Source organism: Drosophila albomicans, chromosome X (genome assembly GCF_009650485.2).
Source record: "Drosophila albomicans strain 15112-1751.03 chromosome X, ASM965048v2, whole genome shotgun sequence".
Classification (NCBI taxonomy): domain Eukaryota; kingdom Metazoa; phylum Arthropoda; class Insecta; order Diptera; family Drosophilidae; genus Drosophila; species Drosophila albomicans.
In genome coordinates, this window is record NC_047627.2 from 970,105 (window position 1) to 1,114,283 (window position 144,179).

Sequence of the window (144,179 nt, forward strand, 5' to 3'; positions counted from 1 at the left end):
GCGAGAGAGAGAAAGAGAGAGAGAGTCTGATTGGCAACAGGGTGCGCGCGTGCGCGAATGCAATGGGACAATGGGAGAATGCGAGAATGCGACAATGGGACAAGCTAAATCAGTTGAAGACTTTGATTGATGGCTGATAGCAGACATTAAACGGCACCTCAGGTCTGCACCGATAATGCCAATAACTGCGTGGCCATGTAACTAACACACTCCATATCGTATCGTATTAATAGTATTGTATGTCATCACATAACCACAGGGTGATTCAGTCAGGATCTGGTGCAGAGAGCACGTGTCTTTTGTGGCCTGGCGCAAAAGGTTAGACGACAACATCACTTAATTAATGCTAAACTCTTTGGTAAATGCGTAAAATTTTCACGTCACACACATAGCCGGCATACTTTTAGCTTTTGTTTTGTTTTATTTTGTTGTTGTTGTTGTTTGCTGCTCAACGCGACGCCAACGTAACAGGCAAAAAAAAAAACGGAGAAAAATAATGAAAACAACAGACGACGACTTTTCCGTAACGTTCTCCAGCGCGAACTGAACTAAACAAATTTGTGAATTATAGTATTAAACACCGAAGTGAAATACAAAGACACACACTCACACACACAGACACACACACATAAATACCGCTCTCTGTGCGTATTTGTTGTTCGTATGTGTGTAAGTGTGCGGCCACTCACATGTGTGCGTGTGTTCTCACGAGTTCGTTTGTATGAGTGTTGTGCTATTTATTTGACATGTTCAACGGCGGCGTTTTCGACATTTACTTTCGCTTTTACACATGTATTTGTGTTATTTTGGTCTTTAGTTTTACTCGCCCACCCTCGCCCCACCGACCTTTGCCACCTCTTAATGTTCGGCATTCGTTTTTTTTGGGCTCGACTATTTCAACAATCAAAAAAATATAATAATAATAAACAACAACAAATTTTTATTTGTCTGTATTTATAATATACATTTTCGTTGATAAGAATTTTTGCGCCTTTGCCGTTCGTATTTATTGCTGGCGTCGGAGCGGGACGCGATTATCAGTAAGCACTCACACACACACACACAGACACTCCAATGCTCACACACACACACACACACACACACACATGCAATTATTATATGTACAACACACACTTACAGAGCTAAATACATATTCATAAATACATTACGATAGGAATACCGATTACAATTTGATTTGCTCATCAGCCACAGTGTCCCCAAGTTCAATGTTGAACGTGGCCCCAAAGCATGATCACAGTGCACTAGATAAGATATAAACCGAAAACTTACATTTAAAAAGCGCCTTCAAAGCAAGTTACAAATTTAAATAATCGAATCAAGTTTAGTGGTTACCCTGTAATGAGTTTGTTTTAGAAATGCTTTATTTTATGAACTTCTTCCTATTGAAATTTCTTCATCATACTCGTACATACAAACTTTTCATTATCTAGCATGTATTTATATTCCTCATTTTATTAATCATATATAAAACATATATATATATATATAATACATACATACATATGAGTGTGTATATTACTGTTGCTCACTATATTTTTGTATGTTTCATTTATAATTAGCTTCTATTGAGCTGCATACTAATTTAATCAAAAGAAATGCTATGAACCTTAAATAATGAAAATACTACAAAATATATATTTTTTGTAATGCTTTGCATTGCGAATAAATTGCTTTGCAACCACTGTAACTTGTATCTGGCAAACAGCCTAAAGTTCTCTTCCTCATCGCATCCATTGCCAAGGGGATTGCTTTTAGTCAAATGAGAAATCACACTGAAGTATAGAGTAATACTTATTCTTGTGGCGCCATATGTAAAAATATGTATGTGAATACTTATGATTTGATCGGTGATCTTCAGACAGTCGGCTTCAAGTTTGCTAACTATTTCCATTTGCATTGCACTAGGAATTGATTGGAAATCTAAAAACTCATGAGCTTATTATACCTAGTTATCAAATAAACGCAAAATCTTGCACACTAATTTCTACTTTATTAATTCATAACAATTTACAAGTTGATCAATGAATAACGAAATGCTGAACTCCAGAAGCCAACTTGTTAATACTCTAGCAAACAATTTCGGAAATAGCAACTTGAACATAATTTGAAATTTGGATTTGAATAGTAGAAGAAGAATGAATACTAATCAATTGTCTATGGATACTTAAATGGAATTCAAATTTTACTAAATATTGATATTAGAAAATGATCTTCAACAAATTTCTCTCCTGTCTCAATTTGAGTAAATTGAAATTATATTGATATTAGAAAATGTTCTTAAGCTAATTTCTCTCCTGTCTCAATTTGAATAAATTGGAATAATGCTCGCTGTCACCTTTCTAATCTTCAGCTTTCTTTGAACATTATCATTATTTGTGCACAATATTTGAATGTGTCCGGCTCGTGATTATATTTTGTAAACTTCTTTGTCTCATTTACATGGCCAAACAGAAAAGCCATAGCATTAGTTGAACAAATGGCGACTTCCTCGATGGTTGGCCTAAAATAAATTATCCGCTTAAGAACTTTGGTCAAGTCGTCGACATAAAATGGTTTGCATTTTACAATTGTTTTTCGATAAGCTTCAATTATTAATAACACTGTGGAGCAAAGTGCAAAGTGGGTGTGTCTTTGTCTCTCACTTGTTTTTTGGCATAGGGACCTCATAAATGCGGGGTATAATAAAAGAAATATTTGCGCGATATAGTCCAGTATACGCACATTTCTACATGCATATATCAACTAAGACCTGCCCCCAAAACACAAATAATTACCGCTGTATTCAGCTGATAAGCGAAAGGTTAAAAAATTCACCATTTATACATATGTATTTTATATATATAGAGAGAGGGAGAATTAAATTAGTTTGGACTCTAGTTTCAAATTTATTTATTTATTTAAAACGATTAGATACAATGAAAATTAACTCTAACTGCTTTACTAAAGCACTGTCTGCAAAGACCTTAAGCTTCTTAGTTTCTAATTATTCATTTGGACTTCTAACAAACTAGCTTTCACATCGGTTACAAAACTTCCTCTGAATAAATGTCACGCTATATTCACATTCCTCGCGTCACTTTGAGGTTTTGTATTTTATTTTTCTGATATCTAACCAAAGTGTGATTAAGTTTGAGGTGGCCCAAAGTCCAAGGAATTGAATGCGCACCTGAGTCAGCTACACATGCGCCATAATGCTGATAATAACGCGATAAAATTGAAGACAAATTGTAATAAATAACACCGTAAAATGGCTTTACACTCAATGGTACTCAGTGGTACCTCAAGTACATGTTACATGTAAAAATACTTTCTACATACGTGTATTGATGCAAATAGCCCAACCTTACCTTACCTTACCTTGCTGCTTATTTATTATGCAAACAGCAAAACTATTGGCGAGGCATTCGCTAGTTGGATGCACAAATTCTTGATTACTCTTGGCCAAAGGTAAAACAGCAAATTATTAATAGAACATTGTTGCTTGGCGGCAACCAGCAAAAAAGTTACCTGCCCCGGGTGAGGCTCGAACTCACGACCTTAAGATTATGAGACTTACGCGCTGCCTACTGCGCCACCGAGGCCTTGTGACGATGGATAGCAAAATAATCAGCATAAGGATTCGATTCTTATCTTTGAAGATGAAATTATGCATCTGCATATATTTATGTCCGATTGCATGAGCATCTCGTTGCCTTAAATGATGCTACAAATACTACCTTTGAAAGTTTTGTGTTTGACAAGTGCTCAGATTTAAAGTTTTTAAGGACTAAGTTAAGGGTTGTAAACTTTGTTCCCCTACATTTGCATTGCAATTGTAGATGGTCCTAAAAGTATGCTACGTTTCTTTCTACGAGTTAAAAGCAATTTTTTATTCACTCTCTATTATTAACCAACAAAGTTTTTGAGTGAGAATAGATTAACTAAAGCTTTTTCCATTCATTTCAGATTTTCTTCATTTTAACCATATTTTATTGAAATGGATCCATTGTACTTATAGACTGTTTCATGACGACAAATTCGAAACTCAAACAGTTGCTGAGAGTTCACCACACATCGCAGACATAAACCAAACTAGTTCGCTTCTGCTGCAAACGTGGACACAAACCAATTTGGAATTAAATATAATATATAAACAAAAGCTTTGTAATCTTTATGAATTGTTCTTTCTTCTTTCAAAATACACTTACAGCTCAAATTATTTACACCCGCTACCCATTAAAGGATATTATAACTTTGTGTCTACAAGAAATGTACATATGTGCTATGGTAAATTTTTAATTTAATAGTATATTGATATACCAAAAATAGCCTTTGGTTTTCCCTTTAGTATTTTGCACTCAATACAGACTTCAGTATTTATGAAAAGTACTTTTTTTGTCTATAAGAAATATTTTAATATTTTAAGAATATTACCGCACTTTTTTGCCTTTATGCAGCGGTCACCTCATCTTCGAGCACATTCGACTTAAGCTTTCTTACTTGTTTTTATACCAGTTTATAACAGTTTTAATAGTATATTGATATACCAAAAATAGCCTTTGGTTTTCCCTTTAGTATTTTGCACTCAATACAGACTTCAGTATTTATGAAAAGTACTTTTTTTGTCTATAAGAAATATTTTAATATTTTAAGAATATTACCGCACTTTTTTGCCTTTATGCAGCGGTCACCTCATCTTCGAGCACATTCGACTTAAGCTTTCTTACTTGTTTTTATACCAGTTTATAACAGTTTTCGATCCTATAAAATAATAACTATAGTCTTTATGATTCATGTTTTGATTGCGATCAGATGAAAATTGTATAAGTTATTAAAGAAATACATACTTTTGAATGGACAAAAATTGCCTATTTACTTAGTTGCTTTGGCTGACAATCTGGTATATTTTGCACTCTATAGTATATTTTGAATGTAATATATATCTATATACCAAATATAGCAAATAGGATGTTTTTTTTTTTTGTATTTTTGGGGTATATTAATTTTGTATATTTTGAAATTAATACCGCATTATCTTGCGTTCGATTGAAGTATTCTTATTTTTGTTTAACTATGATATAATATTCCTTATTTATACTGTTACTACTATAAGGTTAAAGGGCTTAGACCATTCAGATTGCCTTTAGTTGTCATATAGAACTGCTTTTATTTTTATTTGAAAGTGACATCCAATTCTCTAAGAATTTACTTAAAAATATTTTCAAAATTAAATTTCAAATATTCCTTTTGTTGATTATAACCCATCACCACAATTTGCATAATGAATAGAAACAGCGTTTAATTTGTTTATATATTATTTATTAATATTTGTATGTTCAGTTGCTGCTGTCAGGCGAGCTGCTATTAAGGCGCATAGATCGCAGCCAGCGGGACACCGAACTAATCTAATGGTGTCCCCTGCGAGAATAGTATTATCATATTGCATATTACATATTTACAGATGCGCTTGCGCACACACACACATTGAGGAGGCATTACACAGATGGATATTGGTATTGGAATCGATTGGCATTGCAAGCATGCAAGGATTGGAGTGTTCTTGGACGATAAACGATACTCATTCTTCTTTTTTTTTTTTTTTGGGGGGGGGGGGGGGGAATTAGGGAATTGCACGTCTTGATATACAATTACAAAACTTGTTATATGTATTAATATTAAATTAGACACAAAAAAAAAACACGAGAGTCACACAGACAAACACAAGTCCGGGATATTCTACAACAATCAAGAGTCACTCAGAATATCCTTTAATATCGAACTAGAATTGCGAGTCGGCGCAAATTCGTTGCTGCTCATGAGAAGCGTTTGCATCGGCGGCGTTGGCGGCGTCGCTCCAGCCTGTTGCTCATTGCTGCTACTCATTGCCATTGCCATTGCCATTGGCGTTGCTCCTGCAGATGTTGCCGGAGCATCAGCTGAAGTTGTTGCTGGCACTGCACTGTGGACTGCATCTGGGAGTGGAGCTGCCTCCAGTTGTTTGGCCATGCTCAGCAGCGTGGGTCGCGTCTGTGCGGATGCTTGCGGCTGTGATTCCTGTTCCAAAAATTGTACAAATGCTTGCAGCAGATTCTCGTTACCTGAACACAAAAACAGAAGAGAAGAGTATTAGTTGGCAAATGCATTTCATTCGCAGACTTTTTCGCTTACCTGTGCCAGCAGCTGAGGATCCACCACTGCCACCGCCACTGCCTCCTAGAATGCTGCCCAGCCAGCTGCTCTGCGGCTTATTGAGTCCCACCTTGTCGGCTTCCTGGGCATTAAAGTCCAGCACGGAGGAAATCATGCGCAGCACCTGCTGCTTGTCGTGGGCATGACCGCTGACCACGTAGCCAATGAGCAGGCTCTTGATGAGACTCTTGTCAATCTTGTCCGTCTGACTTGATTCGCTGTTGCTCAGGCTCTGCTCCAGCTTCAGATTGGCATGCTTCAGGCTGTCCACTGATGATGAATGAAATGCATTAATCGAACGAACTAAAGTACGCTTAATAGAATAAGTAAGAATAGACTAATACATGATACACGAAGAGCGCGCGCGCTTTGCTTTGGTTGCATTTTGTCAATACAAGTATATGTTTTATTTGATTTGTAGGTCTTCAGCATGCGGTTAGTGCGACAAGTGCACGGCGTAGTATGACATAAGTACTGGTTGTTGGTTAAAAAGTCACACCAGTACCTGATGTAATACTCAACCGTACAGACGCTAAAACAGACGTGATGCGGTGGCGTTGGCGGTGGCTGAGGCGGAGGCAATGGCTTTTGTTTTTTTGTTTTTGGGGTGTGGCAAGATGCGGTTGCTGTTGGCTTGCTTGTGGCAAAAAGATACGGCTGCGGTCAGTTGTCAGTCATTCGGTCATTCGGTCAGCTCTAACTGCATTTCATATTTTGGGAGGTGGGACGTAGGATAGGCAAACTTCGAGTACTAGAATTTTGTTGCTAGCAAAACGACGACAAGACAAATCAAATTCCAAATGCAGCGAGAAAAAAAAAATGTTGCAAAACTAAATACAATTCATATTGAAATTTTAGGTAGCGGGCAAACAACAAACAGAGAAAAGTAATCAAGTACAATATTATATACATATATATATATATTATAAATATATAAATGTATTTATATATATATATATATATATATATATATATATATATATGTATGTGTGTGGGAGTGTGTATATGTATATGTAATGTGGCATAAGCTGCAATCTCGAGCAATCTCCAATTGCAAAGTGAGTGCGTCAAATTCCGAAAAATCGCTCACATTTACAAATTGAGATTAATCAATGCTGCAGATAAATTAACAACAACATCTAGGCAATTGTTTTCTGTTTTCTTTTTGGTAGTTTGTTTAACGGTTTTTACGGTTATACGTCATACGTTATACGTTATACGGATATTACGGTTATACGATACGGGCTTTTCATACGCAGAAGAACTGATAAATAAATCGAATACATACATACATAAATCATAAATCATAAATAAATAAATACATAATACAGATTCGTTCACAATAAATAAATTATAAATATGCATTAACTAATAATCAACAACAAATTACAATACGTTAATAAATCAGAACTAAAACACAAAAAGTAGTGAAAGAACAGTGAAATATTTAATCCTTTGCAGTTAAAAATACCAAAACTTATTTTTAGTATTTCAACTGCAGAGGATTTTAAAAGACATTTTTTAGATTAAAGATCTAAGCTACAAATTAAACAAAAAATTGATAACAATTTGTGTAAATTAAAGCAATACAACATAAAAGCCAAGCTAGTATATAATAATACATTTTGGTATATTGCTTCAGTGTTGGTATATGTGTGTGCGCGTGTGAGTGTGTGTGTGTAGGCATGAGGTGTTTGCTTCCGTGTGTGTAGAACCCATAGGGAGATGTGAGGTAGAATAGTTAACAGTTGGTTCCGGTGATGCCAGTGTTGGTGCTTGTGTTCAGTTAGTGCAGCCAAATAATACTATATAAATCCTCACACACACATACACACACACACACACACACACTGGTTGCGGATAAATGTTTGGGGATTATGTGCGTCGGAAGGGGAAGATTTGCATTTTACCTGACGACCAACTTAAGTAGAATTTACAGCCAATAATATTGCCACAATGCCGTAGGTGCGATCTGACGTTTTTTTATTATCGTTTTGTGTGTTTTTTTATTTTCTTTTTTTTTTTTTGATGATAAATTGCAATTCAAAAAAGTCGATACCAACTGAAATTCCGAGTGTTTCATATATGGCATTGCTCCCAGAATTACCAGCTGATATTTACCTTTGAGAATCCGGGTGAAGTGACGTCTCCTCTTCTTTCTCTCTTCTTTTCGTACTCGCTCTCTCTCTCACTCACTCATACACATGCACAATTCTTTCTCTCTCTCTCTCTCTTTTCTATTTTCTCCTTCTCTATCAAGAACTTTGGTGCGGTTTTTATGCGTGATAAGAAGTTTTGCATTTAACATTAAGGCGCTGGGTAAACCATGATGTGAATCGTGGGTTAAGAACATGCCGAGGTTATTTGGTAATTTGCTAGGCGGTAATTTAATGGTGCGTTTATTTAATTGGATTTTATTTGATTTTGTTGTTTTTTAGAGACACGAACGAGTTTCGCATTAAATGCTTGCTGGGTTAGTAGACAAATTTGATAGGAAATTGAACAGCTAAAGCGCACTCACCTTCATCTCGCAACACGGCGATCGTCTGCTGTCCGGCCTCCAGTTGATCGGAGAGACGTGCCGCAGCCCGGAGTCCCTGATTCGCCTCGGTCAACTGTTGCTGCAGTGCCGCCATCTCGGACTGCAGCGTTGTCTGCTTCTCCAGCTGCGACTGCAGCTCTCGACGCATGCGCTGTGTTCCCATCTCAATCTCATGCTCCTTGTCTAAATCGAAACGAATTAATTTCAATTACTTTTGCGAGTTCTTGAAGATCGTTGAAAGCTCTAACAAACCATTCTGAAATTGTTCTAGTGCGCATTGCAGATTGGTCAGCGCCGCCTGTTGCTTCAGCTCACGATCCTCGCGCACTCCCAGTTTGGTCAGCAGCTCATCGCGTTGTTGCAGGAGCAGCGCGTGTTGTGCCTGCAGCGTCTCCGCCTGCTGATTGGCCCGGATGCTGTGCAGCGACAATGAAATTGACAATGAATTGTTAAGCATTAATATAGCAATAGTTGTTATTATGAAGTAATAATACTAGGGTCACTGTGATTACATTTTATTTACTTGTTTGTTTCAGAAAAGGCAGAATTAACTAAAAGCAAGTGAGAAAGCTGCAGTCGAGTATGCTCGACTGTGATATACTCGTTATCCATATTAATATTAAAATAAAATAATTAATATACGGCGATAAATACTAGAAATATACTAATGGGTATGTTTGGTATATTTTTGTATATTTACATAGTACTCGAGTGTCAAATATACAAAATTGGGAGTATTTTTACGGTATATTATTTGGTATATTTTAAGAATAATTACTTACCGTAATAACTTACAGTCGAGCACTCTCAACTGAAACTTTGTTACTTGTTTATTAACTATGGTGTCTTTAAAAATAGAAAGCACTGTCTTCAACTATATTTAATCCAACTCTTATAATCACCGAAATATCGATGTTTATGTGACTGGACAGACAGATAGACAAGATTGCTAATACTAACTCAACAGCTGCACTCTATTATATGTTGCAGCCCAAATTATTGTATAGACATTGGCTACATTTTTATTTATTATTTATGTTGTATATACTATAAAAGCAAAAACCCTGTCTTCAAATTGTATATTTACTCCAACTCTTGTATCAATCAAGATATTAACAGACAGATAAATTGCTTAATATTAACTCAACTGCAGCTCAAATGATTATATTGAAATTGGCTGCACAACTATCGAAAATATTGCATGATTTTTAATATTTTCAAGATGTAGATTTACAGTTACTTTAATTAGCAAAGTGAACGCACGTGTTGCCGCTAATTTCCGTTATTGGCTGTTATCGATAATAATCGATAATTTTATTAGTTCGAAAACAGAGCGAATGCAATTAGCACATACAGCCAGGCAGCCAGACAGACAGACAGACAGGCAAGTGCTTGAGCTCATGCTTAAATGTCGCCGTCTCGCCGCGACGCTTATCGCCAGCGTGACTTGGGGCGAATTGCTTTTTATAATGGTGCACGAACAGCGAATGATGAATCAGCAACAGTCTACTTGATCCACTAGTATAAAATATAATATTCTTTTTAGTGAGGTATTATTCTTAAAATATACTAAATGAATAATCAAGAAATACTAAAATATACCAATGATTATATTCGGTATTATATTCGAAATATGCCATAGATAACCAGAAATTAAAAGAGACAGTCGTGACCACTAATGAGACAGTGAAAATACTCAATCACACACCTTGCCGATGGCTATATTTGGTATATCGATATACTGTTATTCTTAACATACACGAAATTAATAATCTCAGAAATACTTAAATATTTCGTTATATCGATTTAATATTATTCTTAAAATATATACCCAAATATTCATATACCCAAATATTCGGTATATCGATATACTGTTAATCTTAAAATACACGAAATTAATAATCTCAGAAATATTCCGTTATATCGATTTAATATTATTCTTAAAATATACCAAATATATATATGAACCCAAATATTCGGTATATCGATATACTGTCATTCTTAAAATACACGAAATTAATAATCTCAGAAATATTCCGTTATATCGATTTAATATTATTCTTAAAATATACCAAATTCATATACCCAAATATTCGGTATATCGATATACTGTTATTCTTAAAATATACCAAATGTCCGATGGATATATTCGGTATAAAGATATACTATTACATTCAAAATATGTCATAGATAACTAGAAATTATAAGAGATAGTTGGTAGCACTAACTAATGAGACACAGGGAAATTCTCAATCACTCACCTTGCTGAGGTGTAGGCGGTGCTGGACTTGGACACCTCCTGCTGAAGTGCCGTCTGCTTGGCACGCGATTCATCGAGTTCACGCTGCAGCTCGACGCTCTCCTGAGTGTGCAGCTCCTCGATCTCAAGCAGATGGGCACGCAATCGCTCGAGATCACGTTGCACATTCGCCTGTTGCTCCTGAGATTCGACCTGCTGCTGTTGCAGTAGCCGTTGATTCGTCTGCTCCGTGAGCAAATTTGTGGTGAGTATGTCGGACTTTTCCTTGAGGAAATTGATCTGATCGCAGAGCTTTTCACGCTCCTTCAGCTGCTCCCCCAGCTGCTGCTCCAGCGGCTGCAATCGCTGTATCTCCGCATAGTATTGTGTGTTCTCCGCATGCTTCTGCTGCACCGCCATGATCAGCTCAAGCTTCTCCTTGTTCAGCGTCTCCAGTTGCGCCTTGAGCGGCTTCAATTCCAGTTCCAATGCTGCTGTGCTCTGCTCTCCGGCTTCTTGTGCCTGTTGCTTCAATTGGGCCTGGACTTTATCCAGCTGCGATTTCAACACTTCGCTCTGCTGCAACTTCTCCGCCTGCTGCTGGATTTGTGATTTAAATTCGACAAGCTGCGATTTTAACACTTCGCTCTGCTGCAACGTCTCCGCCAGCTGTGTCTCCTTTTGCTGCAGTTGCTCAGCCAATTCGCTCTGCTCTCCGGCTTCTCTCGCCTGCTGCTTCAGTTGTGCCTTGACTTCTTCCAGCTGCGATCTCAGCACTTCGCTCTCTTGCAACTTCTCCGCCTGCTGCTTCAATTGTGCCTTGACTTCGTCTAGCTGTGATCTTAACAGTTCCATCTGATGCAACGTCTCCGCCAGCTGCGTCTCCTTCCGCTGCAGTTGCTCAGCCAATTGCGCCACTTGCTCGCTCCTCTCGGCGCTTGTGCTCTGTTGCGATGATTTGAGCAGCTCCAGCTGTGACTCCAACTGCTCCACTTGCTCTGTGCTCTGCAGCTGTTGCTGCTCCTGTGCTGCCAGCGTTTGCTTCAATTGTGCTTGCACCTCCGAGAGCTGCTGCTTGAGTGCATCAATTAGCAGCAGCTGTTCCTTTTGGCTCTCGAGCTGATGGCTAAGCAGCGATTGCTCCTCGTTCCGCTGCTGCAGCTGCAACTTGAGCTTTTCCACCTCCAGGGTTTGTGTCTTGAGATGCGTCAACTCTTGTTGCTTTTCCTTTAGCTGTGCCTCGTCTTGACTTCGCAGCTCGGCCAGCTGCTGTTCATTGGCTCTTGACTGCTCTAGCCACTGGAATTGCTGCTGCTGCAACTGGGATTGTGCCTCCTCCAGCTGCGACTCCAGCTGAGCGATGGTCTCCTCGTGGTGCTCCTCGATGGTCTCCAGCTTGTTGCGCTTGAACTTGTCCAGCTCGTTGAGCAGCAGCTCGTTGTTCTTCATCAGCTCGTCGCACTGCAGAATGTACTGCGATATGTCCGCCTCGAGGGTCTTCTTCTCGTGCTCCGCGATCAGCTGCTGATCCTGCAGATCTACCAAACGCTGTTCGGTGCTGTCCAAACGCTGCCAACGCTCGTTGAGCAACCGATGCGTGCGGTCCAGCGCCTGTTCCGAGTTGTCAGCGAGCAACGCTTCGAGCAGGGATCGCAGTTTGTGCGGATCATTGTCAGCACTTATACCAACATCGTCCAGATCGAGATCCAGGTCGGTGATCTCCTGCTTCTCCTCGGCAATCGCCTGACGGAACTTGGCCTGGGCAATGCTCGCATCGAGCTCCTGTCGCAATTGACTGTTCTCGGCTCGGAGTGCACCTAGCTGCTGCTCCAGATCGTTGGCATGCGTCTCCTGATCGGCCTCGGCGTTCAGCTTGAGCTCCTGATTCTGCAGCATCAGCTGTTGCAGCTTGCGCTGCAGCTCCAGCTGCAGTTGCTCCTTCTCGCTCTCGCTGATCCGCAGTCGCGTCTCCAGCTCCGACAGCTGCTCGTTCAGCACGCTGCTGGCCAACTGACGCTCCAGGTCGCCATCCTGCAGCTTGGCATTGAGGGTCGAAAGCTCCGAAATGCGCGCCTCCAGCGAGACGAGCTTGTCCCGCAACTTCTCCTTGCTCGGTGGCGTCGTGGCCTCCGTATCGGGATCTGGATCCGAGCTGGAGCCAGCCAATGCATCCGCGTTGCGCACCACAATGAACTCATCCTCGCTGTGTTTGCCCGTCGATGAGCTGTTGGATGACTCCGATGTCTTCTTCTCCTTGACCAGCTTGGCCAACTCTTCCAGCTCGCGCTGCAATTTCTCGCGCTCCGCTTCGGCCTGACGCACACGATCGATCAGCTCGCCGTTGTCGGCGCCCCGTTTCTCCAGCAGCTGCTGCATCTCGGCCAGCTCGAGGACATTGCGTTGCAGCTCCTGCGACTGCTCCGCCACCCGCTGCTCCAGCTCCAACTGCGCCTGAGCCGCGCTCCTTTGCCGCTCCCGATCCTCCACTAACTGTGCTTGCAGCCGGGCCATGGCCAACTCATGCTCCACCAGGCGATCGGCCTGCAACTGCTTTAGCTCCGTCAGCTGCGATTGCAGCTGCGTCTTGTGGCCCAGCACATCCTGCATGGCCAGATCGTGCTGTGCGTCCAGTTCCTCCAATGAATTGCGCAGCTCCTCATTCTGCTGCTCCAGACTTGCCACCAAATCATTCAACCTTGACACATCGAGTGCCGCTGCAGCGCCATCGAGTGCCACGTCCACCATGCCGCTTCCTGTAATTGGTTGTGGTTTGCCTGTCGACTCTGTCGACTCCGAGCCCATGGGCTCCCAGCACCAGCTGTCCTCCACATTCTGCTCCTCGCCAGATTGCTGCGGAAAAGAGAGAGCAAAGAGATCGAAGATCTTGAAATATGTGGAAGAAAACGAAAGTATTCAAAATGTGATTCCACAACAACAGAGAAGATTCATTAAAGTACAAAAAAGCAAGTAAGAAAGCTACATTCGAGTGTGCAGGATTGTGATATACCTGCTACCCAACTTGAATATTAGTATTATTCTTCAAAATATACCAAATATTACCAAGATTATATTTGGTATATCGATGAAGTACTACATTCGAAATATACCATACAGGTCAAATTATACCACATTGCCAAAGCAGCCAAAATACGATTGCAATCGCTGTAATTTTCCATAAGTTCATTTCTTAAATAACTTTTAAAATTTTGTCTGATCGCAATCAAATTCTGTGGAACCAGAAACACTATAGTTATTATTGTCTATAACAAAATTCGCGATTCTACCTTCAAAATTATGTTTGTTATTCGATTTTTGTCGATTTGCGGGGGCGGAAGTGGGCGTGCCAAAAATTTGAAACAAACTTGATCCGTTGTAAACATAACAAGTGATGTCAACAAAATATATCTCTTATAGCCTCTGATATCTAGGTGTTCATAGGGTCAAACAGTATTGACGCTGATCAAGAATATATATACTTTATAGCATCGGAGATGCTTTCTTCTAAATGTTACAGACATTTCCCGCCGGCCGAAAATGAATTTCACAACTAAATATTAAATAAACCATGATTCATCCGTACTAAATATTATCTAAATGCATAGTTTGTTGACTACATTTAAATGTATCTGTTATTCTTCTCATTCTTATCTATTATGAACAACTACATTACTTTTGCTCTCTATCTTTAATATACCATCCTATCAAATTGTCCTTTCTATAATTGAATTGTCATTGTCTTCTATACATAATTAATGCGAAAATTTGCTATCGTCTTAATTTCTCATTTCATATTTAGACAACATTAGAAAATATTTTTACTTTGGTAATTTTGACTATTATGATAATTCTTATTTTCAATGTTATCCCAAAAATCAAAATACCGGGTTTCCGGTTTCTATTGCTACATAGAATAGATTTTTCACACTTCACATTTCTACCAAGCTTATATATTCCGGTACATTCCAAATATATATTATACAGAAATTCCCCTTGTTTCAATTATTTCCAACGACTTTATTAGCCTTCTAGCCAATTGTTATATTATGGAAAATATATTCTTTGCACTGAAAAATATTTGTTTTATCTTTCTAATTTGAACCAACACGATATTTAATTATCCCATAAATAAAAAAGTCCCCTTATTTCGATAACTTTCTACAGCCATACTTGATTATTCTATTGCTACATTGTAGAATAGATGTTCATACTTTAAAATACCATTTCTACCATACTGATCTTTTCAACTACCTTCAAATTAGTTGATATGCAGAAATTCCCCTTATTTCAATTATTTTCTTAGGTTATTCTATTATTCCTTATAAACAAACGGAGAACAAATTTGTTACACTCGAAAATATTTTTGTATCTTCCTAGACATATTTCATTATAACTAAAACAAAAAAAAATCCCTTATTTCGCTAAAGTCCTACAACTATATTCGATTATTCTATTGCCACCTAGAATAATACATTTTTACATCCTCAAATTTTCTTTCTACCATGCTAATCTTAACTTAAAAATACTTTGTAAGCTTTATTAGTCAAGCTTTATAATGTTTTTATGCAGAAGTTCCCGTTATTCCGATTGCTAAATTAGACCATTCTATTCCAACCTTATGGCTGATTTTTTTTAGTAGAAGAATATATTTTATGGACTCGAAAATATTTATTTTATCTTGGTAATTTTAACTAAGACGATATATCATAAACGAAAACAAAATAATTTCATAAACAGGAAAAATCCCGATTAAATTTGGACTTTTTATGTTTGCTTGTTATATAATTATTCCCCTCACAGCAAAATTATGCTAGACGATCGGTTTATGAATATATAATGAATATATAGCTTTTAGAGCGATAAACTTAAATATGTTACGAGATTTTCAATGGGGAAACCAAACACAACTGTACCAGGAACTGTATAACTTAAAAAAAAAAAAAAAAAGTGAGAAATCCTAGCCACATAACCGAATCGAAAGCATCTTTCATTTGTAAACGACGGATCAGGTGGTGATCATTGGTTTTACCGCGTGAGACATGATCACGTTAATGAGTTTATGAAAGAGTCTCGCGTCGAGCTAAAGTCGGGGCGAGTTGAAAGATGGCCGACGCAAAGCGATTCGACAACGAAATGCGATAAGGTAAAGTTTCGCAGCACGATGGTAAGAAAGCAACAGCAACAGCAACAAAATCGTCATAAAAACCCATGACGATGATGACTGGTTGCTTGGTTGCTCGGTTGGTTGCTCGGTTGGTTGCTTGGTTGGTTGCTCGGTTGTTGGGCGCAAAGGAAAGCATAGTAACAGAAACAGAAACAAAAACAATAACGAACGAGAAGCCAAAATGGCTGATCGTAAACGGAGCAAATTTAATTAAAATTAGCACAACAAAAGAAGGTCGAAGAAATGTGGGCGTGGCAACGGCAACACCAACGGCAACGGCAACGATAAGAACTAGCATGCAGGCAAAGGCAGAGTATACAAATACTGTATATGTTGGGTATATAGATACAATATAATTTGTATAATTATGTGCATATATTACACGCATAAGTATTCTATAGACACCTGTACAAACTGGGTTATCTTCACACAGGCATGTAACGATGTGTGTGTGCGGGTGTGAAAAACACTTGTGTTTCATAAACAAATATTAGTAAAATTATTCATAAGCCGGACGACAGAGTACTAGACTGTCTCACTCTCTCTCTTTCGCTCTCACAGAGACAATCGATCATGTTGTGCGTCAGTGTGTGAGGTAGGGAGACACATATCCAAAACTAGAGACAAATACAGCCAAAGCAAATACATACATACATACGTATATATCTCTATGTATACATAGCATATGTACACAGCGAGTACATAGCATAGACAACCGAAATGCAAACACGGCAATGCCTCTAATAACAACAATAAACGAGAGCAACACAACGCCAACAAAATGTCAGACAGATAAGATAAAGAAAATGCCAACGCCAAGGGAAAGGCAACACATACACACACAGATACAGCTACAGATACAGATACAGTCACCAGCCACAGATACAGATACAAGTACTGTGGAGTCTAACTGAATTGAGGCAAGTACTTATTAGACGGCGGCAAACGGAAACGGAAGTAAACAGTTGTCAAAAAGAGAAATACACAACGAAAAAAAAAAAAAAAAAACACGTGTCAAAACTAAGAAGAAAACTTTAAAGTTTGCTTTTGTGCCAAAAGACTGCAGATACAAAGTAACTTTATGTAAATATCGTTAATTACAAATACTATATATGTAGGGTAGATACAATATAATTTGTATAAAAAATTGTATCTAAAAATTGTCAATTTAAAGAATATTTCAAACATGCATATACTGAAAAAAGATCAGTTTCTATAATCATAAACATTCGATTTAGCAAGAAGGAAAGCTAAATGCCCATTACCCATTATGAAAAACCAAAATAAATGAAGATACGGCAAAAATACTAAAAATATACAAAACCACATTTGGTATATTGATATAGAAGTACATTCAAAATATACCACAGAGTGAAAAAAAATTCCAGATTGTCAGCCAAAGCAACTAATACTCAAAATAAGACCGAAAATACTAGACAAAGATTACAAATAATCTCGAATCCATCGAAATTTCAAGTTCTAGTTAGTCGAGCTTTCGTCAACGTTTCTTGGTTCTAGCCTGAGAATGTTCTGGACTCAAATGCTACGCGATTCGAAGATAAATATTTTGTAAATAGAATGCTTAAGATATACAACCGAATAATTGAATGTGTATTAAATAATAAAAAAGAAAAAACACAATAAAATAGAATGTACAATATCTTAACCATAATCTTAATTAATCTAAATTCCATAAGCTTCGTTTCTCCTACTAATAAGAATTAGGTCTTATATCAAATACTCTAGAAATTAAGACATGTTTTCTAACTGAAAGATTTTTCTCTTCTTCATGCATTTTTAAGACGAAAATTCCTAGTACGATGATTTTCAAACTTTTTTACAGTGTAGAAGTTATCCATATATTGAGAAGTCAACTAATGAATTCATAGAAATAAAACAAAAACTATTATCAAACACTTGTTTACAAGTCGACAAAATTATAGGTAGCACAAGTCAAGTTTTAATACATAATGAAGATTGATGATAGCTCAAAAATTCTTCAATATTCTATAGATCTAGATAAATACCATAGATTTTAGAACACTGCCAATGACAAACGTATACGTAATAAAATTAAAATCCTCAGAAACAAATTTTATATAGCACATAAAATCGGTAAAAAAAAAGCAGAAATCCCATTAATATTTTTCCGAGAACAAATATTTCCAGTTCTTTGAAATCATTGACCTTATCGAGTAAGCAACAGAATTTTTATCAAGTGCAGCCAGGCAAATTGAGAGCAGCATAAGTATTAATGGATTTCCAAACATGTGCAATAAGTAATAAATAAATGAACGAGCAAACTTTAACTTTGTGGAATTGTAGACATTTTCCATTTGAGTTATTTTTCGTTTTTTCGATTTTTTTTCGTTTTTGCGTTAAAACCTTATCAATGTCAATTGGCACGATGAGGGGAAGGCATTATGCTATGGAATTCTACAGAAATGTGAGTCAACTTTGGTTAATGAGTAAATCTAAGAAATATTTGAAGTATGTACATATATCATGCAGTAATAGTAATGGTAACAATTCATTTTATAATTATATCAAGAGGGTGCTACAGATATAGTATTTGCTTGATTTTGTTTTCTGTTTCTGTTTCTGTATCTGTTTGTTTCTTAGTAGTTTCTGCGATTTGTCATACACATTTTAGTAGTAGAACTCCGCTGTCATTGCCATTGGCATTGGCTGGTTGGGCCCGCAGCTATAGCAGCTATAGCAGCGACTGGCGACTGCGATTGGGACTGGAACTTATCTTATCGTTGGCGTGCCCAGTGCCATAAACCCCAGCCCAACAGGTTCGCGGCAAATGGAAAGTATTGCGATGGGTTCCATATGCCATATGCCCCAACTAAGCCTGCGTCAATTTGATTGTTTATAAATAAATATTGGAACAATTATTGCCTCGCACTGAATCATTGCCAGCGTGTTCAGGAGGATGAAGGGTTCAAAGCGCCTCGTTGGTCGTTGGTCGTCGGTCAAAGAGGCCCCGGGGGAACGATACTCGTATAATGTGTACACATGCATACATACATACGTATAAAAGTATCGTTTCATATCGTATTTTGTGAAACTCAACCATCTGCCAAAAGTAATTGCTGTTTGACTTTGGCTTTCAATTTTAGTGTAGATCTCTGGTTTCTCTGCGTCCAGTTCGTGTTCGGTTGCATTCTCCCGAAACGTCGAAATGCAATTGCGGAATTCGCCAAAAACGATACCAAGAAATGCATCCAATCCTCAACAACAGAGGAGCAGATGCCATAGCAGTCAGACGGTGTCGTAGCAAGCAGCTTTTGGGTGGCGCACACAAGCTGCGGCATTCAACTCAACGAAACTTGACGAAACTATCCTATTCATTCGTCACTTTTGTGTACAGCTAAGCGAGTAATCGTCAAGTTTGAAGTTCTTAGACCTCGAAAGCTATTAACAATTAAATTATGATGTTCAAAGTTGGCGATTGCTATCTGAAACTTGTTCCCAATACACACACACACACACACACGCAGTGCACTAAAGTCGTATATATTTATAAAGTAACTACAAAAATTTAACAATTTTCGGTCATTGAATACCACTCAGCGTTTGTTGGGTGTACTATATGACTAAAAAAGAATACCCTGTGTACAGGGTAAAGATCATTGAAAAGAACTTCGTGAGTTAATAGGATCTACTTCAAGCAGTTGCACGTACAAAGTACGATGACAAGTTTTAGCAATTTTATGGGTACAGGGTATTAAAATTATAATTTAATGCACGCAGTGCAAAAACCAAAACCAAAAAAGCACAGCAAAAATAATAACATACAACGCTAATAAGAGGAGATGTCAAGTTGAGACAAAAGTTAAGACAAAAGTCGAGAAGTCAAGGCAACAACAACAACAACAACAATGACGATGACAACAACAATATCTCGTTGCTGACCAGACACTTCTGTGAAACAGTCATAAGTAAGTACAAGTTAAAAGTACTCGTATTCGTACTTACACATACATATGTAAATATAATGAGAATTAGCAAAAAAAAAAACCCAAAACACAAAGCAAAAAAAAAACTTACATTTTGTCGGCTGTCAGCAAAATTTTAATATTTGATTTGGCAGCTCTGAGAATTTATGGCGCTCTCTGTCACAAAGTCTCGCGTCTAAGTTTTCCGTTTAAAAGTGTTTTAGTGTTTTTAATTTTTTTTTTTTTTTTTTTGCTGTTTGTACAAGAATTCAGTTGCAGTTTCCGCGACAAAAAAAAATCAAACAACGAACAAAAATACAAACAAAAAAAAAATAGAAAAAAACTGTAACTAAATTATAGTAAAGTACATAGAACGGAAAAAAACCCGGTTAATTTTCACTTGACAAGGCACTGAACGGTGAGCGGCAAAACAAAAAAAATATATATACAGCGACGTCAACGACGACAAACAAATGACAACGACGATTGGCGATTGGCAGCGACGTCGTTGCGTTTTTTGTTTTTTACTATTTTTGATCGTTTGAAATCTTTTTTTTGCTTTTTTGTGCAACAACTTTGGCAAGCACGGAAAAAAATAGTCAAGTAAAGTAATGTGCCCTAAACAACAAAACTGTTTATGGTTTTTTCTTTTTTTTTTTTTGTATGTTAATGTTTAACCGGCAATAGTTGAATTTTTGTATTAGAACTTTGGTCCGGGTTCACGTCTTTCCCGCAACGCGACCGATCGACGAGTGAACGCAATGCAGTGCGCCATGGGTGAAAATAGCAAAGCGCTGAGCGTTGAACGTTGAGAGCCGCGACACACACACACACGAATGCCCGTATAGCCCACATACACACAACGATCGGTATCGATGTGTAGCCCGGCCCGATTACCCCGACCCGAAGTCAACAGCGCGTCGTCGTCGTCGTTGGCGTCGTTGGCGTCGCTGCAGCGCATTGGCAGCGACAGCAAAGAGCAGCGCAACGATCAACGACCAACTGTTGACTCTCGCACACACACACACACGCACACAATTGCTTGGGTTGCATGAGTGTGTGTGTGTGTGTGTGTCCGGCGGGGCTCTATGGCGATTCCTGTCGGCCAAGCGCCGCCCCGTCAGCACATTGCACCGTAAGCTTGAGAGTGAATTCGACAGTGTGTGTGTGCTGTGCTCTGTATGTGTATGTATGTGTGTGCAATGGACTGTAGAGCTGCGTGGATCATCTGGAGCTTAGCCAGCATTTTGTATTTCATGTTTCCAATTTTAATAAACGCTAATCAACGAGAACTTAGAACATTATGAATGAACTGTACAAAATCAAAACTTTATGATTTCATAATAAGAAATTACAGTTCCATTAAAATTCACTTTTTTCGCTTTAATTTTCTCGATTACTTACAACATTTTACACTACTAAAACATTGCATTATTATTTGCTTCAAACTAATGAGATATTATATTAGTCAGATGTGTTTTAAATAAAGATATAACTAAATGAAACTACAAATTTTGCAAGATAAAGCAAGGATTTCAAAGAAGATTTCTATCTTTGACGCTATCAATCTCAAAAGTTTTAGTTTTGTTGGATAGGAATGTTTGGAATCCTGGAATCTTTAAACTCTTTTTAGGGAAGAATACTTAGAATATATATGAAATATTTTATCTATTCATAAATTGTAATGAACCTTATTTAGGGGAACTGTATCTCCTGCCCTGATTCGATTGATCGCAGCGACATTAAAGAATGATATTCGTGATATGAAGTATTCATTTCCGTCTGGCTGCATTCGAGTTGCAGTTGGTGGGGGATTAACAATCTATTAGCTGCACATCGATCATCTAATCATATTCAAACAGAGTCAAGACATCGTCGTCCAGTTGTGCACACACATTTAACATTTTCCAATGTCCATAAGGTGTGAGTGTACCTAGATCCATGTGGATGCCATAATATATGTATGTATATATACATATGTGAGTATGTGTGTTAGTGTGTGTGAGTGTGCAACTTCGACTTGTGCTCTCCATTTCAAAACTCAAATAATGCGCGTCGGCTATTTAACTTGAAATTAAGTGACGTTTGTTGTAGTTGTTGTTGCTTTTTGGTAAAAGAGAAAAATACAAAAAAAAAGAATTCTTGGTTTTTGTTGTTGTTGTTGTTGTTGTTGTTGTTGTTGCTATTGCATGTGTACTTATTTCAGCCTTTGTTGTTGTCAACGAAGACAGAGACGGCGACGTCGTCGTCACTTTTATTTGCTTATTTTGCTCATTTTGTTTGTTCTCAACACCGACGTCAACGTCGACGTCGACGTCGACTACGCTGCGACTGCGACTGCGACGTTCGCTGCGCTTTTCGTATGTATGTATGTTGCCCACAAGTGATCTCAAAATTTTAGTTTTAGTTTTAGAGATAGCAACAACTTGTTGGAAATGGGCAAACAAACATTAGCATAGGTGTCGCATCCAAGTGCTATATATGTGTGTGTGTGTGTGTGTGTGTGTGTGTGTCTGTTTCTATGTGTGTGTGCCTCTCCAGATGGACAGTCTTAGATGTGCGCCATGTAGCATGGAGTCTAGGGTGTAGATACAGATACAGATACAGATACACTCCAAAAGCGCAAACTGTAACGCTTACACTGAGCGAAATTACAATTATTCAGGCAGAAATTTCATTTTCATCTCTCAATATTCACAAAAATATATAAATGTAGTTTATACTTTACATTGAAGAAAGAACTTTCATTGCGATCACAAGAAATAAAGCTAGCATTTATCTCATTTCAATATTCGAATAAATATATATTTATCGATTCTAACTACTGCTATTTCAACGAAAAGCTATTTATCAAAAAGAAAATTTAATTGCAGAAGCCCGTTTATCCGATTAAGACTATAAGAATAACAGCCACAATAGTTGAAAAGAATATAATATTCCTCTTTTATACTTATATCATTCAATTCTTGAAGTAATATGCAATTAAAATCGTTACTTTCCAACAAAACAAATCAACACTAACACAACTCTTATTGCAGAAATCTGCTTTGACAATTGTGAATAAAAGCTAGCAAATTTTAAAGTAATATCACCAAATACTTAAACGAATATAAAATTTAAATGATCAATATTTGACTATCTTAGCGAAAAACTTATCATCAATAGAAGAACTTTAGTTAAAGAAATATGCTGTTCGTTCAGATATCTGAGACAATAAAAACAGCTAGAATAATTCTAAGTAATATTCCTACTTTATTAAATACTTGAAAAAATATGAAATTAAATTCATTACTTTCCAGCCGCATTAAAATAACTTTAATTGAGGAAATGTGCCAGCAATATTCCTCTTTTATATATCTGCTTCAATAATCGAAGAAGTATATAATCATAATCTCTCATTTTTATCGAACAAATCAGTTTCGAATCGAAGTTGGTTTTTGGCAGTGTAATTAAGGCTAAGCATCAGCATCATCATCAGCATTTAACAGCTGAGGAGCATAGCAAAGCGGGCTCGTCTAGTTGGATAGGATGTATCTATATAGAGATGGTGCGAATATAGTTTTTGTTTTTGTTTTATCTCTTAGCACATTTGCAATGCAGCTTTATTCCTGCTGTCAGCGAAATTGTGCAAATTCTAGAGCACATTTGTGGACTTCTTCTAACGCCACGACTCAACTCGACTCGACTCGCTTCGAGTCGAAAATATGCAGATAGCTAGATACGTGAATATATATCCACATATATGTATGTATGTGTGTGTGTGCGTATATAACGACACACATACTTGAAAGTTCTATATGGCCACGTCGTTGACTTTTAAACGGGGCTGTTAATGTAGCTTTGTTTTTTGTTGTTGTCGTTGGTGTTGGTGTTGTTGGTGTTGTTGTTATTGTTGTTGTCGTTGTATTGCGATCGAGCGTCTGTGTTTAATTAGCAGATAAAAATACAGTGAAGTATACCTGACTCGACATCACTCGCTCCCATTCGCACACTCTGTTACGCTTCAATTTCGGGAGCTCTCTTTCGCACCCTTTGCCAGTTGCCAGCTGCCAGTTGCTGGCACGATATCAGCAACAGCAACTGGCAACAACAACAACAACAACAGCAACAAGCCCCAAACTCATAGCCAGAGACCCGCAGAGCACAAGCAAAGCGCAAAACACACGTTGCAGGCGTTAATTAGTTTTGGGGGGCTTTTCCTTTATCAGCAACAGTCACAGAAACAAGTTACAAGTTCTGTTTTCTTTTCTGCTTTTCTGTTTTTCTGTTTTTTTTTTCCTTTTTGTATTTGTTTGTTCTAATGCGTTTCGTTCTGTTACAAATGCAAATCGAATTGTTGCCAGGTTCTGCATTGTGATATTTGAAAATAAAAAGGAAAAGAAAACTTAAGACGCAACTCGGGCGTCTCAATGGCGCCAATTTTGTCGACCCAATTGTATAAATTGTACATATTCCAGGAAAACAGCAGTCAACAAAAAAAAAAAAAAAAAAAAAAAAACAAATAATAAAGCTACAGTCGAGTGTGCTAAACTTGGAGATACCCTCTACCCATTTTGAATAAAAGCTAAATCGCGCGAAAAAATACTAAAATATATACCGGATTGTGAGCGGCTCGTTACCCAGCTAAAAGCTAAACCATTCGGTATTATTTTAAAAATATATCGAAAAGAAATACTAAAATATATCGAAGAAAATACTAAAATATGTATATCGAAAATCGTATTTAGTAGATCGATATTATGTTTAATATAGCACAAAATATACTAGATATAAAACTAAGTCGTTTAGTATTATTGAAATACTATATATACCAAAAATACTGAAATACACGGAAGACTAAACATATTTGGTAAACATATTTGGTATATATATCATAAAATTCAAAATATACCAGATTGTATACCGAAAAATACTTAAATATGCCAAAGACAATACTTGGTATATCAATATTACGTTGAAAATATATCATAAAGTTCGAAATATTCCAGATTGTGGGATGCCCCTATCCATTTTTATTAAAAGCAAAATAGGCAAATCAATAAATAAGACTATATTTAGTATATCGATATTCCGCTAAAAATATACCATAGAACTCAAAATATACCAGGTTGTCATATGGTCCATATCAAGTAAATGAGTTCTACAACTTTTAAGCGATTGCGATGCAATTTTTGGGAATCATAAATAGTGTAGATATTATTGTAAGTACTAAAAATCGACTTTAGCTTGTTATTAACATTGCCAGCATAATGTTATAACAGCCTTTTACTCTATTCGTAGCGGGTATAGAAACAAATCGATATGCTATATATGAAATAAGATGGGAGAACGATATATGTATGTGGAGTATAGGCAAAGCAGATCAAAATTGAGGCCAAGTCGAGGCTGTGTTTAAACAGATACAAGATGCTAACGAACTGCAAAGATAATAAATATTTAAATTGTATTTTATTTGCACACGTTCGATCAATATGTGGCAAACGAGCCGCAGTCGCATAGCTTACAAATGTGTGTGCGTGTGTGTGTGTGTGTGTGTGTGAGGAGAGTCGCCTCTATCCATAGATACCAAGCAAATGTATCTTACACGGATGCGGATGCATAATGATCAATGACAAAAAAAAACTTTGTCTCCCTGTGTCTCTGTCTCTGTTGACGTCTCAAAATGTTTAAAGTTTATCTAGAGCGGGGCAAACAGAGCTACAGCTACACAAAGATATGAAGATACATAGATATAGATGCAGATACATAGTTACACAGATACCTATACATATTTATATGTACGTGTGCGTGCGTGTGTGTGTGTGTATACAGAGCATGTTGTTAGTGCGTTCTCTTTGGTACATAGCACTTGGAATGGATCGTTGTCGGTACCTGGTGGCACGTCACGGAGAATCGACGCCGCCGCCGCCTCACAAACAATAACAACAACAACAACATCAAGTCGAGCTATGGCAAATGGACAATCGGTGAGCCGCTTTGTATTGGCATCCATTTAACACATTGCTGTTAAAATTCAGACAAGAAATCAAATTCAAATAACGCGCTTCAATTCCAAACCAAACGAATACCGAGTCGAGTCGAGTCAGCTCAAGAGTTGGGAGCAAACTCGGTCATTAGATTGTCCCTCTTTGGTCAGAGATGTGTCAGAGCACGCACGATAAAAAACTTTAAAATTCGATTTATTCTTATTAATATACCACCTCAATTTGAATATTTACAAAAGAGTAAAATGGTGAAACGGAATTACTCTCAAAATATACCAAATTAATGTATACTGGAGAAATACCAAAATATACCGAAAGTCATATTTAGTATATCAATATACTAAATATACTAAATATATATACCTCAATTTGAATATTTATAAAAGAGTAAAATGGTGAAACGGAATTACTCTCAAAATATACCAAATTAATGTATAGTGGGGAAATACCAAAATATACCGAAAGTCATATTTAGTATATCAATATACTATTACATTCAAAATATGGCAGAATGTCAAGTAAAGCAAGCATACTTCTAAAATAATTCCTACAACTTTTACGAGAAATTTAAGGTTTATATTGTATGCACTAAAAATTCTGATCTTATGCTTATTACAAAATATGCTCAAAATAAATGAATGAATATAAAATAAATGATTTTAAAACTAAATTGAATTATATAAGCATATTCAGCCTCTTTTCCGTCACTTCACTATTAATTTAAGGAATTTCCTTATTCTTAGCCAAAATACATCACTATAATGAAATCCCAATACGTGTTGCACACACACGTCCATCTCTAGTTGAGTCAAAGGCAGAGACAGAGACAGCGACAGCATCTGCCACAATGGTAGCGTTAACGGATGCGGTTGCACTACCGCGAGGCACAACACAGAGAGCCAGATACACAGATACACAGATACATGCAGCAAGTCTCAACCACAACACAAGCTCAACTTGACAGAGATGCCGAGAGCATTCATACTACTCCAATGAATATTCACATGTGCCACAGGATATCCGGCGGCCATGTTGTTGTGTCGTTGACAATGGCATTTCGTGCCACAGAAACTTTGGCATTTCTTGTGGAAATAACAAAAGAGTTTTAGCAAAGATTTCAGATACAAATTGTATTAAGTAATTTGAAAGAACTCGTCGAATTTTTAAGCTTGCTGCAAATTTTGATTAAAATTGTTTAAATTTCGATTTAAAAGAAATATTTTAAATTATATATATTTCTATAATTACTTTTCAATTTTGATTTACTAATTTTAAATGAAAATTTTAGAAGAATTCAATAATGCAAAACATGCTTCAAATTTGTAGTAATTTTTTGCATAAATTCTGAGCTGATTTTAATTTAAAAACAAATAAAATAAATAAATAAACTCTAAAATGCAGTGGAATTGAATTTATACATTATTATATTATGGAGAATGAAGCGATCTATTATTAATTGTATTGCATCTTATGCAATAAACCACATAAAACAAAAATAACATTTGATCAATGCTTAAAAATTTAATTTTATTGGAATGTAACGAACTTTTACTAAGAAGCCGTAATAATAATCTTAACAATATAATATAATATTAATATACCGAAAGCCATGTTTGGTATATCGATAGAATATCACTATAAAAATGCAATTTATTGGAAGGTAGTGAGCCAAGAAGCTGTAATAATAATCTCAGCAATATACCAAATTAATATACCGCAAGTCATATTTGGTATATCAATATAATTTCACTATTTCTTACATAACTCTTTCAACTTTTATCCGATCGTAATTTAGGAATCATAAAGACTATATATTCTAAATTACAATAACCCATATTTAAAGCACTTCTTTTTGATTTTGATTTCAGTTCAAGCAGAATTGCATTTTAAGTCAAGTCAACTCACTGAATATTGGAATTGGAATTTCTTCATTCACTGCGCTGCAAACTATGCTGTGATCTTTTATTTCTTTGCTTTGCTTTTCGCCTGACCCAGTGGCCCACATTGCTGTGCGACTTCCTGCTGCCACAAAGGAGAAAACCTCTTGGTTTGCTGGCTAATTGGAAAAACGCAAACCAAAAAAGCAACAACAAAATATATAAGAAAAAAAAATGCGTTAGCACATTTTGTGTTTTGTCAGTCAAGAGATGGCAAAACCGACGATGACGATGACGACGACGTGACGCTTTGCGCAATTTGTTTAAAGATTTTATGGTCCATGGGTTATTTGGGCGTTCTAGTTTCAGGGATTTTCGATTTTAGTTGGCTGACTGACTGACTGGCTGGCCAAGCAGCCAGCAAACAAAACATATTTTCAATTTTGTTGTCGCTTTTCTGTTGCTGTTGCTGTTGCTGTGTTTATGCAACTGCGCGAGTTGCCAATAAAAACTTTAACGCAGTATTCGCTTTTGTGCTGCACTCTTCGCTCCCCCGGTTGGGGCTTAGTTGTTGGTTGTTACCCTGAGAAAAGCTTTGCACGTAGTTTTTCCAGTGCAAAAAGTCTGGGCTATAAATATGGGCGCTTAAATTTCGTCATTTATGGCCCGACTGGCCTGCAAACGAAAAATCTTTTCATAATTTAATGCTTATTAGCATTTGGCTTTGAACAAGAAACACTTGAGATGCTAACGGACGATGGAGTGGGAGGGGGAGGGGGAGGGAAAGGGGAAGGAGGCTCGAGGCAATGCGTCTGGTTACAGTCAATAATTGAGACTAGACCGAGGAGAGAACCGCAGCAGTTGTTGAGATTATGCGATAACATGTGAGAAAAACCACATGAAATACTAGTGAAAAAGCTGTTTAAAGATTTATTTCAATTTGCTAAAACAGCTTATAACTCCAGCCACTTGTTGTAGTCTGCAGTTCTCCTGAAAAGCTGTGTATTACATATTGTTTTATGCATATTGCCATCGAAACAATTTATGACAACTGTACCTTAGACTATCGCAATAAGAATTGAAGTCAAGAGTAGCTCCATATTTAGTATATTAGTATTATTTGCAAATATGGTATGAAATTGAATTTATATATTATGATATTATGAAAAGTGAATCGATCTATTATTGTATTGCATATAATTCAATATAATTGCTAAAAAAAAAACTGAACACAATGCGTTATTAAGAAGTGGTAATAATAATCTTAACAATATACCAAATGAATATACCGATTTTCATATTTGGTATATCGATATAATATCACCATAAATTTTAAGTCTATTGGAATGTAGAGAACGTTTATTAAGTAGTAATAACCATCTCAAGAATATACCTAGTGAATATACCGAAAGTCAGATTTAGTATATCAATATAATATCACAATAAAGTTAAAATTTATTGAAACATTTATTAAGAAGTAGCACAAATAATTTGAACAATATATCAAATTAAAATTTAAATTAAATTTTGGCATATTAATAAAATATGACTATTTTTTTTGTTTTAATAACTTCTTCAACTTTTATCCGATCGCATCTTAGAAACCATAAAAAAAAACTGTAGTTATTATTGAATGTATCAAATTATAGCTTTCATGACTATATCTTCAAAACAATGCTTATACAAAAATAATGCAACAATCTGAAATCGAAACCAACTCAAAAATTTCTGATGTTATTCTTAATACTAAACACATGTTGTTGCCTATCGAAAAGCTAGGAAAATAAATTATTTATTTTCATTTGTACTTGGATAATGTAAGAATTTTCTTTATCATTTTTGTTTTTCTTCCCGCTACCCAATGGGGTATTATAACTTTGTGCCTTCAAGAAATGTATTTACCAAAATGGAATATATCATTTTATATGCTAAAAACGGATTCTGTTGTAGGGTCGGGTATAATTTGTACTTTATATGGTATATTTCGAATGTAATAGTAGTGTTTTTTTAAGAAAGTGGGCATCGAGTATCTCATAGTCGAGCACACTTAACTGTAGCTTTCTTACTATTTGTTAGCTGTAAAGAAAATTTGATTTTTTAATTGTTTTTCCTTCCCTTTATTTTCAAGTCAAATACCAGAGCTCGAAGGACAACATTGATCGATATCGGAGCACAAACTTAACTAACTAACTAACTAGCCAAGTAATTGATTGTGAGTACTTGGAATTATGTGGCTATGTGGCACATGTGGCAACAATGAGCCGCATGTGTCGCATGTAAGCACGTTTGCACCCATATAATTTAAGACGAAGGTTAAACAAGAGAATACAAAAAAAGCGAAGCGAGTCGAGTCGAGTTGAAAAACTTGGAATCGAGTATGAAAATTGAAATTTGAATGAAATCGTCAAGACGAAATGCAGCTGCAGCTGCTGCCCGCATCGAGATATGAGTTGAATGTGTTGTGTGTGTGTGTGTGTGTGTGTGTGTGTGTGTGTGTGTGTGTGCTGAGGGGGAGGTTGGAGGTAGTAGGAGTCTAAACCATCGTTTAGGCCTCGGTCTAAGCCTCGTTACACACACGCGACGAGACAATTTGAATGCTTGTCGAGCTGAGCTGAGTTGAGCTGAGCGGAAGTTGTTGCAGCAGCGCCATCTGTGTGTGAATTATGACAATACAACCATATGTAAGTGTGTGTGTGTGTGTTCACAGGCCAAAATTGATTTGGACTCGGATTGGGACACTGTGCAATGGCATTGTTAGCTTCTCAGTTGGGCAGTTAGTGAAAATTGCCACTCGCTTCGTTGATTGTTTATAGAAACCTACAGAAGCAACAGCAACAGCAGTAGCAGCAACAACAACAACAACTACGAACAATGTCAGCTATCAAAATGTAATAAAATAATTGCAGGTCTCTCTCTAGCAACAACAACAACAACAGCAGCAGCAACAGCAACAGAAACTGCACTTAGCGACATGCAACAATTTGCTGGCCAGTTGAGAAGCCAACACAACAACAACAACTTAAATATATTGTCATTTTCATGGGGAGAGAGGGAGGGGGGTTAATAACTCCCCCATAGCTGCAGGTTCATTCAATGGGTAACTCGCTGCTTGACCATTTGGGTATTTGGTTAGGCTCTGAATGACAACTGGCACGTTGAATGAATGGATGGATGGATGGATGGATGGATGGATGGATGGATGGATGGATGGATGAACAGATGGATGGATCGCTATACGACCTTTCGATCACGTTGATAGCTCGCTAACAACAAACATCCCCCCAAAAACAACAGCAGCAGCAGCAGCTACTACTCATCATAACATCATCATCATCATTATCAATGGATCAGTGCTTGCAGTTATTGTGGCTAACTTCAAATTTCCAATTTCGAACTGAATTGCAACTCTTTTCTGTTTTTTTTACAAATATTTCCTAATTCTTAAGTTGCATTTTAAGGTTTTGTTTAAATTGATATTCAAGTTTCTTATATATATGTATACGTACATATATTAGTATATACATTTGGTATATTTGCAGAGTATTGAAAATGAATCGAATTCACTGAATTGCAACTCTTTTCTGCTTTTTTTACAAATATTTTTCTAATTCTTAAGTTGCATTTTAAGGTTTTGTTGAAATTGATATTCAAGTTTCTTATATATTTGTAGATATATGAATTGATACAACTCTTTTCTGCTACAAATATTTTCTATTCTAATAGTATATACATTTGGTATATTTTCAGAGTATTGAAAATGAATCGAATTCAACTGAATTGCAACTCTTTTCTGCTTTTTCACAAATATTTTCTAATTCTTACAGTTGCATTTTAAGGTTTTGTTGAAGTTGATATTCAATTTCGTATTTTTTAGTATATACATTTGGTATATTTGTAGAGTATTGAAAATGAATTGAATTCAACTGAATTGCAACTCTTTTCTGCTTTTTCACAAATATTTTCTAATTCTAATAGTTAATTTTATATTGAAATTCTTCTTTAGTACTCTTTCAGTATATAAATTTGGTATATTTGTAAAGTATTGAAAATGAATTGAATTCAACTGAATTGCAACTCTTTTCTGCTTTTTCATAAATATTTCCTAATTCTTAAGTTGCATTTTAAGGTTTTGTTTAAATTGATATTCAAGTTTCTTATATATATGTATACGTACATATATTAGTATATACATTTGGTATATTTGCAGAGTATTGAAAATGAATCGAATTCAACTGAATTGCAACTCTTTTCTGCTTTTTCACAAATATTTTCAAATTCTTACAGTTGCATTTTAAGGTTTTGTTTAAATTGATATTCAATTTCGTATTTTTTAGTATATATATTTGGTATATTTGTAAAGTATAGGAAATGAATTTAATTCAACTGAATTGCAACTCTTTTCTGCTTTTTCATAAATATTTCCTAATTCTTAAGTTGCATTTTAAGGTTTTGTTTAAATTGATATTCAAGTTTCTTATATATATGTATACGTACATATATTAGTATATATACATTTGGTATATTTGCAGAGTATTGAAAATGAATCGAATTCAACTGAATTGCAACTCTTTTCTGCTTTTTCACAAATATTTTCAAATTCTTACAGTTGCATTTTAAGGTTTTGTTTAAATTGATATTCAATTTCGTATTTTTTAGTATATATATTTGGTATATTTGTAAAGTATAGGAAATGAATTTAATTCAACTGAATTGCAACTCTTTTCTGCTTTTTCATAAATATTTCCTAATTCTTAAGTTGCATTTTAAGGTTTTGTTTAAATTGATATTCAAGTTTCTTATATATATGTATACGTACATATATTAGTATATACATTTGGTATATTTGTAGAGTATAGGAAATGAATTTAATTCAACTGAATTGCAACTCTTTTCTGCTTTTTCACAAATATTTCCTAATTCTAATAGTTTCATATTGAGGTTAATTTTAAATTGAAATTCCTCTTTAGTATTCTTTCAGTATGTAAATTTGGTATATTTGTAGAGTATTGAAAATAAATTGAATTGCAACTCTTTTCTGCTTTTTCACAAATATTTCCAAATTCATTTTCAGTATTTCTTCAATAATATTTTGGTATATTTTTATAGTATTGAAAATGAGAATGGGGATTTTACTTACTTAGTTGTTTTTTGATTTTACCTACGAACAAAGTTGAATTTGTATATTGTTAGCTTATTTTTGCTAAATATTTTCACCATTTATTTTCAAGTTAGAAATATCAAATTGAATTATAACTCTCTTTCTTTTAAAATCTTACAGTTGCATATTAAATTGAAATTCAATGCTCAGAAAATGTTAAAATACTGCAAAAGTTTAAACTCATATTTTTTAATTCAAATGCAAATGAATATTTTAAAATTGGAAATAAATATGTAATATCGATAACATTTAGGAAAAAGGAATTTGAATATGAGAAAGATGAAATAGATTTAGCTCAATAAATTATGATTTACATATAAACATTTAAAAATATTTCAACACAAAAATAAATTACAAAGAAACATTTTGTTAAAAAAAAGAAAAGGAAAGTCAAGAGTTTCAATTTCTTTTTACAGGGTATCAACGTACGAAACAGTTGCGTGTTGAAAAAAGTTGAGCAAAATAGCGAAACCAGGAAATGAGCTAAAGATTAACATTTGAGTTAAGCTCGCTCATCGTAATATGTATAATTTTCGCTAGTCACTGTCTCTTTCACGCACTCTCCCTTTCTCTGTCGCATGTGGAACAAGCGAATGGAGAGACGAACATGAACATGAACACACAATATAAACACACACATATTAAATATGACTGTGTGTTGGTGTGTTGGTGTGATGATCGACGATTGACACGCAAATTGGACAAGGCTCCTCCGATCGATCCATGGCTAACAGGCAGAACCAATGCCGTCCCACCGACGCCAGCAGCAACAGCAACAACAGCAACAACAACAACAACAACAACTGCAGCTGAAAACCATTTGACACAGTTTGACCGAGCGGAACAAATCAACTTTGTCAAATGGAACACGATTCGCTGTTTGCTATTGCGACTGACGTGGCCAAAAAAAAAAAAAATAACAAAAGCAAACAATGCCAACAACTAACCATCACCTGTCGCCCACAACACGTAACTTCATCAACACCTGACGTCCTAACTTAATCTCCTTCTAACATCACATAAGCTTCTTGGATGTTCATGATCCCGACTTCCTGATCTTTTGTTTCTCTCCTAACCTAACACCCTGATGTTTTAGCCACATAATACCCTTATCAATTGATAACTTTTAACTTTCAATTTCCTGAACACCTAAATTACAGGTTAGTAAATTACATCACCCCTTAACCTTCCATCATTCATGTTCATTGTGTTATAACACTGTCAACGTCTTTTTCCCCCATTCTCTTACCTTTCAACTCCCTGATATCTTGGCTCTCGTCCAGTAACTCCATAACAAATTAGCTTTAACTCCTTGCTCTCGGAACTTGCCAAATTTTTAGTTCATCGTCCTCTGAGCTTCCTGAGCTCTTAGCTCTCCCACCCCTAATCTTGTAAAGCTCTTTATTCCCCAAGCTCTTAGCAATATATGCCCTAATTTCTTCCTATTAACTAGCTACACCTATTAGTTCCCTAATCTTGATTGATTCCTTAGCCCTCACCTTTTAGCTTCCTGACCTCCTATCTTCCTTGGTTTCTTAACTCATCCCACCCAAGTCATCTAGCAAACTTCGTTCCTGACTCGAGTCGCTTTGTGATGATGACCTAACGCTAACTTTAGCCATTGGTATCAACTCAAATTCCGCCTCCCTCTCAATTCCCTCTCTCCCCCTATCGCTTTACTGTATTTGACATGTAACATTAGTTGCTAATGCCAAATAGTTTATATTTGTTGTTAGAACGCGACGCTGCCAACATGCCGTGCTTCCGGCCCAATGCATGCCAGCTTCCCTTAACCCCTTTACCCCTTTACCCCCTTACCCCCTTACCCCTTTACCGTCCCTTGCCCTCTGGCAGCCAGCCACCCACACTCCCGCTTCTAATTCCCTTCCACTCATCGAGAGCTCTCCACAATCTCCTGCAGCGTCGCTTCATTACCCGACCACATGTCAACCAGCTTTCAATTTTGATGCTGCCCTGCTCTCACCCCCCCCCCCCCCCCCTGCTTTGACTCATTATCAACGCCAGGTGCGTTGAGCGTCTGCCCGCCTCGCTCTCCTTGTCCCACTTTGCCGCACGTAATCATTGCGTTTAAATTGAACAATTAAACTAATTTGGCTTTAGAGCCGCTGGCGCATGGCAAATATATTATTAGTATAACATATTTCTATTATTTTGTAGACTTTTTTTTTGTTTATCGTTTCCTTTCTTTTTATTTGTTTTGAAGGGCGGTTTTTTTTTAGTTGCGGGGGGAAAACTGTAACTCACCTCGTATGAAAACTGCAATCGCGATTTCCGGCAAAAACAAAAATGTAAAGTAGAAAAAAAAAAAATGCAAACAAAACCGAAGAGAAAAGAAAAACTCGCACGACTGTTAAATGAGTCTCTATGAGTGTGTGTGTGTGTTCGTTGTGTGTGGTTGACCTTCTTTTGGAAAATTTCACACGATTTTCGAATGCAAATTGCGTTTTTGTTTTTTCAGGCCAAGCACCAACTACAACAACTGTGACGCACAACCAAAAAACAACAAAAGTTCAAAGAAAAAAAAAATTAAAAAAAAAAAAAACAGAAAAACGTTTCAAGAAATTAACACTTTATGCGGGTTTTAAACGAGACGGAATCGAAGTCGAAGTCGGAGTCGGAGTCGGGAACCGGGAGAATCGGTTGACGATCGCACGAAATGAAATGAATGACAATGAGCAGGTGAGTCGCCCTTTTATAGGTAGCCGGAATCCAACCCCTAACAACAACCCCAACTCCGGCCAACAAAAAAACCTTTCGATATTGATAAGCCAACAGTTGTCACTGTCGAATCATGGCCTGACCACTTCGCATCCGTATGCCCGGATAAGATAACAATCGACCAAGTTTAACCAAATGGTTCAAATGTTTTGGGGGTGGTGATGGGCTGGGGTGAGGAAGGTTAATGGGGTCGCATCGTCTCCCTGTTATCTGTTATCTGTCCTTTGTCGCCAACCCGCTCGCTTGCCTCAATTATGCACAACAATATGGCGGCTACTATCGATCGATCCGACAGATAGATTACGAATAAAGCACCCACAGATAACATCCGATATCCAGCCGAACGAGAGAGAATGAGACACCTGGACTGTTTTTTTACTTTGGTCACACAAACCAACCAAATAATCATCGTACTTAACAATATTATAATGAAAAAGGATTCCAATAATTATAACCACTTCTCCTTTAAATCATAGATTAAATTTTAAACTTTAAATAACTCACGCTTTATTAACAAATTAATTAAGCTCTGCAAAGCTTCATAGCAAAAGAAGATTAATAATATAGCAACAAATACATTCACTATACAAATAATTTCCAAATATTGTATTATGCATCTATTTAAAATCTTGAGAAACTCTCAAATAAAAAATTATATACTAAATACATATGATCTAGTAAAGGCTTTTAAATTAAATTATAACTCAAGTTACTTGGAATATTTGAGAATGTGTTAACAAGTAAGAAAGCTACAGTCGAGAGTACTCGACTATAAGATATCCACCAATAATTTTCAATAAAAGCTAAGCATTCCGATTTATACCAAATTAATAATAATAATAAAAAAAATTATTATATTCCAAAATCAATATTTAGTATATCGATATACTAATACATTCCAAATATACCACACAGTACAAAATAGAGAAGATTATCAATCACAGCAATAAAGATCCAACATCAGTCATGTAAAATTATTTCTTAAGAAACTTTTAAAATTTGTATCTGATCGCAACTAAATATTTGGGAATCATAAAGAATATAGTTAGTTATCACTGTGTAACTCTAGCCTGCTATTCCATTTTTTCAATTTGCGGGGTCAGAAGTGGAAGTGACAAAGTTCCCAAACAATACAAAAACAAGTAAGAAAGCTACAGTCGAGTGTGCTCGACTGTGAGATACCGCCTACCAATTTGGATTAAAAGCAAAACAGTGCGGTATTAACTATAAAATATACCAAATGATATATTTGGTATATTGATATAAAACCACACTCAAAATATACCACTGCGCGCAAGATATACCAGATTGTCATCCAAGGCAACTAAGACTCGTAGTAAGGAAGCGTTATACAAAAATATTACTTAAATAACTTCTTCAATTTTTATTTTTATCCGATCACAACCAAATTTTCAGGAATCATAAAAAATATAGTTATTATTGTCTGAGCCAATATTCAAGACTCTATTTTGTTACGCTTGTTATTGGATTTTTATTGATTTTCGGGGACGGAAGTGGGATTGGCAAAAATTTGAAACATACTTGATCTGCTTGCAAACGTAACAAATGCAGTCGAAACAAGTAAGAAAGTCACAGTCGAGTATTGCAGTATTTTATCGAAATATACCAAAAATACAAATATACTAAAAATATACCAAATGTTATATTCGGTATATCGATATAATACCACATTCAAAATATACCATAGACGGCACAATATACCAGATTGTCAGCCAAAGCAATTTAGACCCCTAGTAAGTAGGCGTTTTTGCCCATACACAAGTAGTATTTCTCTAATAACTTCCGCAATTTTTATCTGATCGCATAGAATCATAACTACTATAGTTATCATTGTCTACACTAAAATTCGCAACTCTAGCTTTAAAATTACGCTTGATATTGGATTTTATTGATTTGCTGGGTCGGAAGTGGGCGTGGCAAAAATTTGAAACATACTTGATCTGCTTGCAAACGTAACAAATGCATTCGAAAAAAAATATAGTTCTATCTTCTATAGTCTCTGAGATCTAGGTATTTATACAGACAGACAGACAGAGAGACAGATAGACGGACGGACAGAGGGACATGGCCATATCGTCTCGGGGGTTAATGCTGTTCAAGAATATATATACTTTATAAAGTCAGAAATATGTTCTTATACATGCTACATAATATTTTTTTAAATTAAATTATAACTCACATATCGTGGGATATCTGATAAACAAATTAAAATAAAGTTCCCAAGCAAATTCTTATTTATAAAAATTAATAAATGCTTTAAAGAATACGCAAGGAAATATGAAAACTAAATCAAGAAAGAAAGTAAATTGAATTATTTGTAATTATTCGCAGTATCCCCAGTACAACTTATGCCCAATAATGCAGACAAACGCTATCAATTCACTTGGTGTGAAGTGTTAAAAGATTCACCATCAATAAAGATATGAATTCCACAAGTAATGGGAATTTCATAAAGTTGTCACTTCTCTATAAAGCATATTCATTGTTAAAAATATACAAATAATTTGAAGAGAGTGAAAATTCGATTACTAAAATCATTTGCTCATATAAATTTGATTTTAATAGCACTTCATTCATTCATTTTGTATGAATGTCTGCCTCAATGTTCATCTATTAAAATGCTAACTATTTTATACATATAACAAGAAATATAAACATACATTTTAGTATCATAAATTCCTCAAGTTTTAATTCGTTGAAAATGTTCTCGTTTTTTTTTTTAGTTGATATGTAAGCCGGTAAAGGATTTAGGTTTGGTTATAATTATTATAGATATGATCACAATGAAATTATTGTTGTACATAATCATGTGAATCATGTTATTGCTAGCATTATAAATTTTGATCGCTGGGAAAGAAATTGCTTAAATCTATTCTTTAGTTAAATAGAAGAAAATAATATATCAAGTTCGAGTTCTAGAATTCATTTCGAAAAGTATTCCAATTCATTAAAAATTTCAACTTCAATCTGTAGTTACGAGTTCTTGTTTTCTTTTTGTTGATATGTTGATTATAAGTATTATACATAGATATTACTATATTGAAATTATTGTTGTTGATAAAATTATTAAGTTCTTGATATGAAACATGTTATTGCTAGCATTATAAACATGGAACAAGTATTTATTTATTTATTATTTTATAATCTAATTGCTGGGAATTGCTAATTTTTAACTCAAATAGAAGTAAATAATATTTCGAGTTCGAGTTCTAAAATCCTGAGCTACCCATTTCGAAAAGTATTCTCATAGGTATCAAGCAAGTACAGTTGTGTACGGTGAACACAAATAGAGAACGATACAGAGCCCAAGCCCATACCTATATCCATTCCCATTCCCATGCTCAGCAGAGCCCCACCCAATTGCAGTCGCACAATGATATCAGTTGGGTCGCAGGTCGCTGTGGGGAGGTAAGGGTTTCGCTTTCGGTTAAGGGTAGGGTATTGTCGAGTAGGATAGGATTGGATAGAGTCGAGAGGGGATGGGATGGAGCAATGGATTGATGATAGGCGACCTAATCAGAAATAATTCGGTAAATTAAACAAATAGGGTGGCGGGCAGATGACGAGGATGTGTACCTACATATTTTTATATACAGAGATATGAACAGGAGTGGAGCATATGGGCGAATAAAAAAAAAACAGAAACAGAAAAGAACAGAACAGAACACATCCGATTTATGGTGGAGTGGAGAGCGAGCAAATAAAACTTAACACAATATGAAATCAAATAGAAAATTTCGTAAAGTTCCATAGAAGAGAAAATAATAATAGTAATAGTTGGGGTTGAGGTTGCTGCTTATCGCTATGCGCAACATAATGTGGCAGCAGCAGGTAACCAGCATTGATAAGATGACACGTTGCAACGGCAACAACAACGACAACAACAACAGCAACAGATAAGGCCAGTTGTTGCCGTTGCTCCTGAACTGACTTTTTTGCTGTCTTATCACAATTTAAATATTAATTTAGGGATATACAGAGAGCGCATAAAGAGAGCGAGAATATTTGATGTGCAACCGATGCCATTTGCTTATCGTGACTGCTGGCAAACAATGCTCGCTCGATATGGGAAAGCAAAGTTGCCAGATGTATGTACAACATATTATGTTATGTGGATATACATTGAATAAGTTATATAGTTTCGTGCTGCAATGTTGCAAGCAGGAAGTGCAGCAGCTGCCACAAATATAGCCATGTTAATCAATGTGTTGTTTGCCACTCACCAGCGATTTGGTGTCGCCGGCAGCTTCAGTTTTAGCTGCTGCTGCTGCTTTGTTGTTGTCGCTGTCGCTGCTAATTTTTTGGCCTTTCAATGTGTTAATCTGCTTGCGTAGTGCGGCAATCTGTTGTTGGGCAAGAAGAAGGCGGCATATTAAACAAAAATGTCATGTCTCTGGCAAAGCAAATAAAACGCAACGTTGCAAGTTGCTGTTGCTCTTCGTAATTGCTGTTGTTGTTGGCAGTTGCTGTTGGAGAGCAACGAAGTCCTACAAGTGCGAAGTGCGTTCAACTTGCTTACGCAGCTTCAACTGCAACCACGAAACAATATCAACAACAACAACTGCGCAACAACAACAACAACAACAACTGCAATTGCAATTTCGGGGGTTTCCACCGACGACGTCGACGTCGTCGAACTTACCTCACGATCTTTATCCTCGCACACCTTGTCCAGCTGCTCCTTCTGCAGCTGCGTCTCCGTCAGCAGCTCGAGGGCCGTCTTCGTGTTTAGCTCATCGCCACGATACTCTTCATCGCCGGGTCCAGCGGTGTCGGCCAACACTTCCTGGGCCAAGTTCGTCAGTTGTCCTTTGATGGTGTTTAGGCTGTTGTTTAGCCACGACATGCTGCCTGCTCTCTGCGTTCCGATGTTGCATGCACCCTGGGGTAGTGTCTGCTACTTGCTTTGCACGTTCAATTGACTTAAATTTAAAAAATAACTAATTTATTATTTTGCGTGGCATAAGAGCTGCTTCAGCTGATTATTGTTATTGTCATCATCGCTGCTATCGATATATCGTCACGGCGCATTCGATAGTTATCGCCCAGCTTTGTTTGTGCTCGCCAAATAGCTGGCTGCTGTGACGCGCAATCACTCTGCACTCAGCCGTTTAACCGCTAGATTTAGCTGTTTTCGTTCAAAAATTATGTTTTTTAAATTTCAATTTATTTTTTAGGCAAATAAAAATATAAATTTCTTTTTCTTTTTTATTCGCTAACATAAATTATAGTCTTATTTTATTTTAAAAAATTAAATCATTAGAAATAAGAAGAAAGTGTCGAAATATAACAAAAAAAAATAGTTTCTATACTAACTTTCTGGAGTATTATGAAATTTTAATCAAATATGCATGATAAATATTTATTTATTTTATTTATAATTTATTTTTATTTTATTTTTTAAAATGATTACGAAATGTTAATCAAATTTGCATGAGAAATATTTGTTGGCTTATCTGCGTGATTTTTTTTATAGAATTTTTAATTTAATTTAATTTTCACTCAAGCAATTACGATTGTAATATGTAAAATAAATTTACACAAAAATTGTGATACGCTAGACATAATAGTTAAAATAAAAAACAAAAGTGAATCACACTTTCTCATATCTGATTTAGATTTATATTTTATTAAAAACGAAAATATTGATTGTTGTTCAAATTGAAATATTAATGAGCTTTAAAATTAGTGCATTAAATTAAAACCTAATTTTGAGTTATTATTCACATTCCAAGACAATTATAAGTCTATGACATTTGAATTGAAAAAAAAAACCATTCGAACTCTTTGTTATGCTGGGTTTAAACATATTCCGCAATTTTAACCTTGTATTTATGATAAGGTATTAAATAAAATAAGAGGAAGTTATTGGTCTTATCTTTGGGAAAGGGTGCATTATACACATATTTTGTTGTAAGGCTTATCTCTGCAAAAGCTTTATCAAAATAATCTACATTCTGAATAGTATGAAATTACTAAATATAATCATCGCAATCAGAATCGGACCAAGCACTTAAATATATAATATTCCCTCCCTTTTCCTCCCCGATTAAACAACGATTATTTGGAACAATTCTTGCACATTTATTTGAAATAAAAAAAAAATAGAGAAATTCCTCGTTAAGACAAATAAACATTGCTATTTCAGAACAGTTTTGTGTGTGTGAGTGTTTGTGTGAGGTGACTACTGAGGTGTTGTATTTGATGCGTCGCGTCGTCGTTCTATATACAGCTTTGCACTCAAAAGGGTTCCAAATTTCCTCGCCGTGTCGTGTGTGGCTGCTAAATTTTTCTTCTTCTCTTCTCTTCTCAGCTCAGCTCTTCTCTTCTTTTATACTCCCTTCCCTCTCCTCTCTCTCTCATCCCGTCGCCGTCTTAATAGGTGCGTGGCTGGGAGCCAAAACCAAGGCCCACGCCCCGCATTGTGTGTGTGGCGGCACGTGCCACTTCGTATTGTTGCTCCATGTTGGAGAACATGCGCTGACGCTGCTGCACATCGGTTGGCACAGTTCCAGATCCCGAGCCAGACGCATTGCTGCCATTGCTATTCGGCTCAGTCGTTGCATCTGCTTTATCAGCACTTCCTGCGGTGGCTGCTGAGTTGATGCTGCTGTTGTTGCCGCCGCTGCCGCCGCCTCCTCCGGTGCTGCTGTTGTTGTTGTCGCCGGTGTTCTTAATGCCCATGAGGCGCATAAACTTGGAGGCCACTTTGCCATCCGAGTCCTGGGAGAAGTGAGCATTGCCCCATTTGTTGGCCGAATCCTCGCTCTTCTTGGAGCCCCACAGTAACTTGCGTTTCTGCTGCTGTTCCGCATAGCGATTGGCATTGATAATGCCCGGATTATAGTATTTGGGCAACTGCAAGGCTGCCGGCTGTTGTTGCTGCTGCTGCTGTTGCTGTTGCTGCTGTTGGTGTTGGTGTTGTTGATGTTGTGCCTCCACAATGGGCGGTGTGCTCAGCTCTAGGGACATTAGCGATGGTATCTTCGGTGCATAGTTAGGTGTGGGGAGCAAACCGGCGCCGCCACTTAAGGCGCCGGCTCCACTTGAAGTTGCCGCTGCAGCGAGGGCAACAGCTGCCGAGAGGGCTCCACCAGCTCCTCCCGTCTTGCCCAGGAGTAGTGCTCCAGGTGTTGCCAAGCCACGAGAGGACTCCAATTCGTTTGGCCTCTTTGCGTGCGAGTTTGAGCGATCGTTGGGTGATCTGGAGCGGCTGCTGGAGTCGCGCGAGCCGCGTGCTCGATATTTGCGTGATGTCTGCGCTTGTGATGAGGAGCCTCCGGATGACTTTCGCTGTTGCTGTTGTGGTGAACGGCGGCGATTCGATGCCGACGGCGTTCCCGCGGGCGTGCGTGAACGAGATCGTGAACGCGAACGTGATCGGGAGCGTGAGTCGCGACGACGATGACGACTGCGATGATCGTCATAGGAGCGACGTTGCGACTGTGACTGCGATTTGTACGTCGAAGAGAAGGATGAGTTGTTATTGTTGTTGTTGTTGTTGCTGGAGCGTGAGTCCTTGTTGTGATGTCGCGATCGATCCCTGTCCCTTTCCCTATCCCTGTCCCGACCGCTTCCGCTGCCGCTGCCGCGACGATCCTCTCGCTCTCGCTCTCGTTCACGATCGCGATCGCGATCACGTTCTCGCTTGTAATCACTATCCTTGTTGCTCTCTTTGGTGCGATGAGGATGCCGCTCGCTCTGTGGTGCAGAAAAAAAAGAGAGAACTTTCGATTAGAGAGGGATACAAACACCAATTAGAGCGAGACGGACTTACCTTGCTGTGGTCTTTGTCGCGCTCCTTGTCTCTGCTACGCTCCGAGTCACGCTGTCTGTTGCCTCCGCCTCCGCTGATGCTGCGTCCGTGCGCCTCCTGCAACGAGAAGACACAAGGCAGCAGGTTGTCATATTAATTTCATTTGCTTGGCAAGGAAGTTCAGGCAGCAGCAAACTTCTCTAAGAGCGAGAAAGTGATCAATTTAAAATGAAATTTGCAATCAATTCAAAACTTGGAAATCATAAAAACGTGACAAATAACACAATTTGTTAAAACGTTGCCCCAACATAAAAGAGCTGTTGCCCGTGGCGTTGTTGTTGCTGTTGAAGTTGCTGTTGATGTTGATGTTGGAGATTCGTGTCCTTTATTAGCTTGTTGTCCATTCGTTTGGCTGCAAGTAATGATCATGTTGATGACGATGGTGATGATGATGATGATGATGTTCAGATCACATTGATGCGGCGGCAATCCTTTCCTTTTGTGTGTTGTTTGTTGATAAGTGTGTGTAGATTAAATATGCTAAGTTTTTGGTTTTGTTTCTTTGTTTTTTGTTTTTGTTTTTGGGATTTTTGTTATTGTTATTATTTGTTGCTATACTCACATTGATGCGTCTCGATCATCATTCGCTCTTTGTCGCAAACCATGCGGTCAGAGTGTGTGTTTCAAGGAGTTAAAGGAGTGGGACACACAAACCCTGTTGGGCGCGTTGCAAACAACTCTAATAACTCTAAAAACTGTCCTCAAGTCATCGTAAGTCAAGTCAAGTCAAGTCAAAGTCGAAGTCGATGTAGAGTCGTCGTCAGATTTGAGTTTGAGTTTGAGTTCGAGACTTTTTGCATTGTTACTTTTGGCTTTTGGTTTTGGTTTTGTTTACATAATAATAACAATAATAAAATGGTATATTTTAGTCATATATAAATATAAAGGTTGCATAAATGTTTAAGCTTAATTATCTAATACACTAACAAAATTACAAATTAGAATAGTTGCTAATAGAATACATAGAGATTAATTTACAAACAACCTTGAATCCGACACCAACAAAAAAAAGGAAATAGAAGAGTCCTCGACCAGCATACACACACACATTCTCACACACACACACACATGTTGTGGGGGAAATCAGACAATAGAAAGGCAGCCAGACAAAAACAAAAAATCAATTTATAGATTCTCATTTCGGGAGTGAGGGGGGAAAAACAACAACGAACAAAAGCAAAAAAAAAACGCCATTGTCAAGTGGCAACTAAGTTGTAAAAACTAGATTAAAAACGTATATACATATAATATATAGTATAGTATGTCGATAACCATGTAAAACATGTATGGAAAGTTAACGCATGGACAACAGTTAAACAAACAGTTGAAACTACAACCAAAAATAAATAAAATGCCTCTTATAAATATTTCCAATGTGCCAAAGACCCACAAAACCTTTTCAGTTGTTTAAATACATAATAACTGGTGAATTATGGGAATTCCCGCCTTTGGGAAAATTCCATTCAAACGTAACAATGCATTTAAATAATTTAGTTTGTTAGATTCAATTATTATACATTGATTTCTATGATATTTTCATTATATCTTCTTTAACTATCAGCATATATCATATACCAAATTAAATTGAATACATTTTTAAGAATTTTTTGAAAATGTTCAGATGTTTTAAACAATTTAGTTGAAATAAAAATTAAATATACATATGTCACGAACTATTAACAACAAAAATTAATTGGCACAGCCATTACATTAACAATTATATATGGGGAACAAAGAATGGTTACAAGTTTCCTTGTGTGTAGTTTTCATATTTGTTGCTAGGCCGATATTTCAGTTCTTAAATGGAATTCTCTTTTGCAATTGTTCCTATAGATGTCTTTCGGTATATTTAATATTTTATGCTCAGTCAGCTTTGTGATCAATCTTGGGGTACATTGGAAATTGTTTTATAGGCGACAACTTCTATATTAACTATAGTGGCAAATTGAAATGAAAAGTTTACCTCATCAGTGTGATTATTAGTATTATTATGTCGGCTGCCTCGGCTCCTGTGATGATGATGATGGTGATGGTGGTGATGATGGCCACCGCCTGAGCCACCGCCACCACCACCGCGTTGTCCAGCGGTTGGCAAAGGCGGCGTTTGCGGCATTTGTGAATGCGACTGTTGATCGCCCGCAGCCGCCACCTTGGATGCGGCATTTGATGGCGACAGCGTTGCCAGACCTTTTTTATTCGCCTTGTCGTTTACATCAGCACTGTCATCACTGGCACCACTGTCGCTGCCGCCGTCGCTGCGGCTGCGGCTGCTCGAGCGTCGACGCTGACGTCTGTTGGTGTTGTTGTGACGTTCGCTGTTAGTTTTGTTTTTGCTTTTATGTCGCATGCCGGCAGCGGTGGCGGCAGCAGCAGCAGATGTTGTTGTTGCTGAAGATGATGTCTCCAATGACGGCGGTTGCGATTGCGGTGAGCAGCTGGAGCGTGAACGACGACGACGTCGTGATGTGGATGTGGATGCCACAGCTGCATCTTCTAGTTGCTGCTGCTGCTGTTGTTGTTGATGTTGTGGTGCCTAGGGGAATTTTTCAACTATTCAGAAACAGCAAATTCGCATTATTTTACTAAAGCACTAAATATACAACTACATTACATTATTTTTTTTAGATAGTAGAGTATTGGGGGAGGAAGAGGGGGGTACGTGTGTGCAATTGTTTTGATTTTGACTTGCAACAAATTGCTATATTTTTGCTTATAGAGTTGCCCTACTCACACACACGCGCGCACTTGGAGAATCACACATACACACACACACACACACATAAGCAGCATGCACGCTTCGGCAAAATGTATACACAAAAAAAAAAAACGAAAAAAAAGTGCGCTGAGAATTCGGCATTCGATAATTTCAGTTTCTTGTTGACCCATTCGTCATTTAATTTTTGGAGTATTTACCCTTATCTCGTAGCCACCATCCTCATCATTGTCGTCCTCGCTGCTATAATTCACCAGAGCCTCCATTTTATTGGTATAAATCAATTGATTTTAGCGCGTGTTCGCTACAAAACTTCAATATTAAAATCAATAAATCTATCACTGCTGCTGGTGCTATTTTTTCCTTTTTTCTGCATAGACCCGCGGCGTGTGGCTGCAACGCCAATTTTGATATTTACTTTTTTACGTCGATAAATATACCGAAATATACCGCATTCACTAATTACACTGAACAATGTAATAGGAAAAACCAAGTATTTTCGACATAGAAGATAACAATTTTGGCACAATAAATCTAACAATAATTAATTGGACAATGTGGTTAGGTTTTGTTTTTGATAAATGCCTACTTTAACTATTTTAAATCATATATTCAAATAAATATGAAAAGGAATTAAGTATCCCCATTATAATTTCTGAACAAATCATAAACATGAATTTGAAAGTCAATCATTTATTTCCTTTTTAAATAAATTATAATAAAAATAATTAAAAGAAAGGGGAGTAGAATTTTAAAATTAACTACTTTGCTTTGAATTCTAGCATTATGGTTACACTTCATTAAATACCAATTAAATGAGTGGTAACACTGAAACTTTTTCCTTGAAGTGTGTACACACTTGTACATTTATGCAGCTCTACTTCGGCGCGCAAATTTGAAAAATAAGTGAAGTCCCCAGAGATACGATGCTACACGACATTATGTAAACTGTTTCTTATGTCACCTGTCGCATGCATATGCTAAAAGCCCCCATGGCATTATTCCCATGTGTTTACACTTTGCAAAAGATCCATCAATTTGATTATTTTAAGCGACCCCAAAAAATGTAAGCAGATAAGTACTTTACAATTGTGACGGTTTGTTGTTGTTTACTTATTTTTGTTTTTCGTTTACAATTTTGTTTACGCATATTTCTTGTTTTTGCTTTTTTTGGCTAACGTGCCGGTTTTAACGTCGCCGACTTTTCAAATTACCCTTATTTTCTTTCAAAAGATAAAGCACAACAATATTTTGGCATCCAAAAATAGCTACATATAAATTTACAATAGTCTGCTGCTGGTCGAAGGGCCATCGAAATATGGAGTTTAGCATTTACCACTTAGCGCTTGTCCAGCATGTTGAAGGCGTCTTATCGCTAAATAGCACAGTGTCAATTACAAATAACAAACAATTGATTAGAAGAATATTTTTAAAATATATTTTATTTACTTACATATGTATGTATATTTACGATTAATTTGAAAATAAAAAGCAAATTATGTAGGTGTATAATTGATTAGTATGTGAACGAGAGAAACACGATCGCATTCGTCCACTGACCCATTTATTGAGTAAACACTGTACGACGAAGCCTTTCCATCGTCGCAGACTGTCAGGGCTACCACCACAGTGGGGGCACTTTTGGTGTGGATTACAGCACTACAATAAACACACACATACATATATGTATTTACATATTTACATGTGCATGCATTTGTGTTGTGTTTGTTTAGACTTTTCACATGTTGTTTTGATTTCGCTGGTTTGTTGTGGTTTTTTTTATTTTTGCCTTTTTTGTTGAAAACAACAAATTTGTTGCTGCACAAGGTCGCACTTATGGTTTTTGTGTTTCTAGAATAGTTTTTAATTTGCGCGCATAATCATTAACAACATTTAAATTGATTTTGCATAAAATTCGCTTAAAGCTAGGCCAACTTCTGAACTTTGGTTGTGTGACATAACCTCACACTTAAAAGCAAACACACATAGAGGGAAATAAATTAAAAAAATGGTTAGCCGTAGTCTTGCTCCTATTTGTCCAATTTAAGCGTTACCAAATCTGTTTTGGACTAATCATTTAAGCGAGGGTTGCCATCTTATTTGTCGCTTGACATTATGTATTTAGAATGCAACTTGTGGAGCGGACCTCGCTTTGTTTACTTTTTGGGCTAATCTTTTGTTTTTATTCTTTTTTTTTTACATAAAGTCGCCGCGCGACACTTACAAAATTATGATAGACGCAATTGCTGCTGTCGTTGTTGTTGTTGCTTTTATCAATGGCAACAACAAAAGTAACGATAAATGAAAAATAGCATAAACAGGTCGCTGATAAGGCGACAGTTTCAGTTGTCCATGAATAACTGTAAACATGCACATATGTATGTAGCTGTCGATGTGTATGTGTATTGCTGTCTATGCATGTGAGTGCTTAAGTGTGTATGCGTAGCACTCCTATGGCCCTCAAATTGAACGACTAGAACCTACGACAACAGAAAGGACACGTTGCATGCCGCACGTAGACGTTGCATATGTTGTCTAGTCGTGCCACCAACCACAAAAACACGCTTGTACACATAAACGCGCATACATTCATACATAACACACATACACATTCATACATACAACACACATATACGACGCACACAAAACGACGCAATTAATTTCATGTCATTTTATGCAAGAAGCAGATCAAAGGCAAAGCAAAAAAAAAAGAAAAGAAAAGAAAAAAAGGCAGACACGAAAGTGAGGCTAGTGACACAGCCGGCATGACGACGTGCCAAAATCCGCATACAAAAACTTCAGCACAGAGCACAGCCGAATGCCGAGCTCGCGAGCTGGCGACCCGAGAGCACAGACGACAACGACCGGCGTCGCGCACGCTCTCTCTCGCTCTCATGTTGCATTGGGTCAAGTCAACTCAACTCTTCTATCTGCTTTAGCATCAAGCGCAGCATCTCCCCCCCACCCCACCAATGAAATTGAAAATACACACATTACGGATCAACATGCAAATACAGCTGCGTTTGCGCGCGTGTGTGTGTGTATCAGAAACTATCAGCTGCTGTTGTTGTTGGCGTGGAGCCGGCAGACGACAATGAGGCGCAACACCGCAACACGTACGCCAAAAAAAAAAATGGCGTTGCGGAAATCTCGAAAACACGATATGGAAACCTTGGAAAGAGCGCCAAACGGCAAATGCGCAGGCAACGCAAAAAACCAAAACAAAAACACAGATGTTAAATTCAAAGAGACTGTGCGAAAATAGAAGCAGAGCTTGTTGCTGTCTGGCAACAACAAAGCACGCTTACAAACAGACGTACATACATACATACATACAGATACATATGTATATACATATACAGACAAACATACATACTTATGTACATACCGATAGACCCGATAGACGGACATTGAAATCTATGCTTTGCTCCAACAATCACACTTTACAATTACAACTGTCGCGTGTATGTTCACACACACAAACATACATCTACACATGTTTATTGGTGTGTAGGTGCCGCATATTAATAAGCCGGGCGCGGGCGCAGATTTATAAAGCACACACATACAGATACAGACATACGCACCACACTTAAAATTCTACGAGATTTCTTATTTTCATCCACATTCACTTAACCATCCATCTGTGTCCATATGTATGTATGTGTGTATGTACAATTAGCATGTAAATGTAAACTTTTGAAACTACGCAGTCTTTTTTTATTCTGTATTTTCAGACTCCTGGCTTGCGCCCGTGACGTCACATTTAGTATGCTGCCCACGATCGAAAATACGATAATTACAAATTAATATTGATCAAACGATATAGTAAATGGATTGATAAATGTAAGTATGTATGTATGTGCAATTGCATTGTTATTACATAATTCAATTTCGCAGCTGTTCATTCACCTCGGTGAAATTACAGGAAGAACGTTGATCAACAATAGAATGAATATTTGCAAGCAAAAAAAGAACATGATCTGCATACCAAGCTTCAATTGGTCGTGTGCCTTGCTTTGTATGGGTTAAGCGTGGCTTTGTTGTAACTGTAAGTGCGTGTGTGCGTTGAACAGTGGTTCGCATATTATTTGACACGTATCAGCGAACTTTAATTTGACACTTGTTAAGCAGCAAATAATTTGTGTGTCACTGTGTATGCATATGCGGGATAAATTTGGGCAAATGAATACGCAAGTACATTACGAATACAGTGAAAGCTCCATAGCGAACACCCCTTTTGAGCGGATTCGTTCTTCAAAATAAAATTTATTGAAAACATAAAAAACAATGTCTACAGAACTACGATTATTTCTGATGTATGTATAAAAATCATTTCAATATTAAAACTGACTAAAATTGATTAAAGTGGAGTGCCCACTGTATGTGAAATGTGTTTGTTTGTAGTTTGTACTATGGGAAAATGTAATTGATAGATTCGATTTGAATGCAAGGTAAACGAATGCACATTCTCTTGAACCTGTTGTTGTTATTGTTGATGCTTCTATGTTAATTGGTTGCATTCAGTGGCGCTTGGATTTGTTACGTGACTCTTTGGCAGTCAGCCGATGTCGATGCGCACGATGTTCTTATACACGTACACATGCAGGCACACACACACACAGCGAAACTCAGCCAGACAGTCACCAATACATACAAATGCACCCCGAGTGCATTGCACTCCGCAGACAGCAAGCAACACCAACAACAACGCTGCTGGGGGCCATTTGCAGTCTAAGCCAACTTGCCTGGTAAACACCATAAGACAAAACTAGTGCACGTATACACACAAATACAGGCACAGGCACAGATGTGTGCATGTAATTGCATAAGTATGCAATGTTTGTAAATATTGTATGCTTAACAGCTGATGCAGTAACAGATGTTAAATTGAGCATGTCTGTTACCTTGCATAACATTTGTCATCGCTGTTAAGTTTGCAGCACCTGCTGCAGCAGGATCGCATTATCGGTCGGCTATAAAGATTGATTAGGAGAATTTTAGGTGGATGGGGGAAGGGGCACAATATTTGAACAGCACAAACAAGAAGCACACACCCAACGTACACAGTACACATACGTTGATTGTATGTGTGTGTTAAGCACTCTTGGCTGTGTGTGTGTGTGTGCTTATTTGTGCGTGAGGCAATGAAGTAGAAGAAGTAGAACGAAAACAGAGAACTCGCTCGCTCGACCATTCGTTACATTTCGCTGTAATTGTATGCGTGCATGTTTGTGTGTGTGAATTTAGTTTGTTCGTTCATCAGACGACCTAAATACAAAAAAGTTATTCGTTTACATTATCAATAAACAGTATACAAATAAAACTACCGTAATTTTTACATGCATTTCTACTCGTTAAATTTCTCTTCATTCAATTGCATTGTCGATTTTTTTATAAAACACATTTGGCCGGTGTGCAACATCTGTTTGTAGTTGCTTTTTGCTGTTTTTCTTGCCAGCTCTATGTAAGTGGTTGTGTGTGTGTGTCTGTGTGTGTTTGTATTGTATTTTTCTGGCAACGTCGCCGCAGCCCTTCCATGCTTGAACTCCCCTCTACATAAACACACTCACACACAGACAACATGCATATGTATGCTGCTTCTGTTACAACGTCGCCGTCGTCGCCGTCGTCGCTGTGTTTTCATTTCTTTTCGCCGCAACTGCCGCTGTCAAAACGAATTCGAACGCGCCAGCGAACGGTTGTGTTTAACGGAAAGCAATCAAAAGCAAAGAAGTTGACGAAGAAGAAGAAGTTCAGAAAGGAGAAGCAGCAGCAAAGTGTAATACGCAAAAGCAAACAAAACTGCAACAAATTTTTTTTTGTTTTGTGAAAGAGTTTTCTTCACTGTGTATCTGTGGTTGGTGTGAGTGTGTTTGTTGTCTTCAAACCGGTTTTTTATACATAAATGCGCGCTGCAACTGCAACAATAATAAATACAAAAACAACAACAACAACAGCAGCAGCAACTAAACTACAACAACAACACTGTTTTTCGCTTGCCTGATACAACAATAAAAACAACAACAACAAAGAGTGTTAATATAAGAAGAACTGTAAAGAGAAAGAGATGGCATTCAACATTGTAAGCCGCGGTCTTTTGCGCACTTCGAGAGAAATCCTGGAACGCAATATGGCCGCAACGATGGGCGCCCTGCAGCACCCCCCCTCACCACTCTCAACCCAGCAGCCAACGGGCGATTACAACAATAATGTAAGCGTCTGTTTATTCGTATGCATCTCTCTCATTCTCTTTACATATGTATATGAGTGTGTTTGTGTGTTAATTTAATTACAAAGCGCTCCAAAAAAGTAGCGTTTAACAAATGCAAGTGGGAGGAGGGCATCAGTTATAGTTACGAGAAATGAGGCCACAGTCAACTGTATGTGTTCGTGTGTGCGATAGAGAGGGGGAGACTGATGTAGAGTTGGGTTTGAGAAGCACTTTGCAAGCGTGGCACGGGGTAGAAAAAAATACGAGACGAATTTTGACAATAGACAGTGAAAAATGATCTATGTATGTACTTTATTATGATGATTGTAGAGATCAGCACATTAATTCATCAATTCACACAATCATTAACTAAACATACAGCAATGCTGTTGAAAACGCACATCTTTCATTTCAACAACAACAACAATGAGCACTGGGCGAAAACAACTTTCAAACCATCCCCCGAAAACCCCCCACCCAAAACAATATGTGGGGCGTCTATAAACTGCGCAAATTCTGCACGCAACTTAGTTCAGCATGCGCAAAGCGCCAAAAAACAATAACAAGTAGTTACCTGTGTGAGAGGAGAGGAAACGGAAGTCGCTGACAACAGCTGACAGCTGACCCTTGCACAGTTTTAGAGTACAGAGCACGCATTTAGCTGTGACCCAAACCACCCCCACCATGTGAATTTCATTCATTCGTTCGTTCTAGCAAATGCCTGAACCTTCGCTTACTGTGCTTTGTTTTTGTTTTTTGACCTGTTGCTCGACTTCAACTTCCTTTTCCACACAATAATAATCATACATATATCAAATGTTATTTGTGATCTGGTTTTTGTTTTGTTCAAGATTTCGTGTTTTCGAGCAAACTTGAAAAAGAGGCTCGTGATTGCTGTCATTTGCATTTAAGCCAATCTTTAAGGCCCAGCAACAAGAAACTTGTTTTTTTGTATGCTTTCAAATGATATCATCCACAGCATTATCATATTCATGCCATTATCAACCCAAAAATGAGTTGCCTCTGAATGTTGTTGACAACTTTTCGGGTCTTGTAATTAACAAACAAAAAAAAAGGGGGGAAAGAGAAAAAAGAAACGTTGAGTGAAGTTATCTCAAAACAAACTGTCAACAGCAACAGCAACCGAAAACTCATTAATAGATTCAATTCCATGTTATTGAATCTTTGAAGAAAAGCACTTAATGAGCTTTACAAATACAAATAGAAAGAGATCTGTGTGTGGTGTGTGTGTGTGTGTATGCGAGAGTTGCACTCACAAGGTCAAGGAGAAGTTGTAGTTTCACTGCTTGCAGTGCAAGTTGAGCAGCCACTGGTCTGATACTTTCCGTTGGGTTTCCGCCACGTGGTGACTCTCAAACTGTTGAGCACTCCACTCATGGCCAACATAGCGAGTGAAATCTTTTGTAGAGAAAAACCGGTCCAAAACAAGAATCCAGAACTGACCTTAGCAATAATAAAAACAACAATAACAAGAAGAGTAACAACAACACATGTGTACATCGCATGTAATTATTATTTACACACACACACACACATACCTACGACGACTGAAGGGCGAGCGCGTTGTTAATGCAACAGTAAACACAAAGCACAAAACAAAACAAAAACAAACAAACAAATAGACGAAAACATCATTTTATGGACTTGATTTATATGCTAGCGAAAACAACAGCAATGGCGTTTCATTTAAAATGGAGCAAGCAAGCAGTGTGTGGGCATATCCGCCAAGCAGTCGATATATGAACTGCTTCACAACAATTGCGCAACTGTGACTCAAAGAATTTTCTCTATGTTTTGTGTATTTTTGCAGCGCCTGGTTGTGATAAATTCGAGCTGTGCAACACATGCGCCATGGCATTTAATGTCCGGCCGCACAGCTATGATTCAAGCAGTGCGCCAATATTCAAAGAAAACAGCAGGCGCAGCCACAATGCGTCGCGAGGAAAGCGACAGCGATTCGGATTCGGATGATGAGTTCGAGCGACGTCGTCGCAATGCTAATGTTAAGCGCAGCGAGCGGGTAAGTGAACGAACTCGCGGCCCACGTGGCCACGTGGTCAAAACCAACAGCAACAACAACAACAATTTAATTGTGTAAATGCTCGAAACGGGTTTTGTAATTTTTGGACTTTTGCCTCAATGTCGTTTTTTGAACTCTTCGCTTGCTGTAAGCAAGTGGCGCAAGCGCAGTTGCAAGCAGCGTATGGTTTGTGTCTAGACTATACGGCATTCGAGTTTCGAGAAGAAGTGCATCAAGCAGTTCAAGCAGTTGCACAATTCGGAATTGAATTAAAATTTTATTTTGAAAATTAGAATAACTTTGTAGAGCAAAATAAAATATTTAAGTTAAAATTGTTATGTCGATTCTTATATTCATTTTTATCTTCCGTTTTAGGGCGACTCTGAGTTTTGGCGCCGCAAGATGCGCACCTTGCATCGCATTATGGACGTGAATCACGATGGTGTCATCTCATATGATGATTTCAATTTGCTGGCAAAACGTTTCAGCGATTTGGGCCATTTGTCGCCCGAAGTGGCCGCCGAATTCAACGATGTGATTAAGCAGACGTGGGAGGAGCAATTTGGCGAGATAACGCCATATAATCTGGTTAATGCCGAGCAATTCTTAACCGATCTGCATCATCGACTGAATGACAAGAAAATGGCCAAGCGCATTGGACGCTTTTTGCCGTATTTGTTTAAGGTAATTGATGATGTGGCAATTGAATGCTAAAGATGCACTTAATTAATATGCTGACTTCTGTTCTTCATGCTTTCGCAGGCCGTTGACTTTGATCACACTGGCCACTTGGATCTCGAACAATATAAGCTCTTCTTCCGCTGTCTGGGACTCACCGAAGAGGATGCTGCCGTTTCATTTGCTGTGATAGACAAGAATGGCGATGGCCAGTTGTCGCTAAAGGAGTTTGTTCATTTGGGACGTCAATTCTTTTTGACCGAGGATGATACAAAAATATCGAAAATGTTCTGGGGTCCGCTAATCACTGACCATTGACGCGTTGCAGTCACTGCTGTAGATCACAATGTTCGCGATGTAAATACCACAACAACAACTACAACAACAACAACACACACGACTAAACAGAAGAAGCCAATGCTAACAACAACAATGAGAACTTCAACGACAACTAGCGCGCAGAAGGCGTGCGGCAGTTGGCCGTATCTACAGCATGTGGCGCCGCATAAATCGGGACCATTTAAACGGCAAATGACCATTGACAGCAACAACAACTACAATACGAACGCATCGTCCAGCATCAGCAACATCAACAACATCAACAACAACAGCATCATCATCAGCAACATCATTAACAACAACAGCAACACCATCAATTTGGTCACCATTCGAAGCATGAGCATTTACGATTATTTACATCAACATTTCAACACAATTGCCAGCAGCGGAAGCGGAAGCAGCAACCAGAAGCGCCAACGACGCCACAATGATTACGATGACGAGATGTTGCATTTGCTGCCATCGCCGAAAGTGCGCAAGCACAACTATTCAAACTATCAGCGTCAGCAACAGGAGCAGCAGCAAAGACAACAGCTGCAGCAGCAGCAGCAGCAACAACAACAGCAGCAACAGTTGCCACAACAGTGGCATCGCAGCAAGTGGCAGCGTGAGGAGGAGGAGCGGGAGCGCAGGCGGAAGCAGCATGGCACAAATACAACTATGGATAATTATGATATAAGATTTTTTTTCTATATTAATTCGCTAATATTATTCACAATGTCGTGTCGCCAATATGAGGGCGATGACTTTAAGCATTTCATTGTTGATCACATCAGAGAGTTCGATCGCGGACGCCGCAAGGCTCGCAAGCGACGCAAGCGCAGGATGAAGCCACCAAAAGTGGCAGCAGTAATAGAAACAACAACTCCAACTGCAACTGCAACAAGTGCTGCACAAAGCAAACTGCATTTGTAGATGGCAAATTGAAAAGTGCTTCTTGCGAACTTTGCATGATGTTTTAGCTAAGACTTATGTAACACTACACTATGATATAATTATAACAAAAACAAGAAGAAGAAACACAAAAATAAAAGAAAATATACCCAAAAATTATTAAATTTAACATTTCAAATATTGTAAATATAACTAATGCACACTGGTCGAAATGACCTCACATACATTTTTTGTAAGTCATGTATTCCAAAAATGTTCGTAGAGAGCTGTAATTGGGCACATTTGATATTAAGATCATTATAAAGATATAAACAAACTTTTAGTTTGATCTGGCCACGCCGAAGCGCAGTGTTAACTAAATGGGTACAAGAAAGGTAATTTTGGTTCTTTTTGTTTTTAATATTCGAAAACAATTATATTTTAGTAAATTAAACATTCTTAACTTTCTTCTGCTTCCAGCTCAAAAGAAAATTGACTATCAGAGTCGGAGTCAAAATCATCTTGAATGTTATTTCTAAAAGTTCTAACAATTCGTGTGGCAGAACTTTTTTCATATTTTGATTTGACCTTTTGATGGGATAAAGGCTAGATAAGAGGGGATCAGAAGAGTCCATGGATCTATGGAACACATCCATCATGTTATTCAGCCTTGAATTCTTGAGTCGTGCATGAGATCGTTTATAATTTTTATAAAATTTCTGATGCACTTCCTCCCAGGCAGCCGACAGGTACTACAGAAAATTCTATTATCTGAGCTCCATGTATTAAAATGTTGTGTATTGTTGGTGACATGTTATACCTAGATACTTGGCTTTATAGAGTCTTGCAGTCGTTGAAGAAAAATCTTAAAATTTTGCAGTATTTATTGCAAACTCAAAAGATTTGGTCATCAAAATATTTTCAAGTCTTTTTTAACAAATTAATATCGAAATCAAAAAATCTATATTTGCAAACGCCTTCCTTGCGGTATTTCCATCCATTTGTGTTCCCGATACCGCTTTGTTTTGGCTTATTTACCAATAGCTCCATTTCTTCTCGCATTCTCTTCTGAATATGGGTAATTCTCTGACGGATGTCGCGTTGCGACCATCTTTTCAGTGGAAACAAAAAAACATAACCTGAAACAATTTTAAAAATAATTAAAGGTTATTTTATAGCTCTAGACTAGCACTTTAATTAGAACTAAGAATGGTCTTAGAATTTTTTATACCCGCTACCCATAGGGTAGAAGGGTATTATAACTTTGTGCCGACAGGAAATGTATGTAACAAGTAGAAGGAGGCATCTCCGACCCTATAAAGTATATATATTCTCGATCAGCGTCAACAGCCGAGACGATCTAGCCATGTCCGTCTGTCCGTCTGTGTGTCTGTCCGTATGGAACACTAGATCTCAGAGACTATAAGAGATAGAGCTATAATTTTTTTTCGACAGCATTTGTTATGTTTGCACGCAGATCAAGTTTGTTTCAAATTTTTGACACGCCCACTTCCGCCCCCGCAAATCAAAAAAATCGAATAACAAGCCTAATTTTAAAGCTAGAGTTACGAATTTTGGTATATACAGTAATAACTAGTAGTTATGATCCCTGAAAATTTGGTTGCGATCAGACAAAAATTGTGGAAGCTATTAAAGAAATACTTTTGTATGGGCAAAAACGCCTACTTACTAGGGGTCTTAGTTGCTTTGGCTGACAATGTGGTATATTGTGCCGTCTATGGTATATTTTGAATGCGGTACTATATCGATATACCAAATATACCATTTGGTATATTTTTAGTACTTTTTTTTTGTATTTTCGGTATATTTTGAAAATGATACCGCAATATTTTGCGTTTATTAAAAATGGGTAGCAAGTATCTCACAGTCGAGCACACTCGACTGTAACTTTCTTACTTGTTTTTGTAAGTTTTAATTTGTGACAGTCGTCTCTTTGTCCAGTGATGATGATGCCTTTTTTCTCTTATTAATAAGAACTGTATTCTATATCAAATGATTTTGAAATCAAGATGTGTGTTCGTGATTTCGTGACTTGAATGTTATTGACACATTCTTTAGAAGGAAATTCTTAGTACTAAGACCAAAATCTTGTTTCTTGATTGGATATATATATATTTTTGGATTGGAGCACAAAGATTACGAATTTAGCTAATTGCTTGCGTTTCAGGTCATATTTTTGTGTTGGTCAGTAAATTGTGGAGATGCTTTACAGCTTGTTTCCATAGCACTATATATCTGGGTTATCTTCATATAAGAGTATTTCAAAATGTTTAAAATGTCACATTTGGTATATCGATATAGCTCCGCATTCGAAATATACCATAGACGGCACGATGTACCAGATTGTCGGCCAAAGCAATTAAGACTTCTACAATTTTTATCTGATCGGAATCAAATTGTTTCACAAGAATTCATAAATACTATAGTTATAATTCACAGCTCTAGCTTTAAAATTACGCTTGTTATTCGATTTTTTTGATTTGCAGGGGCGGAAGTGGGCGTGGCAAAAATTTGAAACAAACTTGATCTGCGTGCAAACATAACAAATGCTGTCGAAAAATAGCTCTATTTCTTATAGTCTCTGAGATCTAGTGTTCCATACGGACAGACGGACAGATAGACAGACGGACATGGCTATATCGTCTCAGCTGTTGACGCTGATCAAGAATATATATATACTTTATAGGGTCGGAGATGCCTTCTTCTACCTGTTACATACATTTCCTGTCGGCACAAAGTTATAATACCCTTCTACCCTATGGGTAGCGGGTATAAAAACTGTGTTTTGAGTAAAACGCGTTCAAAGTTTTGATTTGCTATTACATTAAAAAAAACTCAAATTGAGGGAAAATAAATTGTTTATTTTTTTAAATTTTACAGTGGTGTTGGGCCTTAAGAAACAATTTGATATCGTAAAATTGGATCTAAGTTGCTTTGGCTGACAATATGGTATATTTTGCACTCTATGGTATATTATGAATGTAGTACTGTATCAATGTACCAAATATAAATTTCGGTTAACTTTAATATTCTTGCTGTATATTAATTTGGTATACTGTAAGAATAATACCGCACTCTTTGCTTTTATTCAAAATGGGTAGCGGGTAACTCACAGATTTCTTAATTATTTGAATGTAGTAGTATATCGATATACCAAATATGACGATCTGTATAGTTTAGTATATTTCAGTATTTCAAGTGAGATGTGGAATGTCTTAACAAATTCTTGTTGAGTGTTTCAAGCTGTTTTTCTCTATGCCCCGAAAGTCTTCTTCTTATTGCAATTGGCGCAATGTTGACTCCTCAGTGTGTGTGTTTGTGTGTGTGTGTGTGTGTGTGTGTGTGTATGTGTGTGGATTATTAATGTGGAGTAAGTGGCGGATGCTTATCGAGTCTCTTGGGCAAATCCCGAACTGGCGGCATTTTATTTTGTCTTTTTTTTGCGAGTGGTCCGAAAAATCAACAAACGCAAATTGCATGCAAATGCATGTTTTCACCTCCCTCCTCTCTCTTTCTCTCCCTCTCTCACTAGCGCTCTCTCACTCTCTCCCCTCTATCATTCTTCTCCCCTCGCTTTGCAGACACACAGTGACCGCAGGCAGCGACAAGATGGAAAAAAAGCGGCTGGCCACATATCATTATGTAAGCGCTGCGAAAAAGGATTTGCGATATCAACTGAAAAGTGTTTAGTCCCACGACGCCAGAGGAAGAGCAGAGAGAGAGAAAGAGTGAGAGAAAGAGAGAGAGAGAGAGAGAGCGAACTGTCGCGCGTAAATCTCGGCTAGCTGTGCCGCAAACCCCAACCTGACGTCTGTGAATTTGACCAGAGCTCATTATGCACATTTGTTGCCTCGGGCTACGCCCATTTCTTTCTTTTCTAGCTTTTTTTTTGCTATGCATTTGTAGCTAATAATTTTAATGTTATTCAAAATTATGTTGCAAAAAAATGTGCTGGGCATGTGGAGTGTGTGTGTGTGTGTGTGTGTGTGTGTGTGTGTGTGTGGTGTGGGGCAGCAGCATGTGAAAGCATTTTTTGGGGCGTCTCGCACAAACACACACACACACACACACGTCGGGCTTTATAAATTGCATTTGTATCTAAAAGGACATTAATTCTGTGTGTGCCCGGTAAGTGTGGTTCACAGCGCCATCTAGCGCCTCAAACCCCCAACCGAGGCAAGCAGTGCGCTGCTTTTAACTGAGACCCCAACCCCACCCAACAAACACTCAAACCCATTTGCACTGCTTGTGCTCATGTCTGTGTGGGTTAGTGTGTGTGTGTCCTTTGCGCATTTCTTACTCGCCTCAATATTTTATAATTTAATTTTTTTTGTTTTCCTGTGCATAGCAAAATGAAACAAAAAAAAAAAATGGCACGCACATGATGTCCCGTTTGCTGCTTATCCCTTTCCCCGACATCTGCAGCTGGACTTGCACGATGGTGCTGATGGTTGGAGGGGGAGTTGGGGGTGTGCAGCAGTCACATATTGCTACATCTTTCATTATGTAAATGCACGCTTTACACAGCGTTTTTTTTACGCTATCTCTCTTTCGCTCCCTTCACTCCGTATTTGGTTTTTTTTTGCAGCTTTTCCTTTTCTTCTTCTTTGGCCACATCAGTGGTTTGGGATTTGCGCACGTTATATAAAAAATATCGTTCTATATATAAATATGTTAGCATCTATAACACACACACACTCACACACATGGAGAATGTCATATGCACATACATACATACATATGTGTGTGGTGCAACTATTTGCAGTTTCAACGTGTTTTATCACGTTTTAAAAGCAGTTTTTAAAAATTAAAAGCACGTCCTAAGTCCACATTTGGTCAACACAGCTGCTGCCCACGAACAACTCGCACACATACATATGTACATACATTCATATGTATGCCCACATTCGTGTCTGTGGTGGGTTTTCGTCTTCTCAACTCACCACACGGTCACAAACAGAGTTCACAAGCAAATTCAACACAGACGCCATCTTGAAATTCTGTTGCATACTCAGCGTGATCAATGCTCCATTATTGGAATGAGGTGAGAGCGGGACAACTGCTGTTGACTAAATCGAGGTGAGAAGAGAGTAGATAGCTTGAATTAAGTCACGCTTAGCTTAGTTAGTGTAGAATAGAGGTGGAGAACTATCGATAGTCTGCGCTTTTGATATTTCTTGATAGTTTCCATAAACTATCGACTATCGACTAAAAAAAAAATAATTTAATTACTTTTTAAAATAATCCATACTTATTTGAAGTATGAGAGTATGAAATTGGTTTTCCAATTATAATCTGAACATAATAAGATATGTTAGATATTTTAACAATTTAGTAAACATAGCCATAGATCTGATTTATAGTATTTTTTGGTATATTAAATAGTTATATTTTAAAGTGAATACAGCACTGATTTCATGTTGAGTTCACTCAAATATATAGCTTTCCATTTTTGTTATATTATACTTGTTGTCACATTTTTGTGTGTAATATAACAAATGTAACATTCATTACAGCTTAGTATATTTCCAATATTGTTATATTTTATGAACAATAATAATAAAAATCGAAACCCAAATTAATATACTAAAAAATACTACAAAAAATACTCACAGTTGAGCAGCTCGCTCGCTTGTTATATTTTTGTGTGTAATATATAAAATAATATAGCCTTCGGTATATCTTAGTATTCTTTCAGTATATTAATTCGGTATATTTTAAGAATAATACCGCATTGTTTTTGCTGTTATTTAAAATCGAAATCCAAACGAACACAATAATAGATTGCTATGAAAATAATTTTTGAATTTCTGTGTTCAGATAATACGTAAATTATATAAATTCTGTGGATCGAGAATGTTTAATATAAATTAAATCATTTTTGAATATTTGGAATCTTTTTGAAATTACAATTTCTATAAATTTGAAATTGATTTATATCATTATTCATTATTATTGTTATTAAAGACAGAATTAAAGAATTATGTTATTATATTTGTTGTTGTCTTGTTTAAGCATTGATTCTTTATGAGAAACATTCATTGTTGCAAGAGTTGACTTTGTCGCGAATGAGTTGCAGTTGTTGTTGATGCCACAAATGCCTTTGCGGTTGGCATAAATTGTAACGCTAATCATAGAGATGCGAGAAAAGCCGCAAGCAGCAGCAGCAGCAGCAGCAAGAGAGGAGAGCGACAACTACAAGGACAACAACAACAACAACAACAACAAGGAGCAAGGATTACTTATCCAGCGCGGGCCATAAAAAGTGCGCTAATGTTAACCCGTTGCTGTCGTTTGAATTACAACATTCAGTGGCTGCCAGAGATGCCCAGACCGCAGCCTACGAGTCGTATGTGTAATGCCACCCACCCACAGTTCACCTACCTCACTTTACACGGCACTCTCTCCCCCTCTCTCTCGCTCTAGCCATCTTTATGTATGCAGGCGACAATGTCTCAGCCTAAAAGTAGGCAACTTAACGTTGCTCGCATGTAATTTAATTACGGCAACTGGGATTGTGCTCACCAGTGAGGTGGGGAGTGAAAATGGAAGGCGGCAATTGCAGGTTGAGGCGCTGTTGCTGTTGCTGTGACTTTCGTTTTTATTTTTCTTTCTTGGCCGCTGCGTCGCAGCAGCATCAATCTCTGGCTTAGACAAGACAATCTGCGTGAATATTCCTATACATGCACACATTATCCTTAGCACCATTTCACCATTTCACCATTTTGTCAAAGGCCAACAGTCGACAGAGTATGCTCGACCTACAGATACTGCTTATAAATAAAAAGTAAATTCCTTTTTAAAAAATACACAAAATTTAATTCCGAATATTAATTACAATACTTGGAATAATTTTGATTGCCCGGGATAAACTCGGATAAAATATACAGCAATTTAAAACTATTTTGGAGTTATGAATTTTATTTTTAAAAGTAAAGTTAGTGTTATTAATAATTATTAATTAGTATATCATTTCACTCAAGAAAGTCAATCACGATTAACCATTATTTTTAACTATAATAAATACAATTATTTTCTGTGTTGCTTTTTCTTTCAGTAAATATATTTCATTTCGATATCAGATTTACGAATTATTTTGTCAATTTCACTTCTCTTACACAAAAATATTATTTTTATTTTATACTTAATTATTATTGTTTCTTTAATTTAAGGTATCAATAAAATAGCCACAAATTATTTCAAATTTCAATTATATCATATTATTATTATATTATGTTATTTTTAGTTAACTAAATTCATAATCATTTTATCTAATTATATTTATTTAATTAATTTGTCCTAATTTTTATATTAATAAATATATTTCATTGCTGTACCAAACTGTCAATTAACTTTGTTAGTTTCTAACTTATAATAATTATGCTTTTCGTATGAATTTCAAATAAATGTGAAATGTATTGAAAAAGGAAATATTTTAAAGTCAAACTTTTGATGATATACTTCATTTTAATTTTTTATGCTTGTATTTTCTTGAGTTTACAATACAAAATCATCATTTAAAGTTAAAATAAAAATTATATTTATTATTATTTTAAATTTATTGTTATTTTGGATTTTTACACATATATAAAAATCTTTAATTTTAAGATTAAGAACATCTCATTTTAAAATTAAAATCTTGAATCAAGTTTTCTTTATTCTAGATTGAAAAGAAGATTGCAACTCTGTATTTAAGATCTTTTCGATCTTACAAAAAAAATAATAAAGGTGTAAGTAATTGTGAATTAATTAAAAAAAAGTAAACAACACACATAAATGTTTAAAAGAAAATGAATACAAAAAACACGAAATATATTTTATTTTTGTAGATTTTAAACAATCTAAATTTAAGATGGTTTCATCATGATTTATTATTTTGCCTTCTTTGTTTAAGATTTTTCCATTCATGGAACAAGCTTATAATTTTGAATTTTAAGATTGGGCAATCTATATTTTCGATCTTGATTTAAGGATAAAACTTCTATTTAAGTTTTGACATTCAAACAATCAAGACTTTATTCTTAATTTTTCTTTTTGTGTAGTTAATTATAAAAAAAGCTTAACTAAATATGAAACTTTTAATTAAATTTATTATTGTTTTGTATTTTGAGTGAATAATAATTTTTTTTAAATTTAAAGTTCAACTTTTTATGTTTAAATAATTAAGTAATTAAAAGTACAAGTTCAACATAAAATTAAGTTATTTTATAATTAACTAATAATACAGAAGAACAATTAATATATTTTGTATTATTAGTTAATTATAAAATAGCTTAATTATACTTATAGTTTTAATTACCTAATTATAAAAATGATCTTTAATTTAGTATTAATGTATGAATATTTATTTTGCTTAAGATGTCAATTCATTAACTTTAGTCCAAACAAGGCCAAAAAAAATAATGCCTGGATTGGAATGTGATCGCTGTTCAACGTTAACCACTTACAGGGTATAATTGTATATTAAATTAAGCCATTTGCATGCGCGTATATTTTTGGGAGAGACAGAGAGAGTGAGAGGGAGTGAGAGGGAGTGAGAGAGAGAGCGAGAGAGAGAGAGAGAGAGAGAGAGAGAGAGAGAGGGAACTAGGACCTCCAGCATTGTCACTTTTCAGCCCGGTCGTGTTGTAGATTATTAAAAATTATGTCTCACAGTAGGACATGCAACGCCGGCAAACTGCCTCAACAAACCCTTTCCCCTTTCCCCTTTCCACTCTCCTTCTCCCTCCCGCTCTGCTCCTCTTCATCATCGTCCTTAGTTTGCAGCCACATAGGCCACATTAATGTGCCTCCGTCGCTGCTTCTCGTTGGCAGCATTGCGATAAGCAGCAGCCAGTTGTAAAAGTGCTAAAAAATGTTCTATTTTCTATTTACCTCGTTGTTGTTATTGTGACTGTTGTTGTTGTTGCTGTTGCTGTTGTTGCAAACGCAAATCCACGCAAAAATTATATTTTGACGTTTGTTAGTGGCTGAAGAGGGCAAAGGGAGGTCGACAGTAGAGCTCCAGAGTTGCATATGTATATTGTAGGTGGGCGGTTGCACTCGTATTTTTTGGACAGCCCAGCATTTGCCTACACCGAAAAGGGCAAACAATAAAAAACAAGCGAAGAAGAACGCAACTCGAAACCCTAAATAGGCGAAATGCACTTTGGGGGCCTGGGGGTCAAACGTGTGTGCCCTACAAAAGAGTTGCTTAGCTATAGTATCATTATCATTATCATTATCATTATCATTATCATTATCATTATCATTATCATTATCATTATCATTATCATTATCATTATCATTATCATTATCATTATCATTATCATTATCATTATCATTATCATTATCATTATCATTATCATTATCATTATCATTATCATTATCATTATCATTATCATTATCATTATCATTATCATTATCATTATCATTATCATTATCATTATCATTATCATTATCATTATCATTATCATCATCATTATCATTATCATTTATCATTATCATTATCATTATCATTATCATTATCATTATCATTCATTATCATTATCATTATCATTATCATTATCATTATCATTATCATTATCATTATCATTATCATTATCATTATCATTATCATTATCATTATCATTATCATTATCATTATCATTATCATTATCATTATCATTATCATTATCATTATCATTATCATTATCATTATCATTATCATTATCATTATCATTATCATTATCATTATCATTATCATTATCATTATCATTATCATTATCATTATCATTATCATTATCATTATCATTATCATTATCATTATCATTATCATTATCATTATCATTATCATTATCATTATCATTATCATTATCATTATCATTATCATTATCATTATCATTATCATTATCATTATCATTATCATTATTATTATTATTATTATTATTATTATTATTATTATTATTATTGTTATTGTTATTGTTATTGTTATTATTATTATTATTATTATTATTATTATTATTATTATTATTATTATTATTATTATTATTATTATTATTATTATTATTATTATTATTATTATTATTATTATTATTATTATTATTATTATTATTATTATTATTATTATTATTATTATTATTATTATTATTTTATTATTATTATTATTATTATTATTATTATTATTATTATTATTATTATTATTATATTATTATTATTATTATTATTATTATTATTATTTATTGTTATTGTTATTATTATTATTATTATTATTATTATTATTATTATTATTTATTATTATTATTATTATTATTATTATTATTATTATTATTATTATTATTATTATTATATTATTATTATTATTATTATTATTATTATTATTATTATTATTATTATTATTATTTATTATTATTATTATTATTATTATTATTATTATTATTATTATTATTATTATTATTATTATTATTATTATTATAATTATTATTATTATTATTATTATTATTATTATTATTATTATTATTATTATTATTATTTATTATTATTATTATTATTATTATTATTATTATTATTATTATTATTATTATTATTATTATCATTATTATTATTATTATTATTATTATTATTATTATTATTATTATTATTATCATTATTATTATTATTATTATTATTATTATTATTATCATTAGAGAGAGAATCATTGACGCCATGTTCACTTGCTTTGCACTTGGGAGTTGGTAACCCTGTTGGCAACCATGGTCCAGGGTTGTCGTTGTCGCTCTTCCGGTGCACATGTGACTTGACTTGGCTACCGCATCTCGTTCCCCGTTCGGCGTTCCACGCACCCCGCATCACCCCGCTGCAAACGCGTTGTACCTTGGGGATGCCGCGCCTGAGATTTGTTCAACGAAATTTATATTCTAAATGTTGTGTCAGCTCTGTTGTTGCTTTTGCTGTTGCTTTGAGACGTGCCATAAGCTGCGCTGCTTAGTTTTTAAAACTGATTTAAATGTTGCCATTACCCAATGTTGTTGCATTGTAGTTGTTGCGCCTTTTGCGGCCTTCTGCGATTTGGGCAGCTGTTCTGTGCTCTGTGTTATGTATTCTGTGTTCTCTGTTCCGTGTTCTGTGGCTCAACAGCGACCCTTAATACATTTAAATTGCTCGCTGCGCTTGTGGTGTCGAAATCCTTTGTTCACTTAACGCTAGCGCTTTGGTCAAAACCAAAACCAAACAAAATTTCAAAAAGCTGAACAAAATTTCCAAAATCATTTGAGAATATCAAATGCAACCTTTGATTTGGCATTAACCAAATTTGCTAAAACACTATACTTAATACTCTTCTATTCAATTCCGCCTCAATTCCATTCCGCTGACAAATTTTGAGCGCAATGATTTCGGTATTAATCGGCTTTCTGGCGTTTAGTGCTTCCACCTTTTCGATTGAGATTTTCGAAGTCCGTGTCAGCGATGCCACATTCTTATTATGGTGTAATTTGTGAAAATATTCGAGGGAATTTATCTTGATTGTATTTTATTACTCCCAATCACAAAGAGTAAATTTGTGAATAGGTCTTAGAGTTGTAGGTTAACTTTTCATGCCTTTCGAGACAACTTTCATGTTTCCTGATTTATAAAATTTAAAAAAATATATAAAAATTAAGGCCAATGGTTTTAAAACGATAAAAATGTAATAAAATGCTAAAAATCCAAGTTCGAAATTGTTGATAAAATTGCTAAAAACCTTAATAATTTTTGGGTTTCTGTGGAACCGTTCAAATTTTCGAGTAAAATCAATTAAGCTAAATTTTCTAATTTGCAAATTGTTTACCAATATTAAAGTAATTAGAAGTCAATGAGTCATTAATTCGTTTCCAAAATTTTTTTTTTATTTTTTTTGTGATATTGCTGCTACCCAAAAAATAATACACTTAAAAATCACAATCCATATCGAAGGTATTTAATTTGTTTGTATTGCCAAAAGCAACGAATTTTCAATTATCTTTGTAAATAAAAAGTAAGACAGCTAAAATCGTGTGGCAATATTTTTTTCAGAAAAAGCAATAGAGTGCGGTATTAATCGAAAAATATTGCAAATTTATGTTCTGAAAAAAAAAAGAAATATTAAAATATTGTGAGAACAACTCATCAATGCCATCGCGACAATATCAAACTGCCTGGGAATCAGATATTCATCGATATTTCAATCCAATTACAAAATTTATTTGTTCCAGTCGCCATTAAAAAACTTCCTTCATGATAATGATAATGATTATCTATTACGATATATGGCAATCGAATCATTAGAAATATTTGTTGAAATATATATTGAGATAAAAAAAATCAGCATTAAACTGTGATAAATCATTTGAAATAAGAATGATCCAAATGGAGTAGTCTCAGCAGCTTTGAAAAGAAAGTCGACAAAAACAAATTATTTTAAGCAACTGATATTGAAATCGCTTTTATTGGTTAAGATGTTGGATTCGAATAAATTATTGTTTTTCATTGAGAATCATTCAGAATTATGGAATAAAGCACATCCAAATTTTGTAAACAGAAAAGTAGCCAAGATATTTTGGAAAACATCGCGCTTTCGGTAATTAATAAAATTTAACAACATTCCTTGAAATGAAATTCCCATCGGCAAATATCTGTAAATAACATTTAACATTTTCAGTAGACGAATGCAAGCGAAAATATTACTGTTTAAGATTGGAGTATAAAAAGACTTTACGTTCGATACCACAACCAACATTACTTATCTCGATATACAAATAATTTAAGAAAATTCAGTTTTTGAGATAATTTTTGGACGAATCTTTCATTGCACTATGGGGCATTTTCTATTTGAACTGACATTCAATATTTCGAGAAAACCATTCTACATTTTTTACTGCGATTTCATCTTCTCTCTACAGAGCACAAATCGGTGTTGGAAAACGTAAGGTTTTCTGAGAAGAATGCCAATGGCGCACATTGTGCGGAAAAGTGCAGAATAAGACAACCATTGATGGATTCAGAATCAACAAAGCTACATCACACACTTTGACTTACTGCTAAATTATGCTATTATTTTCAAAAATCTTTTCCAAAGTTTAAAATTGTTCCTCAAAATGTTGCTTTACAAAATGCGCATATAAGCACGACCAATTTGAACATTTAAATGTATTGAACATACCTAGAAAGCTGCGAAGTTATTATTCATGACTTCTCTTTTTATTAATGGTTTTCAACATTAATAAATGAATGAAATATGCAAACTTAGCTCACGAACTTTCGGATGCAACAGCTGTCTTTACAGTTGTTAACTGTTAAGTTCCAATATTTTGAGAATTAACAGTTTGATGCATTGTTAATGCATTGAACAGAACAATTTTCTAATTAGGACACTTTCAAAAAACGCCTAAATGTCAGAGAAAGTGGTCAAATGCCCAAAGTGTAAGGAGAGATTGTCAGTCATATCGAGAGAGAGAGAGAGAGAGAGAGAGCATAAAACTATGCTAAATAATACTATACTAAATTATACACATTTCATAGACAATGTGGCTGTGGCAATCAGCAGATATCGTGGCCATTAAATGCCATCGACTACCGTAGAAATAAAAGTCAGTTTCATTCTCTCTTACCCCACACACCATAATAGACAATGCGAAGGAGTTGATGGTAGAAATGAATTATGAACTGTTCTCTCATTGATGTCGTCTCTCCGTTTTTTTTTTACTGCTATTCACACTAATCCTCGTTGGATCGTTGGTCAGCTGCATGATGACGCTGCTGCTTGGCCGCATATTTGGATCGAGATTGTCCAAGTCGAGAAGTCGCTTCACTTTTGTCCAACTGCTTGTACATCTTATCGTGATGGCGCTGCTGAGCGACCAACTGCGCCTGACGGCGACCGATCTCATTCAATTGAGTCGCCGCCTCCCAATCGCGAGTCATCGCGTCGCGAGTGCGTTCGTCGGGACTGCGCATGAATTGTTTGCGCAACGAATGTGGCTCGGTTTGGCCAAAGTCTGGTCTATAGCGACGGGGATCGCGGGCGCTCAACCACTTGGTGTCCGTGCTCAGGGGATCCTTCCACATGTTCGTCTCGCGCCTCATTGGATGCGCCGGATGCATTGGATTATGAGCCAGATTTGGAGTCGGAGTCCGAGTCTGAGTCGAAGTCTCGCGTTGTGACATCATTTTCACCTTATTGCGGCCGCCCTTCGATGCCAATTGACGTGAGGTGATCTTCTGCAATTGCAGTTGACGACGCATCATCGATGAGAGCTGCTGCTTCCACAAACAGCCGAAGAACCGCGATGATGTTGGTTGCATGATGAGTGTGTTCGATCTGTGTGTGTTGCGACTTAATTTAGTTGTATTCAATTCAATTATAGCGCACTTTCTTACCTAATGAGTTGAATGGTAACTTGAAGAAATTTTTGTGAAAGCCGAAAACGAAGAAAATTAATTATGCCAGAATTTTTTTGTACTGTTGACTTGACTTCTGAAATTTACTACTTTACATTAGCTCTGTACTGTGAACGGCAACCGAATGAGACTAAATCTCTGAGCACAGCCCGCTGGTCAACTTATCGCCTACTTTGATTAAATAATTTTTAATTGTTCGCCTACTAACGTTATGAAGAAAAAAAAAACTTTTCTCTCAGTTTTATTACAATAAAACTATAGACTTGAAATACAAAGATTCCTACATTTAAAACCCAAAAAAAAAAAAAATGCAAAAAATTATTAAGAACTTGACTTGAAAATATTCCAACAAAAAACCCAATTGCAAAGAAATTTGGGTGACAAAAAATACTCGATTCTAAAAGAATCCAACAAAAATATGGACAACAAAAGTTACTAGGTTTGAAAAACAATTTAGAGTGCTACAGTGTGTTCGAAAAAAGGCAAAAAAACAAAAAGGTCCGTTACTATTTTAACAATGTATGAAATTAATATACCAAAAAAAAAAAATATATTTTATACCGAAGACTTTATTTACTATATCGGTATACTATTAAATCCAAACCATTGGGTTGAAAATATACGAGATTGTGAAAGCAACTACTACATAGCATGTCTTGATCAGCCAGTCTTGGTCAACAGTAGAGACGATATACATTCATACATATGTACATATATACAGACAAAGTAATTAAATAAATACTTTTGCATGGGAAAATCTGGTATATTTTGCACTCTATAGTATAATATATCTTCAATGTAGTACCATATCAATATATCAAATATACATCATTTGGTTTATTTTCAGTATTTTTGTGGTATATCATTTTGGAATATTTTATGCTTAATACCGCACTACTTTGCTTTTATTTAAAATGGGTATCGCGTATACCATCTGGTTTATTTTGAGTATTTTTGTAGTATATTAATTTGGTATATTTTATAATTAATACCACACAGTTTTGCTTCTATTCGAAATGGGTTTCTCATAGTCGAATACACTCAACTGTAGCTTTCATACTTGTTTCTTATGTTGTTGTCTTTGGCCACGAGCTTGATACTTCCCTTTTGTCTTTTTTGTGCCGAGTATAAAAATCAATTCGAAAACATGATTCTACAAAAAAATTGTGGTCTAGCCAAACTAAATGCAAGTTCTGTGGCTGTAGCACAGCTCAACAATACGCCTGTAATTATCGGGGGCATGTGGAGGACACATCTTGTTGCAATTGCACATCCGCTTGCAACAAGGAGAACCATTAACTGCCTGAGTGTGGCATGAGGCATGAGGCAAGAGGCAAGAGGCAGGAGACAGAAGGCGAAGGCGGAGGCAGGCGACACTTGGGGGCACCGCTTGCGACTTAAATGCAGACACTTGAACTCTTTTTGATTTTGCATGCATGTGCCACACATGTGGCACACCATATGTATGCATACCTGCCACACAATTGCACAATTATGTTAAATATCGACAAGTGGGCTTTTGTTCCATGCCGCAGCAGCAGAAGCAGCGAATATTAATGACGACAGGTATTAAATACTCGAAGTTGCAACTGCAAAACGCTAACGCTGTGTATGTGTATGTGTGTGTGTGCTTGTGCTACTTGTCACAATCGAAACCATAGGCCAAACAACAAAACTTGTAATACAGGTTGAGTGCTTTATAATTTTGCTAGACTTTGTTTTGTTTGCAACTGGGTGAAGCACGCATTTCTTTTTGTGCTTGTGAGTACTGGAAAAACTCATTCTTCTGCTCCCTTGCTCTGCGCTGCAGGTGATAGGTCTGTGTATTTGCCACAGCTCAAGCGTGCCGCATGCAGCACAAGCCACAAAATGTTTCCCAAAAATAAACTCATAACCACTGTGCATGTGGTTACGAAATTTTCGTATTTCGTATTTCATATTTTGAATTTGGCTCAAAAATCGCATTTACTTTTGAGATAAAAGAGTAAAATTGAAGAAGTCTGCGTTAAAGATTTTCATAAAATACGCGCGTTACTTAATTATGCAATCTAAATGCATTGAATCACCTCAACCAAATGACAATAATCATAATGACAGCAGCCAGAGGGCAAGAGTTGGAGTTGGAGTTGGAGTTGGAGAGTGAGAGGAAGAGTATGTCATCAGTAGGTACAACGATTGCCAAGGCTTTTGCAAAGCAACGCCAAAAATGTTAACTCATTTGTTGTCCTTTTGCTCAGCAGAAAACGTGATAGGTGGAGGGAGGGGGGAAAGTAGGACAGTCGGACAGACGGACAGACGGATAAACCACAGCGCAGCGTTGTCTATGGGGCAGGTGTTTGACTCACTCCACTCGATGTCGATGTCGTCGTTGCTGTTGTTGTTGCTGTTGTTTCTGTTGTTGCCAGGTTCGCATCCTCAACAGACGACAAATCTTTGCAATTAATTTACGTGCCATTTCGTAGCAAAATGTTCGTTAGATTTCTTTGGCTTGGCGGAATTCCAAGACAGCAAGCAGTTATCCAGGTCCAAAGACCAGTCGGCGTTCCTCTTGCTAGCGACGGCGGCTCACAAAAGTCATGACGCGCTGATGACGTTGCCAGTGGAAGGATTTAATGGCACATTAAGAATTTTATTACCGCACACAACAGCAACAACAACAATCCGAATACATATATACATATATACACATATAAATATAAAGAGAAGGTGAGGGAGATGCAGAGTGGAGAGCGTAGAAAAGGTGAGCTTAATAGTCAGTCGTCGCCTGGCATCATCATCATCGTCATCATCATCATCCTCATCGTCGTCGTCGTCGTCACAGCAAACCCATTGCACACACCTTGGCACAAACATTTTTCGCGCGCGTTCACAGAAAATTTTGACAGCCACCCCACGTTGGGCGCCAGCGCCATGAAAATCTTACGGAGTCAACAAAAATTGCTCATCGCCTGCACGGATTTCACGAATACTTGCCCCCAACCCCCCACACCCCTTCCTCACAATACTTGAGCTACCGAATCATACCACAGTTGTCATTATTACAAGTTTTGCATAAATGAATGAATGAATGAATGACATTTATGTATTTCATTTAACCAACACAGCAGCAGAGCCGACGCCAAATCTACAGCTAAAGAGCCTGACAGATAGACACTCCACTGTCGTCACTCAGTCAGTCAGTCAGTCAGTCAGTCCGACTGTTAGTCAGTAGTCATTTGTCGCTCGAAATGATGCGCGACTTTTTCAAATCCTGGTGGCCATTGTTTGATAAACTTCTCAGTAGCGAGCGAGCGCAACTTCTCGTCCACTTCTGGACTTGCACCCACTAGAAAATGAGAGGAGAGAACAGGCAAGAGACGGAAGCAAGCTGTTTCTCTTGTTATGTGTCAGCAAATTTCAATCCGACCACATTTTGAGCCTTGGCTTTTACGCTTAATTGAATTAATTCACACTTTTCGACAGCAGAGCAAAACCAGAAACGGGGCAACACTTCTGAATATTCATCGAGCACTGAATTACTGAACACTCAACACACAACTAAGAAAATGCTACAAAACAAAAATTGTAATTTTATTATTCCTATTTAATTAGCATTTATTATATAATGTAGCATTTACTACTATTTATTACTATTCACGATAAAAATAAAACTGAATCTCGATGTTAACAATGCCAAAGATATTCAAATTGTAAAAGAAGACTCGTTTGATTTCAGAATTTTGTAGCCTAGATCTAGGATTGCAGATTTATTTCACCATGTTATTCCTCACACTGAATTAGTTGAACATTTAAATACCGAATCAAGAAGTAAATGTTTGATTTTTTAACTATTGGGTTGCCCAAAAAGTAATTGCGGATTTTTCATATAGTCGGCGTTTATAATTTTTTTAACTACTTGTGACTCTGTAATTGCATTATTTCTTTTGCCCGTTATTAGCTGTCACTATTAGCTTGCTTTAGAAAAAAAGTTTGCGTAATTTTGTTTACATTTGTTTGATTGGCGCCCTTTTTAATATGGAGTCCAAGAGCATTTTCGTCATATTTTACTTTATTATTTCCGTAAAGAAAAAAGCGCAGAGAGAGTTGCTAAAAAGTTACGTGATGTGTATGGTGATAAAGCCTTAAAAGAAAGACAGTGTCAAAATTGGTTTCGCAAATTCCGTTCTGGAGATTTTTCACTTAAAGATGAGCCATGGGATTGGAAGGGTGTGGTATATTTTGAGCTGCTTCCAAGGAACCAAACGATTAATTCGGATGTTTACTGTCAACAACTGGACAAATTGAATGCAGCCATCAACGAGAAGCGGCCAGAATTGATCAATCGTAAAGGTTTCATTTTCCATCATGACAACGCCAGACCACACACATCTTTGATGACCCGGCAAAAACTGGGACAGCTTGGCTGGGAAGTTTTGATGGATCCACCATATAGCGCTGACCTTGCACCATCAGACTACCATTTATTTCGATCTTTGCAGAACTCCTTAAATGGTAAAACTTTGGGCAATGATGAGGCTATAAAATCGCACTTGGTTCAGTTTTTTGCAGATTTAAGCCAGAAGTTCTATGAGCGTGGAATACAAAATTTGCCGGGAAGATGGTAAAAGGTTATCGAACAAAATGGAAATTATATATTTGATTAAAGTTCATTCTAAGTTTGATTAAAAATTCATTTACTTTCTTTTAAAAAATCCGCAATTACTTTTTGGGCAACCCAATAGTTTATTATACACGCTACTTCGACGGTAGAAATCTATGTAACAGGCAGTAGAAGTCATCTCCGACCCCATTGTATGTATTCTTGATCAGCGTCACCAGCCAAGACGATATACATAGCTATGTCCGTCCGTCCTTCTGTCTGTCTGTCCGTATGAAACACCTGATCTCAGAGACTATAAGAAATAGAGCTCTAATTATTTCAATACAATAAAAACTATATATATTGTGATTCCTGAAAATTTGGTTGCGATCAGAAAATCGATCGAAATTATTAAAGAAATAATTGTTGTTTAAATAAATTTGTTAATAACGTCGGCAATTTTCATTTGATCGCAATCAATTTTTCATTAATCTTAAATACTAAATTTATTATTGTCTATACCAATATTTTGGTCCTACCCTTGTTATTCGATTTTTGTTATCTGTATATTTTGAATATACATAATACTATATCGATATACCATGCTTCTTCGGTATATATTAGTATTTTTGTTGTATATTTTTGGTATATTTGTAGAATCTGGTATTATTGCATCTCAAACTCATTGTATTAAGTTATTTAAGAAATATTGGTATACTTTGAATGTATAATTTATAATTTGTTGTAATTTAGTATTTCTTTGCAAATTAATTTGGTATACTTTAAGAATAACACTGCACGGTTTTGAAAATGCGTTGCGGGTAACTCACAGTCGAGCACAATCAATCAGAGTGTAATCGAATTTCAGCTAATAGCTAATTTCTCGAAGATGGATGAAAGAGTCGGGACCGCCGTATACTGCTCCGACCCGGTTTCCAAACACTCCTACAAATTCCCTGGCCATTGCAGCATCTTACAGGAGTAAGTCTTCGCCATTGGCAAGGCTGCAGAAGAGCTCGGGGTATACAGCGCAATTCCGACTCGATTAACATCTTTGATGATAGCCAGCAATAAGATCAATGTGGTCATGTCCAAAGTTGTCCTGAAAGCAGAAGAGCAATAGAGTCGCTGAACCCATTTGCGGAGGTCCTACGAGATCCCAAGCCCCCAGGGCATCGAAGGCAAAGAGATCGCAGATACTGCAAGGCTGATGAGTGCTTCTATAAACAATAACTTAACCAAAAACGTCATGCAGCTTTCAATGAAAGACTGTAGGCTAATGCTCGGCATTTTAACTGACACTGTTTGTCGGATGTCCATGCTGCAAAGCTGAGTATTACGAACAATGCAGAAAATGTAACGGATGTTCAAAGTTATTACGACTCCGGATGAAATACTTCGATTAGCCGTGCCATAACGAACTTCGTGACGTTTCACGGCTACCACCCAAGATGTAGCTGGCTTTTGCCAAAAATGCATCCATGCTGTGCAACTTCTGAGACCAAGATACCCTCCACCGAGACATCTACGGACCTCCACTGGTCTAAGAACCCACCTACCTACCTAATTTCTCAGAGAATGATTTTAATGAATTAAGTGAAACAAAGGGATTTTGATTAAATGACATCTAAAGCAGTTCGCGCAACAACGTTTGACACATCAGGGTTTTCTTCCATTAATATCATCGACTGATGCTGTCGTTGCACGTTTACGTTTAGTCATAGAATGCCACAGCAATTAACAATGCCACCCTTCCTTTTTGCTACAACAAGAATTTGGTCGAGCAATAGACTTTTTTATTTATATGCAATTTAGTTTTCTCTTATTTTCTTCTTGTTTTATCTTGTTTGTGCAACCCTTTATACAGCCAACACAACCACCTTTCCTTAAGTTAGCTAACCCATCGCGTGCTACTTAATTTGAATGCATTTAAAAATGTTAAAATATGAGAATTGCTCTGAACGGCAATAACAACAACAACTACAACGACAACAAATAAAGTTAGAAAAAAAAGGTAACAAAAAAATCGTCTGCAAAGACACGCATTCCGAGTGCTTGGAGAAAGTGCGAGCGAGACGTCCTCAATGGCCAGACAACGGTACACAAAAGATTTGTACGTGTTGTTACTTGATGAGGTCCCCGATACCCAATCCCCGATGCCTCAGTATCATCCGCTCGTCCACTTTCCGACACTCCGCTAATTCCGGCAACACACGACGCTCAGCGAGTGAAAGACACGGTAGAAATAGGCATTACAATTAAAGGGGAAAAAGCATAAAAAAATAAAAAAAAAACACAAGTAAAAATAAAGGGAACTCGGCTACACAGAGAAAACAGAAGGCTGTCGCATTACACGCCCCCCTGCCACACCCCCATATGTCCGCCTATCTTCATCTCCCTCTCATTCTCCCCCTCCTTATCCCACTCCCACTAAGAGCGCGAGTGGTTCGCGTTACGCTGAAAAAGAGATAATTTTATTTCATTAATCCTTTTTTGGGACAAATTCGCCGGCGCGTTTTTTTCTCATTTTTATACCCGATACCCATAGAGTAGAAGGGTATTATAACTTTGTGCCGGCAGGAAATGCATGTAACAGGCAGAAGGAGGCTTCTCTGACCCTGTAATGTATATATATTCATAAACAGCCGAGACGATATAGCCATATTCGTCTGTCTGTCCGTTCGTCCGTATAAATACCTAGATCTCAGAGAATATAAGAGGTAGAGATATAATGTTCGACAGCACTTGTTATGTTTGCACGCAGATAAAGTTTGTTTCAAATTTTTGCCACGCCCAATTCCGCCCACACAAATTGACAAAACTCGACTATCAAACGTTATTTTAAAGCTAGAGTCGCAAATTTCGGCACAAACAATAATAAATACAGTGCTTATCAATCCTGATTGTTTGATTGCGAGTAGATTAAATATGACGAAGATATTAAAGAAAGACCTAGTTCCGTTGGCTTTTTCATTATATGGTATAATAATAATAATACTGTATCAATATACCTACAATGTACTTTGGTATATTTTTTTAGTTTTTTTTTGCGGTGTATTAATTTATAATATATTATAAAATGAATTCTGCAATATTTGCATTTACTCAAAATGGGTAGCAAGTATCTGTTAGTCGAGCTCACTCGACTGTAGCTTTCTTACTTGGTTTATTTTATTCTTGTTTTGTATTTTTCTCGGTTTCTCTGTCCGGCTTTGGGCGTGGCTCAAACGTAATATTAGCTTAAAATTGTGTAAATAAAAATTACATTCGTAAGAAGGTCTCGCCAGCCAGCCAGCTGGAGTAGCAGCTGCTCTCGTGCCCATGTCCATGCCCAGACCCAGGCCACATGAATCAGTGCGACTGGCGTTGCCCAAACCCCAACATCAACTCCAACTCCAACTACGAGCATTCGTGAGTGACCGCAAGTGATGATGGTGTTTGTCTGCCTTGGGATACGCTCATGAATTCCTAACTAGGCTTAAGCACAACTGTACTGAACAACCAAAAAAAAAAAAAACAAAAAAAAAAAAACACAACAGCGCCCGTGGAACACTTAAAACCCCATTCACTTAATGAGACGCAACTCTAGATTTAATTTCTATTGTTTACTTCAAATTCATTTACCAGATAAGCGACAGCAACCTGTTTAACCAATTTTTGTGTCAACAGCAAAACCTTTACTCAAAATTGCTCAACACTACAAATTAAAAGTTTTAAAATTACAATTAAAATTTTTATCATATTAAAGGCATATAAAATGGTTATTACTTAATGCCACATTTAGTTCCTTTTAACAATTTGCAATTTGCAATTTCAATAAAATATTCTATTAATAAAATTGTCGATGGTTTAGGGTTTAATTTCAAATGATGACAACAAGAAATTTGCAATTACGATAACTTTTTTAATGTATGCAAAACAAATAAGAAAGCTGCAGTCAAGCGTGCTGGTTACCGAATACTGATTTTCCGCAATACCAAAATAGTGCGTAATTCATAAAAATGTATCGAATTATTATACCGAAAAATTACAAAAATATTCCCAATATTTGATATTTGAGTACAAAATTCAGCTAAAGTTACCAATATACGAGTAGTATTCAAATATATCTTAAATCGTGGTAAAAATCTAAACCAAACTTGTTTTGCGTGCAAACATAACAAATGCATTGAAAAAAAATCATATCATCTCTAATGATCTCTTAGATTTAGGTGTTTATACGGACGGACAGACAGACAGACATACGGACAGATGGACATGTCAATATCGCCTCGGCTGTTGATGCTGATCGATAATAAACATATATACTTTATAGGGTCGGAGATGACTGATTCTGCTGTTTGAAAAATAGATTTTTATCTACCCACATAAAACTATCAGTTTGGGCGGTGACTAAATCCATTAATAAACAATTAATTATTACGAAAAAAGTACGTGCTGTTTCAAGGTTAAAGATTCAACTGACTTTTAATACAGCGTATCGATAAACGATATGACAAACTATCGGTTAAGTACATATTTTTTGTTTGTTTTTCTATTAAGTTTTTCTCCGTAGGAGCTATTAGTTGAGCGTTCTGTGAACACAGGTAAACGCCATAGCCAATGTGGGAAAATACAATTTTGAGTATATTCGCTTAAATGAAAAATAGTGTGTTGTTATTCCGTGATGCCAACCAATCAACTGCTATCGATAGCAGTGCATGTATTGATTCCGATAAGTTTATTAGCGGGGGTTAATATATATATATAAATGAATAATTTTTAGCTTTTTTATGGTTGAGTTTTTGTGATGATGTGGGAGAGCTTAGTGGAAAAAACTTTCGATATTATAAGTCAATGTTAGCAGTTTAAATGAATCGTGTTATCGAGTTGTAGTTTTCTACTGGAAGAAGAAGAAACAATATATATCGATGTACTTGAGCAGAAGTGGGAAGTTTCTGCGGATTTACATAGATTTGTAAATGTAACTAACATAGATATGTTAAACATCTATACAAAATGATTTCGAAAAGTGTTTGACTGAACACTGCCTTTTTCATATCTTTTCTGAAGGCACAAGGCTAACATATTCTTTCCTTTTACCATTCCGGAAGAGGGTATACAAATTAAAACTGTTTAAGTATAAGTAATCATTTGATTATATTGAACATATGAAAATATGTTCACTATTTTCACTTTTCTTTAAAACATGAGTTTTGTATTGGCAGAGCTATTTAAATGAAAATAAATTAATCGTATTATTTAAATATGGATTGGAATTAAGAAATAGCTTCATTATATTCGAAACACATCTGTTTTGCGAACATTTTCTGCCTCTCAGCTGGTAGGCAGTGTCAGCATCGATATTAGCACCTTGGCAGCGCATTTGTTACCTTTTCGGGCCAATATAATTTTCGCTTAATGGCCCCAGCTCGACAAAGCTGAAAGTCTGGGAACTGAGAACAGAGAACTGCGAACTGTGGCAAATGGCAAATGGTAACTGGAAACTGGAAACTGGCGAGTGGCAAACCCTTTGGCACGCATAATTCAAATGCAAAAGTTTCGTAAAGAGAAGGCGAAAGACCCATTCGCAAATGAATGTTACATTTTATTTGAAAAAATATTTCGCAGCACTGCTGTCGTCGTCGCTGTGTTATAAATAAATGCCAGCGACTGTTGTCCTACACTTCCACCTCTGTATTATATCTCTCGACGCTAGCTGACTGTGTATATAAATATAAATATAATTTTCATTTCTTTTGCGCTATTTTTTATTTTTCGAAAATTATAAACAGCCGCGCATCGTCGCTTTGGTCCTCAGTCGGTATATAACTCCGCTCATTAGTTGCCCTACACGCAATTAAGCACAAATGGCTTTTGAGGCGGCGACGTCGGCGCACGCTCACGTACTCAGTGCTCAGTGTTCAGAACCCCAAACTCCAATTCCAACTCCAACTCAAGCCCATAACCAGTCATAGTTACAGTTACAGTCAGATTCAAATTCAGACTCAGACTCAGATTCACATTCACAATTTACTTATACATACATGCTCACATTTAGCTTCCAAGTGGCGCTTATGCTGTGCCTATGATGCGTAGCCATGACAACTCGGTTTGCCCTGTGCCAAGTCCCCATCCAACCCAATCCAAGCCAGCAACCCATTCACATCCACCAACCAACTATAAATCCTTGAGAAAAAGTTACACGCAGAGGAAACATTGTCATTGCCATTCTCAGCTCTGTATAAAACTTTGCGTTTTATAATTCTTTTTTATCTCCCTCCACATTCACATTTCGTGTATCTAGCAGAGAACCTTGGCTCATGCACCTCAGATAGATTCCTCCCGACATACATACATATATCTGAAAACCTAAACAGTGAAACTGCCCATACCGAAAAGGAGCAACGCCAAAATTTATATTATTATATTTTAAGTAATTCATCAAAAAGAGAAATATTTCAAAAACAAATCCCAAATGAATTTCAGGTTCAGACGACAAAATTACAATTTAATAATTTTGCATAAATATGAGAAAATAAATAAAAATAAAATAAGAAAAAAGAAAAATAAATATAAAAATAGACAAGAGGAAATAAGAGAAGAGAGATGAAAATAGAATGGAAAATATGAAAATAAACGAAAATGTCATAAAATAATATAACATAGAGTAAAAAAAGAAAAAAAAGATGAAATTAGAGAAATGAAAATAAAATTAAATAAGAAAAAATAATATGTAATAATATGATATAAAAATAAGAGAAAATACAAGAAAATATGAGGGAATTGGAGCGAAGAAAAGAAAATTAGGCATAAATAAGCGAAAATAAGAGAAAAGAAAAGTAAATAGACGAAGTATGAAAATAAATAAAAATTTAATAAAATAAAATAACATAACATTAAGTAAAAAAATAGATTAAGTTAAATTAAAATAAAATAATATATAAATGAAAAGAATAAATTAAAGTAAAAAATAAAATAAAGGAATGCAATAACAACGAAAATACAACAAATAAAATAATGTAAAAGAAAAGAATCAAATAATTTCCGTTATTGTTGTAGAGTATTATTATTGAAGCTTTATTTCCACACCTTGAAAATCAAATGTAAAAAATTTATTTCAGAATATAATCATTTCATATAGGAAGAAAACTAATTAAAAACATTCCAGACGATTGTCACAAAATAAATGTATATATATATATATATATATATATATATATATATATATATAAATGTATATTTTATTTACGAAACTATAATATTTTATAAAATAAGGGAATAATTTGTTAGTAAGTAATTCGAATTTAAAATAAAATCGAAATAACTAACATACAATAACTACTAAATTGTAATTCTTAATCAATGCGTGAATCCAGCCATATAGTTAATGGACTTATTGCTGATGCGCGAAGTGAAGGAAATTGTGAGTAACGCTTAATGTTCATTGCCGAACATATTTGAAGCCCTTTCAGAGCTTTTGCCCGGTGCAAAATTTGTCGCAGGAGTTCGTAACTTTGGCAATGGTGCATCCGTTGTTCCTCCTTCTGCGGCTGCGATTCCGACTGCGATTGGTTGGAGAACGAACCCCTTCTGGCTTGGCCAAGTCAAATAAATTTATTACACGTGAAATTTGTGCCATGCAACTGCAAAGCGTCGACATTTTAACGCTACATAGGCCAAAATAGTGCACGGAATGGGATGGAATGGAACGGAACGGAACGGAACACTGTGTGGGGTCTAAGAATTGCCTCGATGAATTAAATAAATTTCCAAATGTCGACAGCACTGTTTTAATTTTGTTTGCAGTATTTTATTGAAATTTGTCTGGCGTCTAATGTCGAATAGACGTTTAATAGATTGATATTATATTTTTTTTAATAACTTTTATTGTACGTGAGCAATTTTAAAAAATCCGTTAAGTAATTCAATCAACTATAAAATACAATCAAATAAAACCATTTGTATCATTTATTAAATGCAAAATTTTTACCAAATTTATAAATTTATTTATGTGGTTGAAAAGTATCTAGATTATTATAACAATGATCTATTGATATTTCAATATTATTTATACATTAGAAATTTCCAAAAACAACAAAAATGACATTAACTTTTTATACCATAAAAAAAATTGTTTAATAGAAATAAATAACTTATAATGAATCTTTAAATCAAAAATAGCAATAGCACGTATTGTTATAATTTGTAATTAAAGCAAGTAAGAAAGCTCCGGTAAAGTATGCTCGAAAAATATACCAGTGGCTATATTTGGTATATTGATGTAGTACTATATTCAAAATATACCACACAGTGCAAAATATACCGACTATAGCTTTCTTACTTGCTTGCCATACAAAATAATTACACTTTTTATCTGATCACAACCAAATTTGTATGTAGCGAAAATCGCTCTAGCTTGTTTTTCATTTTTCGAGAGCGAAAGTGGGCGTTGTAAATGCTATCGACTCTCTATATCTTATAATCTGTGAGATATACCCAGAAAGAAAAAACGTGCCAAATCAAGAATAAAATCTTGAATCAAAATTTGTTGTGTGTCAAAATTAAACAAAGATGGTTTATTCTTAAATCAAGATCGAAAATCTACAAAAAATCTAGATTTTCGAATCTTTAAACTCAAAATTATAATCTTGTTTCAAGAATGGACAAATCTTAAAATTGAACAAAGGAGGCAAAATCTTAAATCAAGATCAAACGTTCTAGATCAATTCTTGATTGGAAAGCGGGTATAATCATACTGGTTGCAGTTCTTCCTAGCAATATTGGTTGTACTATAAAACATTAATTACTTAAGGTAATTTATTTATTTATAAGGGGCATTTAAATTTATACACTATTGGTAGAAATCAATAAATTAATGTCAATCTTTAGACTTTTTTAAATTTGGTCGTAAAAAATGTAATCTCTGGAACTATTCTTTACAATATTTTAGGTAATTAGGAATTTTGTGTTGGGCTACAGAGAGTTAGAGCCAGTGTCATTGGGGCATAATTTGGAAATGTTGATTACTGATCAACGAAGCATTTGGGCAAGTTAGCTGCTTGTTTTGCCGTCGACTGCATCCGACTTAATGACTATTTTGCAACTGTTGCGCTCACGCCTTGCAGGCAACAAAAAATGTTCAGCTAGCTTGTCTGTGTGAGTGGAAGGGTCTATCTCTGTGTGTGTGTGAGTGAAAGGGTATGTATGTGTAAGTGTATGCAAAATGCAGCCATGTAGATGATTCGTTTATGCTTTTGTCAGTTCGTCAGTGCGCGCCCAAAAACACGATGGAACGTGGGCGATGCGATTCACCTGTCGGCGAGTCAGTCTGTCTGTCTGTCTGTCAGTCAGTCAGTTAGTCAGTTAGTCAGTTGGTGTGTTTTTGGCCAGGCTGTGAGGCTGTGAGGCTGTGTGTTGGGGAGTAGTCAGTTGTTTGATTTTACAGTTGTAGTCCAATTACGATTTTGAGCGCTTACCAACCGCACAGATTTGTGCCTTCAGCTATGTGTGCTCCGTCTGGACTCTGACTGTCCTGTTGCTGTCAGTGCAACAGCAACAGCAACAGCATCATCATTGCCACCACCTACAACCACAACAACAACAACAACATCATCATCATTGTGCCATCATCGTCCCTTTTTGGCTGGCTGACTGGCTGGTGCAAGGCTCTTTCGCATTGCGCTCTAAATTACATTTTAGCAAGTTAATTGAAATGGAAATTAGTCGAAATTGTAAAACGAATTGAATTGTATGTGATTAGCTTGAACATTCTCGAATTGGCTAACCACCAGTAGTCTCCAGTGGTACCAACACCAGCTTTGACTCTGCCAACTCTGCCCCCCTAAAGAACCCCCCCTTTAATGCCAATGCCACTAGCAATAGCTGTCTCACCTGCAGCCATACATAAGTGCAGTGCGTACTCTGCTTAAATACATTTACTCATATTACCGAAATGGAACATTTCTTGGATTCCAGCATTTAATTAAAAAAAATGCAACTAGCAGCGCAATAATATTTCTTTTTATACCCGCTACTCATTTAGTAGATGGGTATTATAACTTTGTGCCTCCAGGAAATGTATGTAACAAACAAAAGAAGACATCTGCGATATAGTATATATATTCTTGAAAAGGCGAGACGATATAGCCATATCCGTCTGTCTGTCTGTCCGTCCGTATGAACACATAAATCTCAGAGATAGAGATATAATTTTTCGATATATGTAGATTGTTATGTTTGCACGCAGATCAAGTTTGCTTAGAAATTTTGGCCCACTTCCGCTCCTTAAAATCGACATAAATCAAATATACTACTATAATAACTACAGTATTTGTGATTCCTGCACATTTGAATAACAATTGTATAAGTTATTTAATAATACTTTTGCAAAAACGCCTACTAACTAAAGTCTTAGTTGCTTTGGTTGACAATCTGGTATGTTTTGATCTCTATGGTATATTTCGAATGTACAACTTCATAAATATACCAAATATAGGCTTCGGTATATTTTAGTACACTTGCGGTATGTTATTAGATATATATATGTATATATTTTAAGAATAATACTGCACTGTTTTGCTTTTATTCAGAATGTCGACTCAAACTCTCAAAACTATGATTGAAGAACCAAATCTTGTTTGAAGATTTTGTTAGGATCGAAAAATTCTTAAATAAAGAATTGCAATCTTCTTTTAAATCTATAATAAATCAATCTCGAATGAAGATTTTGATCTTAAGATAAGATGTTGTAATCTTCAAATGCAAATGTAGCATAAAAATCGTGATTTAAAATTGTTTCAACCTAAAAATCTTATGTCAAGATTATTTTTTTGAAGATCAAAAAAATCATAGTAAATCAAGATTTTTTCAATCTAGATTTTGTTCTGGCATTATTATTTTATTTACGTGTTTAATTATTATACGAAAATAATATAATAACTAAAAGAAGGGAGTGCCAGCTTCTAAGGCCATCGATTCCTAGTTGACATTAATTAGATTTTTTTTCGATATCATTGCATCTGACATGATTTCGCAGTCCTATTGAATTCTATATAAATCAGTTGCGATTGAATTTATTTAATGAATATGTATTTGAATGTATTTATGAATACATGTATTTCTTGATCTCTTCTCGAATATTCGAAGCATTTTGTACATGTGAATAAATGCGATAGTGTTGGCCTTGTTTGATGCTGTGATAGTGCTGTGAGAATAGCTTTGACAGCAGTTAGCGAATGCGCAAATGTATTTGCTTCTTTCTCTCTCTCTTTCTCACTCGCACCCATCATGTGCCATCTCTTTCTACAGCACACTTTCCGCAGCATGTCAGACAGAAGTTGCGCTTTTATTTTTAACCGTAAGTAATATTAATACCCATTTTGGTCAACAAAAAAACCCAAAAAAAAACAAAAGACAAAAGTTAAGAATGCATTATGAAAAAAATTATGCTTTATATATGCCGTATGTGTGTCTAATATCTGAGTGTGTGTGTGTGTGTGTGTGTGTGTGTGTGTGTGAAATTATTATCCTTCACGCTTAATATGCACAAGCGGAAGCCGTCATTTGTACGCCGCTGCTGACCAGAGGCCATTTAGCATGAGCGAAACCCCCCCCAACCTCCCTCTCCCCACCGCTTCTACCACCCACCCACCACTACTCCTAACCCTACACGCATGTATGTGTGTGTGTGTGCATGTGTGGCAAGCGCTTTTTATGTCAACGTCGCCGTCGTCTACTTATGCGCCACATGCTCCTCCGCCTCCGCCTCAGTCTCTCTCTCTATCTCTCTCTCTCTGTCTTTCTCCCTTTTACTACCACTCCTTTCTCTTGCTCTCTCTCTCTCTGTTCTCTTATGTCCGTCCTTTGCGCGCGTGTCCTTACAAAATTAGTGCTCCTTTACATTTGTATGTACGAGTATAAAAATATATAGCAATTTTTTTGCAATACATTTATTTTTTTACAATTTTTCCCTCTTCTTTTCGGCTGCCCACAAAGTGCTGCGCCGAAGCGCTTTTTTTCAACATATTCCCTTTACTTTCATACTCTTACAGAGGACATATAGCAAAACTCTAGCTAAATTACTGTTGCCAATTTGAATTATCAAACCATTTACCATGCAAAATACATGATATAGAAATAGAATTTAAAAATGTATTCAAAGATTGTGCTCAAGAAATAGGAATTCAGCATTAAGTGGGAATTCAAATTTTATATTTAGATTAATAATAATTGTTCTAAGAAAATTAAACTCTGTTGACTTGAAATCAATCTATTTCAATTTGATAAGTGTGATCTGTGTTAATCTTAAAATAAGATGTTTTTAATCTTAAAATACAAATTTAAGATTTATTCAAAATAAAAATCTTATTTCAAGATTGAAAAAATCTTAAATTATGATAAGTACTTTACTTTTAAATCTAGATTAAAACATTCTTCAATCAAGATTTTAATCTTATTTCAAGATTTCCTCAACTTAAAAATCGTATTTCAATATTGTATATATTTAGATTGAAAAAATTTTAAATTATGATTTGTAATCCACTTTTGAATCTGGAATAAAATATGAAAGTGTTTATTCAAAACTTCTTCAACTTTCAAATCTTATTTCAAGATTGATTTTTTCTCTATGTGTATATGTCGTTAAAGATTAGGTTATATATTTAATTTAAATTTCTTTTCTTTCAATTATTCCATTTAAGTAGAAGAATTCAAATTGACCTCCACTCCATTTATGTGTAATATAACAAAAATTTCTTTGGATTCTTTTTTATTATTCCCACGAATTCGCTAAATTAATATTATCAATTTATTAGCTGAAAAAGTGCATCGGAAATTCGACTTTAATTTGGCTTTTTGTGGAGTTGTTTGTGCCACATTGGCGGAAGTATCGCAGCGACATCAGCGAATCTCTGGACTGTTGCTACCATGTGGAGCATACGAAGGCTCCATGTGGCCAGCTCCAACTCCCGCCCCTTCCCCCTCAACTACTATATGTAGGTATGCATATCCCCCAACTCAAGTAACAATTTTCGTCGTCGTCGTCGTCTTCGTCGTTGTTGTTGTTGTCATCATTTTTTTTCTGAGCGCATAAAAAATTGAAAATGCTTTCTCATATTAAATGTGTGCCGAGTGGTGCAGCGAGTGGGCGTGGCAGAATGGCAACGGTTAATAATGAGTGTGTGTGGAAAGTGTGGAAAGAGTGAGATATGACCGCAGCTAAAAGAAGAGTACGAGAGAACCGGGAAGAGTTAGAGTATTTAATACAAATCGGACGCAAATGCCTCGCAACAATCTAGAGAAATAAACTACTTTATTTTATTTAATTCTTTGACTGAAAATATTATGTATTTTCAATTAAATAACATAACATAACATAACATAAATTTATTACAACATTTGTAAATTTTTGATCAATTGAAAACTAAACCTCTGTATTTCTTGATTCCCTATCTTTATACACTGGAAAAATACCATGTTCTAAAGCCTTAAAATTTGTGCTCTTAATGCAAAATAATAATAATAATAATACTCATAATAATATTAATAATCAGTACTATTTCTTCTTCTCACTCTTGACACACTCTTGCAAAACTAAACTAATTTTTGTAATTATTAACTGAAATACTTTGAAGTCTAATTCGCTTGTAGAATGTTGCAGTGAGCAATACTCGCTACTTAGTTTACTCTTCATTCGTCATGCTCTGTGTGTGCTTGCCTCTGTGTCTACATATGTGTGTGTATGTGTGTGTGTGTTGGTGTGTGCTCGCATATCCGTTTCCTGTTGCAGGCAACGTAACGTTGATCTCTTTTTCTTCTATTTTTTGTGGAGCTGTACGTGTCGCCTTGTCACCGAGACAGCGTCGTCGTCGTCGTCGCTGATTATTATTCCGCTGACCATTTCGTATTTATTTGAAAGGCATTTGCCACACGCTCGCTTAGTGGCAGCGACACACACACACAAACACACACACACACGCATACACACACATACCGAACACACATATAGAGAGACACAGATATACTTGGTATATGTACATTCGGAGTGCGCGTGCTGCTTGGCTCGCATCCTTCGTCCTGGTCCTTCGGCTGCGCTATGTGGTCTGGCCGCGGCCAAGTGCTAGTAGACCGTGGAAGGGGGAAGGGGGAATGGTTGGTATAAGGATGGTAGTCAGTGCCAACAAAACGACATATTCGTCCTGCATAAATGATGTAATTACAGCGCAAGATTTTTGCTATAAGCAATTTTTATTTTAATTCCTTTTTTTTGTACCCTCTCCTGCCTCCACCACTCCAACACATATTCATTTATCCGTTTCCATGTTGTCCCGTTTTTTTTTCTCTATATGACACTCCCGCACACACACACACACACACACATACACACACATAAGTCGTCGTATATGCGCTTGCGAAATATTTTGCATGCTTTTATCATAATTTTAATTAAATGCGCAAATGACTATAAAATTTATGTGTGTGCAGCATTTTTTTCATCTTTCCTTTACTTCTATATTCTTCTTCTTCTTCATTGCTTTCTCTTCGTCTCTTTTGTATATATTTTTTTAATTTGCTTATGATTTTGCTTACTTACATACATTTGATGTTGTAAGTCTACTAATAATTACATAAAGTGTTTCTGTTGAAAGTTAGCCAAGTCAAGAATGCAATTCGAATTATTATATAATCGATAGATTAGCGCATAGAAAAAGTTACACTGAAATCAAAAAATTGTTAAATCAAGTACTAAGAATTTTGATCTCAAAAGTACGATAAGAACATGATAATCTTAACGTTAGAAAACACATCTTGATTTCAAGAACATTTAATACAAGACCCAAGATCTTATTGATAAGAAGAAAATAGTGTATCGATTAGTTTTAAATCTTATTATAAGATACAAAAATTATATGATATTTAATGGTTTTTGCATACCTATTTAATATTTTATCAATTTATGATTTAACTATCGCATTCTGTTATTCAGTTTATTGGTTACCTTACTTACAATTCCGTAATCAGCGATTCGCGCAGATTTGAACCCAGGATCTTCTCTCTTTTTAGCTCAACTAACTGAGATATGTTATGCTCAAAAACACTAAAATTTAAATAAAAACTTTATAGAAATTGTGATGGATTACATCCTTTTGTAACCTAAATCTAGAATTTTTGGTCTTATTTCAAATATTTGGCATTTTTTGGACTAATGTTCGGAGTTTTAAGAATTTGTTCTTAAACTACTCCACAAATTTCTATGATGTGTATATCTTTTCTACTCAATTTTACTTTAATTTTGCTCATTAATAAATTGGTTGAGCTTTGTTTTTCCGTTAATTAATTCACACTATTAATGACTGTTATATACATACTACTGTGGGCAAAAAGTAAGGTGAATTTTCAATTTAAACTTCGCCGGCCTAATTCTTTTTTTCTTAAGTTGGCAAGACTGTTGATATCTGGGCCAAATTTCATATGAATGTCATTATCAGAAATATATTTACGCTTGTGTTTTCCAAGCGACCAAGAGTGCATTTTTCGATTTTTTACAATGTCTGAATGAGAAGTGCCATCAAATTTTGTTTGCCGAATGAAATTTCGGCTGCGGAAAGGTTGAGGATGTTGCGGAAGACCTTTGGTGATTCTACCATGTCACAAAAAAAATGTTTTTAAGTGGTACAAAGACTTCAAAAAGGGTCGAGAACGTGTTGATGACTTGGAGCGCTCCGGACGACAATCGACGTCAACACATGACCAACACGTCAATGAAGTGGAGGCAAAAATCGTCGGTTGACTATTAGAGACCTTACTGATATTATCGGAATATCAGAAAGATCTGTAAAAAACATTTTGAAAGACCATTTGGGCCTCCGAAAAGTCAAATCTCGTTTGGTACCAAAAACGACCAATTTCTGTACACGTTTTTCTTGACCTTTTCTCCAAAAATTCGACGCATATCGTTCCACAACCACCGTATTCGCCTGATTTGGCTCCGTATGACTTCTGACTATTGCCAAAACTGAAGAAACCAGTTCGGGGAACGCGTTTCGAGTCGATTGAGGGGATAAAAGCTAAATCGAAGAAGGCACTGATGGCTATACCGAAAAGGGACTATTTGGCATGTTTCGAGGATAGGAAAAAAAGTGTGCATAAGTGTATTTTATCGGGAGGGGATTACTTTGAAGGGCATGATATTGATTTAGAAGAATAATTAAAGATTTTTCATTTTACAAACAAATTCACCTTACTTTTTGCCCACAGTAGTACATATAAAAAGGGTTTTATCAAATCAAATTTTTGATTTTACATTCATGTTTAAATATTTTTTTTATTGTTATACAAAATAAAATGTATTCATATATTTTATTCTTGTTTTTAAATAATTATAAATTTTTAAGTAATTTTCATGAGTTATCGGCTGCAATATACATATATTAAAATAATATAATATAATATAATCGTATGTGTGTGTAAATTAGCTTTCATATTGAAGAACTATTCGATCGAAAAACAAAAATGATTAATCTCAACACGATTATTGAAATTTAAAATTATTATTGAATAACTTTTTATACTCGCTATCCATAGGGTAGAAAGGTATCATAACATTGTGCCTGCAGGAAAAGAAAGTCACAAGCAGAAGGAGATATCTCCTACCTTATAAAGTACATACATTCTTGATGCAAGTAGAAACAAGTTAGAAAGCTACAGTCGAGTGTAGTCGGTTGTTAGATACCCGCTACCCATTTTGAATAAAAGAAATATATTTTGCGGTATTTTTCCCAAAATATACCGATTATACTGCAAAGATACTCTAAATATATATCAAATAATATATTTGGTATATCGATATAGTAGCTAATGGAAAATATACCATAGACGGCACAATATTCCAGATTGCCGGCTAATCAGCGATGGTTTGTTGGCTACAACAGAGGCGTCTCTCATTTAAGCAGCTCCAGCGGTCGAGATACCCTTGAGAGCGGTAAGCGGCGTGGTTATATATCTGTGGGACACACAAATAGTAATGGTCCGCAGCTTGGGCAAGGGTATGAATCCATCCAATGAATGGCTCATAATGTAGATGTCAGGTGCAATCAGATCCTCAATCAACGTGCAATGTCGAAGGTTACAATAATGGTTTGGGTCGCGCCACAAGAACTCTTCTCTAATGATTAGCGTCCGAAACTGCGTCCACTTCGACAACGAGCAGTAGCAAATGCGTTTATCAGGCTTCACACAGTGCACGTCAGCTGATTAATAAAGTTCAAATTTGTATGCTTTACAATTATTTTAAATTATAACTGTTACTAGTTCGCAATTCTAGAGAAATAACAAATTGCCACAACCAGAATTTGCTAGCAAAAATTCTAGATCTCTGCAGCTACATTTAACTCAAGATAAATCTATTTTAGTATTTTGCTACCAGCTAACGAAAATAGGAATTGCAAAACTCTTATGGTTCCTTCTTGATGTGCAGGTGCAGTTGCCTTGTTTTAATGTGGCGCAACTCCTTAAAATAAAATTTAAAGATAAACTTGAGTTTTTCGCTTTACTGAGTTGCTAAAAGCCCCAACAGTTGGCCATTTAGTACTATACGTAAGCAACGCTCATTTCTACTAAAACTTTACATAGTTCGAAATACATAGTTTGATAGCATTTTTGTCTCTTCATACAAAAAGCATTAATTTATTATTAAATTCAAATTAATTCGTTACAGATATATATAGTAAAACCTTAAAAAACGCTTTAAATGTTGGGTACAATATCAATTTTGGGAGTTAATTTCAATTTTATAATGGGTCCAGGGATGCCTGTTAGTTTTTTGCGCCCTGAAATAAGTTTCAGGCGAGGATGCGTGAAGTGACGACGGATCTAATTAGATAAAGATAAAGGTAAATTAAGAAACACTCAGTATAAGCTTTTCGCCTTTTAACTCACCAGCACTTCGTTTTGGCCAATATTAGCGTAAATGACTGTCAAATGAGCATGGCGATTGCGCATTGTTCTGTTCATGAGACGTCGGTTCATTGAAAAAAAGTGCCGTCCAAGATTCATCCTTGTTATATCCAGGATCTCCAGCGATGGGCTTTTGGCTACAATTGTCCAGAGGCGTCTCTCATTTAAGCAGCTCCAGCGGTCGAGATCCAGACGCACAAGGTTTCTTAAAGATCTAACCACACCGCATAGATCGGAATATGTGCACCAAACTCCGTCTAGCATCAAACCGCATATGTTGTCTGTATTGCCTTCAGTACCGCCGTATTTGTCTATACCCTTGAGAGCGGTAAGCGGCGTGGTTATATATCTGTGGGACACACAAATAGTAATGGTCCGCAGCTTGGGCAAGGGCATGAATCCATCAAATGAATGGCTCATAATGTAGATGTCAGGTGCAATGAGATCCTCAATCAACGTGCAATGTCGAAGGTTACAATAATGGTTTGGGTCGCGCCACAAGAACTCTTCTCTAATGATTAGCGTCCGAAAATGCGCCCACTTCGACAACGAGCAGTAGCAAATGCGTTTATCAGGCTTCACACAGCGCACGTCAGGAAAGATTTTCGTCAATATTTGTTGTGCCTCAACACGACTACGAGAGTCATCCAATGTGTAGGATAATATTTGTACTCTTGGTAAAGAGTAATTTTTGCAGATCTTCAAAAATTCCATTGGTGCACGCACCAGCTTCATTTGCTCCACATTCACCCTGATGCTGGACATAAATATGTTCAACAATGACCGGTTGTTTTTAAGCATCTCAAAATCCTCTGAATAAAGTTCAATGCGAGACTGCTGTCTCCAGGTATAGATCAGATTTTTTCTTATGCGATTCGAATTGTCATCAATGGCTTCGTATAGTGCCATCTGGTCGGTCAAGTTTAAATTTTTAATTTTTGCCAATTGGCAATTATCGCATAGTGCGTCGTTCAACATTGCGATGCTCAACGTTGTGGTATAAACTTAATTGTAAATCACCATTAGGCGTCTATTAGGCGACAATGCTACAGTGTAGCCATATCTGTACATTTAAAAAGAAAAAAACGGGTGCGGTCACATTGCGGGATCTCACACTGACCGGATCGATGAAAATTTTTGAAGAGCTCGTTTTAGCTAACAGCTGACTAACAAATTGAAGTTGTAACTATTGCTACTGAAATTATTATTCATCCTTTCCCGCACTGAATGAGTTATTAATATTTTCTTAATATCCAACAAATCTTTTCACACACAGGTGGACAAATTAAATAAAAACCGAAGTGTGGACTTATCTCAGCTAGTGTATCGGTATATTATCGATATCGATAAAAAACGATTTTCATGACAATCAGCTGATTAATAAAGTTCAAATTTTTATGCTTTGCAATTATTTTAAATTATAACTGTTGCTAGTTTGCAATAACAAATGGCCACAACCAGAATATGCTAGAAAAATTCTAGATCTCTGCAGCTACATTTAACTCGAGATAAATCTATTTTAGAATAAGAATTGCAAAACTCTTATGGTGCCTTCTTGATGTGCAGGTGCAGTTGCCTTGTTTTAATGTGGTGCAAACTTGAGTTTTTCGCTTTACTGAGTTGCTAAAAGCCCCAACAGTTGGCCATTTAGTACTATACGTAAGCAACGCTCATTTCTACTAAAACTTTACATAGCTCGAAATAGTTTGATAGCATTTTTGTCTCTTCATACAAAAATCATTAATTTATTATTAAATTCAAATTAATTCGTTACAGATATATATAGTAAAAACTTAAAAAACGCTTTAAATGTTGGGTTCAAACTTCACTCCAAAAATGCATTCAATTGCATATATTCTTCGATTGGAATTAATTCTTTCCAAATCCATCGTAACAATATATAAATTCAAATTATTTAATTTATATCTAAACTTATAACTGCAACATTAGTTGGAGTTGAGTTTAAATTTCATGTAAAGGAGATAATTCTAATTTTATAATGGGTCCAAGAACGTTTTTTTGTTTTTTGTGATCCGGTATAAGTTGCAGTCGAGGATGCGTGAAGTAACGACGAATCTGATAAGACAAAGATAAAGATAAATTAAGAAACACTCATTATAAGCTTTTCTCCTTTTAACTCACCAGCCCTTCGTTTTTGCCAATATTAGCGTAAATGACTGTCAAATGAGCATAGCGATTGTGCATTGTTCTGTTCATGCGACGTCGGTTCTTTGAAAAAAAGTGCCGTCCAAGATTCATGCTTGTTATATCCAGGATCTCCAGCGATGGTCTTTTGGCTACAATTTCCCAGAGACTTTTCTCATTTGAGCAGCTCCTGCGGTCGAGACCCAGACGCACAAGGTTTCTTAATGATTTAACCACATCGCACACACCGAAGCACCAAACTCTCTCCAGCATCACGCCGCGAATCTTGTCTTCAGTGACGCCGTATTTGTTTAAAAATTTGAAAATGTAAAGCGGTCTGTAGGTTGGGTTACTTGTTTCTTCATATGTGTCGATCAGGCAAATGGTAATTGTCCGCAGCTTGGGCAAATACATAACATTGCCGAAATAATGGCCAATCATGTAAGCGTCAGATGCAACCAATTCCTCAATCAACCGGGACTGTGGAAGGTCACAATGACGGGTTGGGTCGTTAACTCTGACGAATTTTCTAATGACTAGCTTCCGGAACTGCCTCCATTTTGGCAACAAGCAGTAGCAAAAATGTTTATCAGGCATCACACAACGCACGCCAGGAAAGATGTTCGTCAATATTTTTTGTGCTTCAACAGCATTACAAGAGTCATCCAATGTGTAGGATAATATTTGTACTCTTGGTAAAGAGTAATTTTCGCAGTTCTTCAAAAATTCCATTGGTGCACGCACCAGCTCCATTTCCTCCACTTTCACACTGATGCTGGACAGAAATATGCTCAACAACGATCGGTTTCTTTTAAGCGTCGCACAATTCTTTGAACTTAGTTTTATCCGGGATTGTTGTTCCCATGTGGAGATCAGATTTATGTTTATGCTTTTGCAATCGTTTTCACTGGCTTCCGAAAGTGCTAATTGATCGCTCAAGTTTAAATATTTGATTATTGCCAATTGGCAATAATCATTTAGTACGCCCAACATCGTGGTGTATATCAATGTTCGTAACTGCAAATCGCCTTTTTCCTTGGAACGCTACAGTGTGGCCATCAACGTATATGTAAAAGGGCATTTCAAAAACAAGTGCGGTCACGTTGCGGTATTTAATTTCGAGTCGATGAAAATGTTTAAAAAGTCTTGTAATTTTCCAATTGGGTTCAAGAATAGCTAACAGCTGACTAACAAATTATTTAACCGCTACAGTGTTAATCATTGTTGATGAAATTATTATTCCTCCATTCCTGCACTGACTGAATTATTATTTCCTTAATAACCGACAAATCTGACAGACAGGTGGACAGATGAAAAAAACCGAAATATTTACGTATCTCAGCAAATATTTCGGTATTTTTATCGATAAAAATGCGATTTTCATGACATTAAAAAACGGTTGCGGTCACATTGCGGGATCTCACACTGACCGGATCGATGAAAATTTTTGATAAGCTCGTTTTAGCTAACAGCTGACTAACCATTTATCAAATTGAAGTTGTAACTATTGCTACTTAAATTATTATTCTTCCTTTCCCGCACTGACTGAGTTATTAATATTTTCTTAATATCCAACAAATCTTTTCACACACAGGTGGACAAATTAAAAAAAAACCAAAGTGTGGACGTATCTCAGCAAGTATATCGGTATATTATCGATATCGATATAATACGATTTTCATGACAATCAGCTGATTAACAAAGTTCAAATTTGTATGCTTTGCAATTATTTTAAATTATAACTGTTGCTAGTTTGCAATTCTAGAGAAATAACAAATGGCTACAACCAGAATATGCTAGAAAAATTCTAGATCTCTGCAGCTACATTTAACTCGAGATAAATCTATTTTAGAATAAGAATTGCAAAACTCTTATGGTGCCTTCTTGATGTGCAGGTGCAGTTGCCTTGTTTTAATGTGGTGCAAACTTGAGTTTTTCGCTTTACTGAATTGCTAAAAGCCCCAACAGTTGGCCATTTAGTACTATACGTAAGCAACGCTCATTTCTACTAAAACTTTACATAGCTCGAAATAGTTTGGTAGCATTTTTGTCTCTTCATACAAAAAGCATTAATTTATTGTTAAATTCAAATTAATTCGTTACAGATATACATATATAGTAAAAACTTAAAAAACGTTTTAAATGTTGGGTTCAAACTTCACTCCAAAAATGCATTCATTTGCATATATTATTCGATTGGAATTAATTCTTTCCAAATCCATCGTAACAATATAAATTCAAATTATTTAATTTATATCTAAATTTGTAGCTTCAACATTAGATATGACATATGTAAATACATAAAGGATTCATTTCCATTTCTTATGCAATTTAAATTAATTTCTTTCAATTCCAGTGTAACAATATGAACTCAAATTACATAATTCATACATGTATCAACTTAAAAGTGAACAAACATTTAAAATGTTGTTTACAAACTTCACTGGTTTTAAGAGTTCGAGTTGAGTTTGTTAAGTTTCATGCGAAGAAGTTAATTCCAATTTTATAATGGGTCCAAGAACGTTTTTTTGTTTTTTGAGATCCGGTATAAGTTGCAGTCGAGGATGCGTGAAGTAACGACGAATCTGATAAGACAAAGATAAAGATAAATTAAGAAACACTCATAGTAGAAACTTATTGACTACTAACTCACCAGCCCTTGGTCAGTATAAGTTTGATGAAAAAAAGTGTCGTCCAAGATTCATGGAATCATAACTATGTTACTATAGTAGTTATTGTATATACCAAAATTCACAACTCTAGCTTTAAAATTACGCTTGTTATTCGATTTTATTGATTTGCGGGGACGGATTTTCGAAGTTATGAAAGAAATATTTTTGTATGGGCAAAAACGCCTACTTACTAGGGGTCTTAGTTGCTTTGGCTGACAATCTGGTATATTGTGCCGTCTATGGTATATTTTGAATGCGGTACTATGTCGATATACCAAATATACCATTTGGTATATTTTTAGTATTTTTGCAGTATATTCGGTATATTTTGAGAAAATACCGCAAATTATATTTATTTTATTCAAAATGGGTAGCGGGTATCTCACAGTCGAGTACACTCGACTGTAGCTTTCTTACTTGTTTTTGTTTAGAATTTATTAGGAATAAAATAATCAAAATAAAACAAAAAAACATTTTTGGATTATCTTGTGTGGTTATGATTTTGTGGGTGACGAAAGTCTGAGTTCTGAACATGCACTTAATTTTGCTCGCCACTGTATATACGAAAAATCTTTATATGAAAATTAAAGACTGCTGCTTTTGAAAATCTGGCACATTTTGTTCGCTTTCGCTGCCTTTCGTACATTTCACATTTCAGTTATTTTTCAGTATATTAATTTGGTATATCACTTCCAAGCATACTCGAATGTAGTTTTCTCACTTGTTCAGAATGAAATCTAGTTTCAAATATCGAAAAGATTTTCATTCCTGTTGCCATTTCTCCTAGTGTAGCATAAATGTTTTGTTCTGAATGAGTAAATCAATCGCAGGAAACTTTTTCATTGGTTCAATCGAAAGCATAGACGGCGAGCTAATATGTAGAACACAAAATTTCTAATAAAACTGTGTAGCAAGTTTTATTGAAACTGAAGGAAACTGGAATGCTTAACTGCTCTGCTGCGGCCCACCTCAAGAGAGTCCCTTAACTACATGAAGATAAATATGTATATGACATTTCATTCCTCTAAAGGGGCACGTGTCATTTTATTGGTGCTTGGCTTTCGCTTACGACCAAGAGCGAGTTGTCATCATCGCTGCTAATTAAGAATTATAAACTTTTAGCGGGTCGTGGCAATATCTTTAATACCTTTATCTTCACCATTACCAGCTACAGTTACAGTTACTGTTACCTTTACTTTGATTGCGCTTTGCATTTTGCGACAACCCTTTTTGTCCAGTCTACAATATTTTCACAATATCTTACAATACTCTCGCTTAATGCTTATTCAATGTTCAACTGTCGCTGAACGCGTAGAACGTTCTCCCGACCCCGTGCTGGTTTGTTCCTCTTTGTCTATCCGCGGGCCACATTGGTTTTAATTAATTAATTTATGAATTTATATGAAAGGTATTCATGAGACTAATGAAAAAAGACAGCTCAACCGAGTTCTTTATGCCCCGCAATAATACACTTTATTATCGTAGTCTTCTTTGCCTTGTTTTTATTTTCATTTTATTTCTTTTTTTTTCTTATTTTGATTTTTTATTACTTTTTATTTTTCATTTTATTTATGATTTCTTAGTATTTCAATTCGCTCTTAATTCCTTGATTCCTTCATTCATTCAGGGGAAAAGAATTTGTGGCTTGAAATCAAAAATGTCAAATGAAAGTGTTCACTGTCATAAGTATCGATAAACTGTGGAAAAGGAGACCACTTTTGATGACATTTATTTATAACTCCTGAATTACAGAAGAGTTTTATATGCGATTTTTTAAATTTTTTTTTTCATTTTTAAAAATGAGTATTGGCCATCGAAGGTGATTGGTTGGACCATAGTGTGACAGTTCGAATTTTGATTTCTGCACACGACGCAAAAGGCAATTGAATGCAACTATATTATACAGTTTTAATACATAAAAAAAACTCTGAATTAAGCAAATGATACCAGAAAGCTGTTGAATTTGTTACTTATAAAACAAGTACGAAAACTACAGTCGAGTGTGCTCGACTGTGAGTTATCCGCTACCCATTTTGTATAAAAGTAAAACAGTGCGGTATTATTCTAAAGATATACCAAATAAATGTACAGAATATATGTTTAATTATATGGAAGGATATGGTTTGGTCATTTGGTATATTGATACAGTACTACATTGAAAATATACCATATAGTAGTAAGATATACCAGATACCAACTAATACAAGAAATAAGTACAATAGATATTCTGTGGAATAAAAAATATTACAGGTTTCATTGTCTGTATCAAATAATGCTTATCATTCGATTTTTGTCGAATTGAAGGAGCGCAAATAGTCAAAAATGTGAAACAAAAGTATATCTGCGTGCAAAACATAACGAATGCTGTCGAAAAAAGTTATATTTCTATCTCTTATAGTCTGTGAGATCTAGCTTGTCATACAGACGAACGGACGGACGGACAGTCAGACAGATTTGCTAATCAAGAGTATATGTATTTTCTGACTCCTTCCTTATAATACCATTCTATCCAATAAGTAGCGGGTATAAAAAATATATAAATAATGCTACATAGGTGATGATCTAAGATTTGTAGTTTACAGTTAGAGTATTGAACTCGTGCTAAAAAACCATATTTATTTTGTTAATGTATGTACATACATACATACGTCTTCGTCAGTGATCTTGCTGTCCATTTAGACCCCAACATCAACTCATTGCCGCTCTTAAAGCATTTGTCCCTTATTGGCGGAAAGCAACACCGAAAAGAAATGACTATAGAAAGGGTTGAGAGGATGGCGCGTGGTTGCTTTGCTTTGGTCATCAGCTGCTGCATTAGCCGCTGGTTTAACTAACCGAGCGACTGGCAATAATTGTTGTTGTATCTGTTGTTGTCGTTGTTGTTGTGGTTGGTGCGTGTGTTTTTGATTTTTCCAGCGCAGGTGGCAACAGCAACAAGAGCGCAGCCTTTGAGTAAAATAAATGATAATGGCCTCAATGATTATGCATCGGCACGTTTCTCATCGCGAGCCAGCACACACATACAGGTTGCTGGCCTGTGTATTAGTGTGGAAAAGGATTCAAGGGCCGCTGCTGCTGCTGTTTATACCCGCTACCCATAGGGTAGAAGGGTATATGAATTTGTGATTGCGGGAAATATATGTAACAGGCAGAAAACGTATCTCCAAACGTATAAAGTATATATATTCTAGATCTGCGTCAACAGCCGAGACAATCCAGCCATGTCCGACTGTCTGTTTTTCTGTCTGTCTGCCGGCTGTCTGTCCGTCCGTCTGTATGAACGCCTAGATCCCAGAGACTATAAGGTATAGAGATATAAGTTGTTTCGAAGCAGTTCTTATGTTTGTACGCAGATCAAGTTATTCGATCTAAGAATTTGGTTTATTTTGCACTCTATGGTATATTTTGAATGCAGCACTACCAAATATTATATATCATTTTATTTAAGTTTTTAGCGATGTATTATCTTCGTATAGTTTAAATTTTATACCGCACTGTTTTGCTTTTATTCGGGTATCTCACAGTCGAGCACACTCGACTGTAGCTTTCTTACTTGTTTTAGCTTTGTGGCGGCGTTTAGCTGCCACGTTGCTGTTGTTGTTGTTTTTGTTGTGGTTGCTCTTATTGTTGTCTTTTATCGCCACTCGCGCGCGATTTGGCCAAACAAATTACAAATTGGGTTTAACTACTATTTTTTATGCTGCCACCGCGTTTTGGCTCCGGCTGCGGTTGCTACTGTTGTGTTGTTTTTTTCGTTCTTGTGTTTTGCGTTGCGTTGCTGCGATTGCGATTGCCATTGCACATTACCCACACAACATACACACACACACACATACACACACTGAAGGCCCATCAGCAGACCAACAAAAACCCCTTTTCCACACGGTTACCTGTTTTTCTCTACAACCCCCTCACCACCCATTCATTTGCCCTTTGCCCCGTCACTGTTCCTTATTTTTTATTGTTGTTTGATTTTCGCGGTCGCGCGTTTGGCTTTTCATTTCATTTAACGCGGCCGCCAATGTTTTTGTGGCGACGCTGTGTCAACAAATCTCCCAGTCGACCCGGTCATCCGGTACCCTTCCCTCTTCCCCCTTCCCTGTCTTCCCACTGCTGGCTTGACGCACTTTTTGTCAGGTTAGAAATGCATTAGGTCGCGGTCCGAACTCTCTGTTCAGCCTCTGTTTGTCACCTAACAAAAAAATCAGCATCTAAATGTGAGAGGAAAAGTCCAATCCGTTTGTTGGTTTTGCGCGGGAAGCTTTCTATATGCCAACAAATGGTTATATACTAGCATAAATGATACGATCTGAAAGTTTCTATGGACTGGAATTGGGACTGGGACTGCTCACGGATAACACGGTCTCCATTAAAACATAAGCCTCGATAAACCTTTTTTGTTTCGCTTTCATTCTTAAAGTAAATCTTGATTTACGATATTTTCGATCGTAAAACAAAAAAACAATCTTGAAATAATATTTTTAATCACTAAGTCTTAAATTAAGACTATTATGAAAAACATTAAAAACATCTTAATTTAATATTAAAATCTTGCCACAAGAATGTTTTATTCTATATTGAAAAGAAGATCGCAAATCTTGATTTAAGAACTTTTAACGATCTTAACAAAGTCTTGAAACAAGATTTTTAGGTTGAACAAATCTTAAAACAAGATTTTGTTCTTCAATCATCGTTTTGAGATTAATAAATCTTTTTTAAGATCGAGAATATCTCAAATTCAAGAACTTTGGTTTTGTTTCTTAAAATGTTGGAACTTCCGCTCTTTAAAGTTAGAACCTTATTTCTGGTTTTGTTGCTGCTAGTTCTCTAGTAAAAAGAGATGTAGAGATGCCGAAAATCTTTATGGTCCTGGGTCATTTTAACTAATATTCAAAAAAATAAGACAAGATACATAAATGTGTAAAAAATTGGCAAGCAATCTATTTTATTTTTTTTGTTGTAAAAACAATGTAAGATTTTACCTTTGTAAATATTGTAAATACTAGATTTAAATATAGCATAAGGTAACATTAAGAATTAATCGATTAAATATCTATCGAGTCAGAAGCCCGATCGATAGGTGTATCGGTCGAGCACGAGACGAAAGTGCGATCACTATGTAAAGAACGATGAGAAAAAGAACAAGTTGTGAAATAAAACCGAAATAAAAAATATAAAAACCTGACAATTACATATCAGGTGTGGGGTAAAGGCCCGAAAAACGAGAAACTCCGTGTGATGCGATATAAAGATATATTGAAAAAGTCAAGATCTGAGCTAGTTGCGATTTTGGAGAGAAAACACGTGCGTTTCGAGGAAGACGCTACCATTTACCAATTGCGGGCGGCTGCGAGAGTTGTTATGGCAAATATGGAGGAAGGAAAAGTGGAGAAGCTGCATCTGGAGGAGCGGGAGCTGAGCAACGGCTCGCCTGTAGAAGCGGCATTCTCAAGTCCGGATGATCACGTTGGCGTCGGTGGTGGTGAAATTGCCCCTATTGGGCATGAGAGTGAGAGAGACAGCGATAGTGTTCCGAAAAAAGGCGGCAATGCGGCAGCGTCTGGCGAGGTTCTGGAAGTTTCGAACATGGCGGTCGTGAACAGGCAGCATCGTGAACAAGTGGCGGCGAACGTAGAAGCAGAAATTCAACATTTGCAACAAGTCGAGATGCTGTATGCTGTGCGTAAACGTGTCGCTGATTTGGAAAATGCGTTGAGCCAGAATAAACCAGCTCGAGGAGAAGACATCGACATGAGTGACTTGAATGCCCTAATCCAACCTTTTTCGGGGGATACTGGATACCCTGTGATGCGCTGGATCGACGATTTTGTAAAAATAATGGATACATACTGCGTGTCGGAGAAAAAACGTTTCATTTTCGCCAAACGTTTGTTGACAGGATCGGCCAGATCATTTATGATTGAGACGGCTGCTCTCACTTGGCCGGTACTGCGAGCGGAGTTGATAGCTGTGTTCGATCTCAGAGTCACCGTGTTCGACATCTTCAAGCAATTAGAAGCCAGAAAGAAGTCGAAGAATGAGAGCGCCCTACAATATTTTTTCGTCATGTGCAGCATTGCGCGACAAGTCGAGGTGGCAACGGAGGATATAAATTCGATTCGTCGTTGAAGGCTTAGGAGACAATTCGGGAGCTGCGTCGGCAATGGCTTATTGCGAATCGTTGGATGAGCTGCGCACAAAAATTACGATTTATGACAAAATAAAGAAGGTGCCCGTCCAGCCGTCAAAAGGAGAGGAGCAGCCGAAGATGATGAAGCCTCAAGTTCGTGCCAATTATATGCAGGATCCTGAAGCTATTCGCTGCTATAATTGTCGAGGAATGGGCCATTTGGCGAGGGATTGCCGACAACCTAAGAGACCGGATGGAGCCTGTTTCAAGTGTTACAGTGTGGATCACAAGTACCAGCAGTGCCCCAAGCGAAAGACGACGACTATGGTAGCAGCAGTGCAGGACGATGAGGGATCTGGCTCGGAGGAATTGGCAGCGGTCCAAGCTGTGGAAATATGAGGATTGCTAGGTGAAAAGGGAAAATATATACGTATCGTAAGTTTGCTTGATACCGGTAGCCCCGTAAGCTTTATTCATAAGTCTTTGATTCCGAATAATGTTGTTTTAAGTTTGAAAAGATCGAAATATTATGGACTAGGAGGACATCCCATATCAGTTTGGGGCACATGGAAGTGCTTTGTTAAATTTTGTTCAAAAACCTATTCAATATCTTTAAATATAGTCGATGATAATATTCTGCCATTACCTGTATTATTAGGGCGAGATTCACTTAAGATCATTGAAGTTCAATTAGTTCACAAGAAAAACATTAATGCTGAGTATCATTCACCCTTAAGTTCATTAAAAATCAATACTAATCAGTCAAACTGTGCTTCTCTTTTCACCGTAAATGCAAATGCTACACATAAAATACGTAATAGTAATCATAAGTTAGATAATAATCATTCTAATTATAACATAGGCTTAAATAACATAAATTCTGGAGAATCTTTGGATGTTGACGATACCGCGGACAAATTCTTGGCTGTGTATAGAACCATTTAGAGAGGACTCTTTTGAGATAGGAACGGAGTTTGGACTTGAAATAGCGGGAAGGTGTCAAAAAATTATTCAAAGTCATTATTCTAACAACCAATACGATTATAATGTTAAACCTAGATATCGTATGTCCATCAGATTAACCGATACCACTCCCTTTTATTGTTCACCTAGGCGTTTGTCTTATTTGAGAGAGAGAGAAAGTTGCAGAAATTGTCGATGATTTGCTAAAGAAAAAAACGTTATACGTCCTAGTGCTTCACCCTATGCGTCACCTTTAGTTCTTGTGAAGAAAAAGTCTGGTGAAACTCGAATGTGCGTTGACTACCGTGGCTTAAACAAACGTATCGTCAAAGATAATTTCCCTTTGCCTCTTATTGAAGACTGTCTTGAGTATTTGGAGGGGAAATGTTGTTTTTCTGTGATTGATTTCAAAAGCGGATTTCATCAAATAGAGGTCGAGGAAAAATCCGTTCCGTATACAGCGTTTGTTACCCCTCAAGGACAATACGAGTACCTGAGGATGCCTTTTGGTTTGAAGAATGGTCCTGCAGTATTTCAACGATTTATCTCGGAAACATTTTCAGACTTTATTCGAGAAAAAAGAGTAGTTATTTATATGGACGATATAGTTATTGCCACTAAGACTGTAGATGATCACTTGGAGATGTTGGCAAAACTTTTGGATCGAATTAGCGAAAATAATTTGGAGATAAATAAGAAGAAGTGTGTATTTCTTAAGAAAGAATGCGAGTTCCTAGGGTACAATGTTAGTAAATATGGGATTAAGCCGAGCGAAACACATTTGGTAGCCTTGAGAAATTTCCCTGTGCCACAGAATGTCCATACCCTTCACTCATGTTTAGGATTCTTTTCGTATTTCAGACGTTTTGTCCTGTCGTTTGCAAGAATAGCTAGACCCTTGACTGAGTTATTAAAGAAAGGTGGTCCTTTTCCACTCAATGATGAGCAATTGAGGGCATTTGAAAATTTGAAAAGTGCTTTAGCTAACCCACCCGTTTTAGCGATTTTCAGTCCTGGGAGAGAAACTGAGCTTCATACCGATGCCAGTTCACATGGTTTTGGAGCTATACTATTGCAGCGGCAGGATGATGGAAAAATGCATCCTGTTTTATTTTATTCCGGTAAAAACTACAGCGGCAGAGTCGAGATACCATAGTTTTGAGTTGGAAACGCTTGCGATAATTAATGCGTTACGCCGTTTTAGAGTATACTTAGAGCATAGGCCGTTTAGAATAATTACGGATTGCAATTCGCTAGTGCAAACTCTTAGTAGGAAAGCTATTAATCCTAGGATAGCTAGGTGGTCCCTTGAATTGGAAAATTATGATTATTCAATTATGCACAGACCCGGTGTTAATATGGCCCATGTGGATGCTTTAAGCAGACAGACAGAAGTTGTTAAGACCCTAAAAAATAGTGAGTTTAGTGGCGACAATGACTTGTTAGAAAACTTTGAGGAAGAACGCATAGAGAATCGTAGAGAGAACCATAGAGAAAACTTAGTTGAGAACCGTAGAGACAACCTTGTGGGAATCAGTAGTGACAACCTTATAGAAAGCCTTTTAGAAATCCGTAGAGACACACCAGGAGATAGTGCGTTGTTAGATAGCCTTTGTGAAGATCCTTTAGAGAGACTACGAGTTATAATGGAAGAGAACCTTAGTGAAGATTCTTTAGATATCGGTGGAGTTAATTGCGAGGATGTGAATAGGGATTACATGGACGGTGGTAAAAGGGCCTGGGGAGATGATAAAGTTGATAAATATGAGTTTCGTGAGGACGCGTTTTTGAAATCAATACCTTTAGTTGGAGTAGTGGGGGCAACACCTGAGGATGTAGACTTGATTTTACAAACGGAACAAATGAGGGATAAGGAAATAGTTCGATTGAGACAGAAACTAGAGAATGGAACCTCGCGTAGCTTTGAGTTGAGAGATGGACTAGTATGCAGAAAGAATGAAAATGATTCTTATTGTTTGTATGTACCCGTTTGCATGGAAGAGCAGATTATTAGGAAATCGCACGAAAAATTAGGACACCTAGCAGCGGACAAGTGCGTTAATGATTTGAGACGGACTTATTGGTTCCCAGATATGAGAACTAAGGTGGAGCGTTTTATAAGAAATTGCCTTTCGTGCATTTTGCATTCAGTGCCGAGATCTATTCATGATAGAACATTGCACAGTATCCCGAAGCCATGTGTCCCATTTCATACACTCCATATAGACCATTTAGGCCCCCTACCGAGTTTAATTTCAAAGAGAAAGCACCTTTTAGTTGTTATTGACGCCTTTACTAAGTTCGTGAAACTCTTTCCTGTAAATACAACTAGCACTAGAGAAGCGAGAGATGCGTTAAGTAAATATTTTGACTTTTATAGCCGACCTCAAAGGATCATATCTGATCGCGGTACTTGTTTTACGTCGCTTGAGTTCACCACCTTTTGTCAAGAACGTGATATAGAACATATAAAGGTGGCCACTGGAGCGCCACAGGCTAACGGCCAAGTAGAGCGGGTGAATCGGGTTTTGACACCAATGCTAGGAAAATTAGCAGAACCTTTGAGCCAGTCCGACTGGTATAAATTACTCAATAAAGCTGAATTTGCAATTAATAATGCAGTACACAGTAGCACCCAAGTAGCTCCTAGTATTCTATTGTTTGGAGTAATACAGAAGGGACCTATAGTTGATGAGCTTTCTGAATATTTAGATACTAAATTCAATGATGAACCTAGAGATATTGTGAAACTCCGTGAGCAGGCATCTGTCAACATTCAAAATTCCCAGAAAAGAAATGAACAGTTTTATGGTAAGAGACATAGAGCTCCTAGAGAATATAACGTCGGTGACTATGTAGCCATTCGGAATGTAGATACTACAGCAGGAGTTAATAAGAAATTTGCCCCAAAGTACCGGGGGCCCTATAAGATAAACCGTGTTTTTGATCATGACAGATATGAAGTAGTTGATATTGATGACTGTCAGTTAACTCAATTGCCCTTTAGAGGCATTTTAGAGCCTGCTCGCCTTAAGCCTTGGATCACTGATGTTAATGATACAATTGCCCTTTGTATGTAGATCGTGGTCGATCTGTAGTCAGGTCGGCCGAATGTAAATATTGTAAATACTAGATTTAAATATAGCATAAGGTAACATTAAGAATTAATCGATTAAATATCTATCGAGTCAGAAGCCCGATCGATAGGTGTATCGGTCGAGCACGAGACGATTTATTTTGAATTTTAACATATTTTTTGTCTCAGTAAAGAGTTTCTGGTATCTTTTGCCTAGAGTTATTATAAAACAGTTGGAAAAAGAACAATCAATATTACTTTAAGACAATTTCTTAATTTTTCTGTTCTAACAAAGGTTACTTAATACTTAATTTCATTTTTTGGATAGTTATTTTCATTAATGTTTAGTTTACCGTTACTGCGCACAAATTATGATCTTAAATTTAGACGACTTTAAAGTGGAGATTATTTCTTATAAAAAGTGAGTGAGTCTAATGAAACGATATTGATTTGCTTAAGATTCTTTGGGCTTCCAAGCGGAACATGCATTATATTCCATGTTAAATTTGTAGTGTGTGAAGTAGATGCACAATATTTTTATTATTGATTGTAACAATAAGAAGGAGGCATCTCCGATACATACTCTTGTCCGTCTGTCCGTATGAAACACTGGATCTCGGAGACTATAAGACATAGAGACATAACAAAAACAGCACTTGTTATGTTTTTTGTTTTTTGTTTTGATAATAAGTAAATGCTATGACGAAGGGAATGTCAGAAAATTTGTAGTTTTTTGTACATTCAGGGGATATTTACAAGGAAATGTTTACTACCACTCCTTGAGTGGCCTAAAGGGAAGATCAAGGGGGTGGTGCCTTTTCAGACGTCGGCGATTTTGGCTATTGTCAAGCACGTTAAAGGCCAGCGGGTGGCAATGTCGATCTAGTCTTTCCTGGTATATCAGTTATACTTGGAATCTCAAGGTCCTTGTGGATCACCTGGTTTCTTACATAGAAAGGTGCTTTGACTAATATTCGCAAAGTAATGCTTGGAAGCGTTGCAGTACTTCGATGTTAGAAGTTCATATGGGCTTGAGTACCACTTTGTATAGCAGGACTTTGTTTCTAAGGCTCAGTTGGGATCTGTAACCCAGCAGCCACCTCATTTGCGGAGTTTCAGGCTCAGCTGTTTTCTTTTTGTTTTGATGTGTTCTGCCCAGGTTAGTCTTCTGTCGAGGGTTAAGCTGAGATATTTGACTTTTTAACTACAGGTGTTGTAGTGCGAGTAGATTTTAGGGCGGGTTACGAATGTCAAGTGGGCTTAGTTGTTTTCGTTGACGGCGACATTCCATCTTAGCAGCCACGGTTCCAGTTTTGTGAGTTGTAGCTGCAAGATTGTTGATGCTTGAAGTGGCTAAAAATGCTGTGTCGTCGGTGTATGTTGCAAAAACGAGATCTTCTTTTTGAAGCACTGGAATGTCTACAATGAAAAGGGTATACAAAATAGGGCCTAACACGCTTCCCTGGGGGACACCTGCTCTTACTTCGAAGATTTCAGACTCGGCCCATTCGCATTTAACATAGAATAGAGGCACCTATGTAAGTAGGATTTTAGGAAGAATGGGGCTGGTACCACTTGACTTGAGCTTGTAAAGAAAGCCTAAATGCCAGACACGATCGAGAGCTTGTTTTATGTCTAGAAACGCTGCGGAACAGTACTTGCTGTTTTCAAATGAATTCAATATCGTTTGCGAGATTCTGTGGCATTACCCTAGGTTTCCATGTTGACTCCTAATACCAAATTGGTGCTCTGGGATTAAGTTGCCAACACCGGCACTAGCCTGGCCAAAAATATTCGATCGAATTTTTATATCCGCTACCCATAGGGTAGAAGGGTATTATAACTTTGTGCCGGCAGGAAATGTATGTAACAGTTAGAAGGAGGCATCTCCGACCCTATAAACTATATATATTCTTGATCAGCGTCAACAGCCGAGACGATATAGCCATGTCCGTCTGTCTGTCCGTCCGTCCGTCTGTCCGTCTGTCCGTATGAACACCTAGATCTCAGAGACTATAAGAGATAGAGCTATAATTTTTTTTCGACAGCATTTGTTATATTTGCACGCAGATCAAGTTTGTTACAAATTTTTGCCACGCCCACTTCCGCCCCTGCAATCCAAAAAAATCGAATAAGAAGCGTAATTTTAAAGCTAGAGTTACGAATTTTGGTATATACAGTAATAACTATAGTAGTTATGATCCCTGAAAATTTGGTAGCGATCAGAAAAAAATTGTGGAAGTTATTAAAGAAATACTTTTTTATGGGCAAAAACGCCTACTTACTAGGGATCTGAGTTGCTTTGGCTGACAATGTGGTATATCGTGCCGTCTATGGTATATTTTGAATGCGGTACTATATCGATATATATTATATGTATATTATATGTATATTTGGTATATTTTGAGAATAATACCGCAAAATATATTGCTTTTATTCAAAATGGGTAGCGGGTATATCACAGTCGAGTACACTCGACTGTAGCTTTCTTACTTGTTTGAAATGTTTGCACGCATATTAAGTTTGTTTCAAATTTCTGCACATGCGATTTTTGTAACATACACTAATACCAATAGTTTTTATTGATTCCAAAAAATTTGGTTGCTATCAAATAAATATTGTGGAAGTTTAAAGAAGGAAGTTTAAGATATATTTTTGTATAGGGAAAACGCCTATGGGTCTTAATTGCACTCTATGCTACATATTTATTGATTTTAATATTATTGCGGTATATTCGTATGATACATTTTATTCAAATTGGGTAACGTGTAACTCGCAGTCGAGCATACCCGACTGTAGCTGTCCCAATGGAAACATTTTATTCATGTTCAATGCATTAACAAGATATCAATCTGTTCATTCCGAAAATATTGGAACTTAACAGTTCTTTTCAGCACAACAGCTGTTAAATCAGATGTTGCATTCGAAAGCTCCTGAGCTAAGATTGCAAATTTTATTCATTTATTAATATTGAAAACCATTAATAAACAAGTAAGAAAGTTACAGTCGAGTGTGCTCGACTGTGAGCTACCCGCTACCCATTTTTAATAAGGGCAAAATATTGCGGTATCATTTTCAAAATATACCGAAAATACTAAAAAATACTAAAAAATATACCAAATGGTATGTTTGGTATATCGATATAGTACACCATTCAAAATATACCGTAAACTCAGACCCTAGTAAGTAGGCGTTTTTGCCCATACAAAAGTATTTCTTTAATAACTTAGACAATTTTTATCTTATCGCAACCAATTTTCAGGAATCATAACTACTATAGTAATTATAGTATATACCAAAATTCACAACTCTAGCTTTAAATTTGCGCTTGTTATTCGATTTTTTTGATTTGCGGGGGCGGAAGTGGGCGTGGCAAAAATTTGAAACAAACTTGATCTGCGTGCAAACATAACAAATGCTGTCGAAAATTATAGCTCTATCTCTTATAGTCTCTGAGATCCAGTGTTTCATACGGACGGACGGACAGACGGACAGACAGACAGACACACAGACGGACAGACGGACATGGCTAGATCGTCTCGGCTGTTGACGCTGATCAAGAATATATATACTTTATAGGGTCGGAGATGTCTCCTTCTACCTGTTACATACATTTCCTGTCGGCACAAAGTTATAATACCCTTCTATCCTATGGGTAGCGGGTATAAAAAGGGATTTTAGAAATCAATTAAGCATTATTGAGCAGTAAGCCCTAGTTTATGATGTAGCATTCTTAATTCTGAATCCATCAATACTTATCTTATTATGTACTTTTCCGCACAATTGGCACAATTTGCATTTTTCTCATAGAACATCACGTTGTTCAACACCGATTTGTGCTGCGTAGGGAATAGAGAGAAGAGCAGGCTGGAGTAATGTTATTCACTTTTCTAAATTACTTTCATGTTTTTTTATTTGATCAACACGAAATTTGTAGGTCACATCCGGACTAGGATGTATGTATATCATGACTGCCAAGATTGGAGCGATTTGCTCTAAAATTGCCCGAAATATGCTGAAACTTAAATCAAAATTTGATAAAAGTAGTAATATTCAATTTTTCCGATTATTGTGAGCGGTAGAGGTGCTACCACACCCACTTTTCTTTATTAGATCTATTGGGCGTATTCGAAACTATTAAAATCACATTTTACGATGTCATCAACATAAGGATATTCAAGGTGGATGCACACAAAATGAGATGAAATGAAAACGAAAATGTACGCATCACAAATAGCTACAGATACATATATCTACCATATGTATATATTCCCATGTACATATATAGCCGGTGTATTTACATGGCTGGCGTTTTCAAAATCCCATGTCAAACTTGAGATCCAGATACTATGAATTCTTTGATTGTGAATTTATTTTGTGATTCTTTTATAATTTTTTGTCGTCAGTAGATTCCAAATTGTTACCTACAGCGGACGTCAGTAATCATCTAGTAAGCTTTATGTCAAACGCTGCTATGCACAATTTCATTAAAAATGAGTAAACTATGCTATACAAGTTTATCCCTAGAAATCTTTCTTCATTATGCTGCTCAGTTGTCCATTGACCTCTTTATCGTGTTTGGTTAAGAAACCAAAATCATTATATGTTTAACCTTAATAAACATACAGAGTTTTGCTTGAATTTGAGATATCCGCTACTCATTTAAAAAAAAGCATAACCGTGACATTATTTTATTGACAAATATGTATACCAAATATATAATTATTTATTTTTTTTTTTAAGTACCAAGTTAATATTCCGATAATACTCAAATATTTTATATAATATACTACTTCCATATAATACATACATTCAAAATGGACTCGATTATTAAACAAGATTATTATTTTGAATTTCAAAATTTCGAAATTTATTAGAGTTGTGATCTTGGTTCGATTTTGACATACAAGCAATATTGATTTAAGATTTTATTCTTGATTTCAGCACGTATATTTATTCAGTTTATTGTATATGGGTAATTCTCTGGTAAATGTCGCGTGCGAACAGCTTTACAGTGACAAAAAAAACATAAACTAAAACAATTTTAAAATTAAGTAAAGGTTTTTCTTAAAGCTTTGGATTAGCACTATTTTTACAGCTATGATTGATTTTAGTAACTTATTCTGTTTTACGATAAAATATATAAATTCGTTCATTTTTTGGTTTTGCGTACGAATTTGTTAATTTTTGCAATTATCAGAACAGAAAACAAAACAAAAAAAAATTCCAAAACCATTCTTAGCTCTAATTAAAGTTCTAATCTAGAGCTATAAAAATAACCTTTACTTATTTTTAAAATTGTTTCAGAATATGTTTTTTTTTTGTAACTGAAAAGCTGGTCGCACGCGACATCCCTCAGAGAATTACCCATATATTATTCGTATATTTTGACTATTCAGTTACGCTTCCTCCTTTTGTTGTATGAATTTAGCAAATGAAATTTCAAATTACGTATACTTAATTTTTGGACTTACTGGCCAATGTATTTATATGAATTTTAAGAGATTACATATGTATGTATATATGCAATGATGAAATTTGTATATGGAATCGCACATGTTTGACTACTTAATGAAATAATGAAATGAAAACATGAGCATAGCTTCCAAGAATGATTGCTCAAAATGCAGTTTGCTTAAGAAAGATCAAGTTGAAGGTTTAACTTCTACTGGCTTGTATAGTAACTACAGCTTGCCTTCGCTTATTGTGGCATCGCGAATTCAGTCTGCGCTTACGGTCGATAGCCGGTCTGGCAGTTGTTTGAAGAAATATGGCAACACCTTCGCTACGGACATTAATTTTTAGTGCTTTTGGGTTTTCAATTTGCCAAAGAAGCCACGTGAACGACGACGATGATGCGACAGAGAGAGAGAGAGAGAGAGAGAGAGAGAGAGAGAGAGAGAGAGAGAGAGAGAGAGGGAGAGGAAATAGAGGGGGATGGGTGCTCGGATGGGGCATTTAACGCCGCATAGAAAATCAAACGCAAAAGGTCAAAGACAAAGGCAAAGACAACGGTAGCCGCAGCCGCAGCTGAAACAGAGGCAACTAGCAGCGGCTACTTGTGATATATGCCACAACCGAAAAGCGAAAAGCGGGTGCAGAGGGGTAGGGGGAAGAGTCAGTAACCCTTTATCGAGACGCACAGCATGGGGCAAGTGTTGATTTAGGGTTGCAAACAGAAATTATGATAATGCCTGTGAAAACAACTGAACAGAACAGCGCAGAACCGAAAAAGGCCAAGGTGGCATGAGCTGGCTGGTGTTGGAGTTGGGGTTGGGTTTGGGGTTGGGGCAAGGGAAGTAGCAGTTGCAGAGTAATGAAAACCCAAGCGAAAGAAAATATATTAAATGATATTGAGAGGAACTAATTTTCATTAAAAGGATTAAAAAGCATTTGGCAGCAACACGGCGCTCGTCTCTCGCCTTTGCGTCTCTCGCCTCAACCGCGAAGGGGCTGGTTATGAATTAACATAAAAATCATAAAAATATGACACTATGCGACTTCATCATTATCATGCCCATCCCTCCGATTCTTCTTATTATCATCGCCATGCTGAAGATGATGATGATGATGATGATGACGATGATGGGAAGCTCAGACGCGGCCAAACAAGATAGAACGCATGATGCTCATTACAGCAGACCCACAAACACCCGGCTAAATGGATATGCTGGCCATGATAGGCGGGGGCATGTGGCATGCGGCAGGTGGCAGTTGCCTGTTGTGTGTGTGTGTGTGTGTGTGGCATCATTGATGGCAACGCGCGACAATCAACACGAGTCGCGCTGATAGCGCACAGCGAGCGTCGTCGGCGAATGGTTTGGTTTTTGGGTTGGAGGATTAGTAATGACGCCAGGCAGCATCAGCAGCAGCCTGGTTGGGTTAAAGGTGGGCCAGCGCATGCTTAGCATCATTTGGTTGCCGCCTCCCCTTTATCCTCCTCCTCTATTCATCCCACTCGGTCCGAAACCAGCAACATTGTTTGCTCTTTTGTGGGCGTTGCTGCGGCTGCCGCTGCGACTGTTGTCGATGGCAATGCCAATGCCAGCGATGGGGCTATGATGATCCTATAACCACTCAACCCAACCCAACTCCACAGCCCATCAGCCATCAGCCATCAGCTAACCCACCAGGCAGCCAGCCACTTAGTAACTCACCCGCAGTTTATTATTTTCAAAATATTTAAATTTTTTGGTAATAAGCGAAAAATGGTTTTAATATAAGCGAATGCGAAGGACGAGACAACGATGTGGCTGACTTCGTCTTTGTGCCTAATCTACCTGGGCGAGGAGTAGGGGAAGCATCTCTCATCTGCAGATGAACCGCAGAGCAAGAAAGTAAGCCGAGAGTAAAGATTATATCTATAGCTATATCTATATCTATATCTATATCTATATCTATATCTATATCTATATCTATATCTATATCTATATCTATATCTATATCTATATCTATATCTATATCTATATCTATATCTATATCTATATCTATATCTATATCTATATCTATATCTATATCTATATCTATATCTATATCTATATCTATATCTATATCTATATCTATATCTATATCTATATCTATATCTATATCTATATCTATATCTATATCTATATCTATATCTATATCTATATCTATATCTATATCTATATCTATATCTATATCTATATCTATATCTATATCTATATCTATATCTATATCTATATCTATATCTATATCTATATCTATATCTATATCTATATCTATATCTATATCTATATCTATATCTATATCTATATCTATATCTATATCTATATCTATATCTATATCTATATCTATATCTATATCTATATCTATATCTATATCTATATCTATATCTATATCTATATCTATATCTATATCTATATCTATATCTATATCTATATCTATATATCTATATCTATATCTATATCTATATCTATATCTATATCTATATCTATATCTATATCTATATCTATATCTATATCTATATCTATATCTATATCTATATCTATATCTATATCTATATCTATATCTATATCTATATCTATATCTATATCTATATCTATATCTATATTTATAACAGATGCCATGCACCATTCCAATGAATGCACATTCATGAACATCAAAGCAACTTGTCGTGGCAATGCCTAAACAAGTGAACGACCATTTGGACGATTTCTTAAGCTCTCAGCGGACCTGGCCAAAAGGCAATTGTTGTTGTCTTCTTCTTGTTATTCCATTCCATTGCGAAATTAGCCAAAAGTAATCCTTTAAGTTTAGAGCGCAAAAATTGCACACACAATTGGGAGGATGGGCGTAGACAGACTGAAGTGAGTGGTGGGGAAAAGGGAGAACATGGCAGGACAGGGCGGGGCAGGGAAGAAAGGGGGTGTCAGTCGAATAGTGGCTCAGAAGCCGGACCGACTGAAAGCTCTGTCCAAGGAGCAGCAGAAGCAGCCCAACATTGTCAGCGACGTTGATGACATTGTGTAAAATTTTGTAGCTGTCGTCGTTGTCGTCGCCGTTGCTTTTGCTGTTGCTCTCGATGTTGTTGCTGTCGCTGGTCGCGCCATCTTCAGCCGCTTGACTATAAAACTTTTATAGTAAAAAGTAAATGCCACAAATGAGCAATCGAAAATTTCGCATTATAATGCAAACTGTGTGCATTTTTCGGGTTATTGTAGTCTACTTTTGGGCAAAAGACAAACGCATACCACGACGACAGTCAGCACTGCTCCCCCTGCTCCCCTGTTCTCATCCCTAACCCCTTCAGCATTCCTTTTCTACATTTCCATGCTCAAGCTCAAGCTCATCGTCATTCTCATTCTCATTCTCATTCTCATTCTGGTGGCAGTCGTCATGGCCGCATTTGCATCGTTGTCTGCACATTCATTTGCCAGCTTTTCCCGCTTTCTCCACCACTTGCCCCTCCCTCCACAATCCCTTTTGCTCACTAGCTCTGCTCCCCTTTTCGCCTCTATTAATAATAATAGAATTTTTGGAAATTTTGCTGCACAGCCAGTGAAAGGAAAAGGAAGCTCGCCTCGCGATTTTTGCATTTGACGACGACGACAACGAACGGGTTGGTTAGTGGCAAACCATTGCATTCCCTTTCCTTTCCTCTCCTTCCCCCTCTTCATTCTTCACTCTTCACACTGCCCACCCATCAGCTTTATTTCCTTCAGTTCGTTTCTGACTTTGTCTATTGCATAATTCACAGACCTCAGTCCTGTGCAGGATACAAAAGCCCTCACAATAATGCAAATAATGCTTTTGATAATGCCCACACTTATTTAATACCCAACAATTTTCTTCGCATTTTATCGAAATGCCCTGTGCATTACCCTTCTCTCAATTGTTAATGAACTTGTTCTCCATATTTACATAATTGCAGCAAGCTCGATATACTCGAATACAAAAAAGAATCTTCAATTATGTTTATATAATATTCAATTTTAAAGCAGATTTCTTTCTAACTTTATGATAATAAATATTTTGATGAATGCTGAAAATCGAGTGATTTTCTATTAAAGTAAAACAGTGCGGTATTATTCGCAAAATATACCAAATTAATGAACTATTGTTACATTTCTTGCCTAATGAAATTACCATTCCCAAATTACATTCAAAATATGCCATAGAATATAAAAATGTCACCACATTAGAATATTGTTCTCCTAAAAAAATGTAGAAAGCAGAAATGCCTTTGCATAACATTTCAATTTAACTTTCATTTTATTAAGAGATAATTACATAATTAAGGGATAATAGAATATAAGATTCAGTAGTTATAAGATCAAACAAAATAAGTAAAAATTATAATTTTGAATTTTGCAATTAATCAATTAATTAATGTGTTTTATTTGCTAAATTGTGTATTTAGCATTATATCGAACTCAAAAAATATTTTTGATTTGCAAAATATTTCAAAATTATTAACTTTATTTACATATATACAGAAAAAACTTATAAAAGTACTAAGAATTTCTGACTAAAAACTATATCAAGAAGATGAACATCTTAATGCATTTTTCATACTTATGTTCTTAGTTTAAAGAATTTGGTTTTAAAGCTGTCTAGTTTTAAGAGTACAGTTTTTTAAGACAAATGAAATTGGTCTATTTTGATGAGTGTATGCATATGTTTTTTTGTTATGAATGGATCAATCGATCAGCTCAAATTTGAAGTCAGAGTGATTTTGGTTGCCAGTTGAAGTCAAAGGTTGGCATTTTGGCCACCTTGCCACATTATGAACTCTATTTTTGCCTCCATTCGGTCTTCCTCCTCCATCAGCATCAGCAACAACATCAGCATCAGCAACAGCATCAGCGTAATGTTTGGCCATAAAAGTGCCAAAAACTCATTGACTTATGGGCCAAGGCTTGTTGTGTTCGCAGCGTCTCTAATTGCAGTTGCGCTGGGCTGAGCTGGGCTGTGACTTTTGCCCCCAGCGAGTTAATGTTTGTCTGGCTAAGGGCATATTAAAATTGGATTTCCAAAATAGCTCTATATACATATAAATTGTATATATACTTATTATTATTATTATTATTATTACTACTACTACAATATCTATCTATATGCTTATAAATTAGCATTTTCGGCGGCCGGCGTCCGTTTGCCTTGGAATGCGTTATTAATGGCAAATTAAAAGCAATAAAAAACAGATGTGCTTAACGTAGCACATTTTACGCGACTTCCCATTCCCCGATTCCCTCATCTCCTCCCCCCTCGTTTTACCAGGGTTACAGCTCATCAGCTGGCTATGAGGAGGGGGGAGGTAGATGGTCTAAGGAGAAAGAGAGAGAGAGAGAGAGAGAGAGAGAGAGAGAGAAGGAAAGCGTCGCACCTTAGTCAAGAAGTTAGCGTCGTTGTCGTTATGAAAATGACTTTGCTCTTTGCTGTTTTTTGTATGGCAACCAAGTTTTGGGGGCGGGGAGAGTTGGGGATGCACACACACACACACACACACACACACACACTTGTGCGAAAAAGTTTTGCATTCGAAATTTTGGTCTGTTGCTGCTGCTGCTGCTGTTGGCTTATGCAGTTTATCATTTTGCTCCATCCAGGTGGGTAATTTTAATTTTAAGCTTGAGTAATGACAATATTTACTTCCACTTAAGCGACAACGTCACACGCTTTAATGGCATTTTGATTTGAGCTCTTCCCCCTCCTCCTCTCCTTCCCCTTGCTATGTATCACCCTCTCTCCCTCTCCACCTCGTTGTTCACTTAGTTCGTTTGTTTCATTCGCCTTTGGCAGTTACTTTATGTCACCGCGTCCAACAGCTGTTGACAGTTGACTGTTGTTTGTAACAACATTTAAAAAAAATCCAGTTACACTAAATGCTTAATTCGAATTTTGGTACACAGAGTTCTTTACATTTGATAAACTGATGTCTACTTTGGTTGACAATCTGGCATATTTTGTGTTTTTATACCCGCTACCCATAGGGTAGAAGGGTATTATAACTTTGTGCCGACGGGAAATGTATGTAACAGGTTGAAGGAGGCATCTCCGACCCTATAAAGTATATATATTCTTGATCAGCGTCAACAGCCGAGACGATATAGCCATGTCCGTCTGTCCGTCTGTGTGTCTGTCCGTCTGTCCGTCCGTCCGTATGAACACCTAGATCTCAGAGACTATAAGAGATAGAGCTATAATTTTTTTTTCGACAGCATTTGTTATGTTTGCACGCAGATCAAGTTTGTTTCAAATTTTTGCCACACCCACTTCCGCCCCCGCAAATCAAAAAAATCGAATAGCTAAAGCTGTGAATTTTGGTATAAACAATAATAACTATAGTATTTATGATCCCTGAAAATTTGGTTGCGATCAGATAAAGTTATTAAAGAAATACTTCTGTATGGGCAAAAACGCCTACTTGCTAGGGGTCTGAGTTGCTTTGGCCGACAATCTAGCATATTGTGCCGTCTATGGTATATTTTGAATGGTGTACTGTATCGATATACCAAACATACCATTTGGTATATTCTTAGTATTTTTTAGTATATTTGCATTATATTCGGTATATTTTGAGAATAATACCGCAAAATATATTGCTTTTAATCAAATTGGGTAGCGGGTATCTCACAGTCGAGTACACTCGACTGTAGCTTTCTTACTTGTTTTGCATATCTTGAATATAATAGTATATTGATATATGGTATATTGTAGTATATTTTGGTATATCAATTTTATGTATTTTTAGTATAATATCGCACTGTTCTGCACTCTGTGGAACATTTTGAATGTAATAGTATATCGGTATACCAAATAAAATCTTCGGTATATTTTTAGTATAATTTCAGTATAATAATTTGGTATATTTTTAGCATAAAATCGCACTGGTTTGCTTTTATTGAGAGTGAGTAACGGTTATCTCATAGTCGAGCATTAAAAAAAATCCAGTTAAACTAAATGCATAATTCGAATTTTGTTACAAGCTGTTCTTTGAATTTGATAAGCTGATGTCGCGTATTAGCTGCTTTGGATGACAATCTGGGATATCTTATACCCTCTGGCATATTTTCAATGTAATAGTATATCGATATACCAAATATAGCCTACGGTATATTTTGGTATAATTTAAGTATATTAATTTGGTATATTTTTAGCATAAAATCGGACTGTTCTGCTTTTATTGAAAGTGAATGGCGAGTACTTCATGGTCGAGCATTAGAAGATAAGATTAGAAGTTAGATGCATAATTCAAAATTTGTTACACAGCGTTCTTTGAATTTGATAAAATGATGTCGGGTCTTGATCGCTTTGTGCTCTCTGGTATATATTGAATATAAATATATATATATATCGATATAACAAATATGACATTCCGTATAATTTTAGTATATTTTCTTTAGTATATTTATAGCATAAGAGCTAGTGTGTTTAAAATATATTATAAATATATTTTTAATGCATCTTTGAATTACACAAATGTTTTACTGTATATGTTTTTTACTTCCTTTATTCTCAGACAGTCTTCATTTCATTTATAAATACAAATTTTATTGAGCTCAGGATTATCTATATTTATATTATTCTAAGGGGAATTAAGTCGGACAATGGAACGAGGATGTGTTTTTGTGTTATTTTAAGACATTGCCTCCTCACCACCCCCACAATGAAGGGAAAAAATTAAATAAAGAGACTTATAATGAAGATGCAGTCCCGTTTACAAGCGCTGATAGAGCTTGTTAAACACATAAACTACGAGCCTGTGAGGTGAGGGGAGGAGGACAAAGATCAACAAAAAGTCATAAAAAATATAGATATGTGAGGAGTAGGAGGAGTATTATGTGAATCCTCTCGAATACTCGTCGTCGTATAAGTGTGCTCGGATCTCTTTCTCTCTATAAATTTCGTTGTATAACAAAAGATGTGCAAAATTTGCGCTTGTTAACAATGCAAACGCACGAGTCACACACACACACACACACACACATACACTGATAAACATTCCCCTCCCATCGAGGTGGGGGTGGGTGAAAAAAAGTTCAAGGCAAGTAAAAAACAAAAGCAATTGACGCTACCATCTCCTACTACTCCTACTCATGGTCTTATATGCCATGTCAGAGTCATTCAAGGCTCAAAGAGTTGTTGGCTCGTATCTTTTTAGCCAACTTTCGTCTAGGCTGAACTGTTGTTCAGCAATTCCAAGGGAGAGCAGTGGGAGGAGGACTTCTGTTAATGGGGCTGACGTTGCGCGTACCCTATGTGTGTATGTGTGTGTGTGTGTGTGTGTGTGTGTGGCATTGTGTCAAAAGAAGTTAGGCAAAAGTAAGCGACGCACTAATCTCGTTTATGTAGCGTAAAATGCATGTAATTGTGTAAACACACCAACTGCCTGCCTACCATCAAGTTAGGGGCGGAGGTGCCACATCTTCAACGTGGAACTGCGACTGTCTGTCTGTCTGTCTGTCTGTCTGACTGACTGATGCACAGATAGAGTCTTTGATTATTGTGTGACAGACGAGTTCACGCAACGAATGTACGACATTTCAGCGCCAAGACCTGTGCCATAAAATTCGAGCAGTCTGACGACTATTTCTGAAGCATCTTCAAGAACTCTGAATACTCTTCAATAACTGCCGTACAATTTGTTATTTTTTTATGCCTTTGAAATTGTTTAAATTGCACATTCGGTTTGTTTTATTTTAATTTTGGTGTATCTTCAAGAGCTTTGAATACTCTACAATAACTGCAGGCAATAAATTCTATTTTATTTAATTTTAAAATAAATTTGTTAACTCTGAATACTCTACACTAAATGCAGACAAAACATTTTTTAAATTTATTTGAAAGTGCAATTTGTTATTTTTTTTTTTTTTTTTAAATACTATCTTTTTGAAAAACTTTCTTGTTATGCCACGGAAACTGTTTAAATTGCACATTCGGTTTGTTTTATTTATTTTTTTTTATCAAACCTTGATTATTTCATGTTTTAGATGTATTATTTCTTACATTTAATTTTCTTTATTTTTATTGCGGTTTACTTTACTGCGTCATTTAATGCTTTCTATCAAAATTCGTAAAAAAATGGTAAAATTATTTTTTATTTGTTTCATTTCTCTAGTGTCTTAAATTATTTGAAATTAAGTTTTAATTATTTCTTTTTAAATTTGTTTACTTTATTTATTTTCCTTTCTATCGTATATTATATTATTATATTATAATTTCTAAAAATATGGCTTCATTATTTAAGATAGGAAACTTGAGTTTTCGAATAAGAGTCATTTTTATTTATTTTTTCTTCTACAGGGCTACAGTCGAGTGTCCTCGACTATGAGATACCTGGTACCCACTCTTTATAAAAGCAAAACTGTAATGTAATGTTCTAAAAATAGAGCATATAATTATACCGAAAAAATTCGAACATATACCAAACACTTTATTTTATTTACTGATATACTATTTCGTTAAAAATATACCATTGAGCACACAATATAACACATTCTGAAAATGTATTATTACACAATTTAAAAAATTATTTTGATAAAATACTTTTTTTCAAAGAAATTTGCGAACATTTTCGCAGCTTAGGTTTAAATTCTTAAATCAGTTTTAATTCATCGTTTTCTTTTTGTATTAAACATTTTTGATATATTTTATTAAATTCAGTTCAATATATTTCTGTAACTAATTTTTTTTATTGTTGCGTCCTAAAACATTTGTTTTTTTATACCTTGAAATACCTTGAAATAATGTCATATTTGTAAGTTTTATTTGTTATAGAAAATGAAAGAATAGGGAATTTTCAACTATGTGGAATGCTGAAACGAAGAAAGTGAAGGTAATTCATTTTATTATTTTTGGCATTCGATTTAGTTGACAATTCTATATTCTTTCTATAGTTCTATATTTTGGCATTTCTCTTCAACTTTCCATATAGAGAATCGATTAATATTTGGTCTTTGACTTGCTTCTTTCTGAAATGTGGCTTATCTGCTTTCGTAGCTCAAATGTGTAAATGAGGAGCTCAGTTTTAGCCAACGAGCGGTGGCAAATGTGGAAAGTGGCATGTGGCAAGTTGCAAGTGGAAGTGGAAGTGGCAAGAAGAAAGTGATATGAGTGGGAACGTCAATGAGCAGCAAAAATTATGAAGCTCATCAAAATGTGCGCTGAATTGTAAAATTACCGCTTGCTTTGCCTTCGTCTTGCACGTTTTTTTTTTTTTTTTTCCAACTCTTCATCTGTGTTTTTCATTTGTTGCCCCATAGGGGTGGCAGGAGTGGGAGAGGGGGGAATTGTTGTGGTATGGGGGACAAGTTATGTGTGCTGTGTCTTATCTGAAGCAATTAAAAAATGTTTTTTGTTTTCGACTTCCGCTGCGTTGTCGTCGTCTTCAGACAAAGCCGAAGAGCATTCCACACACACACACACACATACGCACTCACACATGTGAAGGGGATTAGCATTTGGGGGAAGGGGGACTGAATCCTTTAGACGGCAATACCAACTCAAAGTTGGAGACGCCATAGAACTGTGGAATCTGCCGTGGGGCAGAAAAAGTTTTGCCTTTGTGTTGATGTGTTTATTTATGCTGTCTTTCTTATGATTTTCACTGATTTCCCCTGATTGCATGCGTGTTGCTAAGATTTCTAGAATACAAGAAACACGCTCTTGTTCGATATATTACAGCCCACTTTTCGAACGATCTACCCATACGGTAAGTAAGTAGGCACAATACCAACAGAAGGAACGTAACATATATATGTATAACATATATTCTTGATCAGCGTCAACACCCGAGACGATTAAGCCATGTCTGTCTGTCCGTCTGTCTGTCTGTCCGTCTATCCGTATGAACACATAGGACTCTGAGTCTATAAGAGATATAATTTTAGTTTTAAAGCACTGGAAGTTATTTATAAAATACTTTTGTCTGGGCAAAAACAGCAACTTACTACGAATCTTTGGTGCTCTGGCTGACAATCTGGTATATTTTACATTCTATGGTATATATTTATTTGTAGAATCTGGTTTGATTGTCAAAAATTTTGCACTCGATATACCAATTATAGATCTTTTTTTTTTTTTTTTTTTTTGTTATTATTTTTTCAAATCATGATGAAGGTGCATAGCTGTGAATGCACCCGTACTTTAATTAATAAGACAGCTTACGAAATGCGCAAAGTGTTAAATTGCGTTCTTTGTATTCCCTTTTTTTTGGAGAAATGAAGTGACATTCCACGTACCCATTTTTTTTGTTGGGCTTGGGCTCATTATTCGGCAGACTAATCGGACAATCTATGGCCAGCCATAAATCGCGCATTTAAATGCCTCAGACCCCTGGCAGCCATTATGGCCAGTGACCCGCGCTGATTGATTGAAATGTCACTTTAAATGTGATGCTCGAAAGAGAAAACCGACAAAAAATTAAAAAATAAAACGCATCAAAAATGCCAAATGAAACATAAATGCCACAAGCACCAAGCTTCCTCCCTTCCTCCCTTCCTCTCTTCGACAACCGCAACAACCCAGCAACAAGGAAAAAAAACCATACCCAACCCTGCACACAATCCCATAGTCAACCCTCGTGTGCGTTTGTTTTGTATTTGATAAGCATGAAAAACGCACAGAAAATAAAATTGTTTTAGATGCGAAGCGGCGGTTGGGGGCGCCCAAAACAGAATCCTTAAAAAATAGTGCTACTTAAAAGCAACAAAACGACGTAAAAAAAATGTAAAATGGGTGGGACAACACTGGCAAATAAGTGGATGCAGTAGCAGCGTCGAAGAGTGTGGGCGGTGGGGGGAAGGGTGGAAGGGTGGAAGGGGAGGCAGTCGGCAAGCAGCCAGCAAATGTTTTATCGTTTATACTTTTTTTCACTGCGTTTTGTTAAGTTGGAAAAATGAGCGTCGATTAATTTAATAGAGACAAAAAGCCTTCGCACACACACACACACACACACACACACACACACACACACACACACACACACACACACACACACACACACACACACACACACACACACACACACACACACACACATATACAAGCTTGGTGTATGTGTTGAGTCGAAAGTCCACAATGGATATGGTAATAGAAGTTAGCTTGGGAAGCGAATGATGAAGACTGACTGGAGATCCCCAAAGAAGTGACCCAATGCCGAGACCAGCAACAAGTCTGGCAACCCTAGGTAGGGTTGTCATGATCACCATAAGTTAATAAATAAGTAACAAGTAACAAGTAATAATAATAATAATAATAATAATAATAATAATAATAATAATAATAATAATAATAATAATAATAATAATAATAATAATAATAATAATAATAATAATAATAATAATAATAATAATAATAATAAATAATAATAATAATAATAATAATAATAATAATAATAAATATAGTACATCTACGTTTTTACACTTCCCATTTAATATTATCTTTTCAATTTCCTTTAGTCTCATTTACAGGGTATCTTTACGTTGACATAGCTTATTTTGAACACTTCTCAGCATATTGCTTGTTATGATTGCCGGCCAAGGCATGGCTGATTGATCCCCATAGAGTGCGTTTTCCCCTGGAAAGTAGCTTTTCCGACAAATATCCGAATTACTTCAACTGACCTCTGAGTTTCCAGCTGTCCTGTTGGCTGGTTGGTTGGTTGCTTCATCGCTCAGTTGCTCAACTTTTCATATCAAACAAACTACGATAATACAAAATAACAGACATTTATCTAAACGTTCAGCCATTTATTAGGACTCAGACTCGACTGATGACCAAAGTAAAACACGAACAGAAAATTTCTAGAAAGAAAATAAAAAGTATCGACCCATTAGTAAATGTGTGAGTGTGTCGTTAAAAACACAAACAAACACACGCAAACAAAAAAAAACCACAAAAAAAATAGAAAAAACGAAATGTATAAAACTAATGAAATCCTTATTAATATGCTTTGGACCTTTGCTGTTTGTTTGCTTTTTTTTTTGGGTGCCCTTGTGGCAATCTTCGTCCTCGTTCTCGTCCTCAGCTTCCTCATCGTTGTAGTCGTCCTTCTCGTTGTCGACCCAACCAAATTGAATATGCAATGAATTGTAAAACGCAAAAGTTTTGCATAAAACAAACGAAAACGAAAAGGAAAAAACAAAACAGCTACTCTGGTCAGCCCGACAACAACAACAACAGGAACATCCAAAGAAACCAAACAAAAAATGTACGCACATTTTTCAGCGCATATTATGTAATTTTTCACATTTTCCAACAGCTTACAGCGCGGCATTCGGAGTCGACCCAAGCCAACTGCAACCGACTTCCATACAGCTTCAGCATCTTTGCTATTTAGAAATACAAACACACACACACACCCACACATTTATATATTATAGTATTTTTACTATATGGTTCTCGGTCCTTGGGTCCTCTGTTCTTTTGTCCATTTGGCTAGTCAAAGTCGCATGAAATTTGTCCAATCAGCTGCCTGCACTCATGCGATTGGCTGCCACATTTTGTGGCACCGAAATCGAATCCTCCACACATAGGGTAGCACACACACATACACACACACGCACTCTTCTCTCTGCGTGGTCGTGACCGTGGCCAAGTATTGATATCTGATGCGTATTCAATAGGTTTCGACGCGCGCATTCATATGGGGGATGGAAAATTGCTTTCAAGCAACCCTTTCGCATCGTTGGGTGTGAGTGTATAAGTACATATGCATATGTGTGGGTGTATGCATGCGATTGTGTGTGTGTATGCGAGTCAGTGCATGCATTCTGCGGGATTCCCAATTTATATCAAGATTGCTGATACATGTGTATACATATGTACATATATAACAACATTATTTGCATTTTTTGGAGTGCAATTTCGAGTACCATATCAAATATATGCTTTTCTATATTTTAGTATATTTTTGGGTACGGGTATGGAGAGCTCAGTCACAATTTATAAAGATTTCTTATGCAAGGAGAATATTAGTTTAACAAGATTTATTTCGTACACTTATCCTCTAGATTATAGGTCAATCTTCAAAATTTTGGATTTATTTCTCATTAAATCTACCATATTTTAATACCATATAAATTATAGAATTTTATATATTTTAGTATTTTTGCGGTATTTGAAGAATAATACTCATGTTTTCCTATGGGATACTCGGCGGCCATTTTCTATTACCAAATGAGTATACGAAAAAATACTGAAATATTATATATGATATTACGTTAAAAACATACCATAGAGCGGAATATATACCAGTTGTCTCCTTCTTATTTCATAGGCATACATCTTTAATATCCTTTGACTCACTACCGATTTAAGAGCGTAAGATTCTTTATGTATGCAGTTTGACAGGTCAGATGTCAAGCATATCCAACATCTTTACATTTTTATAGAATGATGCAAGCGCAAGTGCAGTTGTAATGCAACTAAATACCTGACAAAATGGATTTGGTTTCCTTTACACTATACTGGCTAGAAGCCAAGGTAGCCAGAGTCTTCGAAGAAAAGGTCAACAATATGTCACCCGAAAGATCTTAATGATTGTTGTCAAGTAATTCAATTTTTAAATTATCGTTGTGTTTTTTTTTTCCTGCAGCAAACCAGCTAAAAGCGTAATTTATTGAGAGTATATAAAATGAGGGCTACGCATCGACATCTAAAAATTTGCTTTGTTTTATTTTTATAAATTAAATCGTAACGCATATAAGTAAGAAATAAAAAAACGAAAAATATGTGGTTGAACTTAATTTAGCATGTTTTATGACTTGGCACCTATTTTCATTTCCCGACTTCTATTCTCAATATAAATCAACAAAATAATTTTAATTCAATTAAAATTTTGTTGGATATGAAACTGGCAACCCTACTTGAGTTCATCTGGTCACACTGTCAATAAGTATCGATACGTCTTTACAATTATCTTTGAGGTTATGAATGCAACTGAATGCAACTACTTCATATAGTTTTAATAGATCAATAAAAACTCGGATTTAAACAAATTACATTACAAAGCAGTTGAATTATACGCATAATCAAATTATAACAAATTTCGATTGCAATTCTCAAATATCTAAATCCAAAATGATCAAAAATATTATAAAAAAGCAAATATTACAATATTTGAAGAATCTTTCAACATTCTTGTGGTAAAGTATGAATGGAGTTTGGCTTTAATGACAACGAAAACTGAATCTGAAACTGAAACTGCGTTGTCAATAAAAATACTTATAGTTCATTAATAAACAATTATGTGCGGCATTATTGCGCGCTAAGCGCAACGAATTAATGGCCATTGTCGGCTTCAATAATTTTAATGTGTTCTGCGAGAAGGCGCACAACTTCCTTCCTGTTTTCCCCTCATCACCATCTCCCCTTCGGTGTCCACCTATTACTTCACACCATGCCATTAATGCCCATTAAAATGCCAAAGTGTTTGCCATGCAAAGAAGCGCCACAATGTAACGGCCATAAATTACGGCAAAGAGTAAGAAAAATACTCAAAAAACAGCAACACCAAAAGCAACAACAATAAAAACACAAAAATTATTAACGCCTCAAAGGCGTGTGCGTATGTGTGTGTGTGGGTGTGAATATTTTCGAGTCGTCGTCTCTAAACAGCGCGACAAGAACAAAAACTATAAGCGGCCTCCGCGTTGTATGAGAATGATAATACATTATCAGACCGAGCCATAAATGAGCTGCGTTCATGTGTGTGTGTGTGCGTGTGATGTATAACGAAAAGGGTTTAATGTGTATGCGTGTGCGTATGTGTGTGCCTGTATTTTCAGATGGGATAGGCCAGAGGTCCTGGCACATAAAATTTATGTGCCGCAAAAAGGACAAACGAACCAAAAATCAACCGACAGCTGAGCAACTGACTATCAATGCAATGAAGTCTAAAGCCTTTCGCATCTCAGCTTCTCCCCTCTCCCCTTCTCGTGACTCCCTTTCTCCTTCTTTTTATATCTATTAAATCTACTTGTTCCTGTGCCATATCCGCCATGTGCCCATTAAGCAGCGACGCTCTTAGCGATGGTCGCGTGAGTCGTGCCTTTACACATATCGTATATCGCATTTACATAATTGAAGAAAAATAGATTGTCTATATTTTAAAAATATATGTCGAACTGACTTTTAGTAGACACAATAATTCATTTATCATATGAAGTTTATATCAAATACAAATTTTCAAATATAATCAACAAAATTGAAATATTTTTTATTTTAGCAAATTTTGTTTTAATAAGTGGCTTATAATAAATTTAAATTAAATAAACATTTTAATTTAAATCTTTTTAAGTCTCAAAATTGATCATAAATATCAAATAATTCGAATTTCAGAAAATTTTGCAATATTGATTAAAATTTAATTATGTCCTAAAAGTATTTTTAAATAATGTATAATTTATTGAGTGTTTCATAAAAAATTGAAATAAAGTAAGAATTTATTTTTTAGAAAAGTCTACATTTTTTATTATAGTATTATTATAACACAATTTAAAACTATGAAAAATTAATTAAGCGTTTCATTATAAATTGAAATTAAGTCAAAATTTTACTTTGATTGTTTTGTCTTATATTAAATTACATATATTTTTTGTAATTCAACATTATTCATTATATTTTTATTGAGCATCTCATAATAAATGTAAATTAGATTAAAATTTCAAATATATTTTTTTTTATAATAAATTTGAATTAAGTAACGAATTTAATTTAAATGTTTTTTGTTATTAATTATTCCATAATCATTATAATAAATTCTGTTAATACCACATTTTTAAACTATGGATATTTGATTAAGTTGTTAATGATACATTGAAATTAAATTGTTCACTAATTTAAATGTTAGCGAACTCTGCATAATTGATTTTTTCTAAATTGCAATTTTTACAAATTTTCGTATTATTTTCGTAGCATTTTGCGACCACCTCTAGTTGAAAGTTTCATAGATGTAGCGGCTCGAAATAATTTTATAGCATATTTTTCGGCTGTTTTTATATTTATTACATTGGGGAGTTTTCATTGTTACGCATCGGTCGTTTTGCCCAGCGCCAAGAAACTAGGCGACAAAATTTGTCTTCCAAGACGAAGCGACTTGAGCGAGAGAGACAGTGAGAAGAGGGGGGGGGGGAGAGAGGAAGAGGGGGAGTTGGTGAACCATTGCACCACCCATTAGACCCACAAAGGCAGCAGCAGATTACAACGAATCCAACCGAAGAGCACACATATAGAAGAAGTATGTACATACATATATGGTGAGCTTGGCTCGGTGTTTGTTTTAGCTTAAATTAACAAATGTGCTTTTGTGTGATAATTATAATTTTACATTACCTTTTGTTAATTGTTCAACGGCATACGATGCCTGGATTTGTGTGTGGGTGTGTGGGTTGTGGGTGTGTGGGCTGTGGGTGGGTAAGCATATGCCTTGAGTGTTGCTTGGGCCCAGGTAAGGTGTTAAAAAGACGTAAATAAGATGATGATGTTTCGCCAGTGTTGTTGTCGTTATTAGTTTACCCGCTGAAACCCTCGCTTCCTCTTTCCCTTGCTTATTCATGCATTCCGAGTCAACCCCAACGGAGTGTGTGTGCGTGTGTGTGTGTGTGACATATTGGCAATTTGATCATGTTGCGTGTGTGTGTTATGCATTAATGGCACCAAATTTTTAATGATGTGCTACGTGTTAAGTCATCTCCAGAGTGTAGCAAAAAGCCAAGCCTAATAACAACACCAACAACAACAACAGCGACAGCGACAACGCCGAACGGAAAACGCAAAACGAAGCAACGAGAGTGCAACTCGCACATTGTCAAAGTAATAATCGTAAGCAACAAAATTGGTAATTTTTGGAATATGTTTTCCTTGACACCCTTTTTCCCTCTCCCTCTCCTTTTCCCACTCCCTCTCCTCTTCCCCATCGCTGCCATCTATAAAATATAAAATTGTAATAAGTAAAATTATGCCGAGAGCGAGGCAAAGCGACGAGGACCGAAAACGAAACGAGAACCAAACGAGAACGAGAACGAGAACGAAACGAAAATGAGAGGCGAGTATTTCATTAGGCACCGCTAAAAGGTGTTGAATGTTTGCCAGTTGCCTAATCATAAAATAGTGTAGCACTGTGGAGAGACATTTGGTTTGTCTTTCCACTGCGTATGTGTGTGTGTGTGTCTGTGTGTGTGTGTGTGTGCTGGGCTTGTTGTTAGCCTTGTTGGCCTTAATAGGCTTTTTGGTTAATTAGAAATTTTATGTGAATGTCGGTGTTGAATACTATAAGCACTTGCCACTCTCCCATAAATACCAAGTATGCTGCCGAGACACTTACTTACTCACTACACAGTACTATATATTATTACTATATAACGTGCCGATCAAGAATTTTGCATATTTCGTACAGATATTGACAGCTTAATGAAGTGACAACATTTTAAAATGCAAAATGAGAGCAAAAGTTGATTTATCAAATGTATTTATTTCAAATATTCAATTCAAATATTGACAGCTTAATGAAGTGGCAACATTTATTTTATTTTTATTTATTTATAATATTAGCTACAGTCGAGTGTTCTCGACTCTGAGATACTCGTTACCCAATTATTGAAATTGAAAACAAAACAGTTCGACATTATTCCTTAAATAAACCAAATTATTATACCGTAAAAATACTGAAACATGACTTAGAGTGCGAAATATACCAGATTGTTTGCCTATACAAAAAAATTTCTTTAATAAGTTCTACAATTTGTATCTGATTGGAACCAAATTCAGGATTCGTAAATACTTCCATATAGTTAATATTCTATGTACCAAAAATCGCGCTAACTTTAAATTTAGGCGTGTTATTTAAATTTTGTTGATTTGCGGGGGCGGAAGCGGGCGTGGCAAAAATTTTAAGCAAAATTGATCTGCGTGCAAAGATTACAAGTGCTTTTAGTTTATAATATAAAATTAACATATATTATACTATATAATATAATATTTTATAATAAAATTCATACAATTAATATAAGGGATTCAAATGTAAAATTCAATACTAAATTGTGTTCTTCCAAACCGCGGAAATTTATATAATTTCTAAAATAAAATTGTTAAGCTTTTTGTGAAAATTTGATTGCGATCAGATGAAAATTGTAAGAGTTATTGAAAAGATGATCGTTGCATTAACAATCTGATGTATTTTGACTATTATATATATGATTATACGAAATACAGCATTCAGTACATTTTAGTATTTTTTTGCACTCTGATTGTAGTACTTAAGGTATTCTAATTTTATATATAACGAATAATATATGTATTTTGGACAATATATAATATATGTGCACTTATGCATATAACATTCAGTACATTTTAGTATTATTTAGTTATTCTAATTTGGTATATTTTAATAATAATACCGTTTTTTAATAGATTTGTATCTTTCTTACTTGATTTTGTAATAATAAATAATACATTTTTTCTTTTATTAATTTTTGTTATTTACAAGATGTCTTCACTCAATAAGTTGTATATATTGATATTGTTTAAAGAAATACCAAGTTAGTTTCCTAACGAAAGCTGCTCAGCAAAGTCAACAATAACTTAGGAAACCTGAAAAAAAGATGTCTACAAATGGATTTGATGAGCAGCTACTGGAATACAAGTCACTTTCGATAAGGTCGTATGGCTTGTGATCATATTGTTGGGCTGTCCAAAGGCGAGAGGCTGTGGGACACGACAAGGGAGAGAGAGGATAGAGTAGAGAAATGTAGGAAAATGTTTGAATTATTTGCAAGTTTTGTACAAATTAACTTTATGACCGCTGGCTAAATACAGTCAAACATGGCAGAGGTAACAGCTAACAGGTAACTGGTAAAAGATGCTGATACTGGAGAGAGAGAGAGAGAGAGTGAGAGAGGGAGGGGGGGGGGGGGAGAGGCAGAGTACAATGTGTATACAATACACAAAGCATAACAAGGCAAACACAAAATGCAGAGGAAAAGAACTGAAAAAATAAAAAGAGAGTGCGCCGACTGTCACTGGAATGAATGTTGTTGTTGTTGCAGCAGCAAGTGTACATGCATAGCTCTATATAGATATCTATATATATATATATATACGGTAGGTATGTAGTAAAAATTGTAAACATTGTTTCCGCTTCATTGTTAGAGGAACCCGGTGGCTGGGCCAGAGCAACTGTCACTGGGCATTGCAATGGGCCGACAATGACGAGGACGATGACGCCTTGATGCCTTGATGCCACAGCAGCAGCAGCTGAGATTCAAACAGTCAGTCAGTTAGTCAGTTGGTCCGTTAGTCAGTTAGTCAGTTAGTCAACCAGTCCAACCAATCAGCCACCCAATCAGACTAACAAGCCCAGGCCTCGGCCAGGCAATGCTTGCATTTTAGAGCAGGTGTCCTTCTCTCGTTACAGCAGCAGACGAGAGAGCGAGAGAGGGAGAGCGGGAGCGGGAGCGGGAGAGATGAGACCAAGTTGATGCGAGGAACGAGGTTCTTCTCTTCTCTTCTCTCGTTTTTTTTCCACATTTTGTTTTCTTACTGCTGACTGACTTTGTTTACATGGACATGGCGAAGCAAAAGGCAAAGGACTCGCATCCTCTCTCCTTCCTTCTCTCTCCACTACCACACAGCTCGCACTTGAAAGCGAAGCGAGCCAACAACAACAATAAGCAGTCGCAAAATTGAGGTTGGATATGCGACGACGCTCGTCGAATCCCGTTGCCAAACTGCAGTAAAAACTCAATGATTTAACAATGAATGCAGCGTCGCCTTCTGGCCAGGTTCGCGACATCTCTCTCTCTCTATGTCTCCGCCTCCCTCTCAAGTCTATGGTCCGACCAGGCTATACAAATATAGATACAAATACATATATAGTGTATGGAGGAGGAAGCGAGAAAGAGTGACAGACTACGATTGTACCTGCAAAACGAACGGAAAAAAAAGTAGAAGCGAAACAAAACAAAACGAAGCGAAACGAAACGAAAGCAAAACATTGACAGACAACGTCAAGCTCTGTCGAAGGACATTGTCGACCCACTGCTCCGCAGAAATATGAATGCCTCACTGGTTCAAAATGAATTAATAATCAGTAATTCTTGAACAAAAAACGATGCATACAAAAAAAGCGCGCCAACAGGAAATCCAGAAAAATAATGAATATGCCAAAACTGAACTACTTTGCAATCCAACGAAGTTTTTATACTCTTTGGCATTGTAAGAATATATTCGTTTATTCTTAAAGATGAGAAATAATAGAAAAAAAACTCTATATATTGATAGTAATTTCATCATATCAATAATGATAAGATATTAAAATATTATAAGAAAACATTTATTTTTAAGTTAAAGTTAAAATGGCATTAAACTGCTCTTGGTATTGAAAATAATTTCATTACTTTTGCAACATTTAGATATTTATAAGATATTAAAATGTTATAAGAAAACACTTTTCATTGCTAACTACATACAAATAATGTGTGTATTAACACTATATTAATGGTAATTTCATCGTTAAAATAGTGGTTAGAAATCAAAAACTAAAATATATAATATAAAATATATAAAGCCAATAATCTGCTGTTAATATGGAACATATTTAAGTTGAAAAATAATAATATAACAATTGATAAAATATTAAAATACTCATTGCCTAAGATGAGAAGCTAGTGAATTGAAAATAGATAAACGTATACAGTTCTGAATTTTTAAATAGTAATTACTCTGATATTTGCAAAATCTTTGTTGATAGTATAATTAATGTTTCTTGCAATAAAACTTAAAAAGATCTTACTTATTTCTGGTGAGAAAAGTAAAATTGAAGTTGTATATTTAGCTGTTTCTTATGGAGTTTTATAAAGCAACAATTTTCGAAAACGATGTAATTATTCATTTTTGTAATTAATAGTTTAATTTGCCTTTAATTGAAAATCAAATTTTTTGCTGATTTTATTAGGATAATAAATTACTGCTATAAGAATATATACAAAATGATCTATGAATGCTTTTTGGTTAGAGTATTTTAAATGAAAAAAGGCGAAAAAGTTGCATGGACGAGAAAGAGAAATACAGAGAGAGAGAGAGAGAGCTAAAAAGGTTCGCCTTTGGGGTCTGCGCTGCAGTGACAAGTGCAGCTGACAGAAATTGGTGGTTGGATGTGGGATGTTGCAAGGATGCTTGGATGGTTGGGTGGTTGGGTGGTGGGGTGGCTCACCTAACGGAATGCTGCCTCCTCTCGGTGGTTGACTCTCGCTGTGACTGATTGGCGCAGCTGAGCACCTGACTGACTCTTGGCCTGACTCTAAAGGCCATGGATTTTAATTACAAGAAATTGTTTGCTTTTATTTCCTATTAATTTAATTTTTTTTTTGTGTTGTAATAGCAACTAAAACAAAAGCATTGCCAATTATAATATATATATATATAATATAGAATGAGTTGGTTCGATTGCAAGTTTTAAGATGCAAAAATAGAATTTAATGGGAAATGAATGATGTAAAACTTGTTGCACGCTCAACCGATGGCCAAGGCTATAAAACAAATTGCGTTTTATTAGCAAACAATAAAAATAAATGAAATGGCAGGCGACATAACAAACGACGTCAGAAAAAAGGCCAAAAAATAAAGTAACTATTGTCACATGATTTTTTCTCTTTTTTTGTGGTATTTTGCCCTATTCGAATTCAAAGGCAACGAGGAGGACAGCGACGACGATGACGACGACGATGCTTGGATTCTTGAAACCCGGTCCGGGTATCGGTCACAATGAAAAGGGTTCGACGTGACTGCGACAGGGATGCGACACAAAAGCAACGGTCACAATGCCGCATAAAAAGGTGTCTCACAATACACACAGAAAAAAAGAGAAAATGGCAAAATTTATTGGACATCTGCACGCCACCCATTTAATTTATATTTATAGAAAATAAACACTGGTCTGATTTGCCCCAAGACGCACAAAGAAATGCCAGAGACTACATATAAAAAAGTCTACTTCATAATACAAATAATAAAATAATATGCCTATAGCCGAATTACACATACGCTCACAAAAATGAATAGTATACTATGAGATAATAGAAAATATAATTATTGTTATTATATTATCATTATCATTATCATTATCATTATCATTATCATTATCATTATCATTATCATTATCATTATCATTATCATTATCATTATCATTATCATTATCATTATCATTATCATTATCATTATCATTATCATTATCATTATCATTATCATTATCATTATCATTATCATTATCATTATCATTATCATTATCATTATCATTATCATTATCATTATCATTATCATTATCATTATCATTATCATTATCATTATCATTATCATTATCATTATCATTATCATTATCATTATCATTATCATTATCATTATCATTATCATTATCATTATCATTATCATTATCATTATCATTATCATTATCATTATCATTATCATTATCATTATCATTATCATTATCATTATCATTATCATTATCATTATCATTATCATTATCATTATCATTATCATTATCATTATCATTATCATTATCATTATCATTATCATTATCATTATCATTATCATTATCATTATCATTATCATTATCATTATCATTATCATTATCATTATCATTATCATTATCATTATCATTATCATTATCATTATCATTATCATTATCATTATCATTATCATTATCATTATCATTATCATTATCATTATCATTATCATTATCATTATCATTATCATTATTATTATTATTATTATTATCATTATCATTATCATTATCATTATCATTATCATTATCATTATCATTATCATTATCATTATCATTATCATTATCATTATCATTATCATTATCATTATCATTATCATTATCATTATCATTATCATTATCATTATTATCATTATCATTATCATTATCATTATCATTATCATTATCATTATCATTATCATTATCATTATCATTATCATTATCATTATCATTATCATTATCATTATCATTATCATTATCATTATCATTATCATTATCATTATCATTATCATTATCATTATCATTATCATTATCATTATCATTATCATTATCATTATCATTATCATTATCATTTGTATTATTACTTCGAATCACCATGTTTTAAAAGAGTATATAGAAACGGATTCAACTTGTAGATTGCAATTGAACCACTTGCGATATTTGTGGGGCGTTTTCTTATTGGAAGTTTTGCTCTAATAAATTAGCCAGACTCTCGAACCGCAAAGTTGCGTTTCTCTAACAAAAGCGCAACAAATTAAATGTCAACTTTTCGTGGGGGCCGAAACACACACACAGTTCCCAACCCCAAAATCGGTCATACGCGTATTAAAAAACAATTTCCACATACACGCACACTAGGGAGCTGAAGAAAAATGGAGTAGAACAAAAAAATGGCAAAAGACTCGTAAAACTGGCGACACGCGCCACAAGGAACGAAAAGAAACGACAAAAAAAAAAACAAAAAAAAGACGGAGGGCAAGAAAATTGGCTACAAAAGATGCTAATGATTTATTTAATCGATTTGACCATGAACATATGTAACGCCATTCAGCGTGTGAAAAATGACAACGGACAAAGTCTTGGGCACTGCTTTTTTGTGATGATATTTTTAATAGTTTCGGTTACGCAACGTTGACAAGGGTTTGACCAGAAGAGCAAAGGGTCAATACTTGGGCAAAGTGTCCCGTATCGCATTTATGTGGAATGTGGTCAACTGCAAGTCATTGGGTTTAGGTTTGAGTTTGTGTTTGGGTTTGGAATTGGGCGTGTAAATTATGTTAAACGCTTGTCAATTTGTGTGTGATTTGTCTTGTCCAGTTTGGGGATGTGACCATCGTTAGCCAAGGTGCCAAAGGGTTGACTGGCATGCCATGGTCACGCGCTATTAACTGCGACATCCCCCGAAAACAGAAAACACGCAACACAAATGGGGGGAGATCGACCCCAAATGACCGCTTAGACTTGTCTACCTGAAGTGCATTTATCATTATTCAATTCGAACATACCTTATCAGCACTTGGACAGTGTCGGTTGTTATGATATCCCAAAAGAGAATAGCTTCTATTTTATTGATGATGGCAAAAGGTTAATAAATGAGCTATTTAACATGTAATAAAAATGTGTCGACAAGAGAGAGAGAGAGAGAGAGAGAAGTATGCCTTTCTGTTTTATTTATGTATATATATTAACTCTGAATGTGATTAAAGTTAACTTGAAATGCTATATTTAGCCTTTGCTTTGGTATTTATTTAGCTAAAGAAACTGTTTCTGTTATTAGCTTAACTAAACAGATTTATTATGAAAACTACATTTACGGCAAGTTTATGATTATTCATTATAATTTGTTTATACTCTTTCTTATTCGATATTTCGATGTTCGACTCTTTCGTGTTCACTCGCTAATTTAAAATAAAAATTAATTTTTTTCAAGATAGATTTTTAAATTTATTAATTCATTTATATACATACATGGGTTTTGTTATATTTATCTTCATATGATGATATAATTTTTATTTATTTATTTATTTTTTATAAAGTATGTGTAATGATATAAGGTAATGTAATAATCAAAGAGTCAGTCAAATTTAAATAAATTTTGTTAGTAAGGTAAAAGAGGATGAAAAGGCAGAGAGGAAGAGCTAGAGAGAGAGAGAGAGAGAGAGAGAGAGAGAGAGAGAGAGAGAGAGAGAGAGAGATAAAGAACTAACATCAAAAAGATGATGAGAAAAATAGAACTCTACTGTAACATATGTTATACTAGTTAGTAACGGTACATTTTGTAAAGGGCCAGCAGTGACGTCATTCAATCAGAGAATGAAGCTGACAAGGAGCAAGAAGAACAACAACAATGGGCATCATTCGCAACAGGAGTCGGAAAGTGGAAGAAGAGTGCAGAGAGGGAATTGGTCAAGGCGATGGCAAAGTTTAAAGAAATAATACGCATGATGCTGAGGATGGGGATGGGGATGGGGATGGGAAGAGGGATGGTGTGGTAAAAAGGCGGCAAATAAATCGACTTCCATATATCAAAGACTTAAATTTCAATTTTTTTCAAATTTCCTGCCATTTAAATGCACTCCTTCGGCCAAGTGGTCCTATGTCCTATCATCCTCTCTGCCTCCCACCTCCTTCTCGTCATTCGCTGGGATGTCTCATTGTTATGGTTGTGTTGGTAAATGATGCGCAGGGGGAATGGGCGTGGCATCACTGCAGAAATTGTGCCAAGAATTGAAATTTTTTGTTGTTGCTACTTTTTTCCGTTTTTTCATTTTTTTTTTTTTGAACAAACAGACGAACGATGGCAAAAGACGACGCAATTCTTTAGCATTTTATTTCAATTTTTTTTTTATCTCACTTTGCATTTCACATCGTTTCCTAAGAGAGAGAGAGAGAGAGAGAGAGAGAGAGAGAGAAAGAGAGAGAGTGAAGAGTGAAGAGACAACGCCAGTGTACAGCACATTTACTGCCTCATCTATTTAATACCATAAATAATTGCATCTAATTAAATATGCTCAAATGAAAATGTCCGCGTTTTTTTTTGCGCATTTCGCATTGCCGTTGACAACTACGTGCTCTGCCGACGTCGACGCTGACTGCAGTTGACGCGTGATGGAGCGAATGTCATTCGAAATGAAATTCAAGTTCCAATTTGGACCAAACGAACGAACGAACGACAGCACTAAAGAGACGCCGGCAGAAACGGGACAGATAGCTGGGACGAAGGTCTTTGTACGAGTGAGCGAGAGAGAAAGAGAGAGAGAGGGAGGGAGCAAAGGCGAGCGCAAGAAGAAAATTAAGTAGCGTGAAAATACAAAAAAAAAAGCGAGGCAGAATTTAATAGTTTTCAATTAGGAATCGTTTGCAGCCTTTTCTTTAGCTAGCACTTTTTTCCCGTTTTTTTTTTTTGCTCTTCTTTTACGATGCCAGGGCTGCGCTGCTCTGCTCTGCTAACGCCACGCCGATGCCCTTCACATTTCTTCGCTGGTGTGCAAGTGTCAAGCAAATGAAGTCACGACTCGTCGTCGACTCAGTTTCAGTTATTTGTTTCGCTCTCTGCCTTCTTCACATTGTTGTTGTTGCCTTTGCTTGTTTTTAATTCAACGTAAATTTTATTTTATTTTAATTTTGCTGCAATTCTTTTAACACACACACACACACATACACTTCGCTTTGCTTATTTCCATCGTCTCTTTATTTTGTGTTTTGTCTTCTGACCGAGCCCATGCTCTGCCATTTTTATGAACCCCAACACAACAGTATCAGCATTAGCGACTGCGACTGCGACGACGTTGACGTTGACGTCGACTGCGACTGCGACTGTGACGCGAACGGCTTTTATTGAAATGACACGCCGTGCATTTGCTTACGTGACTCTTATTTAACCCATGTTCCCCCCATTTTTTTCGTTTTTTTTTTTTGTCTTTAAGTACATACTTAGTACTCACTTGTAATTATTGTACACACACTCTACACAGTGGGTGAAATGAGCAATTCAGTCAAAGAATTTAGTTACCAGCACTGTAATTAAATTCAAATTGAAAATAATTGTTACCCATTTTGAATAAAACCAAAGCATTGCGGTATTTTACTTTAAATATACCAAATTGCTTTGCCTTCAAAATACTTAAATATACCAAAGACTATGCTTTGTAAATCGATTACTTTCTAAATATACCATAGAGTACAAAATATACCAGATTGTCATGCAGAGCAGTAAAGATCTGATTTCACAACAACTCTTCGGGAATCAATGAGAATGAGTAGAACATGCATTTTTTGTAGAAGTCAAGTGTAAAGTTTTAGCATTAATTTATTCAAATGGTTTAAGTGTTAGTTTATTAGTTTGTGCTTGAGTATGTGAAGTGTATCTCTTAAATGCGTTCAGTATTTGTTACTTCTGCCAACTTAGCGGAAAATGTATGTACTACATACGAGTTAGTGGAACTAACCACAAGACGAAATACGATTTGAGGCAAGGCGAGGCGAGGCGAGGCACACAAATAGAATAAATAAATAAGAGCCTTGGACTCCGTTCCAAAATTCTTGGGCGAAACTTTAGCAAAGAGCCCACACGTTTAGCGCACTCTCTTGTATTATGGATATTTATGGAGACACGCCTCTCCGCCCCCACTAGAGTGTATGTGTGTGTGTGTGTTGTGGCAGGCACAATCAATGTAAAGGCGAAAACAAGTCAAGACAGTTACTTAAATAACTTTGTAGTGGGAATTGGCAATGGGTCAGATGAGGAGATGTAGAGAGCGTGGAGGGGGGAGGTGTGTGTTTCCGGCGGAAGTTATTGAGTACGGCAAAAGGCGCGACCTAAAACAACAACAAAATCAAGGCAGCATTTGCCACTTGCCACTTGCCACTTACCACCTGCCACCTACCTCCATCGTCTTTGTCTTCGTCGTTGTCGCCATTTGCTTGGCGTGCAACATTTTGGTTCGATGAATTTATTACTTTTGATGTTCAAACACGAAAACTGCTGCAGGCCATAAAACAAGCAAAGCAGAGAGTGCCAAACTTTCGACAAGCCCAGCGCCCCAGCCTGATGTTCAAGCATTAACCCCAGACCGCCCTAAACCAGAGTAAACCACACTCCCCATACCCCCCGCCTGAACCGAACCGAACTGAACTGAACTGAACTGAAGGCGAACCCATCGAGTTTTTGGCACAGCAAATGCTATTAAAAGTTTACATGTCTCAATAGAGTGTTAAGAGATTAGTTGCCATAAAATATTTGCAGAATTTCAACGGCCAAAAACAGCAAACAGCGATTGGCCTTGTTGAAAAGTTAAGCAACGAACAGTTTTGGCAATTTGCTGATTTTTCCCCGTTACAGTCGATCCAAAGTCGGGGAATTTTGAACCATCTCAAGTTAACGAATTCAAGAAAAACTTGAACCCAAGTTGACCTAAAAATAACAAATTTGAAAGTAATCAATTACGATTACAAGTCGCCTTTAGGCAAGACAGATTACAAGAAGAAAACAAAATGGATAGACAAAAGATAGACTTCGGCTTCGGTTAACAGAGAGTTCCCTAAACATAATGAAATGCAACACTGAACTGTTAACTGGGAATGCATTATCTGAAAAACCTTTCTAAATTCTGTAAATAGCAGAAAAATCGAATGACTGATGACTGATAAATGACAATAATATCGATATTTCTATTATATTTCGATAGCAATTAAATAAGTTACCTAAGCTACTTTTGACTGTTAAAAAAAAAAAAATAAAAATCCAAATGAAGGAGCTCTCAAAGAATTCAGTTCAAGAGTTCCTTGTATATTGTACGCCTTAAAGATAGATTCCTGAGAATTTGGTTGCGATCAAATAAAAGTTGTCGAAGTTATTAAAGAAATACTTTGTATGCCAAATAACGCTTACTGCAATCGGGTCTTAGCTGCATTGATAATGCTGATAATGTGGTATATTTTAGTATTCTCGAATATAGTACTATATCGATATACCAATTGTGGTGCTTGGTATATTTTAGTCGAGCACACTCAACTGTAGATTTTCTTTTAAGAATGAAATATAGAGATAAATAAATCTAATATCCCTAATGCTTCATATCGCATAGCTATGATATTCGATTAATAATAAATAATAATATAATATTATATACATAATACATAAATAGAACCTCAACAACACTTTCTATTATACACATTTTAAAGTCAAAGCTATGAAATATTATTTAAATTTTGAAGAAAGTGAAATCAAATAAAATACATTTGAAATGACATTAGATTTATTTAAACTGAAGACTTTTTCATCATTCGTAGTATTAGCTATGACCTCCGATTTAAAGTGAGTTAATTCTCTATAACATTATCCAAAAGTTATCTGTAATAAATTGTTTACACAACATTCGCAAATCGATGTGTTACAATGTGCCCAACAAGTGCACACAATGTTAGTAAAATTGGAATGCAGAACAACGATATTGCATGCGAGATAAACTGAATTGAGGAACTACATCCATATATGATATGTTCGAGTATATAGTATAAATAGTGGAGAGCGGGTCGAGAGAGATTGTCAGTGTGGAGTTGCGGCAAGTATGACTCGTACTCGTATATGTAGTCTTTTGGGTTGTCTTGGGTTGATACTTTTGGTATGCACTGTGGCTGTGGCTGCCGAGGAGAAAGCCTACAATGTCGAACTGAACTCATTCGAAAAGAATCCCAAAATCAACGACGATGAGAAATGGGTCGATTGGGGCGATTTGCGCATGAAGAAGGTCTCCAAAAATA

The 144,179-nt window shown here is 36.0% G+C and overlaps 9 protein-coding genes, 1 long non-coding RNA gene and 1 other non-coding gene across 22 annotated transcripts in view; 4 read left to right on the forward strand and 7 right to left on the reverse strand.

Moving 5' to 3' along the window:
• The window catches only part of LOC117568480 (uncharacterized), a 9,551-nt gene extending 9,136 nt beyond the window's left edge, over positions 1-415 (reverse strand). Inside the window, exon 1 of the mRNA XM_034249178.2 lies at positions 402-415. The gene's annotated coding sequence lies outside the window, so the exon portion shown is untranslated. The remainder of the gene's footprint in view (positions 1-401) is intronic.
• Positions 416-3,529: 3,114 nt separating this feature from the next.
• Positions 3,530-3,602, reverse strand: Trnam-cau (transfer RNA methionine (anticodon CAU)). The gene has a single exon. It is a non-coding gene; the product is annotated as a tRNA-Met (tRNA).
• A 2,006-nt stretch (positions 3,603-5,608) lies between these two features.
• On the reverse strand, positions 5,609-40,819 carry LOC117577988 (thyroid receptor-interacting protein 11). Of its 2 annotated transcripts, XM_034263084.2 has the most exons (7): positions 40,497-40,819; positions 40,078-40,197; positions 10,993-13,820; positions 8,984-9,147; positions 8,711-8,914; positions 6,169-6,459; positions 5,609-6,098 (listed from the first exon to the last, which is right to left on the reverse strand). In XM_034263084.2, the coding sequence occupies exons 1-7, from the start codon at positions 40,698-40,700 to the stop codon at positions 5,746-5,748; spliced, it is 4,164 nt and encodes a 1,387-aa protein (XP_034118975.1). In that variant the 5' UTR covers positions 40,701-40,819; the 3' UTR covers positions 5,609-5,745. The 2 variants fall into 2 exon arrangements, with proteins under 2 accessions (XP_034118975.1, XP_034118976.1); XM_034263085.2 differs by lacking the exons at positions 40,078-40,197; positions 40,497-40,819 and adding an exon at positions 20,188-20,806.
• On the forward strand, positions 21,257-50,762 carry LOC117577990 (uncharacterized). Of its 9 annotated transcripts, XR_007954817.1 has the most exons (4): positions 49,808-50,051; positions 50,121-50,229; positions 50,312-50,434; positions 50,518-50,762. It is a non-coding gene; the product is annotated as an uncharacterized LOC117577990 (long non-coding RNA). The 9 variants fall into 9 exon arrangements; XR_007954824.1 differs by lacking the exon at positions 49,808-50,051 and adding an exon at positions 21,257-21,272 and having other exon boundaries at positions 50,312-50,762; XR_004573335.2 differs by having other exon boundaries at positions 49,797-50,051; positions 50,121-50,233; positions 50,312-50,762.
• LOC117577989 (arginine/serine-rich coiled-coil protein 2) lies at positions 42,154-46,915 on the reverse strand. Of its 2 annotated transcripts, XM_034263087.2 has the most exons (4): positions 46,584-46,915; positions 45,634-46,203; positions 43,632-43,727; positions 42,154-43,555 (listed from the first exon to the last, which is right to left on the reverse strand). In XM_034263087.2, the coding sequence occupies exons 1-4, from the start codon at positions 46,647-46,649 to the stop codon at positions 42,230-42,232; spliced, it is 2,058 nt and encodes a 685-aa protein (XP_034118978.1). In that variant the 5' UTR covers positions 46,650-46,915; the 3' UTR covers positions 42,154-42,229. The 2 variants fall into 2 exon arrangements, with proteins under 2 accessions (XP_034118978.1, XP_034118979.1); XM_034263088.2 differs by lacking the exon at positions 45,634-46,203 and having other exon boundaries at positions 46,584-46,909.
• Positions 50,763-52,069: 1,307 nt separating the features above from the next.
• Positions 52,070-55,634, forward strand: LOC117576939 (sarcoplasmic calcium-binding protein). Its single transcript, XM_034262100.2, has 4 exons — positions 52,070-52,597; positions 54,429-54,638; positions 55,014-55,322; positions 55,401-55,634. The coding sequence occupies exons 1-4, from the start codon at positions 52,454-52,456 to the stop codon at positions 55,632-55,634; spliced, it is 897 nt and encodes a 298-aa protein (XP_034117991.1). The 5' UTR covers positions 52,070-52,453.
• A 99-nt stretch (positions 55,635-55,733) lies between these two features.
• LOC127565498 (myb-like protein Q) lies at positions 55,734-56,693 on the forward strand. Its single transcript, XM_052004243.1, has one exon. It carries the CDS (start codon positions 55,734-55,736, stop codon positions 56,568-56,570), a length of 837 nt encoding a protein of 278 aa, XP_051860203.1. The 3' UTR covers positions 56,571-56,693.
• A 12,244-nt stretch (positions 56,694-68,937) lies between these two features.
• Positions 68,938-71,060, reverse strand: LOC117577934 (uncharacterized). 2 transcript variants are annotated; one of them, XM_034262939.2, is made up of 3 exons: positions 70,902-71,060; positions 70,142-70,842; positions 68,938-69,157 (listed from the first exon to the last, which is right to left on the reverse strand). In XM_034262939.2, the coding sequence occupies exon 2, from the start codon at positions 70,824-70,826 to the stop codon at positions 70,239-70,241; it is 588 nt and encodes a 195-aa protein (XP_034118830.1). In that variant the 5' UTR covers positions 70,827-70,842; positions 70,902-71,060; the 3' UTR covers positions 68,938-69,157; positions 70,142-70,238. The 2 variants fall into 2 exon arrangements, with proteins under 2 accessions (XP_034118830.1, XP_051860213.1); XM_052004253.1 differs by having other exon boundaries at positions 70,133-70,842.
• A 22,165-nt stretch (positions 71,061-93,225) lies between these two features.
• On the reverse strand, positions 93,226-94,366 carry LOC127565327 (uncharacterized). Its single transcript, XM_052003332.1, has 2 exons — positions 93,418-94,366; positions 93,226-93,351 (listed from the first exon to the last, which is right to left on the reverse strand). The coding sequence occupies exons 1-2, from the start codon at positions 94,342-94,344 to the stop codon at positions 93,226-93,228; spliced, it is 1,053 nt and encodes a 350-aa protein (XP_051859292.1). The 5' UTR covers positions 94,345-94,366.
• Positions 94,367-95,214: 848 nt separating this feature from the next.
• Positions 95,215-96,719, reverse strand: LOC117577205 (uncharacterized). The gene is made up of 2 exons (XM_034262213.2): positions 95,578-96,719; positions 95,215-95,511 (listed from the first exon to the last, which is right to left on the reverse strand). Exons 1-2 carry the CDS (start codon positions 96,571-96,573, stop codon positions 95,398-95,400), a joined length of 1,110 nt encoding a protein of 369 aa, XP_034118104.1. The 5' UTR covers positions 96,574-96,719; the 3' UTR covers positions 95,215-95,397.
• Positions 96,720-143,971: 47,252 nt separating this feature from the next.
• Positions 143,972-144,179, forward strand: part of LOC117571367 (uncharacterized) — a 1,003-nt gene continuing 795 nt past the window's right edge. The window contains exon 1 of the mRNA XM_034253482.2: positions 143,972-144,179. This exon is cut by the window's right edge and continues 56 nt beyond it. Coding sequence (XP_034109373.1) covers positions 143,987-144,179 — 193 coding nt within the window. The 5' untranslated portion in view covers positions 143,972-143,986.

Bases quoted from the DNA above. Each gene is read 5' to 3' on its own strand.
- LOC117577205 (XM_034262213.2), bottom strand. From the start codon at position 96,573: ATGTTGGGCGTACTAAATGATTATTGCCAATTGGCAATAATCAAATAT. The intron at 95,512-95,577 runs GTGAGTTAAAAG...TTGTCTTATCAG, and splicing joins TTGGCAAAAACGAAGGGCTG to ATTCGTCGTTACTTCACGCA.
- LOC117577989 (XM_034263087.2), bottom strand. From the start codon at position 46,649: ATGGAGGCTCTGGTGAATTATAGCAGCGAGGACGACAATGATGAGGAT. The intron at 46,204-46,583 runs GTAAATACTCCA...AAATTCCCCTAG, and splicing joins ATGGTGGCTACGAGATAAGG to GCACCACAACATCAACAACA. The intron at 43,556-43,631 runs GTAAGTCCGTCT...TCTGCACCACAG, and splicing joins GCGACAAAGACCACAGCAAG to AGCGAGCGGCATCCTCATCG.
- LOC127565327 (XM_052003332.1), bottom strand. From the start codon at position 94,344: ATGGCACTATACGAAGCCATTGATGACAATTCGAATCGCATAAGAAAA. The intron at 93,352-93,417 runs GTGAGTTAAAAG...TTATCTAATTAG, and splicing joins TTGGCCAAAACGAAGTGCTG to ATCCGTCGTCACTTCACGCA.
- LOC127565498 (XM_052004243.1), top strand. From the start codon at position 55,734: ATGCTAACAACAACAATGAGAACTTCAACGACAACTAGCGCGCAGAAG.
- LOC117577934 (XM_034262939.2), bottom strand. From the start codon at position 70,826: ATGCAACCAACATCATCGCGGTTCTTCGGCTGTTTGTGGAAGCAGCAG.
- LOC117576939 (XM_034262100.2), top strand. From the start codon at position 52,454: ATGGCATTCAACATTGTAAGCCGCGGTCTTTTGCGCACTTCGAGAGAA. The intron at 54,639-55,013 runs GTAAGTGAACGA...CTTCCGTTTTAG, and splicing joins ATGTTAAGCGCAGCGAGCGG to GGCGACTCTGAGTTTTGGCG. The intron at 55,323-55,400 runs GTAATTGATGAT...ATGCTTTCGCAG, and splicing joins TTTTGCCGTATTTGTTTAAG to GCCGTTGACTTTGATCACAC.
- LOC117577988 (XM_034263084.2), bottom strand. From the start codon at position 40,700: ATGTCGTGGCTAAACAACAGCCTAAACACCATCAAAGGACAACTGACG. The intron at 8,915-8,983 runs GTTTGTTAGAGC...GTTTCGATTTAG, and splicing joins ACTAGAACAATTTCAGAATG to ACAAGGAGCATGAGATTGAG. The intron at 6,460-8,710 runs GTGAGTGCGCTT...ATTCATCATCAG, and splicing joins CGCCGTGTTGCGAGATGAAG to TGGACAGCCTGAAGCATGCC.